We start from the raw sequence: 144,179 nt of genomic DNA on the forward strand, positions 1-144,179 counted from the left end.
CTTTAAATGCATTTTATCAAAAAAAACAAAACAAAAAAATAGGTTTAAAATCAAGGATGTAAGCTACCAACCCAAGAAGATGGGGAAAACAAATTTTAAACCTTAGAAAGTAGAAAAAAGAAAACACTAATATAAGAACAGAAATCAATGAAATATGAGTCATTTGAAGAATAAAGGAAGTTGACAAAGCAGCTAACAATTTGTTCTTTGAAATGACTGTCATAATTCATAAACGCTTGCAAGACTGAAATGAGATAATCATGCTTTATGGTGAAATACTGAATACTTCACCTTCATAAAATATTTGCTGTTTGGTTATTCTTTGCTGAGATTGTTGCAGTTGTGGAAGTATATTATTTTTTATATAATGAAAGGAAATATCCAGAAGAAAAAAAACACCTTGATGATATAGGAGAGAGCTAATTGGTGAAAGGTGTCCTTTCATAAGTGCATGGGTATGAGACCTAGTGCAAATGCAGAGGAGTTGGCTCTAATTTGGAGCTCAGACAGTTCCTTCACATTACCGTAAGAGGAGATTTATTTGGGCAAAGATGTATATGGATGGGCATAAGTTCTAGCGGGATTTTGTGGACCTACTTTCCTGTTTGCTTCTATTTTCTCACCATGTTTTTTTTTTTTTTTTAAAGATTTTATTTATTAGAGAGAGAGAGCACAGAGGGAGAAGGAGAAGCAGATCATGTTTTTTTTTATTAACATATAATGTATTATTTGTTTCAGGGGTACAGGTCTGTGATTCATCAGTCTTACACAATTCACAGCGCTCACCATAGCACATACCCTTCCCAATGTCCATCACCCAGCCATCCCATCCCTCCCACCCCCCTGCACTCCAGCAACCCTCAGTTTATTTCCTGAGATTAAGAGTCTCTTATGGTTTGTCTCCCTCTCTGGTTTCATCTTGTTTCATTTTTCCCTCCCTTCCCCAATGATCCTCTGTCTTGTTTCTCAAATTCCTCATATCAGTTTCTCACCATGTTTTGATGATTTTCTTTCTCTTCTTGGCTACCTGAAAAAAATCATTTCTTTAATCCTGAAACTTGGTAGCTTCATTAGGATGTATTTCATCACTGAGTTTTCTTTATCTGCAAAATCATTTTTGTCTTCATGTCAGAGAATTTTTCATGTAGTGTATCTTTGAGTACATCTCCTATTTCATTTTTTGGGTTCTTTCCTTCAGGGATACCTTTTATCTTTATGTTGAATTATCTTTCTCAGTTTTCCCTCTAATTTCATTTATCATTTTTTTTCATTTTCATCTGTACCTATTGTGGTTATCTTGGGCCTTGAAGCAATATGGGAACATTTTTGGCATAGCTTGGTACTCAGTCTCTGTTGTCCTGAGACTTCTTAAATGTCCTGTGCCAGTACTCAGGCCACATACTTCAGGATCCAGGGTGGTGTTGGGAGTGATTTTCATTCTCATGAGGATAATCCTTAACTTGTGAATTCTTTCCCTAATTCAGAGAGGGGCTCTGGAGTTCATGTCAGACACAGAGCCACCCACATTGGTTCCTTATAGAAAATGTCCTGTTTATCCCCAGCAGTGATTTAGCCAATAATCAGTAGACAAGAAAGGCCAGGATCCTACTCAGTTGCTTTTCTCAAAATTTGGAGAATCTCAGTGAGAATACTCAGACATTTTTTGGCTCAGTAGCATGGTTTCTTTGGGGTATAGCAGTGATTTATTGCTAATCAGTATTTCCTTGCTCTGTCTAGAATCATGTGTTTTTCTTAATTAGTCACCTTTACTCATTTGATTGCTATTAAAGTTTTAACTTTTTAAAAATTAGTTTTGTTCACCACATTTGGGAAGGGGAATTCTATATTGCAATTTCCATTCATTATTTTTAAAAACAGAACACAAAGATCAAACTTTAAAATAGAAAAGGGATTCCAAAAATAAAACTATGATTGCATCTTAAAATTGTTGCACTTGCTGGTCAGAGCTGTGGATAATTCAAAATGAAAAGAATATTGTGAACTTCATCACAGCAAATGCTTAGTTTGCATAATTACAGCCAAAGAAATTATTTTTCCTGAAGGTGTATTTACCCTCCCGTCTCAAAAATTCCCATGACTGTCTATCTGTTCCCTCTTTCTCCTCCACCTACATTATCAAGTGTATAGCCTGTGGTCCTCATAGGAAAGGTCATCATTATGGAAGGATATCAGAAATGTGTGCTGTAGGAGCTCCCTGGGTATAGAGTAAGTCAATATTTCAGACCAGAAAAATACAGGGCCTTCTTCTCCTCTTCTGCTTTTTCTTCTCCTCTTTTTCTTCCTTCTTTTCCTCTATTCTCCACCTTTTTCCCTTTTCCTCCTTCATTTTCCTCCTTTCCCCATCCCCCTTCTCCTTTTCTGCTCTTCCTCCTCTTCATTCTTCTCCCCCACAAAGATCATTTCCTCACCATAAAAGATTGACAGCATTCTCAAACTCTATGTCTGTCTGGGTTTTCATATGGCAACTTCATAAAGCAGTGCCTGCAGGTTTCATTGATTAAAGATCAAGAAAGGACCATTCTGGAAAGTATCAATTCTATTATTTTGTTAGCTTGATTCTTTTTTTAAAAATCAGAAATAATTTGAATGGTGGGAATAATGCCAAGAAGGTTTGGCATAAAGAAAAAAAAGTAGTTCTTACAAAACAGAGTAAACAACAATTTAAATTTTAACGTATTCTTATAATCCTATTTTCCTTTCTCCTTGACCAAAAATGAAATTATGTAGTGTTGACATTAAAAGTAAAACAGCTAGTTATTTTATCAGCAAAATGGGTTGATTTGGGAATAGCAGAGGAATTACAATTCAGGGCAAGCAAGCTATAGTAAAAGCCATAGGCAAGTCTGGGGAACAAAGGAGAGGATCCTCTTTTATAGAGTAAAGAAGGGAAGTTGGGAGGGGCTATTATAAACAAATAGTCCATTAGAGTAAACTGGGGGTTCCAAGTCTAGTGGCTTTTCATTGGCTGAACTGTTGCTGGGCAAGGAGAAAAATCTTCCTTCCTTCTGTTGGGCTAGTAAAGTAGGCTTCTTCCAGTTGAGAATGCAACCTATGTCCCTTCCTGTTGGATCTGCAAAAGGCTCCAAGGGGCCATAGGGTGTGAGACCTACCCCTTCTGGCCTCCTGACTCCATTTTAAATGAGGTTTCCTTTATTCAGTTTCACAAATTAATATTCACCTGCTGATCTTGAGCAAAAGATATATAATTCATTATTTCAAACAATTCCACTTTTTCCTGGGAGACAAACATAGTGTATGTTTACTAGTGAGGTACACAGCAAATAGTCTGGGCTCTCCGGACAATGTAGATCTACCCAGAGCAGAGTTCCCAAGACAGGCTCTGTGGACTTTTAATGGGCATATCATGGAAAGACAATTCTGGGTTGAAATAAGCTGCTTAAAGTTAAACAATCTCAAAAATTTTGTTTTAACAGCAAGACATTTTATAGTCTTTAATATATAAATTCCGAGAGACATATTTCCCGCTTTATTTTATCATGGTCAAGTCCCATATTGTTTTGCTATAGGGAGTTTTGTTTATGATGTACTTGTTTTGTATTACCTCATAAGGCACTTGTGTTCGAAAGGATGCAATTTGGGAAAATATAATCTAAGGACAAGAAGCAAAATTATAAATAAATTAGAAGTTTGTATTCTATACATTCATTTCCTTTTTCTGCTGTACCTTTGTGCACTCTTAATTATGCTTCCAGGAGTATTTTATTTGTTTTCTTATTTCTAATTATGGAATAAAAGTCTCTCTCTAGTAATGGATCTTAAAAGAAAGGGCAATTGAAGTAGAGTGTAGGGAAGCCCATGCCAGGACCACTAATATCCTGTGGGGAGGCCTGGAAAGAGTTCAGTCAGCTGGCTGAGTTAAGGCTACTTCTGCCAGCCAAAATTGTAGATGAGAAAAAAAAAAAAGAAAACCAACCATTTTCATTAACAATCTGATAATCATTTTCTGCTGCCTTGAGGTAAAGACCCTGCAAATTCCAAGCTAGTTTGAAAGACTCCGAACTAATCTCTCTTGTGCTCCCCAGACTGGTACCGCTGATGCCATGTGCACCCGGATGGGTCTGGCTTGCTACAGCACGTGCTGGTTTCCACCTGCCAGCCCTGAAGACTCTCCTGGTCCACTGGCTCTCTTAGCACCTCTGCTTGCCCTCACTGTGTCATTTGGGCACATCTCAGTTTTTCATGTCACAGGCAAGCATTAAGGAACTGGAGGACGGAATCAGGCTTGCCTAAATCACTATGTTCAGCTGCTGCTATTGCTTCAAATTATGTTAAATGAGTTCTCCTGCTTTCTGGGAAAGCACACCACTACCACTATCGTACCTATTTTAATGTTTTTAAAACCCCATACCAGTTAGCTTTTGCTAAAAATAAAGCTGCATAACAAATAACCAACAAGACTTAGAGACATACAGAGTTATACATTTATTGGTCACATGTTTGGAGTCAGCTCGGTACTTCTGATCTTGACTGGGTTCACTCACCTGTGTGGGGGTTAGCCGGGTGTTCACTTCTCTAAGCTGCTTTGACAGTTGCGAGACAACTCAGTGATGCTCTATGTGTTTCTCATCCTCCAGCAGACTGGCCTGGGCATATGCTCATGGTAGGGACAGAGGCACAAGGAAGCAAGCCAACACAGGAAGACTGCTTGAAGTTTAGGCTCACACTGCATTGCTGCACCTTCTGTTTCAATCTATTGGATAAAGCAAGTCGGTGGTTGAATTCAGAATCAAGTGGCAAGGCAGATCACCTTGTCTGCAGGGGTGGGCGCTGCAAAGTTACATGGCACAAAGGTATAGAGACAGGGAGAGAGGAAATAATGTAGTCAAATGATGCAATCTTTGAAGTCTTGGTACCAGACACATTTGGAGGTGAGCAAGGGCAAACCAGAGCCTTGATGTTTGACTTTCCCATTCTCCTTTCTCTGCCTCAGTTTTGTACCATTCACCAGTACCCTAAGGAGCCATCTCCCTGCCTTTCTTCTTATGATCTGGATAAGATCTCCCTTATACAATATTGTATAAGCAAGCCCATCAAACAAGCCTCTTTAGTTATGAAAGAGTGAAATAAAATAACTTAAGAAATCCTTTTCTTTTTTGACATCTGATTTGCATGACGAAATTATTGCTAGAGTGAGTGACAAATTCAGGTTTGAACCTCAAGGTTGACTATTGGGTTCTTTGCTTTAGACAGTATCCTTGCTCTTCTTCCCTTAAGAAATAAGCCTTGAGCTTAGCTTTGGAAATTTAAGGCTACCAATGAACATGATTTAATAGAGAAATAAAAATGCATCAGTTTAATGTTTACAAAATACACTCCCATTACATTTTATCTCTAACTTTAGTACCCAGATTTTACTTCAGGCAACAGATTTTATTGCTTGATTTCATAGTTTGTTCCGAGGACATTTATATTTTGATACAGGACCTAAGCTGTTTTACCTCTTTGGGTTTCCATTTCCTTATCTATAAAAATAAATTTAACAGAATTGAAATATATAAGCTTGGGAAAATTTTTTAAGTTTTCTAGGTTTTAGTTTCCTCATCTGTTCAATAAAGTCTATTGGGAATCCCTTGCAACCCAATAATCCTGGTTATTCTTAAAATTCCAACACCTTCAAGACCTAAATTCAGGACTCCAATTGTAATAGCAGAATAATTTCAATATTGTGCAAATGGGAAAGGAGACATTTGAGATGCAGGGGAGCAAAATTTGTCACCCCAAAATGTGTCTCTTTGACATGTGGATTTTAGGCTGATTATTTTTAAGGAACAGAAGGCTCAGGAGGAAACTTTGGCCTTCCCCTTAATTGCCTAAAACAATGTAGCTAGAGGACCTGCTCTGAGAGGGGAGCTACCACCATAGATAACTATGGTATAATATGAGCTAGGGGTTGTAGACAGGGAGAAACTTAGCAAAATGTGTATGTTAAAATTCCTCCCTATGTTACACTGTTTCTGCATAGCCCAGCAAGCATTTGTTTATCAAACATTTACTCTTTTTCATCTTCTGTGAATTGTCTTTTCTCCCTTTGAAGTCCCAGACCCCTAACCTGTTCTCCTTAGCTCTGGATGGCATATACGCCTCAGTTGCCTGACTGCCTGTGGGCCTCATATATTTATGGAGCCCCTGTACATTTGTGATTAAATTTGATTTTCTCCTCTTGATCTGTCTCACGTCAATTTAATTCTTAGACCATCCAAAAGAATCTTGAAGGTAATAGGAAAAATTTTCCTCCCCAACAGAGACAAAGAACACATTTCAAATCAGAGAATGGAACCATAATACAACTTCTAAGGCCAGTTCTGCTAGAGATTGGAACACTGCCCGTATAAAAACAAAAGATTCTAGAGAATGCTGACTTTCTAAGGAAGCAAGTCAGGAATACCTAACTTACTTGCACCTAAAGCAGCTAAATGACTAAAAGAAAATCGAGCATTCATTTAAGTAGAGGGGAAGGTCAACCGAGGGCATATAAAATAGCAATAGTGGCAGCAAATACAAAGTTTATTCATCACTAATTGCTATAACTTATTATACTTCAGTGTTTCAGATACTATACTTTCATTTCTCTACTAATCTTCACAAATACTCTGGCAAGATAAGCCTTATCCTGGTTTTCAAAAGTATGAATACAAATGACCTATGCAAGAGCACACACATATTGGGGGGCATGCTGTCTGGAGGTTTTGTGCATGATTCAGGCTTTTGCACAGGCCCAGCACAGCAATAATTATCACAAAACAATATTCATGTACCTTTCTAGTTTACAATGCATTTTTATATTTTCCACTCTTTTTCATTAAAAAAATAACAATTGCCTTTTAAATTAATGCCATATCCTGGTGACTATTGGGTAGTGATTAACAATTTGAAAGATGCTAAACAAAAGGGAAGCTTATATCTTCTGTTCTCGAGGAAATGTGGGAAGGAAAGAGATATAGGGGTAAAGGAGGAAAACTCACTTTCTTCTCCCATTTCTCCTATCAAACCTAGGGGTTGAGAGAGAGAGAGACTAGTTTTGGAAATAACCAGCAAAGTAAAGGAGCTCCTTGAGTTTCTGCTATGCCTCTTATTAGTAGTCTGGACGGGGGTGACTTGGAGGTGTGCCTGCACATAAATTCAGGGCATCCTAATTGAAATAGCTGCAGCAGTGCACATAGGTAGAGCGAGGCTTCCAGGTTGGCTGCTCCTTGACTTCCATGTATGATGTATTGAAGACTGTAGAAGGACCATGTGGAGAGACTGATAGGTATCTCATGAGGTTGGCTGACAAATTAGCCAGAAATACTCACTATAGTAATGAGACAAAAGGCCTTGAACCTAGGACAAAGCAGATAACACTTAACCAGGGACAAATAGAATTAAAAAAAACAGACCTCAGTGGGTTAAGGCACAGTGAGAGCTGAGTAGATCCCAGCCAGAAAGTGACAAATGGTCAGTTCCTAAGGCGAGGTGCCAGAGTCACAAATTTTGACATAGGGGATGAGCAAAGAATCTAGTGATCAGGTAGAGAAAGGGCATTGCTGAGGAATCCCAAAAAGACCAAGGGTAATATAAGGAAGGATATTGCACCTAGATATAAGCTAGTGCCTATACCCATTCACCTGCTGGTCGACCCACAAGGGCACAGTCAACTCCCAGAGACAATCATAGGGCAGGGGTTGGCATGACAAAACTGAGTAATATCTCAAGACTATTAAGTGTTCGCACTGGGGAAAATTTATGAGATGACACTACATTTTGTAACTGCACCCCTACTCTAACTCCTCCACTCAGTTTCATGGGTCTTATAAAAACAACAGACTAATATGAAGAAAAAGAAACTCCATTTCCTCCTCACATCTGAGAACAGTGTGACAGAATTCCCAATCATACCTTATGTCACTGTGATATTGTTTTCATTGTTACATAGGCTCATTGCTAAGTAAAATAATTCTTAAGATAATTTCCTATACCAATGTCAGATATTTTTAGTATAACGTTATAAAAGTCATTAAACCTTTCAAATAAGGCATATTGTGTGTTCTTCAAAGCTAGCTAATCAAGGAATCCTGGTGCTGACAAGTAGGAGTCACAACAAGGTGTTTCTCTTGTCAATGTATATTGAGTATAGTATTTTATCATTAACCTGTAATGATAATAATAATGGATAAAATTTTGGAAAATAGAGACCATGCCCCAAATATGAAGTTAAATGCTGCATTAGGACAATTTGTAGATAATTCTAGTAAAGTGTTCACTTCTACAAATCATACCAACAAAAGTATATTTTCTCCACATTAACTTGGCTTTTTATGTGTAACTATCATATAAATGTTTCTTTAGGGGAAAAATACAAACTATTCTTTTTTTAATGGATATGTTTTTGTATCTCACAAATATTAATTTCTTTAAATGAAGACTTTGAGAATGCATTTGCTGTAACACCTTGTTTTTTTAAAGAATTATAGCCACCAGTTTAAAGTAGATATCTATTTCAAATAATAATACCTTCATCTTAATGAAAAACACCTCTGAATATCTGGTCAAGTATAACCATAAACATAATAATATAAACTTTTCTTATCTAATGGTCTTTTTGGAAATAAGACACAACGTATTTGAAATAAACAGATTTTGGGGGCGCTTGGGTGGCTCAGTCATTAAGCGTCTGCCTTCGGCTCAGGTCATGATCCCAGGGTCCTGGGATCGAGTCCCACATCGGGCTCCCTGCTCGGCGGGAAGCCTGCTTCTCCCTCTCCCACTCCCCCTGCTTGTGTTCCCCCTCTCGCTGTGTCTCTCTCTGTCAAATAAATAAATAAAATCTTTAAAAAAAAAGAAATAAACAGATTTTGGAGGGAAGCTTTTAGAAATGATTAAGTATCGTAGTAAAGTTTTTATTGTACTCTTTTTACTAGAAAATTTTTATTCAGGTTTAATAGTTATTTTAATTTCACTAAGCTTACTTGTGTTGTTAATGAAGAGCAACAAAAATAAGAGAGAAAAGGCACAATTTGAAAACATATCACTTATAGGAATTTCAGCAAAGTAAAAATGAGTGAAAAATACCTATGCTAGTTTTCAGAATTTGGAGGCAACACTGAGATGCCAGCTCACCACCAAGAACATGAAATGATAGAGATAAGATTCTTCCTTGATAATTCAACTGCAGGATAAACTCAAAGATCTTGACATTATCTAAAAGCACAGAACTCTCAAGATATGTTCCCTGATAGGATGTATAAACTCCTTAAAGAGGTGCCTGCAGCTGTTAAGGCCTAGGGATGGAGGCTGGAAGCACAGCATTTTTAGTGCCCACAGAAGCACTGACTATCTAGAGAGAGAGAAGACTTAGTTAACAAGCTTTAAGTTACCCGGTCCTATTGTTAAGTCAGTCCCAGGCATTTGATTTGTAAACTAATCCTCTGTGTTGATTCTGTGCACACAAAACAACCTTCTGATTCATGTGTCTATATGCATGTATTCATGTATCCAGAACCGCATTTTAGGTTTACCTATTGAGAAAGAATGCACTGGTCTTATAAGTACAGTTGCTTCAGATGTTGGCAAATGAAGAACAGAAAAGTATATTCTTATTTCACTAATAAATATGGTTTGAAAGCTCCCAAATAAAATGTTAGCTTATTAATTCCAACCATATATTTTTAAAAATCAGGATAAAGTACAATTACTTTCAAGGCATAATAAGTTGCCCAAAGCTTACTAGTTTAAGAAGACAACCATTTTTGTTTGCTCCGGACTGCAGGGTCAGGAATTTGGGGAAGACCGAGGGGAGCAGTTCTCTTTTCAGTTATAGATAGATGTTGGTTGGTCTTCTACTTTGCCTCATAGTTAAAGGCTGTGAACCTCAGCTTGGCCAAGTGTTAAGAAGGACTGGGGGAACTTAAAGTGGCTTTTTCTGGTCTAACCACATCTTTAAAGACTCTGTCTTACTTGGGACTCGAAAATCCCATTTACCAGTGAAAGCTGAGAAATGACTTTATTGTTCTAGCTGCTGTCTGTCTTTTCTCCAGAAACAGGTTGGGACCCACAGAGCAGCACAATCTACAATTTAACCTGATTAGAAAATTTTACACTTCTTGTTTATTTTTACCACTTACACCAACTATATGCCAAACACTGTGTTATAATCTTAGCTATGAAGATGAATAAAATATTATTTCTGCCCTAGAGGAGTTCCTAGCCTCAGGGAAGAGACAGGTATGTAAAGCACTAACCACGATTTTACATAACTAGCCCTATAATAATGGTATAAGCAAAGCACTAAGAGAACACAGAGAAGGCTCAATTGAAAGTATTCAGGAAGTAGCTGTGCTTTAGGCAGGAGGATTATACTCCTGCTAAAAAAGGACTGGCAAAAAAGGTAACATAATTTGAGAAAGTATTGTGCTATATTGTAACCATGGGACAAAACCCATCAATATCCTTTATATTAAAGGAAAATAGTTTCTTGAATTCAAAATGTTTGACATGGTGTCACGTAAGGAAAATAAACCAATTTTTAGTCTTTTTTGTCTCTTGTTTGCTACCTTTTTTGGTAATTTTTTTTTAATTAAAAGATTGCCTTCTAAAATTCCATTTTAGTTAGTTATTTAGTTAAAGATACATGCAGTTTTATCTTTGAAAATTAAATGTTTCTCAGGGTGCCTGGGGGTGGCTCAGTTGGTTAAGTGTCTGCCTTTGGCTCAGCTCATGATCCCGGGATCCTGGGATCAGTGGAGCCGGGAGCCCTAAAGGGCCTCCTGCTCAGTGGGGAGCCTGTTTCTCCTTCTCCCTCTGCCCCTTCCCCTGCTTGTGGTTTCTCTCTCTCTCTCTCATAAATAAATCAAATCTTTATCAAAAAAGAAAATTGAATGTTTCTCTTTTTTAAAGTTTAAAATTCTCTTTGACCATTATTACCTACTATTTGTGAGACACTGATGAAATACTGTGGGACATATCAAGATGAAAAAAAAAGCATGAGTTTCTGGCCTTTTGAGGCTTACATGCTAGTAGGAGAGCCTGTGGCACAAAAATAATATAATATCAGGTAAAAGAGAATGAATGCCATCACAACATTATGGAAATTGAGGTTGAATTTGGTTGCTGCCTGTAATCTCAACGACATCATGTAACGTTAGGTTTAGGCTTTTAGTATTTTTACAACTTCCCTGTTAGAATTGAATCTAGCGCTGGCAGTGACTACAGATGAAGGCATTCAGTGTCCGAGAAGTTTAACGAGCTGTCCACGGTCACGTGGTTAAGCCGCAAGATCCTGACACAAGGTTTCAGTGTGTACTTTCTAAATCAGGACTGCAAATTCACCACCTGTTGCTAAATTTGGCTCACAACCATGTCTTAATGTTATTATTTTTAGCTAATTCAGTATTTTAAAATAATTTCTTTGACTTCTGGCAGTGCATACTTTATTGCGTTGATATATATATGAGTATACATATATAGGAGGATCTGACCACCTTCACAACTGTGGGCCTCCGGGGGCATCTGAGTCTGAAACTGCTTCTAAATCTCTGCTCTACAGTATATGCCATATACCACCTGGAATGCAGGACGTGTGGTTCCCAGAACCTGGGGCCCACACCTGTTCCACTTACGTTCTGGGTCTTTGAATTTACAGCTCCCACTTCCTGGGACAAACATTACCATCCTTTCTCTTTTTTGAACCGCGTATTATTTATATCAAGACTCCGCTAAGGAGCTACCTCCCTTGGAAGTTGAGCCAGCCTGGTTTTGCCTTATCTCCTATTTGTAAGCACTGCATCCTGAATTTATCTCTAAGAAACACTTTAACTCCATATTGTAATCATCCATTTACTTCCAGATGAATTGAGGGCAAGTATTACCCATTCATCTTGGAATCTCTAGTGCTGTGTGATATCTCTGGCTCATAGAAAAAATTCAATAAATGTTTATTGACAAAATGTTATTTTGTTAAATGGTGTGGAGAAGGCAAAAATGACATGGGAGTTCCATATTTATTTATATATTTCTATAAAAGTACTCTAGCATAAGCACATTCTTGCGATTTGTGATTTAATATTATACACCTTTTTGTCTTTAATTATATTTTTAAATATTCCAGGGAAAAATAATTATAAATCTTAAGTTATATAAATAGTTAATTGTCAATATGATATTGAAAAGGACTAAACAAAGACATTTACCGCCTATTTTTTTTTTTTTTTTTTGAAAGCATGGCTTAATAAAATAATCTTTGTCATGTTTTTTTTTTTTTACTTTCTGGGCCACTTGCAGTTGGGAAATAATGTACCTTTTATCACAAAAGCCACTCAATAATGGGTAATGGTCACGATATTCAATGGATTTGCCACACTTGCCACCACCTCTAGATATCTAGTATTTTCTGAGTGTTGAAATTGCTCCTCAGAAATAGACTCAAAAAGATTTCTGACTCTATGTCTGTCATCTCCTCCTTCTGAAGAAACCTTAGTTGGTAGCTTGGTCACCAAATACAGCTGTCCCCAGAAAGAGATAGTGGTATATATCCATGAAGAAAGACTTACAGAAGAATGTTTATTGTAGCTTTAGTCCTAACAGCACACATTTGGAAACAAACAAAATATCCAACAAGAGGTGAATGGATAAACAAACTCTTGTATTTCATACAATGGAATACTACTTAGCAAAATAAAGGAATGAATTACTGATAGGCAAATTCACAAAAACATGTAGGGAAATCTATGACACATGCTGACTGAAGTAAGGCAGACATGAAAGCGCACATGCTGTATGCCTCCACTTAGATGAAATTCTAGAATTCGCATAACTAATTTGTGGTTATAGAAATGAGAACAGTGCTTGTTACTGGGTGGCGGAGAATGACTGCAATAGTAACAGAAGGAAATTTCTTAGATGAGGAAGAATGTAGATTATACATCTGCATTTTTAAAACTGATCAAACTGTACATGCGAGGTCTTTGTACCTCACTTGTGGGTAAATTATACTGTAAGAAATAATAAAAAAATTCTAGATGAATAAAAATGTGATGTAAAATTTCCAAACCAAAGAAACCTAATTCAAGCCAGCAATATAATGAAAAGGAACAAGTAAAGAAGAAAACAAGAATAAATGTAAGTGGAAAACAAACTAAATAGGTCACAGAGATGAAAAATACAGCATAGGGAATATAGTCAGTAATTTTATAATAACATTGTATAGTGACAGAAGGTGACTACACTTACTGTGGCCAGTATTGGGTAATGCATAGAACTTGAATGATTATGTGTACACCTGAAACTAATATAACATTGTATGTCAACTATACTTCAATATTTTTTAATATTTTTAGGATTTTTTTCAAAACTGAAAGAGAACAAAATAGATGGTCAGCTAGTCAAAATATATAAATAACCACAACTAATTCATTTCAAAAGACAGAAGTTTGCAGATTAAGCTATATAAAATAAATTTTAAAAGCAAATGTTAAAATTCTAGTCACTTAGTGCTTTGAAAGAGGCACCCATAAAGCAATATGAAGCCAAAAGCTTTAAGGCTAAAGGACCAAAAATAATATAACAAGCAAAAAACTAACTAAAAGAAATACTTTACGGTACTATCAGAAAACATATATTCCCAGTCAGACAAAAGAAATTCAATGTGACAGGTTTATATACTGTTATAAGGTACAATCTACCAACATGTAATATCTTATGAATCTTTTATGCACCTGACACAATAACTTTAAAGTAAAGGAAAAGCTGTTAGAAATTTAAGAAGTACCTGACAAAAGTACCTGACCCAATCATAGTTGGGTCATTTAACATAGTTCTCTCGAAAACTGGTAGATAATAGAGACACAATGTATATGCATAACGGGGCTAGGTCTGTTAAAAATATCAGACATTATACCTAAAAACATTTTCTTATGTTGAATAGTCACACATTTGATCATGTAATAGGCCAAAAATGAAATTGCAAACTTTTCCTCAAGACAGTTGGTAGGGAAAGTAGCATTCTGCTACAACTTTGCTGATAATACAAATGGTTATAACCACTTTGTAAGGTAATTTGGTCATATCTATCAAGATTTTATTTTTATTTATTTATTTATTTTTAAAGACTTTATTTGAGAGAGAGAGAGAGAGTGCAAGCAGGGGGAGAGGCAGAGGGAGAGGGAGAAGCAGGCTCTCTGCTGAGCAGGGAACCTGATGTGGGGCTCAATCCCAGGACCCTGAGATTGTGACCCGAGCCGAAGGCAGACGCTTAACCGACAGAGCCACCCAGGTCCCCCTCTATCAAGATTTTAAATGCACACGTATTTTGTCCCAAAGGACTTTGCCTCTAGGAATATATATGACAAAATTACTCAATATGTGCACAAGTATATATAAATAAGAATGTTTATAAGGCACTATGATAATAACAAAAAACAGCAAACAATCTAATAAAATCACAATCAGGAGATTGGCTAAATTATGGCAAACCCATACTGTGGAAAAGTATGAATTCATGAAAAACATGTACATGTATATATTTTTCTCTATATATCTTTATATATATAAATTTGCCTATACATATAAATTTATATGTAATTGTGTGAGGTGATAGATGTTAACTAAATTTATTTTGGTAATCATTTCACAATATATACCTATATCAAATGATTGTGTTGTGCATCTTAAACTAATTTAATGTTATAGGTAAATTATCTCTCAATAAAAATAAGGAAAATGAATAAATAATATATATATATGCATTAGATTTATACATAAATCTAATGCTTCAAAACTTATGAATGAGAGGAAATAAGCAAGAAACAGCAGAATTATATAAATATGAAATAATGAAATAATTGAAATAATGAAATATTTGAAATAATGAAATAATGAAAAGGTGCACCACACAATGTAGGTAAATTTGAGTTCTGAAGAAGAAAATGGAATTTGGATGGTAGAGGATGAAGAAGTATACTAGATGGGACTTGTGCATTTTATTCTGTATTCATCTATAGTTTGAGTATTTTTATAGCCATTCATTTATTAAATATTTAACAAAATATAATTCTAACTTAATCCACAAATTACCAGTCATCTAATTTTTAAAGACATCCATCTCAACCCATGAGTTAATAAAGTAAAATAAGATTTTAGTTTTTATTTTATGTAAAATGTATATTTTTTAAAAGGATAAGTTTGAATTTGATTATCATGTGTGCCATAATAAAAAGTTTGTGGCACACATTACGCTGGTTTAATATAATGCTTGTCCAGTGTGGACTCAAGAAAAATTTGTTAAATGAACAATAAGCCCTTAGTAATTAGAGATTACATGGACAACAATGATAACAACAACAAATATACTGTAACTGACTCACTTACAAAAGGAAATCCACAATATTTTTATACATATGTACTTCCCATCTCCATGACTCCTCCAAAGCTTGTTTGTGTATGGGCTTTGGAATCAGATAAGAGATCACAACAAACAGATTTTTCTCAATGTGAAGAGAATAGTAAAATGTTCTAGTGTTGAGTTGAGCAAATACGGACAGGGAATATTTAAGAATCCATAAAGTCTTTGATACGTGCTGTGCTTCATAATTTAAAAAAATCATGATTTGGAGGTATTATAATCAGTACATCATTTTTTATTTTTTAGTTCACTTCTGTCTTTGTTATAGAACTATCTCCTCTGTAAGTCTTTGAATCTGTTCAGAAACTATCTAATGCATCGTATGGAATATTGGACTAGATCAGAGGTTCCCAACTTTTTTCCATTCATGGTGTTGTTAGTATCTCAGTAATTTTTCCATGACACCTTAGACTGAAAGAAGTATCTTATAGTTCCTTTGTAAGGAAGTTGTTCGGTCCAAAAAATTTAATAAATATTTATATCCTCAAAACTCAGAATCCATTTGAAAAAATAATAAATAAATTAGGAGAGTGAGACTAAAAAAATCAAGATTTATGAACCAGCTTAAATAAATCTTAATCATTTTTCTGAGTACATTCTATCTTGTTTAAGAGCGTACCAACTTTTAAAAAAATAAGTATGCATTAATTTCTACTTATTTTATAAGAGTATAACCTAAAAACTAAATTCACTCTGTTTTTCAGATTGTCCAGAGACTTAAAAGATGGCAGTCTTAGGAAATTATTAACAACGTTGGTAACGTATGTAGTAAGATTAATTACGTGATTTATACCTAATTTTTACTTAATAAAAATTTATATTTAATCCAGCATCCTATTCCTCAGTATAAAAGGTAAAAGATAGAATGTCCTGAATCTTTTTTTTTCCCCCCATTTAAGCTTATTGCAAGTTTCTGAAGCTTTTCACTCTGTGCCTTCAAACAAATGTTTCCCCATGTGAGCAAAACAGATCTTGAAACTATGGCATTTTTCATTTCCCTTCTGAAAGCAGAGCAGAACTCAGGGAGGGAGGGAGGGAGGAAGAGAGGCAGAGAGAGAGAGTGAGAAGGAATCAATGGACGCCAGGCTGACAGATACACAGTAAAGAGTAAAGGAGAAAACTTGTTATACTGGTTTCTCTCATTCTTATCAATTTGCAGATTAGTTGTGATAGTTGTGCTCTGGTTGAAGAGTTGATTTAATTAATAACTTAAAAATAATCCTGAGTCAAATCGTAATTACTAGATAAGCTTCAGATCTGCCGGCAGGAGCGGTCACATCATACTTGAGTACCGTTGCGGCCGGGAGAACTGAGTTGACCCCAGGCTTCAAGCACATGATATTTATTGAGCAGTATTGTTCCTATAAACTCTGACTTCATGGGACAGTAAAGGTAACAACAAAGTGCTGGGACAGGTCCAGTGACCAGCGCAGTCGCAAGGCTAAGCAATAGCGCTCCTGCTGATCTGGTGAGGCAGACGTTGTAGGATTGCAGTGCGTGATCACCGCAATACAGCAGGCAAAAGACACGGTAGGACTGAGTGAAACGAATCTGCACACTTAAGCACAGGGAACTGGAAAACAATAGTAATGAACCAGAATAAAATAACACTAGTGGCATGAAATCATCGGCATGAGATCCAAGGAAAAGAAAACTGCCTACTCACCTAAAGGAAGAACAACAATAGCGCAAGAAGAATCTAAGAACCTCTCCAAAATCTTGAAGAATTTATCTACATGTTTTCTGTGCATTTGTCTCTATCTCTGCTCTCTCGATGATACTCTACAGGGAGATTTTTCCTCCCTATCTTCCCACCTCTATGGCGGGACAACACAGAAGCAAAAATAATGACCCAGGGGAACCATTGGCACAGAAAGATACCCTTGCAGAAGAGTTTTCTTCTTGCTTGTGGAAACTAAACATGATTGGGGCTGGGGGAAGGAGAAGGTGGACAGAACTGAAAGGAAGGACCTGACCCAGAGGTAAGGGGTAGATGAGTTGGTGCCATCAGATAGAGACTCAGCATTGAGCAGTCCATCTGTGTAGACGTTCCCTGTCATCCATTGTCTGTGTCCAGCTCCCTTTGCAACAATCCCAGACTTCTGTACTCCCATCTGATGTAGAAGTACCATAGGTAGGGATGAAGCCATGAAAGGAAAACTCTACTCCTAACCAAGGTGGAACTAAACAGAACCAGCTGGGCATTTCTCTTTGAGCCTGACTAATTGTGAACACACTGCCAATGTTAAAATATTCACGTGAGGTCATTGTTTTCAAGCAACATTACAAGTTCCCAGAAATTCTGAAAAATTCTGGGAAGACGTAAAAAAAAAAACAACTTTTCAAATGATGAATAAGATTTTTAAAAGTAGCAATCACATAAATAAATGGGATCTAAAGAAATGGATGAAAATTCTCTGAACCAGGAATGAAGCAAGAGCACAAGTCTAGGAGGAACTGAAAGTTGGAGCTGCCCACTGACCCAGGGAAATACGATCTCTGGTAGCTTAGAGCTTTGGTGTTAGTGACTGTGCTTAGGAGAGGGGCAAGACAAAGATTAGGACCAGTGTATAGTGAGCAATTAGATTGGAGAGTCTTGTGTAAAGTCCAGACTTATAAACAACCTAAACCAGGGAAGTGATGAAATAGGAGATTCTCTGACTAGGATTGGCTTTGGGTAAAGGGAGAAGAAGCAATAGTTTTCCAAAATATTTTTTGTCCATAGGCCTGCTCCTTAATGAGCTTTGAATTTGAATTCACATTATTTTCAATTAAAGAATTTTGGTGTAAAAAAAGCTCTGGGCCTGTAGCTTTCTGGGACAGAGAGAAAGTAGGCAAATTCTTTCTTGCTGAATACATCCCTGCATCGAGCCTCAACAAAGCCCTACAGAATTTTAACAAACATATGCTCATAATCAACGATCATAAAATGCATAAATAAAACAAGGAATTGTGAGTGAGAGACAACAGGACTAACATGGAACAAATATTGGAATTATTAGAGATAAAATGTACAAGTGTAACTAATAAATTTATGTGAACAAAATGTAGAATAAAAAACACGAGTAAGGATCACACATCTATCAAAGACGAGCAGGCATAGTTGGTAAAAGGCAAAATTAAACTTTTAGAAATGAAAAATGTAGTCAGTGAAATTAAAGCTAAGTTTGCAAAATAACTGCTTAAAAGAGAACTAACAAGCCAGAAGATATAAACTAACAAATCATACAATTGGTGCTCACAGAGACAAACTGATGCAAAGGTATAAAAGAGAGGTTGAGGAACATAGGAGCTAGAATGAGCTAGTCCAACACATACCTAATCAAAGTTCCGGGGAAAAAATAATAGACTGAAGGGGCAACAGTTAAATTGACAATGGCTGAGATTTTCACAAGAGCCAGCGAGCTCATTCTGAGGAATACCAACAAATCCCAAATAAGGTAAACTATTGTATGTAGGTATGAAATTAGAAAAACTGCAGAGAACCAAATAAAATAGCAAGTGTTAGAAAAAGCAGAGAGAAAAGATGGATTATGAGCAAAGGAATGGCAACTGGACTAACATTTCACTTCTCAACAACCTCGTAACAGAAGCCAGAAGGCACTAGAATAACATCTTCAATATGTTGCAAGTTTCTTTCAACCTAGAATCATGCCTGGCAAAGACATCTTTCAGAGAAAACCAATTTTAAGAAGTTTTCATGTAATAAGTAATCTACCACAACAGATTCTCCCTGAAGGAATGTCTGGGGGATACACTTTAGCAAGAAGGAAAAAGATGCTAGAAGGAAGATCTGAGATGTATTTTAAAAAAAGGGAGGGCAGAAAGACATATAATGGGAGAGGGTTTATAGGAAGCTTCAATAGTCTGGGTAATGTTCTATTTCATTGTATGTGTGTTTTCAATTCAAATAGGAGGTAGGGTGGGGGTGGAGAGAGAGAAAGAAGGAGGGAGGGAGGGAGAGAAAGGGAGAGAGAGAGAGGAGAGAAGGGTTTCCCAGGCCAGAGCTATATTTGATCACAATCATACCATCAGAAAGAAACAAAGTATGAATCAGGGAAGGTTGCTGGGTGATGGGAACAGAGAGGAAGAGATTTGGTGCCCATTTATACACCTTCCAGGAGAAAAGAGTGTTTTGATAAAATAGCAGTTATTTGATTGGCCTATTGAGAATCTGGACACATGATGTTATATAATCCTAATATTATTAAACATCCAAATCATATAACAGAAGGCTGGACCATATTAAATTTGTTGAACTTAATATGGTGAGACCACCTGACAACCAAACAGCTGGCCTCTGTTGGTGACAGCCCCCCTTCAACTTGTTCACACTAATGAAAACTTTATCATGTAAATTATCTTAAATTAATTCTCACAACACTTAAAAACTGTGGTATGCTTGTCATCATTTTATAAATGTGGAAACTGCAGATAAAAATGGACCTGTCCAGGAGCACACATAAATGCATGGTGAGTCTAGTATTTGAACCCAGGTCTCTCTTCCTCCCCACCATCACCCCCACCCCCACCCTTATCTCTCTCCAAAGCCCCATGTTCCCAGTGTGCCAGGCCCTTATCTCTAACCCTAAAACTAGCACCACAAGATAGGGATTATTATTATTTTTTTAAAAGATTTTATTTATTTGACAGAGAGAGCAAGAGAGCACAAGCAGGGGGAGCGGCAGAGGGAGAGGGAGAAGCAGACTCCCCGCTGAGCTGGGAGCCCAGATGCAGGGCTCCATTCCAGGATCCTGGGATCATGACCTGAGCCAAAGGCAGAAGCTTAACCAACTGAGCCACCCAGGTGCCCCCAAGATAGGGATTATTACACAAACAAAATAAACACTCCGTGTTCTCTTCAGTCTGTCCCAGCTCTGAGACCTGTATTAATCTGATTTCTGGAAGGCCAACCATCGCCAAGCTGGTACCACCATGTCGAGGAGGAAACAGATACACACCTGACAGGGCTTGAGAACAAAACACATGCCCGTCCACAAACAAGTGTGTTCAAAGTTCAAGTACAGAGGAATTATGCTAAAGGAAGAGGAATGTGAATTGAATATGGAAAGTCTCCTTGAAGGAGAAACCTCTTGAGATGGCCTTTGAAAGAGGATTTGGCTTAAAGTGTCAAATACTAACCAGAAAAGGAGCCAGTGAGGTGTATTTGAAGTGACAGGAGTAAGGAGGCAGCAAAGTGATGTGTTTTTTAGGATAAATATAATTACACAAGATTATAAAGAGAGATGAAACTCAGTGGATCAGCTAATGAGAGGCTTTTTAAATAACGACCTAATGAGTTAGTATCTGATTTCATAGGCAATTACCTTAAGGTTCAACTGTGGTTGACATGCAGTATGGAAAGTTAGTGTTTGATCTTTTCTTTTCCTTTGCAGGTCAAAAGAGCACTCTATCCTCCATTTCCCTCTATGTTAATTCAAAAAGCTACCCAGTAAAGTCTATGTTTTACTGTTTACTTTGAAACTTTTTTGATGAAATGAATAAAGCACCCACATAGGCCCACATTAGATTGTTTCACAATTTTATATTTTTCAGGTTCCATCAAGCTGACATCACAAAACAATATCTTATCTCAGTGAGTCCACATCTTTGAGATAAGTTTGCATGACTAATGGTACTTGCTTAAATAGATCAGTCTTTGAAACTTTAATCCAAGAATTCCTTTTCTCTCTATTTTTGAGTGCATAAGAATTAACACACATCTAGCATGAAAATTCCCACTAAACAATTGCAGAAAAAAAAAGCTGGCCAATCAAAAATGATGTTGTAATTTTATCTCAAAGTAATTGCAATAGAAAATTCTAGCAAAGTTTTTTTGTATAGGGGTTTCTGCAATCCACTATTTGCAGTTAAGTTAATCTACAAAATCAACCACAAAACATTGCAAACTTCTTAATGGTAGCAATTATGTCATATATTTTCCCTTTGGAAAGGAGGGACTATATTCTCTACTCCTTCTACATAATCTGTGGCGTGTGGTAGATTCTGAATGCACAGTTAAAAAACAAACGCTAGTGAAGGGATGATTTGATAGCATTAGTTTTAGGTCTATTAGAGCCTATTTCAAATCCACAAATCTTAGATTTCCCAAACTAAGTTTAGTTATAAATGCAAACAAATGTAGATTTTAAAGGAAGGACGTGTATTTTTGGGGTGAGATAAGCAAATGCAGCAGCAAGGCTTCCAACACAATTTACATACCCAGAATTAGTTATTCATGTGTGGATGAAAGTAACTTCAAACACCACATACAACTACTTCCAACGCTTCTTCTGTTTTCACTATTTTGAACATAAAAGTTAACTTTGCAAACGTAAGATTTCCCCTTGCCTGATCTATAACCTCATTTCTTATTCATGTTTCAAGCAGAATATGCCAACTCTTCCCTTTAAAAGCCATTTTTCAGGAAAATGGGCATTCAGTGTTTGCATGAGTTTCTGACTTTATGTAATCTGTAGTAAATTTTGAAATGCTTTCTTGGAATAGAGCACATTTTCTGTGTGCTCTATTGGGTAAGAATCTAAATAGTTCCCATAGCACTCCTATCTAAAATTTGCTTTGCTGTTTCAGCTGTATGACCGTGCTTGCCTCTTTGGTTTATTTAATTAATGCAGTGTTTATTGACAATACTTTCTTACATTGGACAAATGCTGATTTTTGATGGGCCCTTATTCGGACTATTTTGGGATGTAATCATTATTGTCTCTTAATTTAAGATCTATAGCTGAGGAATTTTGTAATATTCTTGTCACTTCTTAAGGCATTTGTTCTGAGGCCTGCCATTACATTGGATATATCATTAGATGTGAATCACCTAGTTTCTCTATGCCCCAGTTTCTCTCAAAATAAAGTAGAAATATAGTGAGTTTCCTTTTAGGTTTTTGTAGGAGGACAGCCTCTTCCTAATGTTTTTTAGACTCCTTTAACCAGAGCAAGTGTGACCTAAGTTTAAATTTGAAATTCTCTAACCAAATTTTATATGAGGACTTCTGAATTTTAATAAAAAAAATACATCAAGTTGTAAATGACTATTAGTAGGTGAATAGTTAAGTTATACAGCTATTACAAAAATACTGTTTTTCAATAATGTTTATTGCCATAAGGAAATGTTTATAACTCCCAAACATTAAAAGCATCATACCAAAAGGTAACTGAATCGAACACGGAACATATTCTATAGAAAAAAATCATTATTTTACTGTTATGGCTCCTCTCCCTCAGTTAGCATTGATAGTGGAGTTTGTTCCAGAAGAAAGTAATGTGTCATCAATAGCACTTTGCTAGTGTGTTTTTTGGAATACAAATTCTGTAAAAGATTAATTGGTGTTCTACTTTAAAATGGTTCTTGGACCAGTAAATTGGAGAAATAAGTCAAATAATATTAAACAGGGCTTTTACTGCAGGATTCTCCAGAAATTTTAGTATGTTAGTAGTCATTTTGGACCTTAAAGAGAGAAAAATTTTACATTTTAATGAAATCTAATTATATGACTTTTTTTTCGTTCGTAGTTAGTACCTTTTGTGTTCTGTCCAGGAAATCTTTACCTATCTCAAGATTGCAAAGATTTTCTTCTATGCTTTCTTTTAGAAGGTTTATATTTTTAGCTTTTACATTTAGGTCTATGAACCATTTTCTGAATTTTTATGAATGATGTGAGTATGTGAATAATTTTTTTTCAACCCAGATGGAACCCTGAAAAACCCAGTTGTTCCTGTATCATTCGTTAGAAAGATTATTCTTTTTTTCTTTTTCACTTTGGCACAACTGTCAAATCCAAGTGACCATATATCTGGGACTTTTTTCTGAACTCTGTTCTGTTCCATTGATTTGTCTGTCAGTCTTTATGCCATTACCACATTGCTTTGGCCTTTATGGCTTTATAGTAAATCTTGATATCTGGTAGTATAGATACTCCAACATTGCTCTTTATTCAAGAGTATTTTGCCTCTTTTAGCCCCTCTGTATTTGCATATCAATTTTAGAATCAGCTACAACCAAGTTGTAAAAGAAAGCCTGCTGAGATTGCATTGAATCTGTAGATACATTTGGGAAAAACTGACATTTTAACATCAAATCCTCCGATTTTATGAGCATGGTATATTTCCAAACATTTAGATGAAGGGTTGATAAGTTTTTTCTGTAAAGGTCAAGGTAGTAAATATTTTAAGCTTTGCTAAATTTTTTGAGCTCTTTTGCAACCTCTCAGCTGCAAAAGTGGCCTTAGCCACATATAATCAAATGGGTGTAGCTATATTCTAAACAAAAACAGGCTGCAAGATGTAGGCCACAGTTTGCCAAACCATGATTTAGACCATCTTCAGTTTCTCTCAGCAGTATTTTGTAGTTTTCAGAGTACATGTTATTAAATACTTACGCCTAAATAATTTATGTTGGATACATTTGTAAATTATATTTAAAAACTTTAAATTTCCAATTACTCATTGCTCTATAGAAAACTATAATTTGTGTTTGTATATTTATCTTGTATCCTGTGACCTTCTAAATTCAAATATAGTTCTAGTAATATTTTTTAGGGGTTCCTCAGGACTCTATTGTCTGCAAATAACACTGTTTATCTATTTTTTTCCTAATATTTGTGATTTTTTTTTTCTTATTTTATCATACTGCTTAGGATCTCCAGGACTGATTGAATAGAGGAGGCGTATTTGCTTGTAGCTGAGTTTAGGAGTAAAGCATTCATCTTTCATTGTAAAATAAGATATTTCATTGTAGCTTTTTTCAGGTTCAAGAAGTTTCCTTCTATTTCTAGTTTGCTGGGAGGTTTTCTTACAGCTAAGTGTTGAATTTTGATAAATGCTTTTTTCCCTCTTTATTCAACTAATATGGAGAATTATATTGATTGGCTTTCAAAGATATTTCTGTGTAGATTTCATGTAATATCTTTGTTTTTGACAGGATAACTTTGGCTTCACAAGATAAGTTGAGAAGTGTGTCTTTCTCTTGTATTTCTTAAAGAGTTAGTGTAAGATTGGCATTATTTTTTCTTGGTTTTTTATTAGAATTTGCCAGTGAAGCCATTTGGGCCTGGAGTCTTCTTTGTGGGAAGAATTTTAATTATGAATTAAATTTCTGTAATAGATATAATTTAAACATTTTATTTTATTTTATTGTATATCAGTCTTTGTAACTTGTGGCTTTTAAGGAATTTGCCTCTTTCTTTTAAGTTGTTAAATTTATTGCCATAAATTGTTTTTAATATTCTTTATTTTTCTCTTATTTCTGTAGTATACATAGTGATATCTCCTCTTTCAATGTTGATATTGGTATCTTGTATTTTCCCTCTTTTTTCTTGATCAGTTTAGGTTCAGATTTGCCAATTTCACTGATCTTTTCATTGTAGTTGTTTCCATCGATTTTCTTTTCCATTTCATCTCTTATCTTTATTGTTTCCTTCTTTCCCTTAACTTTGTATTTTTGTCTTTTTTTCTAGTTTCTTAAGGTGGAAGCTTGTTCTGTTGATTTTACCTTTTTTTCTTGCAATATAAGTATTGATAATTATAAATTTTTATCTAAGAACTATGTTAGTTCTTAGATAGTTAATTCCTCAAAGTTTGGTATATTTTGTTTTCATTATCATTCAGTTCAAAGAATCTTACAATATCCTCTGTGATTTCTTCTTTAATCCATGGTTTATTTAGAAGCTTGCTGTTTAATTTGGTAAATTGTCAAAACCCACTCTGGGAAACTGGTAAACAGTACTCTTTTTACATCTAAGACATATACACTTGGAATATAAAGCATGGGTAGAAGATAGCTTCAGAAGTGGGTCATATATACATATACAATCTCATATTGTATATTTCCATAAATAGATACATAAAATACACTTATATTATAAATCAAAGTAAGATAATTAATGTGTTTTTGAACTAGATTTTGATTGATAAGGTCAACCTTAAAAGATTTTTCAGAAAAGTATTGTTAGTACTGATAAGGAAAAATCTGTGTCCTAAGATGGCCGACAGAGCCAGCAAGAGAGTCCCAGTCCTTGCTCCAGGGCTCTTCCGGGTTCTTCTTCCTGGTCTGCTTCCTGGAGGCACCAGTCCGGGTTCTTCTCCCTGCCCCGTTTCGCACACGCGCCAAAAGTGCCAAGTATGCGGAAGTAGAAGTGTATAAATTGCCCACTTTGTTTGTGCTCAGGGCTCAGACCTTTGGAGACCACTCTCCTCTGAGCCTGCAGGTGTTAAATAAACCTCCTATCCTCCAAGATCTCCGGCTGCCACTTGGTTCTTCCATCGGGCGATCCAGTCCAGGTTCCATAACATTTGGTTCCCTGACCCGGAAACCCAACTGCGCTGGCCCATTGTTGCCACTGGTTTGGGGGCAATGGCAGGGCGGTGATGGAACAAGGGATCCTAAGAGAGAAGGAGCACCCTGCCTAATTTTCGGCAGTCTCCGCCCCTATTGCCTCGGCCCTGCCCCGCTCCGCTGTTCCCGCTGGACTTGATGAGACTTGGCAGGTGAGGACCTGGTCCCGACCTCGGATTCTGGTAAGGCCTGGGGCCCCAGGACCCAGAAAGGCCCACCCCCATTGGGGTGAAAGGGGAGCCTGATCACCTCCCAGAGACCTCTTAGAGGTTTCACAGGTAGAGATTCCCAGGGAGGGAATGTAATAACTTCTGGAGTGTGAATGTGTGAGTGAATGTGCAGTCAACCTGGCTTGCTCAAGCGGACTGATTCTGTGACTCCACAGGAGGGCACCCTTAAGGTCCCCAGAAGCCTATGGAGTCTGAGTGGGCCTGTCTGCGATTCCGTGGTGAATGGCATACAATAGTTTCTGACTGTAAGTCACAGCGTTGAGACCACTACAGCTAAGCCTCACCTAAGCTCCTTCGAGACATGGCCAGATGGGCATCTGATTGGTCTCCTCACCTCAGGACGCACCCCCTTTGTCTCTGTGCCACTGCACACGGGGACATCACCATGGGGTCAGGGCAGAGTAAACCTACGGTTCTAGAGACCATGATCAAAAATTTCAAGAAGGTGTTTTCAGGAGACTATGGAGTCAGGATGAACCCCGGCAAGTTGAGAACCCTATGTGAATTGGAATGGCTCACCTTTGATGTCGGGTGGCCTTCAGAAGGAACATTGGATGTCCCAATGATTCATCGAGTATGGCGAGTAGAAACAGGAGAACCAGGACACCCTGACCGGTTTCCGTACATTGACTGCTGGCTAGGAATTGCTCAGACCCTTTCTCCCTGGGTGCGATTCACTTGCAATAGGCAGGGACAGGCTAGGGTCTTAATCGCCTCATCCAAGCAACCTAAAGAAAATCGGCAAAAATCCCAGTCTCCACAAATCCTAGCCGGAGATCCTGAGGACAAACTGATCCTGCCCCCACCATACATACCCCAAGACCGCCTACACCTGGCCCTTCAGCTCCAGACACTCAGCCACCATTGGTTTCACTGGTGCCCCCAGGCCCAGAGGATCCACCGGCGCCCCTAGGCGCAAAAGATCCACTTTCTCCAGGACAGCAGTCAGGCTGCACCCCAGGCCGGGTGCAAGGGCCCTCCAAATGCTGGTACAAGAGACGCAGGAACCTGAGAGGTGCGATGAAGACAGGACGGTCCAACCTGGCTGTTCCATGATGTATTATCAGCCCTTCTCCACCACCAACCTCCTCAACTGGAAACATAACACCCCATCCTACTCTGAGAAACCACAGGCTATGGTAGGACCTCATAGAATCCCTCTTCCAGACTCATTGGCCAACCTGGGAAGACTGCCAACAGTTACTCCACACCCTGTTTAACACAGAGGAAAGGAGGAGAATAATGAAAGGTGCACGGCAGTACCTGGAAGAGCACGCACCAGTGGGAGTCATCAACCCTGCTGCCTGGGCTAATAAAGCTGCACCCGAAGAGCGCCCAGCATGGGACTTCGCCATAACTGAGGGACAGGCCCACATCCACCGGTACCAGTAGGCCCTCCTCTGGAGAATCCGGGCAGGAGCTAAAAAAACCCATGAACATGACTAAGGTATCCTCGGTCACTCAACAACCAGGGGAGTCCCCTGGGGACTACTATGAAAGACTATGTGAAGCCTACAGGATATACACTTCATTTGACCCTGAGGCACAGGAAAGCCAACAGATGGTAAACACCTCCTTTGTGGCTCAGGCTGCCACCTCCTTTGTGGCTCAGGCTGCCATCAGAAAAAAACTTCAGAAACTAGAGGGTTTTGCCGGGATGAACATCACCCAACTAATAGAGATTGCCAGTAAGGTCTACATGAACAAGGAAGTCACAGCTGAATGGGAAGCCAACAAAAAGATGAAAAAGAAAGTCAGCCTCCTTGCCACCTCCCTGAAGGAAAAAGACAACACAAAGACGGGGAGACCCCAACCACCGAAAGGGGGGAAGCCCAGAACCCCTTTGGCAAGGGATCAACGTGCCTACTATAAAGAGAAAGGGCATTGGAAAAACGAATGTCCCAACCGGGGAAAGGCTCAAAAGCCCAGCCGCTACAAGGAAGAACCCTGAGAGGAGGACCTCATCGGCCTTGCGGGAGTGGACTCAGACTGAGGGGGACCAGGCTCTTTCCTCTTTGGCCCCCATGAGCCCACGGTCAAAAGGAAGGTGGGGGGCCAGCCGGTGACTTTTATGGTTGATACTGGGGCCGAGCACTCTATTGTCACCTCCCCAGTTGGAAACTTTCAGCAAAAAGACTGTGACCATCCTTGGGGCCACCGGGACATGGGCAATAAAACAGCCCTTTTGCCAAGCTCGCCAGTGTGAACTCGGGGGCCACAAGGTCCGACACGAATTCCTTTATCTGCCTGATTGCCTCATCCCTCCCTTGGGCCGAGACATACTCTCCAAGCTTAGGGCTCAGATAACCTTTGAGCCCACTGGACACACTAGCCTCCGAGGCCCAACCGAGCAGCCTGCCAGAGTTCAGACTCACCTTCCTTCAGTATGGGCTGAAAACAACCCACCCGGACTAGCCCAAAATCAGGCCTCTATCATTTTTGAACTGATCCCAGGAGCCCAACCTCAGAGGCAAAGACAATACCCCCTTCCACAAGAAGCTAAGATCGGCATCCAAGAACATCTGACCAAACTCAAAGAAGGGGGTATTCTAGTCGAGTGCCAGTCAACCTGGAATACCCCACTCCTGCCAGTCAAGAAGCCAGGAGGGGGATACTGACCAGTTCAAGACCTGGGGGCCATCAACAAGGTAACCACCTTTCTGCATCCAGTGGTTCCGAATCCATACACCCTCCTCAGCCAAATCCCATGGTTGGCCAGATGGTTCACTTGCCTAGATTTGAAGGATGCCTTCTGCCTCTGCTTAGCTCCCCAGAGCCAGCCACTATTTGCCTTTGAATGGTCTGAACCTGATACAGGGCTCCAGATGCAACTGATTTGGACACGCCTCCCACAGGGGTATAAACACTCACCAACCCTCTTTGGGGAAGTGCTGGCCACCGACCTCCCCAGCTTCCCAAGAGAGGCCGCACGATGCACCCTCCTCCAGTATGTGGATGACCTCCTCCTCGCCAGTGACGCACAAGAAGACTGCACAAAAAGCACCAATGCCCTCCTACAGCTCCTGTCAGACTCGGGATACCGAGCCTCATGGAAGAAGGCACAAATCTGCCAACAACAGGTCTGATACCTTGGTTTCCTCCTCACCCAAGGGAAAAGAGAACTAGGGCTGGAGAGGAAAAGGGTCATCATCTCCCTGCCATAGCCCCAGACAAAAAGGGGCCTACGAGAATTCCTGGGGGCTGCAGGATTCTGCCGCATCTGGATCCCTGGGTTCTCGGCAATAACAAGACCCCTTTATGATGTCTTAGGGGGACCAGATGGAGAACCCCCTGCCTGGACTGAGGAAGCAGAAGCCGCTTTCACAGAGATAAAGACCGCCCTGGGGTGGGCTCCAGCCATGGGCCTACCAGATGTAGAAAAACCCTTCAATCTCTTTATTCATGAAAAGGAAAAAATAGCGCTCGGGATACTCACCCAGACTGTTGGACCCTGGCAATGGCCAGTTGCTTACCTGTCAAAGAAGCTGCACCCCATGGCCACGGGATGGCCACCGTGCCTCAGGGCGCTGGCAGCCACAGTCCTACTCATCAAGGAGGCGGACAAACTTACCCTGGGGCAATAACTTAATGTCAAGGTCCCTCATGCAGTTGTGTCCCTCAGGAACGCACAGGGACACCGCTTCCTTTCCAACTCTCAGCTAGCACAATACCAAGGGCTCCTCTGCAAAAACCCACGGGTCACCCTTGAAACAGTAAGGACATTAAATCCAACAACTTTTCTCCCCACGGAAGACAGGGAACCAGACCATGACTGCTCCGAGGTGACTGATGAACTCTACGTGAGCCGTCCAGATCTGCGGGATCAAGCCATAAAGAATCCAGAGCTCATGCTGTTCAGCGACGGCAGCAGTTACCTACAGGAGGGTGCCCAGAAGGTGGGTTATGCAGTAACCACAACCACTGAAGTCCTAGAAGCTAAGGCATTACCAGCTGGATGGTCAGCTCAACGGGCTGAATTATATGCCTTAGTCTGAGCCCTCACCCTCGGTGAAGGCAAGCGAGTCAACATCTATACTGACTCTCGGTATGCCTTTGCTACTGTACATATACATGGAGCCATCTACAAGGAAAGGGGCCTCCTAACCGCAGCAGGAAAAGCTATTAAGAACAAAGAGGAGATACTGAGACTCCTCGAAGCTGTCTGGCTTCCAGAGGAAGTAGCAGTCCTGCACCGTAAGGGACAGCAGAAAGGAGACGACCCCACAGCGCAGGGAAATCGTCTGGCAGATGAGGCAGCCAAGACCACAGCCAGTGAGGACATGGACAGAGCCGCTTCCCTCACCATGGCCCTAACACCCCCGGAAGAAGTCCCTCCACCCAGTTACACTAAAAAGGAAAAGGAATGGGCCATGGCTGAGGGAGCCACCCTGACTGAAAAGGGATGGTGGATGATGCCAGATGGGTGCATCTTTGTTCCAACAGCAACTGGAGGGCATCTAGTCAAGGAATACCACCAACTCACTCATCTGGGGAAAACTGCATTAGAGGCCCTTCTCAAGAAGCACTACTACATCAGTCAGCTGCCAGCACTGTGCCGAGCAACGAGTGAACGGTGCATAACATATGCTAAAAATAATGCTCGGTCTGCACCATGGCCCCCGCCAGGTGTCCAGAGGATAGGAGCAACCCCCTTCGAGGATCTAGAGGTAGACTTCATAGATGTGCAGCCAAGCAGGGGGTTCAGATATCGTCTAGTAATAGTATGCACATACTCTGGGTGGGTTGAAGCCTTCCCAACCAGGACGGAGCAAAGCCGGGAAGTAGCTAAAGTCCTCTTGTGGGAGATTGTGCCCCGGTTCAGCCTGCCATTAACAATCCATAGTGACAATGGACCTGCATTTGTGGCAGACATTGTACAGGTCTTGACCAAATCTCTCAACATCACCTGGAGACTCCACACTGCTTACCAGCCCCAAAGGTCAGGGAAAGTAGAGCGAATGAATTTCACCCTTAAGGGAACCTTAGCAAAGTTTTGTCCAGAGACTAACCTCCCATGGCCGGATCTGCTACCCCTAGCTCTTCTGCGTGCTCGCTGCACCCGAGACATTAGGTTTCTCCCCATTCGAATTAATATATGGACGGCCTCCCCCATGCCTGGGGAACCTTCCAGGAAACTTGCATCAGGTTGGAGATAAAGGAGCAGCTTCAGGCCCTGGGGGCCACCCTAAATAAATTACAAAAGTACACCATTGAGAGGGCCCCAATCTCCTTAGGGTCTCAGGTACACTCCTTCCAGACAGGGGACTCAATTTGGGTCAAAGATTGGAAGAAAGACCCCCTCAAACTGCAGTGGACAGGGCCCCACACTGTTGTTCTAACCGCCCCTACTGCCCTCAAGGTCTCAAGTGTCACCCCATGGGTCCACCACTCCAGAGCGAAGAAAGCTCATCATTCGGATGAGGAGCCGTGCCAGTGGAGAGTCCAGCCAGACTTCACGAACCCACTCTGGCTTCACCTTCGACGAGACCCCACCTACTGATGGACACCTGTTCACCATGGTCCCTGGCTCTCATCGTGGTGTGATTTCCCTCATCTTGGGAGTCGGACTCTACACTGTTGCACCTCCTGACTGGACTTTCCCCCAGAGGCTTACTATTGTCATTGCTTATTGGGTGTCCCTAGGGTGTATTACTGCACTTACTTGTCCACAGGTTTTGTCTGCTGATGGGTTAGCCATGATGGCTCCCTCTACCTAAGGTCATAGATCCCACTTTTATTGGCCCTCTGCTGTCTACTCCGAGTGCATTTCACCATGGTTTTCTTGGCCCCAGTCAGTCCCAGTCTTCTGCTACCTGGTGTGCTGTTCCTCCTCACTGCCTCTAGCTTGTTCGGCAAGGCAAGGGGGGCAAACTCTTGTATCACTGTTACTGGCAAATGGACTTTCCAGCTTATCCCCCTCAATCCCACACCAGTGCCCCCACTGACTTCTTCCACCTGGGATGGGCACACACCAAAGGTTAACCTCCATTTTGATGGATGCCAGCTTCTTGATACCTCCTGGGAACCTCACAGATGGTGTTCCTACCATGGCCCTCATTCAGGTTACCGGCTGGTAGATATCTACATCTGTGGGGGCCCTACGCCTCAACAGCCAAACACCTGCCCTTAGTTCTGCTTGCAAGCCTGGGGATGTGAGTCATGGGTGGCGACTTGACTGGGAATTGAACGATGGTCCACCAGGTGGCGCCTCAAACAGCACAGTGACATCCGGATTTCCTTGTCACAGAATGCCACCCCATCTTCTTGCCCTAACAATCACTGTATACTGATCACCCTCTCAGTCTTAGAACCCAATGCCACATCATGGGCTACAGGAATCATTCTCCTGTTGGGCCAGTATCACCCTATGGGGACTGACTTCATGACCAAATTTATGATTAAGTCCAAGCCTTACAGTCAACCCCTAGAGTCAGACAGAAAATAACTTGCCCTGGCGCATCCCTGGGTCCCCCATCCACACACAGCAAGCATCTATAGCACAACTGTTAGGTATGATTAATGCCTCCCACCAAGCGCTTAACCACTCAAATCCACCCCTAGAGTCTGACTGCTGGATCTGTATGGAGCCCAGTCCCGTCCAATACCTAGGTGTCATCCTCAACCAGTCCACCATGTCACCTCCCACCTCGGCACCGGGGACCTCAGATTATCCCTTTCTGGCTCCAGTACCACTGTATGGCAATTCTTCCTCACCCATCATGGGCCACAGTTGGGTCTGTGTGCCTAACAACACTTTTCTAGCTTGTGATCAAGGTGTAAACATCTGCATCACCCCGTGCGTTCAATCATGCATGCTTGTCAGTCTTCAGTCCTCCCTGGGAGCAATGCCCCACTCATACGGAGACCTCCTAGCCGCCCTCAATGCTCCCCCGCGGCCATCCCTCTCATCATGAGCCTGCTGGCCGCATCAGGTGTTGCCCTCCACGCCACTGGCGTCGGGATGTTTCAGGTTCAGTACCAGGGGTTAACTCAACAACTCACGGTGGATTTTTCCACCCTCACTCAGTCGGCCCTGGCCCTGAAGCACCAACTCGATTCACTGGCCTCAGTGGTCCTCCAAAACAGGCGCGGGCTCGACTTGCTCACAGCCGCGCAAGGGGGCCTCTGCCTCTTCTTACAGGAGGAATGTTGTTTCTATGCTAACGAGTTGGGAGTGGTCCAAGAAACTCTGACCCAATTACAGGAACGAGTACATCGCCAGTGGGAAACACTCCAGCAGACAACTTGGTGGGATACCCTCTCACAATGGTTCACCCCCCTTGTCAGCCCCCTCCTATTGCTTCTCCTCATAGTGGCATTTGGTCCTTGTATTCTTAATGCCCTTACTAGGTTTATCACTACTCCAATTGCTAAAATCAGACTCCATTACTCCTTACTCACTATCGCTCCTTAGAAGATGAAGATGATGCCCTCTAAACTAGGTGATTAAAGGGGCATCAAAGGGGGGAATGATAAGGAAAATCTGTGTCCTAAGATGGCCGACCGAGCCAGCGAGAGAGTCCAGTTCTTGCCCCGGGGCTCTTCCGGGTTCTTCTCCCTGCTCTGCTTCTCGCACGCACCAATCTGGGTCCTTCTCCCTGCCCCGCTTCGCGCATGCGCCAAAAGTGCCAAGTATGCAGAAGTAGAAGTGTATAAATTGCCCCCTTTGTTTGTGCTCAGGGCTCAGACCTTTGGAGATCACTCTCCTCTGAGCCTGCCAGTGTTAAATAAACCTCCTATCCTCCAAGATCTCCAGGTGCCACTTGGTTCTTCTGTCGAGCAATCCAGTCCAGGTTCCATAACAGTACCTTAAATCATCTCTTGGTTCTGTTTAAACTTTCTCCCCTCTACTAGGTACCAAAACACTAAGACTGTTATATATCCCAAAGGAACATAGCAGATTTGGCTTCATTCCATGGAGTTACTGAGATCCAAAATAGAATGGTGTAAGTGTGCAGGATATAGCTTCAGAATCAGCCGTGATCCCATATGTCTATAGGGCCTTTGGTTAAGGACATCAATGCCCGATGCAGGACAAATATTTTTAAACGTGATAATAGCCTCCAGGCATACCAATCTCAAATAAATAAACATATTATCACAAAGAATTACTAAAATATGTATTATTAAAGAATATGTGATTCTTCTATACAAGACAAGAGAACAATGAGATGGATAAAGCTCCTAAGAAATGTTAAACATAGTAAGTAGGCTAGCAGCTTTCGAGAAATGGGCAAAAATCATAGGATGTGTGTTAAACATAGACAATACATAAGTAGCTTGTGAGGCATAGGCAAATTTATAAGATGTGTTAAATATAAATGGTAAGTTAGTAACCTGAAAGACATGTTAAAAATGAATGGTACAGGGGCGCCTGGGTGGCTCAGTCAGTTGAGCATCTGCCTTTGGCTCAGGTCATGATCCCAGGGTCCTGGGATGGAGCCCCACATCGGGTTCCCTGCTTAGCGGGGAATCTGCTTCTCCAACCCCTTCTCCCTCTGCCCTCCCTCCTGCTCGTGCTGTCTCTCTCTCTCTCTCTTTCTCTCTCAAATAAATAAATAAATAAAATCTTTTTAAAAAATGGATAATGAAATACATGCAAGAACAAACAAGAATACTACTTAGAGATAGAAAGGATAGAAAGTCATAGTTACGATTATGACTTTCTCAGCAGACATTTTTATGCACCATCTTTAAATTGGCCATTATTGGTGATATCCAGTATAGTCTCATTCCAGCCTCACATGTTCTGTGTCCAAAAAATGTAGGAGCTCATTGGAAATACACAGCTTCACTCCTATGTCTCTCTAATAGGGCAAGCGTGTGTTTTGGCCCTAGGTAACTTTCATCTTTGTACCCCATCCTTATTCACACCTCAACTTTGGTCTTCATCACTATGCCATCATCAGATAAGGATGATGTGGCAGAGAGAGAAAAAGAGACAGAGACAGAGAGAGAAGTTATATGAACATTGCATAACCCAGGATTTGGGGCTTGGGGTCTTCCACCCATGTACTCTTCCCTAAGTGTGTTTAACCTGGTGTCTGGTCTCTTCTTTTGCTTCTCATTGTGAGTTTTAGATTGATTTAATAAATCATGTTGTTTATCTTAATTTGGGCTGTAAGCATTTTCATTTTGGTTCTTCCAGGGTGGTAGCTGGAGGCCAGCATTTCATCACGGTCATTTCCCATACAACAATACCTATAATAACAAAACTAATGGTATTTTAACAGATGATTATGAGCCTTCTATTGGCATAGTTGATATTTGTCAGAGTGTTTCTGAAAATTGATTTTGATAAGTGTTTTGAAGACAGTTTAGTTTAAAAACTCAATGAAAAGTGATTGTAGTATTAGATATCCATATAGACCACAGAATTAAGTTACGTAAATTATCAAATTATTTCATGATACTTGCAAAGAACTATTATGTACATTTATACACATATACATATATAATATGAATGTATATGTGTATTTGTATATATGTTTATATGTGCATACATACCCACATATCTACATGTAGATCTGTAAGTTCTCAGATTTTGATTCTAGCAAGAATTTAAAACCGTGAAAAGACAGGTGAAATTATTTCTCACCAAAATAAATTCAACAAACTTTTGTTCAGGACCTGTTTGCCAGCCGCAGAATCAAAATCAAAATCAAAATCGATGTCATTCAACTTTTTTTTTTTTTGTCAGATATGTCAATATGCATCTACCTTTGCTATTAACTTTAGTTCACACCTTTTTGTTAAGGTGGTTACATGTTGTAAAAAATGCATAAATTTAAGTTATAGAGCTAATTGAAGAAAATATGTATTTTCCATATGTATTTTCCCCCTATCCGTGAGGAAAAGTGAAATCCCTTTTTACAGTTAATCATTGAAATAAATGCCATCACAAGTCATATTGTGTACATTTATGATACACTTTCACTATAAATCTAAGTAAGATAAGTAAAGTTTTTTGCTCTAGATTTTGATTAGCAAGTTCAGCCTTAAAAGATCATTCGGTACAGTGTCAGCATATGAAATGATCTCTTGGTTCTACTTAAACCCCTCCCCCCAATTGCTATCTATCCAAACGTTAAAGATTCTGTATACACTTAAGTACATTAAGAATTCAGTATGTTACAGTTTAACATTATAACATTATAACAACAGTTTATAATTCCCCTGCAGCTTGAAAGTAGGTGTCTTTCTCCTCCTTTGCCATGGGTACATCTGACTCAAACACAATCCGTGTCTCTGATAGGAACCAGCTGCTAGCTCCGCGGTGTCCAATCTGCAGCGGAGCTCCGCCAGCCTTTGGCCAGTCACTTTATTCAAATACCGATTTGTAGTGGGGCTGTAACACCCATAGTGGTTTCATTACAGAAATACAATGAAATCAGGAAGCAGAAATTCATGGAACTGATGAGTTTCCTTCCTAGTGGTGGCTAAAATTACTCTAGAGCAAACAAAATTGGACTGGGAGACACTGCCTGGAAGTCAATGCCTTCTTTCCTCAGGAATCCTTTGTTTTACAAGCAGCAGAGGGTAGTTGTCAATTCAGAGGGGGCAGCGGGTCGGGGTGTATACTTAAGCCAGGCCACCAAAGTTCAAATCCTTGCTGGGCTAGTCAGTTGTGTGGGACCTTAGGCAAGCCGTGTAATTTCTCTGGGCTTTGGTTTCTCCATCTGTAAAATGGGGATAGTTCATATCTCATAACATTGCTAAGTATTGCTAAAACAAAAAACAAAACACAAAAAAACACCAAACAAAAAAACCAAACAACCCCCAAAAAACAAAAACCAGAGTTGGGGGGGCAACCTTGAGCTAAAGCTGCATTTCAGGCATGTTTTAATCAAAATGGAAACTTGAGGGGTCTTGGGCCAGGTTTTTTAAAGACCAGAAAGTCAACCTAGTTCTTGGCCCATGGTTTGTTCTTAGGATCATAAATAAGGTCACAGTCACGGACTTTGAACACTAAATCAGATGAGCTAATTTTAACTTCTTCCACGTCATCTCAAAAACTATTAGGAAACATTTATTAGTAATTTCTTTTAAAGACAACTGCCCAATAGGCAACCATTGTCTTTGGAATGAAAAATTAGATATTAAAAATTTATTGAACTATGATTTTATTATTAATTCTGTAAATTCAAAGGATGGTTATTATAATCCCTCCTGTGAGGTTTAGTTAATTTTTACATCTCTCTACATTATAATTTTATGAGGTATCTTACAGTGGTTTCAAATTATTTCATCAATCTTTGTTTTTAATTTATACAGTGGAATTTACTTGTTCATTGGTGTGAGTAATTTTCAGTATCTTGCCAAACGCTCTGTGGCAACTGAAAATACAAGTTGCTTATATGAGACTCTTCTGTTTGAGTGCAGTGCAACAAAAACAAATTATGCTGAAAACCCAACATCATTGAATTGTAGGCACTTATGTAACTAATTTAAAAATACTTTTATTTTCTGTAATTAAGAAGACAAATTTGACCTACATTTTTGGGGGGCAAATAATAGGGCAAAGCATATCTTATGGCTAGAATAATTTTCAGTTTCACTGTATTATTACTTATGTTTTTTTTATCTCCCCAACTTGACCAAATGCTTTATATCCCATTCAGCCCATCTTGTTGCAGAACTCACATATATTAGAAGCTTGATCAATATTTATAGACCAATTTTATTATTCTTATGTGTTCAGATTGTAGTTTAAAACTCAGGTTTATGAAGAAAAGTCCCATCAGTTTCCCAGAGTGTTGTGAAAATCTCTCCAGGAACTCATGGTGATCCCATGTTCAAAGTGCACTGTCAGACATTGATGCTGCTCAGCCCCTGGGGGCAGCTGGAACCCATAGGCTAAGAGTGAAGAGCAGCTTTCTCTAGTGCCCCTGGGCAGCCCAAGCACAGCAGGGTTTGAGAGGTGATGATGTGTCCTCTGGCAACAATGATATCAGGCTCTGCTGGTTGATGCTAGGTGTAGCCAATAAGGTGTCTTACTGTCTGGACATCTATGTCGGCTACCGGCTGCACAGCACACAGCATCCGTAAGGGTGCTGAAGGAGGTATGGGAGGAGTTCACTTTGCAGGAGTCCAAGAAGCTCTACCATAGTCCAGGTTGATAAGACACAGATCCCCTTCTCCATTCCTAATCTGTATATTCATGTGTACACATACTGTCCTCCTATTGTGGCTACTATCTTTGCAACAATCCAATCCAGCTGCAGACCTGCAGTGAATGCCCATTCTGCAAATCAGAGCTTCAGCATATTGCTATGAAAAAGTCTGATTAGATTTGAGATCATTGGCATTATTACAAGAAAATTCAACATTACATTGTCTTGGACAGAAAAAAATGTTTAATTTCTTTAAATATAATTTCCAACCATGGTAAATTTTTGAATTGTTGTAAAAATGGTTTTTACATTTTTATATATCACCTTTTTTTGTTGAAAGTGACTATCTAGAGATCAACTTTTTCATAAAAATATGAAATTATTTTACGTGGAATTTTATGCATATTTAATATTTAAATCACTTCTAATATTTTTCTATTTTTTTAACACATAGGTAATTGTAAAGAAAAGGCAGTTAAATGTTTACTAAACTCCAGGGAGCCATATCATTTTTTCTGTGACATAACTGGAAAATTTGGGGAAGCACCTTCCATTAGGGATTTTCGGTGATTCATAGGTGTTCAAGTTTCCTCAAAGTGTTTTCAAAACTGGGCAAGGACTTTTCTGCTGACTCTGTGTGGCATAAGGATCACTCAGCTTCAAAGAACTTACTCCCTTCTTTCAACTGTAAAATACTCTAATACCATTTCACACGGTCCTATTTAATGGGGCCATGTGCAGTGTTTACACTCGAGTATGCACTAGACTGGAAAAGTGATCCACAGGCAGGCTCATTTCTGCCGGTTCACCCTTCGTGTTAACTGCCTTGGACAAAGTAATCATCCAGCTGTCTTATTCCGTCTTCTGCAGTAAGACCTCACCTGAGCCTTCCTTCTTCCAACCTGCGCTGCGGGCTGAGGGGTTGGTCTGGAGTAGCCGCCCAGCCCAGCCCGATCCTACTACACACTTTTCCCTTGCCTCTGGGCCACTTGCAAGCGCAACCACGCGCCCAGGTCTCCAGGCTTTTCCCGGGAGGCCTCCCGCCCTCAGCCAGGCTGGGTGGGTGCTGGGGGTGGTCTCGCAGACTTCTCGCGCTTTCCCTGCAGGTGCCCGGGAAGGTACAGGCACAGGCCAAAGCCGCCGTGCGGGGTTTCTGCGAGGCGGGGCCGGCGCTCCCTGACCTCCTCCTCCCTCCAGGTTCTGCGCCCCCGGACTTGGCAGTGGCAGAAACCTGCCGAGAGTCCCAGCCCAGGGGGCGGGGAACTTGGACACCTGGGGCAATCGTTCAGGGTCTGCTGCCACCTTCCCCTCCCCCAGCCTCCGCTGGGGATGTTTATCTTGCCCTGTGCTCCTTGCTCTTTTCTCTTTCACTTTTCTTTTCGCTGGGGGTTGGGACTCCCTGGGTTCAGGGCGCCCATGGGGAACCCCGGCTGACTCGCTCGTTGCAGTCGAAGCCCATCGCCAGGGAAGGGAGCCGGGTGGCCGCGCCCGTCCGGCTGCGCCGCTTGCCGCCCCCAGCCCTGCAGCCCGGACTCGATGGAGGTAGAGTTCTGCTACTTCGCTCTGGGAGGGGAGGTGGTGGTGGTTGAAAAGGCGATGGAATTTTCCCCGAAAGCCTACGCCTCGGGCCTCTCCCAGCTCCGGGCGGACCCACCCGTTTCCCGCCACCAGCTGCGGGTCGCGCCGCCCCGCCCTGCCCTCTCACGGGGAACACTTGACCGCGACTTCAGTTTTCGGTTGCACTACGCACAGAGGTTTTTCCCCTGCTGACCCTTTATTCCTTCCGTGCCCTCTGCTCGCCATCCTCCACTTTCAGAGGTGCGCAGCTTGCTCGTCCGCTTGCGGGTCCCGCGCCGCTCCTCCGTGCGCTCGCGGTCTTTCGGTATTGCAGGCAGCGGAGTGGCGGGAGGCAGCGCCCGGCGCCGGGCTCTCCCCTCCGCTGACTCTGCAGCTGACCCGCGGAGAGCGAGGGACGTGCGTCTGGCTGCCCCCGCCAAGCTGCCGGTTTCGGAGAAGACGCCGTCTGGCAGCACGGAGCGCTGAGTTCTGTACCTAACCGAGCTCAGAGAGTTCAAGAAAGGTACCGCAGCTCCCCGCTTCTTCCCTGCCGCCTCCCAAACTCCCTGTCGGTGGGCGCAAAGGTGTGTAGGGCCCTGCGCGTCTGTCGCTACCTTTGTTTGCAAAATCGAGTTACCCTCCTCTTCTTGGATAAGGACCCTTGTCCTCCTAGGGAGAGGAACTTGCAGAAATGGTTACTGCTGGGCAATCAGGCCTGGGTCTATATTCTCACTTCCAACCCTGGACAAGCCACTCATCTCTTAGAAAAGCAGTCTTAGTAACTTGGAAGAGATGCAGGAGACTTTAATTGCAATAAAACCCTTATCCAAGGTGGATTTAAATGAAAATCTGGTTGATTTTTTCCAACTGAGATTGCATTTTGCGAACGGATACGATTCATTTTAATTTATGTAATGCCGTGCATTTAAGATTTTGATAACTTCAACGTAGATAAAGCAAGGTTATTCTTAAACGATGCGTATTAACAGATTCTTAAACAGGGTGAGTCAGAAGTTTCAAAACTGGAAGTAAAGTGGTTGTCGTTAGCTGTTTTCCATTATGTTTTTTAAAGCTACTTTCTAATGTTATGACACGGGTGATGACTTGTAACTGATAGGCATCCTCATCTTCTCAGTGTGCCTAATGAGGTTTTACTGACTTGACTGAATGAACAGATTAGATCTGGATGGTTGTGGCATCCTGCAGTGGGATGGCTGTGAGGGGGACTGTTCTACTGAAAGCAGCAAGGTGATATATGGATTCAATTTTTAAACTCCTGTTGTTTTATTGAAAAGCAGTGTGGTGGGCAAGGTAGACAGAGGAAGGTGGTACAAAGGAAAGAACATAAAGAGATATAAAGGAAGGGACTGAAAAAAAAAAAGCAACAGGCTTCTTAGATTTAAAGTGACGAAGAATTTAAAATTTTATGTAATCAAGTTAAGAAGTCTCAGAAAGTTCTAAAGGTTTGTTATGATTGTGTTTTAAGGTCACATTCTTCCATCTCTCCCTGTGTTTTCTCCTCTCAAAGTTTTAGTCATACTCAGAATGGCTGCAGTATCATCTGCTCTGTGACAGAGTGACACAGAGGAGATAGGTTGGTCACTGGTCCTGAAGCTCTAGTAAGCAGTGTTCCCATACTTTGTTTTTTTAACTTATTATTAATCTATTAATGTATATATTATTTTTTATTAAGTAAGCTCTACACCCAATGTGGGGCTCGAAGTCACTTCCCGGAGATCAAGAGTCACATGCTCTACTGACCGAACCAGCCAGGCGCCCCTTCCCATACTTTGGATTCACTATTCTCCGACAGTCTGGAGTAGGAACTCCAGAACCTGGTTTGAAGTTGTAGTCCTGAAATTTGGAATTTTCCTGCAGATTTTGGTGGGCTTAAAGAAAATGATTTGATGCTTTTTGTTTTCACCCATGAGATTCAGTTATAAATGTCAGCAGCTCTATTGCAAGACATACTAGTTGTTAATGAAATACATGTTTATCAACTTCTATGAAGGAGGGAGAAAATCAGTGGTTTAAAGTTTATTGAAACAGAGTTTGATAATTAGAGGATTTTAAACCCCAGGAGGTTCTCCATTTCAGGTTTGCTGGCTCTGAGTAGATTTCAGGAAGGCTATGATTGAAGCCCTGAAATGTTATGGATAAGTGGATTTTTCTTAGGAAAATGTCCACAACTCTAATTAGGTTTTTAAGTGGGTCTTGAACCACAAATAGTTTTAAAAACATCTTAAAACTTAGAAAACTGTCCTTTTCTTCATTTATCTCTTAGAGTTTACTGTTAAGTTTGCTCATTAGGTAGCTATTCTTTTGAAGTTTAGTTAATGATAATACAGAGAGTTCTGTCTTTCTGCCAGCAACTTGAATTATGGGAAATAATATGAATTATAGCTGATAATTGTTGAGTTCTTATTATGTACTGGACGTTGTTCCAAGTATGTATTTTTAAAAATCATCATAATAAAGTTATGTGGTGGTAGGGACTATATTATACTGCTGAGAAAATTGAAGCATAGGGTAATAAATAACTTTCCCAAAGTTACAGAGCTAGTTAAGTGGTAGAACTGAGGATTTGAACCCGGACAGATTTAAGATCACGGGTATTTAGGAAGAATGATATTTCCATATAAGTATTTCCCACAATTTGGCGGTGACAACTAACCACGACTTCATTTTGATGGACGCAGTGTTATAATGATAGAATGTTGGTTTTCAAGTAACACTGCTTATATAGTACTTGCATGATTGACATCAATCATTAATTATATATTTAAAGATTAGCTTTATGATCAACTAGTATTCACATGAGTGTCCATATGTGTTTGGTTCCTTGGAGAAACTTCTTTCATGGTTCCTGAATGAAAACATTAATTTGCATCAGTTTTTGCTGATAGGGCTTGGCATAGGTACATGTGGATTGATCTGTATGCTGAATTTATCCATCTCCCTGTCCATTCATCCATCCAAGTGGAAAGCTGGGGTTCATGGAGAGATCAGAACAGAAGCCTTTCCCATTATATCACAACCGAGGTGGTGTAGTCAACTATTTGAGAAGCTTTTTCAGAGGCTTTATGGTATGAAGGTTGGCAAGAGGCCAGCTGCTTTCCTTAGTTCAGTATTAGCTCTTTGGTTTACTTACACAGTGATTGCAGATTACTACATGAGGCTATTGAGATTGAATAATGCTTAAGTGCTTGCTGCTATCCTATTTGAATGGATTGAGTGTAAAAATTCCATAGGGAAGTTGGAAGAACCTTTGTGGTTTTAGCTAGTCCTGCAGTATATTCACTACTAGCTATTTAATGGTGAATTTTACTAATCATTATTATTATTATTTTTTAAAGATTTTATTTATTTTTCAACAGAGAGAGAGAGACAGCGAGAGAGGGAACACAAGCAGGGGGAGTGGGAGAGGGAGAAGCAGGCTTCCCGCTGAGCTGGAAGCCCGATGTGGGGCTCGATCCCTGGATCCTGGGATCATGACCCGAGCAGAAGGCAGACGCTTAACAAACTGAGCCACCCAGGCGCCCTTTACTAATTATTATTAATTATATATTTATTATTTTGCTTTACCTTTTTTTTTTTCTTCAAGTTCCTCACTACTGGAATCGGATGTAGGAAATAAGAAGCTCTTTGGTCTCATTTCAATTCAGCAGTGTTATTCGTAGTCGTTTTATATCTGGAGGCAGGGTATACATATACATATATTTTTCAGTGTTTTATCCCACTGTGACTCTAGTAGTGTCTTGTGGGTCATTTTCGAAAGGACCAAAATATACATATGTACATATATGCATATGCATATATGTATGGGTGTGTGTGTACAAAATGTATATTTTGTATATAGACCATATAAAAATGGATAAAAAAAGTCTGAATGTGTATTCGCTCATCATTTTCTAGTAATACATAGTTGCTTCTTCTCCTGATGCTAAGGTTTCTCCAAGTGCTAACAGACTGCAGAGGGGATCAGGAGAGTGACAGAAAGTATTTTGTTAAATAAAGGAATTGAAACTGAAAATGATCCTACAAGAAGAAAATATGATGGTTGTAAGGTTGGTGGGGGCGGGGGGAGCTCTACTTATCACAGTGGCACAGGAAAGAAGCCCTGTGATACATTCAATAATCCCTTGTATCATTTCATTCTCACTGGGCATTTTGCTTATATGCCTTCTAATAGAAATTCAAGAAATGAAATACCCCTTGGGCACTGTTAGCTCTGACCTCTAAAATATTCAATTATTCTTTAATTGAACATTTTATAGTTAGAAAGTTTACAATATGTTTTTCCAACTTCCGTGTTCTTCTTACTCTTCTGCAACAAAAAGTATATACATTTAAATTTAATTTTTAAAATAATTCTGTTAAAATTATCCTTTATGTTATTTTAAATATTAGTACACAGGTAACCAAAGTAATTCATTAACTTTTGATAAGTAATTATGAGGCATAAAACTAAACTATACTGGAAATGTGTATCATACATGTAGGTATGGGTAGTGTTGATATCAATGCTTTCCTGAAAGAAGTTTCTCTAATATCAGTTTTTCAAATTGCCCCTTTATTTGGCACCCTGGGGAGGCAAGACATATGGTGAGATTCTGAATGGGAGAGAGATGTGCCTTCCTTTGGTAAAATGGGTGAAGGGTAATTATGAAAGGGGAAGTGGGAAAAGAGAACTTGCCAGAAACTGCTTGCTGTTGGCACATTTCAGGCATATCACTTATAAAAAAGGGTTCCTATGGAAATAGTGGATCCGGAAATTGGTTCCTTTAGAACTCTCTATATCCATACAGCCCTTGGAAAGCTGTGGGGTTCCCCAGGGGTGCCTGTTTTTTACTTTGAAGATCTCTGATCTGGTTCAGCCTGTTGCCCGCCCTCCTAAGGTTGGTTTGTAGATTGCCAGGGCTCATTTTGCTTAAAACAGAGACTGTGTGTGTGTGTGTGTGTGTGTGTGTGTGTGTGTGTGTGTGTGTAGGGGAGGGAGGGGTAAAGAACTGGCAGCTGCAGAGGCTTCCCACTGAGAGCGGGGGTTGGGGGGGGAATAGCTTCCAGCCAGGCTTGGGGGATTGGATAGCCTTCCCAGCCTGGGCTCCTCTTCCATGCTAGTTCCAGTCACACTTCTCTGTGCTCTAGACACACTTGCTATTCCTGCTCACTCCTCGTCATCCTTCCTGCGCCCTGCTGAAAGCATCCGACCTCCATAACTGTTGCCGCCCCTTTATACTGCCCAGGTGGAATTATTTTTTCCCTTGTATGAAGAATTTCTTTGTTGCTGTGATAACTTTTGTCTCTGTAAGTTCATCTTGTTATGTGTGTCTCTACAGTCACATTTTGAATAAAGTATTGACAGTGTGAGCCCAGCCCAGGGTTGGTCACATGGTTGATTTGTATTGACTTCAATGAGAGTCAGGACATTCAGCAGTTTGACAACTAAGCAGAGGAGTGTAAAACAGGTAGAAAACAACAGAGCAAAAACAATGATGGACTATTATAAAAACAGTATTTGGGGGAAATCAGTCTGGGGTAGGATTTATTGAAGAAAAAACAAATTGGAGATAAGGAACCCAGCCAGAAATCCATTGCAGTCCTTCAGCCGTGCAGTCTCATTCCTGTTATCTGCTCAAGGACAGAGCCTTTAGTAATTCATTCTTTCTATCATCAATTTTTGTCTCTCTGTAATGGGTCTTTCCCATCACTATAATTTCTCCCATAAACAACAACAAAAACAACAAACAGCTGTCTTTGGCCTCATGTTTCTCTCCAGCCACCACCTGGTTTTTCGGTCCCCATTTTCAATTCTACTTTCTGTCTCCAATTTCTCTCTTCTCACTGTCTCTTGAACCAGGCAGGCTGTCATCCCCACTACTCCACTAAAACTGTCCTTGTCAGAGGTACTAAGCCCCGCCATGTTGGATTCCGCGGTTAGGGCTTGATTCTCTTCTGGTGCACTCTTTCAGCAGAGTTTTTTTCAGAGTTTTTCATTTGGCTTCCAGGCAGTCCCCCCTCTCCTGCTTGTCCTTCTGCCATACCATCACCTATTTCAGTCTCTTGCTGGTTGCGTTTCCCTAACCTCTAAACAGAGGAGTCAGCGGGCTCAGTCTCTAGGTCCTTTGTCTGTGTAACTCACTCCCTTGGTGATCTCATCCAGCCTCGTAGTTGTTAATGCCTTCCTAGAGTGGTGATTTCTATATCCGGTCATGACCTCCCCCTGAACTCCAGACTCGTATACACAACAGTCTAGTTAGTATTCCTGAGGAGGTGTCTAGGACTCACTGGATTCCTGGCTTAACCCCCAAACTGCTTCTTCCACTGTCTCCCTCCTCTTACTTGGTGGCAGTTCCATTCTTTGAGTTGCATAGATAATCACTTAGTTCATCTCAGAGGTGTCCTTACTTCTCTTTTTTTCACCCCCCACATTTTAATCTGCCACCAGGTCGTTTAGCTGTCCCTTCAGCGTATATCCCACATCTGACTTCTCACCTGCTTCACTGCTGCCACCTGTATCCAAGCTACTCTTGTCATGCCTCAAGGTATCACTGCAAGATTGGTCTCCCTGCTGCTATACTTGCCCCTCCCCCCCAGTCTGTTCTCAGTGGGACACAGCAGCCAGAAAGCTTCTGTTTATTTGCCCTGCCTGCATTAAACAAACAAACAAACCCACAAAACAAACAAGCAAACCCTCAAAACAAACAAACAAACTCCCAGAAACCGCTGGCTTAACAAATAGTAATTTGTTACTTGTCATGATTCCGCAGTCTGGGCTACATTCAGCTCCTTAGCTCTTACTAGGCCCCAGGGGAGGAAACATTCCGGAAGGTTTCTTCATTCCTACGTGTGGCACCTCATCTGGGCTGGCTGGAAAGTTAAAGCCCCCTCCTTTGAGTCTTTCTTTCTTTTCCATAAGAACTAGCTCTTGTCAGCAGCTGAGTAAGCCACTTCCTGCTCTGAGTTTGGGATCTAGGGACCTTTTGTGTCCTTCCTTTTGTTTACCTGGTGGTGAGTTTTTTGTGGGTTTTTTTTTTTTTTTAAGTACAATTTCTTTTAAATCTTGAAGGCTTCCTATAAATTTTATTGAGGTTCACTCCCTTAGAGAAGGACGTACCCATTAGACTCTCATGACACACCCCTCTTTACTTTGGCTGCAAGTCAGAATGCTGTAGGAGAAACCCTTTCAGAATGCTGTAGGAGAAACCCTTAAGGTTTTTCGAAGCATTTTTGTCCTGCTGACTGGGTCTATGAGGCACTACCTTCATCTAAGGTCTTGATGAGGCATCTTCCAGCCACGCACTTGATTTGATCTTTAACCTGAGAGCACATTGTGCTAATAGACCTTGGATTTGAATTTTGTCCTAGGACTGCTTCTTTCTTTAAGAATCTTCTGCTGTCTGGAGAGGCAAGAATGACAAAAAGTTTTCTTTTCTAAGCTGGCAAATCCTGGGTTGAACAATTTTCTCTAAATCCCACTTGAACACTTTAGTTCATCTTTGTCTTCCTGTAATCAATCTTGGGCAGCTAAATGGAGCCAGTTATCATGCTCAGAAATCTTCTTAGTCAGGTCCACAAGTACATTAGATATATTTTCTTTCTTCTGTATTATTGCAGTGTTGCCAGGCATTTGGCCACAGTGTAATGTGTTGCCCTCTCTCCAGCCACCAGTAAGAGGTTCATCATTGCCTTTCTAACTTTGACTAGAAAGAGTAGCTTTGCTGCATTTCAGGTGTCTACCCACCACCTGATCTCATTAACAGTTTTAGTATCAGTTTTTAATTGCTATGTGATAAACTCCTCCAAAACTTCATGGTGTGAAACAAGAACCATTTTATTTGTTCAAGGTTTGGAGGTTAGAAATTTGGACAGGACACGGTGGTAATGACTTGTCTCCATTCCACAGTGTCTGTGGTCTCAGCTGACTCCAGTGTCCAAGAACTGTCTGAGATGGCTCAAGACGTTGGGTCAGGCTGTTGGTGGGTTCTTTCATTCTATTACACTTGGCCTTTCCAAATGGCTAGATTGGGCTTTCTCATAACCTGATGGTCTCAGGGTTGTCAGACTTCTTAAATAGTATCCAGCTTCCATAAAAGAGGAAGTGGGAGCTGCAAATCCTTTTAAGGCCTGGGTATAGAATTCCCAGACTTTACATTTGTTTCATTCTGTTGGGAATAGCAAGTTAGAAGGCCATCCCAGATTCAGTGGGAGAGGACATAGACTCTACCCCTCGCTAGGTAGCTTGTCATGCTTGTTCAACGAGGGATGGTGCCGATGATGGCAGCCATCTTTGGAGATGATCAGCCACACATTGTGATCCTGTTAAAACATTAATTAGGTCATGCTCCTCCTCCATTCAAAACCCTCCTTAGCCTTTTCACCTCACTTCTGTAAAAGCCAAATTCCATTGCAAAGGTCAGTAAGGCCCTAAGTGATTTTTATCTCTGTTATCTTACCTACTATTCTTCCACTATTTCAGTCACACTGACAACCTTTCTCCTCATCACACATACTGCTCTGTTCTTATCGAAGTGTCTTGAACTTGCTGTTCCCCTACTTAGACTGCTCTTCTCTCAGATATAGCCTATTCCCTTACCTCATTGGCTTGGTTCAGTATCCCATTTGTGGTGAGGTTTTCCCTAACTCATGTACTTCCTGTTGCACTCCCATCAGCACTGTGTTTAAACTCTCCTCCATACACCTATAACTATCTGACATACTACTAGGTTTATAACTACTAGGTTTATAATACTTTCCAAAACTCTTAGGGTCAGATATGTTTGGAGTTCAGATTTTTTCAGTTTTTGGAAAGGTAACAGTTACTGACTGAATTATGTGTCCCTTCCTACCCTACCCTGAAACCCCCATGCAAGAGAGGCTTACTCTTTTAGAAACTTTCAAATATGCAATACAGTATTAACTATAGTCACCATGCTGTACATTACATTCCCATGGCTTATTTATTTTATAACTAGAAGTTTGTACCTTTCAACTCCTTTTACCCATTTCACCCATTCCTCAACCCCCTGCCTCTGGCAACCACCCATCTATTTTCTGTATCTATGAGTTCATTTTTATTTATTTATTTTTTTAATATACCAGTCTTTAAAGAGTCACTTCCTCTGTGAAGTTCTCCAGGCAAAGCCCCAACTTTACCTCCTCTCAAGCCCCCTAGAAATATTGACTACATTTCTCCTTTGTTTTTGTCCCCTCCTGATGGGTACCTCTCTAATAGTATCGGCAGTATTTTATTATATTGACTTGTTTTCAGATTGATTTTCCTCTTGAGTGAATGATGAAAGTGGTACCAAGAATGACAAGAATTGTGATGATGGAGTTGGAAGGGCTGGAGTTTGGGAAACGCAGCATCCTTGTGTGCCTAGCACCTTGCCTGGCACATAATCGATCTTTAATAATGTTATTTTTGCTGTCCATATCTATCACATATTGCTGAGGGGCCAAGTGATAAAAGGTTTTGAGAAAAGGAGTTTGACTAGATTTGACCGGAAATAAATCATCAATGATCAGATAGCTGTTGGAAAACCAATACCAGCATATTGTCAGGGTCAGGAAGGGAAATAGAATTTCCTGAGGATCTAATTTGGGCCAGACTACTGATAGAATCCTTACATTCATTTTTAGGATGATGCATATGAGCTTTTTTAGATCAGCATGAGCCTATTAGAACTAAAAAAAAGAGGGAGGTGCTGTTTAATATTTTGTGCCAGTTTTTATTGAGGGGATCATTTTATAAATTGCAAAGTAAATCCTTCAGTAAATGAAAGGAAATAGAAACAAGACACACCCTATTCTTTAAAATTTTTTAATAGAAATTTTTTCATTTTCTTAATTCTATTTGCCAATTATTTTGAAAAAAAATATTTCAAAATACAAAAAAGATGAAAAAAATTTTGTAAAAATAGTAGTACTATTAATATTTAATTTATTTAGTGCTCCTTCTCCTGAGAATCCAAGGAAACAAATACATAGACATAACAACTTTATTATGTCACTTTAAAATTTGCAGTAATCCCAGATGTCAGATTTTTAAGAATCTGTATTTTATATCATTAGACTTTACCCCTGGACTCTTCTCATTGTTTTGTGAAGGACTTCTAAAACTTCAGACCTGTGGTTTTATGATGGCTGATTTAGATTTGATATTGAGGTATCTCTCTTCTAAACCTTGACCTTTCTTAATTCAAGACACATTACTTTTAGCCTCTGCAGTTTATAAAGTATTGGCTCCCAGGCTATGGTTTTGAATCAAGTAGGCTTACAACGGACCAGAAACCTTCCTAAAAATAGCAAATATTTATTGAGCACTTTTTCAGTGCATGGCTCTTTGCCAAGTGCTCTTACGGATAAAAAACTGAACCAAACATAATTCCTTTCAGCAACTCATTATCTACTGGAGCAGTTAATATTGGTATCCGAAGAGCTGAGTCATCCAGTATACTTATACTGAACAGCTGTCCATTCTCTAAACATGCTGTGCTTTCTGTCATTGCAAAGCATGTGGACATGCGCGTCCCTCCTCGGGAATGCTTTATTGCATCCAGTATTTTTTCCTATACCCTTTCTTCTGACTCACGCACCTGGTCCAGAGGTTTCAGTTTCATATTGTTTCTCGGGCAGATTTTCCTAAACTTCCAAGATTGGATTAGGTATGCCTTGTTCTTTTTTTTTTTTTAATTCAGTTAATTGACAGATAGTGTATTGTTAGTTTCAGAGGTAGAGTTCAGTGATTCATCAGTTGCATTATTAATACACAGTGCTCATTACATCATGTGCCCTCCCGTATCCCTTGTTCTTAACTTTATTTAGTAAATATTTCAATAGTTAGCATTTATTGTTGGCCACGTGCCAAGCATTTCAACTTGTGGAATCCTTGTAAACTCCTTGAGGTGCTTTTCTCACTGCTTTTCAGGTGACTCAGAAGCACCAAGGGTCCAAGCACACCTTGTGCCCAGGGTCCACAGCTAAGTCTCTCTCCAAAGCCTGTATGCTTCACCTAGCATGTGCTATTTCATTGGAAAAACTAAGAAGAGGCATAAAGATTAAAAGGGAGGCGGTAGAATTATCATTATTTATAAGTAAAAGCCATGAAAATTAACAAGCTATGAAAACTAATAAGCAAGTTCAGCAAGACAGCTAGACAGAGTAACAAAAACTCAGTAGCAGTTTTTAACACTAAATGAAATATCAGCTAACATAACAATAAAACGCAGGGCACAACCGCCCCCACCAGGAAGACATTTATCATAATCAAATGGGATTTACTTGAGGATTGTATGGATAGTCCAATATTAGAAAATCTATCAATATAATGCTAATGGATGAATGTAGGAGAAGTTATTATCAGCATTTGGATAAGAGCTTCATGAGATTAAATGGGATCTTCCAAATGCGTGAATGAATGAATGATATCTGGTAAATAATCTCTAGTGAATGTCATTCTTTAATAATTTTATTTATTTATTCGATAGAGAGAACTCGAGTGAGAGAGTGAGAGAGTGAGAGAGAGCCCGAGCAGGGGAGAGGGGCAGAGGGAGAAGCAGACTTCCCGCTGGGCAGGGAGCCCAATTGGGGCTGGATCCCAGGACCCTGGGATCATGACCTGAGCTGAAGGCAGATGCTTAACTGACTGAGCCACCCAGCCGCCCCTAGTAAATGTCATTCTTAATAAAGAAATTTAAAAAGCACTTCCTTCAGTTTTGGAGAATGATGAGGATGTCAGTATCCACACAACTATTTAACAGAGTACTGAAAACAAAGATAATAGCCACTCATTTTTCCTGAGTACTTACTATGTGACAAGCAGTATTCTAAGTGCTTCGTAAGTTTTGCTTATTTAAACGACCAGAAATGTTAAATTCTTTACTTATCTTTGCTTCCGATATCTTTTTGCTTTCTCCAAAAATTACTTCAAACGGGCCATAAAGGGTGAATTTTTCTGACGTCTTGTGTACCTGTGAATATATTAATTTTGCCTTCACATGTAAATAATGATTTACCCAGATATTTAATTCTAGGTACAAAGTTATCTTTTCTTCAACATTGTGGGGACTCTGCTCCATTATCTTGCATCTGTTGTTCAAGAAGTGTGACATCATTCTGACCTTTGTTTGCTTTCACTCTAATAAATATGGTTGAAGTTTCTCTTTGGCTTGAATTCTTTTTAACATTCCAATATAATTAATATACAGGGTTATGAGGTTCAGGTGTACAATACAGTGATTCAACAGTTCTATACAGTACTCAGTGCTCATCATGATAAGTGTACACTTAATCCCCTTCTCCTATTTCACCCATCTGTTTATTCTCTATAGTTAAGAGTCTGTTTTTTTTTGTTTCTCTTCTTTCTTTGTTCATTTTTTTTGTTTCTTAAATTCCATGTGTGCGTGAGATCATATGGTATTTGTCTTTCTCCGACTGACATATTTCACTTAGCATCATACTCTCTAGCTCCCTCCATGTTGTTGCAAATGGCAAGATTTCATTCATTTTTATGGCTGAGTGACATTCCATTGTATACATGTATATCTCTATATATCTATTTATATATCTATCACATCTTCTTTATCTAATCATCTATCAATGGCCACTGGGTTGCTTCCATAATTTGGCTATTGTAAATAATGTTGCAGTAAACATTAAGGGTGCATCTATCTTTTCAAATTAGTATTTTCATATTGGAATTACTGGATCCTATGGTAATTCTAGCTTTAATTTTTTGAAGAACCTCCATAGTGTTTTCCACAGTGGCTGCACCTGTTTACATTCCCACCAGCAGTGCAAGAGGGTTCCTTTTTCTCCACATCCTTGCTGACACTTGTTGTTTCTTGTGTTTTTGATTTTAGCCATTTGGGCAGGTGTGAGGTGATAACTCACTGTGATTTTGATTTGCATTTCCCTGATGATCAGTGACGTTGAGTGTCTGTTCATGTGTCTGTTGGCCACTTGTATGTCTTCTTTGGAGGGCTTGAATCTTTTCGGATGCCACTAAAATATGCCTGGCTGTGAGTGGGATGTGTTTTCAATTTATTTTCTTTGCTACTCTTATCTTCTTTATTTTGAGGTCTTATGTTTAGAATTTTGGGAAAATCTTGGTTATTATCTTTTCATTTATTACCTTATTTTTTTTCAGACTGCAAGTAGACAGAGTTGCAATTCCTACTCTCATCTTCCATCTACACTTCCTTTATTTTTCCCCATCTAATGGTTAGTTCCTAATGCCTTGCAGGATACTGCGTGATCTAACAGTCTGGCTCATTCTGCCACTCTCCAGCAGTATTCATTCTGACATTCAGCCTATCTGCTTAAATCTTTACTTTTATCACTTGTGGGTTTGTTTGTTTGTTTGTTTGTAATATTTACTATACCCAGTTATTTCTTCATATTTTTTGTTCCTGATTCAGATTTCCAAAATCCTTCTTATGTTCTACCAAGTATTTTTTAGTTTTTTAAATTCTTGTTTTATCTGTTCCATTTGGCTTTTCCCATCTGGCCTACATTTTTTTTTTTTTTTTCAGTTTTGTCTCTCTCTTATAGAGACCCTACTATATATTCTTCCCTATAAACTTCTCTTTCTTAAGTTGAGGTCATCATTGGCTAGCATTATTGGCCAAGAGACAAAACCCTTGACTCTAGCTTATGTCCTCCAACTGTGTCGGTGTGGGGTCCCCTTCAGGTTGAAGAGCCTATACTGTTGAACATGACTCCCCCACAAGTCTAATACCTTGTTCAAGGATCTTTCCCAGTCCCTTGTTCTAGGTGCCCCTTCTGTCTTGCACCAGTGATGAGAAGAACAATTAGTTGGGTCCAGGGTATGGGCTTATGCAATCATGTTGCCGATTTTCCAGGTTCTGAATGCCCCGCAATCCAGGCCCAATCAGAAAGTGCCAGTCAAGGTTAACACCTGCAATAAAACAAGCATCTCCTAACCGTACTTTTCAGGGACAATATGGGAGGAAACAAGGTACAGCAACTAGAACCTTCTTCCTCTTCTCATCCTCTACTTCTGGCCCTAGGCTGTCCAACTCTGGTCTGCTGAAATGAGATACAATTTCCTCCTCTCTCCCAAGGGAGTTTTTACAGTATTGGCATTAGCTCGTGAGCATGGGTTGACATTCCACGAACCATCTTATTTCTCTGGAACCTACAGGGCAGATTTCCAAAGAAAAAGCTAGTTGTTCTTACCGGTTCTTCATTTAATTTGGAACTGCCTGGGATTAATTATTTTCCCTTCTCCCAAATGATTCATCCAAGAAACAGTACATATGTAAATATATGATGATATTTACCATTATTATCGTCAAGCCACATTGGACAAAGATCTCGAAGATCCCAGTGTAAAAGCAAGAGGGTGATGGCTTAGCCACAGGGTAAAGGAGATTATGAAATTTCTATCTTCCCCATCCCCCAAGGTAGAGAGGTGTCAGTTGGGCTACAGTGGGTTAGGATGACACAGAATTGTTATGGGTGGCCTGTTTACTTTAGTCGTTCTGACCCAGAAAGTAGCTATTTGGAAACAAGTAGAGTAAATGGCATAATCACAGCATTTTGCTGATGGTGCCAGTGCTGGGACAGGATAGTTAGATCTAAGGTTTGAAATTAAAACAATTCAAATTCCACTAACACTGCCCTTTAGTTATGATCAGTACATATCAGATTGTAAGCCCCAAGCATTTTATAACTCTTGATTTTTGGGATAAGTAGACCTGTTTTGAAATTGAAACGAATATGGAGAGGGGACCCAGGGTATAGCACATGCCTTATGCTTCCTGTTGACTGAATGAACTACTGGTTAAGACTTAAACCAAGAATCCAGGACGACACTTGGTAAACCCCAGTTTTACCTCTTTGTGTAAAACTGGACAATGTATTTAGTTTCTCTGCACTTTTTTTCTCTTCTGGAAAATTAAGATGATTAAAGCCGAGGAATTCCCTCAGGTGTCAAATCTGACGGCACTGATGATTAATATAATGTGGATGGATTTGACTATATGCTGATAAGCTACCTGTGACCTTAATAGTTGTACGTAAACACTGGGAAGGACTTTGGACATCTTCCAGTCTAGTTTCTTTATTTTAAAGATAAAGAAACTGAGGTTAAGAGACACAAAGTACCTTGCTAAGGTCACATAGCTTTCTAAAGACAAACAGGATCAGGGTTGGGTTCTCTAGGCTTTCAGTCGATTCTGTGCTTTTGGTAAGATTAGGGAGGCTCCCAGATTTTATCAAGGAGCCGTCAGTCTCAGTGTTGCGTAAACCATAGTTTTCGAAATTGCAACGTTTTAGTGATGAATAGTTTGTAAAGACATCTGCGTGGCGTCTGGTAAAAGAAAAGATAGTGAACAACATTGCTATTGTTTACACAAGTCCAAAGAGAGAAATTCTCTTTGTCCCAGCAAATGGTAGTGACACATTTCATGGTGGTTGCCTAGAGGGCTGTGTTCTGTTACTGAATGGAGATTCTTTTTTTTTTTTTTTTAAGATTTTATTTATTTATTTTGACAGAGAGACAGAGAGAGGGAACACAAGCAGGGGGAGTGGGAGAGGGAGAAGCAGGCTTCCCGCTGTGCAGGGAGCCCGATGCGGGACTCGATCCCAGGACACTGGGATCATGACCTGAGCCGAAGGCAGACGCTTAACGACTGAGCCACCCAGATTATTTTCTATGCTGTTTTCTATCCCGGATGATATATTCTACAAGACCTTTCAGTTTCATTTGCTCCCATTCCGTGTTTGTCACAAATCTTCTCATTAGTAATTTGGTCATTTAAGTTAATAGGACAGCCTCTGTTATGTAGGGATGGTTTTGGCGTAAAAAGCTGCCACTTTATCTCTCCATCAGCCCCTCTGAGGGGGTGGGGGGACCTTCAAAAGAAATGTGACATTTTAGGCTACAAAAATACGGCCATTTGGAGGCATTCTGCCAAATTCACCCAACAGAAAGGGTCAGAATTTTAAACGCTGTTAACAAATATGTAATCCCGGGCGCCTGGGTGGCTCAGTTGGTTAAGCGACTGCCTTCGGCTCAGGTCATGATCCTGGAGTCCTGGGATCAAGTGCCGCATCGGGCTCCCTGCTCAGCAGGGAGTCTGCTTCTCTCTCTGACCCTCCTCCTTCTCATGCTCTCTGTCTCTCATTCTCTCTCTCACAAATAAATAAATAAAATCTTTAAAAAAAAAAAAAACCAAATATGTAATCCCATAGAAGGAATGGGGCACACTACGTGTTCGGTGAGGTCTATATTACCATTTTTCTTTGCACACAAGCTGAGGAGCATGGAAGAATTGATAAAAAGCAGAGAAAAATGAAAAGCAAAGGTTAGAAAGAATAAAGGAATGACAATATATTCATAGCGGTAGTTTTGGTAGCTACTATTTAAATAAGAATATCTAGTGAGACAGGGGAAAGAGGAGATAAAGAACGAAAACATCTGATGCAATGTCCTAATCTGGGGGCAGGCATTCTGTTAGCTGTGTCCCAGGAAATTGCACACAGCCCTGGTGGAGAGAAAAGAGCCAGCAGTGCTGTCAAAGATAGAGAAGGTCTGCATCCAGTCCGGGGAAAAAAGGCCGACAGCCACATGGACCACCCTAGAACTCAAGAGTCCAAGCACTCTGCCGATTGCAAGTAAATTTTATGAATAGAGACAGTCTGCCTCTTGGCAGGTCTTTTTTTTTCTCCAAAGATTTTATTTATTTATTTTAGAGAGAGAGAGAGTGAACAAGAAAGAGCATAATTAGAGTAAAGGGCTGAGGGAGAAGCAGACTCCCCACTGAGCAGGGCACCCGATGAGGGACTCGATCCCAGGACCCTGGGATCATGACCTGAGAGACGCTTAACTGACTGAGCCACCCAGGCGCCCAGCCTCTTCCCAGTTTTATAAGCACGACTGCTTTGCTATGGAGAGTTGAGCAGTTTAGGTTACTCGTCAAGAAGGAGCCCAGCAAGTAATGCTTTAGAAACAAGACCTTTGGGACTACTACAGCAAATTTGTGGCCACTGTGTTGATTCAGAGATCCGGTGCTCAGAATAAATCACTTGATGCATCTCATAACAAGCTGGGTATTTGGAATGGGAAATACCAAAGGCCTAATCAGCCAGAAAAAATAAAACATGAGAGGAACGACAGCCAACTCTGGCAGGACTGTCTGGGGACAGGGCGCTGAGAGATTGTGGCCGAAAGTGCATCTGTATTTAATATGAAAGATCTACTTTGCCTTAGACTTCTTTACTTAATTGTAAGTGATACTTCTGAGGATTGTGGTAATCTTACCTCTCTGCTTCTGTGAGGGATTGGTGAGAAGCCATAGAAATGTTAGAATCCAGTTATTTGCCAGCAGGAGATGTGCTATATAATTAAACTGTCGTTTTCCCTGATAGCTTTTTATCAGCAGGTAATAAGAAGTGTGCGTCATTCTAAATTGTCATACAGCCTTTCATGCTACAGCAGATAAAGTATGTCTTCTGCGGCAACACAGAGCAAGCACGTGGTGCCAGCATGTGGCCGTTACAAATCACACCATACACTTTAATAGTTAAACAATTATCTATAGAGGCCGTACTGGAAAATTGGTTAGTAATAATTGGCTGATTTTTATGACGAGGAATAATTTTTATATAGGTCTTTTTATATAAGTACCGAGGAATTCAAAAGAAGAACATTCATTTAAAACACACACGTGAGCACTTTTTTGGGGGTTTTTTGGCTCACTTATCTTTAACTGCAAATGTTTGAAGGGTCAGAAAGTCACTGAAATAGCTTCCCATATATATTTTTTGAGTTTAAAGTTATATATATTTAATATTGCTATTATATTATGTGAAGATATACCACACAGTAGCACTAAAGAGGCCAAAACTGGCTGCTAGTAGATTCAGGTTTGTCTGGTTTTCTGTTGTTGGAAGCCACAAATTAGCAAGGGAATGGCTTGGCCTCTGGGCTAAAAGGAAACTATTTCTTGATTTTTGAAGGGCTGGCTAAAGCTATGAGTCTTCTCTTTTTCCTTTCCCTTGCTATTGTTCCTTGGCCGTTCTTCTCCACTTCTGTCTCTCCTCTCATCATGATTTATGTTCTTTGAAATTTAATTCACATTTACCAGCTATAAAAACCTCACCTTGACTGACCCAGCTGCCTCTCCCTTTCAGTTTTGCTGGTACTAGACTTTGCTCTCTACATGGCGGAGTATGACAGATGCCTTCTTTGTGAGAATTTTAAAATCATATCCAACTAGACCATTGCAGTCCAAAGTATGAAAATGTTTGTTTCCAGGATTTGACCCAATAAAGAGCTCGCACCAGAATGCAAATTCACCACACCACTAGCACACATCTTTAGTTTGCCCAACATTTTTCTTTTTTTTCACAAAGTCTTTTCTGAAGAAGGAATTCTTGTAAGCTTTATTCACTGTAGACTGGTACTTTAATAACACTGAACTAGATGGTAAGGATGTTAATGGCCACTTTTTCTGAGGGACTTATGGGAGCGGGGGGAACAGCCGGATTGTGAGCGGTTCGTGGTGAGGTGTCACAATCACGGTGGTGATAATCACAGAGAGGTAACATCTTCGAGCGCTCACTGTGTGTCTGGGCCTGTTCTGTGTGGTTTTCATGAATGAACTCACTTGACTCTTACAATGACCCGGGGAGGGGAGGCACTATCATTTCCCCCATTATACAGATGAAGAAACTGAGGCCCAAGGAGATTGATGAATCTCCTCTAAACCCTATTGTTAGTAAGTGGCTAAGTTGGGCTTCAATCCAGATAGGAGCGAAACCAAAGCCTCTGCTATACCGGCATCAGTGCTGTCCAAAAGGAGTTTCTGCGGTGGTGGGAATGTTCTCCATCTGCTGTGTCCAGTAAAGTCACCACAGACCACTTGTGGCTTTTGAGCCCTCGAAACATGGCTAGCTCAACTGAGAAAATGAATTTTTAATTTAATTTAATTTTAATTAATTTACATTTATATTTAAATAGCCACATACGGCTAGTGGCTACTGTATTGGACAGCATAGCTCCAGATGCTTTTTAGATGACTATAGGCTAATAACAGAAAAACCAAACCAAGAAAATACACGAAAGAATGTGCTATTCTTCCTCCATTTCTAGAGTTTCCCTGGATCCTACATTAAAAATTTTTTTTTGTTTATTATAAAAAAAGAAAGAAAGGAAAAAAGGGCTACTTTAAATCTGTTGCTATATGGAAGCAATAGGATTCAATTAAAAAGCACATTATTAACTGCCTCCTCTGGTTCAGGCATTCTGCTAGGCTTTGAGCATTACAAATAAATGAATAGGAAGACATAGTGCCTGTCTTCAAAGAGCTCATAATCTAAGGAACTAAGAAAAATGTTACACATTTTTTTTTTTCCCAGGGTCTCTTCATATATAATTAGACAAAGTATTTAAGTATCTGCTATTTAATACTTTGTGGTGTTTTGCTTTTAATTTTTAATATTTTAATTTTTTTTCAAAAGGTAATCTATTCCCATGGTTTAAAATTCAGAGGGGACCAAGTTGCTTTTAATTCCCTTTTATGGAAACAACCGCTGCTATCATTTCCTAGTTCATACCTTTATAAATATTTTGTGCATGCCCAAGGAAACATAAACATATGTTCAATCCTTTTTTTAAAAAACAAGTATGCACTATTGAGTAACCTTGCTTCTTGCACTTAAAAGTATGTATCTGGGATACTTTTTCATACTGGTACTTAAAGACCGTCTCATTTTTTTCCTATGGATGCATAATATTCCATCCTATGGCTATATCATAATTTGTTTAAGCAGTCCTCTGTGGAGATTTAAGTTATTTCCAATCTTTTGCTATTACAGGACATATAGACATGAATAACATTAGCAATTATAGTCTAATGTGAGCTAGAGTGAATTGCATTCATGTTTCCCAGAGCATATTGCACAAACAGTCTCAGAAGGTGTTCAATATAAAAAGAGGGTTCTCTGGCTAAATAACTTTCTGTAACTTCTGGGTATTTATTGGGGATTCATAGTGCACCTTGTTAAATTAAAAGAGATCCTGCAACAGTCTACGTCAGTGTAGGCCAAGTGTTTCCCAATGTTCGATTTTCTCAAGTACTGGAATAGACTGTTTTTGTAGGTTGAGTTCCCTGGGAAGCAGACTGTGATCTAGAAATGCACATGCAGGAGGTGTACTGGGGCATGTTCTCCGGGAGGACACCTGATGGAAGTAAGCCATGACAGGAGTAAGGTAGGCAGAGGAAGTAGGTGAAGAGGGATGCGGTTGGCAACAGAGGCCTTGGCCCATGAGTCCCATGGATAGTGAGTGCTCTGCAGCCCAGATGGAGCTTCAGGAATGTTCCAACTGCAGCGAAAGAGGCCAGGCCCCCACAGGGAGGTGTGATCTTGTGCTAGGCAGCTCCCTTCCACTGAGGGCGTTTCTGGGGAGAGACTCCGCTCTGAGCTGTCAGCTGGGGTCATGAGAGCCTCCGTGTTCACTAAAACTCTGAGTAGCACCTTCACATCTTAATGGGAATACGTATCAATTCCTTCATAGCCTTGCTGTTTAGAGCAAGTCACTTGATTTTTTCATGACCCAATTTCTTTATGATTTATGGATGCCCAGCTGGAAGTTCTTGGGAGTATCTAACATTCTTTGTTTCTAATTCCATTTAAATATGTACTAATTAAACTCTAAGGGATGAGATAAGTTTTCCCAAACATGTATTCAGCCACATAGGGGCCAATGACCTGGCTAGGTCAGCCTTAATCTGCAGGAATTACTGCTGTGCATTCATGGAGAAGGCACATTGTAACAGCGTTTTTAAGAGGATGTCACTTAACCTGACAGATTCTTGGGGCAAAATGGCAGGAAAGCTGAGTTAGAGTTTCTTTTGTTTAAGTATTTTTGTTGCCTCTTCTTAGGTGTTTCCTGAAAGAGCTAGCCTGCAATCTCCCTAGGCTAGGAAACATTAGCCCACGTTGCTAATAGGTGAAGGATTAGACTGTCCTGAGTCCAACCAGCTTTAAACCACAATCTTAGGTGCTCTTATTCATCCTCCCTTTTGAAGCTCAGGGTAAACAGAGGAAGCCAACAAGCCATAGCCTTTTCTCAAGGGCATTCTATTTGAAAATCGGATGTGAGTGCCCATCCTGTGCCTTTTAGTGTGTCTGCTAATTTCATTCTCATGCCTCATGCAGAATTCGTCAGTTGTCCGGGCTGTCAAGGAAGCTTGTTTCCTGATCCGAGAGGGAGAAGGATCCAAGGAATGGGCCTGTCTTAGGTGTGCCTGATAGAGTTGATGGAGCTTCATAGACAGGATGGAAAAATATCCAAGAAAAATCTCGAAGAAGTTCTTAGGAAATGATGGAGGAGACCAGTGAAGTGGGAAGTAAAACCAGGATTAAGGGGTTGGCTGTTACATAAATATGATGCACAGGTGGAGACAAAAAAGAAAAAACATGCTAAGATTGATGGCTGTGTCCAAGACCAACTTTGAAATTGAACATTTTTCTCAAAAACCTTAATCTTTTCCGTCAACACAAAGCTTAGTAAGAATTCTTGATATTCTTAATATTGTATAATAGTAATGCCTCAAGTGAGAGGTTATTTAAAAGGGGGATTTGAAAGGGAATAAACTAGAAAAGATATTGTCAGAGGATGGGAGAAAATGATGAAAATAGGAATTTGCCTTAAATCGATCCAAAACAAATTTATCTTTTCTGACCAGTCATTGACTCTTTCCTTTTCCTCCATAATAGATGGTATATAAGATTCTTTGTGCTAACTCTGAAATGTTTCTGGAACCACTCCCCTCATAATCCATTTGCAGTGATTCATCTGCAAAGTGTCAGGCCCTATAGCATGCTGGTTACTTCCAATGATGTAACTGTGGAGTCCATTTAAGACCCCAGTCTCATCTTCATGTGTTCCTCCAGTTCAAGTTAGACCTGCGGGACTAGAAGGGGGAAGAGGGTGTGGTTCACGTTTTCATGCCTACTAGCCTCCTTCTGGTTTTCCCTGATGGAAGTGGAGACCGGGAGGGGACATAGGGCAAAAGGGCCAGATTAGCTTCTGATTGGAGGTCATTCTCTGTTGGTTGTTGCTTCTCTTCCTGGCTAATAGTAACTCACCATTGATACCTTCTGTGGAGGAGGGTTCCAAAGTTGGGCATTTCTGTGGGACATGTGTGAGTTCTTCCTCACATGTAGAGTGGTCTCTGTACTGGCCCTCTGTGTGTGATTAGTCTTAACCTCTTCCTACCCTCTCAGCTCCCTCCATTAGTGGGATAGCCCACCAGGTCTGATTATCCGAGTCCCCTTGCAAAGACGCGAGCTTTGATCCGTAGCTTTGCTGCATCAAACACTGGAAATAAAATCTGATGCTTTTCTGCATTATTTTTTTTTCCCCTTTGGTAAGGTAGGTTTAACAGCAAATCAGCAATCTCTTGAGCTGATATGATGTCTACCCAGGAGATGAGATGCCAGTCTGTATTGCTCAGCTCAGGCTCCCATAACAAAATATCATACCTGGGCTTCTGGAGGCTGGGAAGTCCAAGATCAAGGTGGCAGCTATTCCCTTCTCTGGTGAGGACTATTTCTGGCTTGCAGATGGCTGTCTTCTTGCTGTGTCCTAACATGGTGTGGCGGGGTGGAGGGGATAAAGTCTCTGGTGTCTCTTCTTACAGGGACACTAATCCCATCATGAGGGCCCCACCCTTATGACCTCATTCAACCCTAATCACATCTCTAAAGCCTCATCTCCAAACACCATCACAATGGGGTTAGGGCTGCAACATAAGAATTTTGGAAGAAGCAATTCAGTCTATAGCACAGTCTCTTTTATGTATAGTCCCATAGCATTTCTCATCATGCTCTTGGCTGGTGATTCTAACCATTGCCTTTCTCTTCCTTCCTGGTATTTTAGTCTTCTGTATATGGACTTGGGAAGGGTGCTTGGGGTGAAGTTGGTGGTTTGGTGGGAGTAAAAGTAGTAAGGGCTTGCCTACCTCTAAGTTAGCTCTGGAGCAGGTGTCTGGACCTAGCTGTAAAACTCTCTTTAGAATGTGGGGTAACTTAATGCTTCTTTTTTTTTTTTTTAAGATTATTTATTTACTTGACAGAGACACAGTGAGAGAGGGAACACAAGCAGGGGGAGTGGGAGAGGGAGAAGCAGGCTTCCCGCCGAGCAGGGAGCCCGATGCGGGGCTCAATCCCAGGACCTCGGGATCATGACCCGAGCCCAAGGCAGACGCTTAACGACTGAGCCACCCAGGCGCCCTCTTAACGCTTCTTCATCCCCAACATGGAGCTCTATTCACCAGTTCCAGGGCGAGAGTAAAGCCACATTCAAAATCCTCTTAAAATATCATTCCTCACCCACCTTCTTGAATTCTGAGCTCTGTGGGCAGCATTCATTTTGCTAGAGTAACACTACTCATTCTTAAAGGCCAGCTCAAATGTCACCTTCTCACTGAAATCGTTCCTAATCCCTCATCTTCCTCATCTCTTCAGAATTAATTGCCTCACACTATGTTTTAACATGGGCCTTTTCTTATTTTTCTATTCAAATACGAAGTGCATTAGTTAGTTGTTTGCATTCCACTACCCCCCCCCCCCCGTTGGCATGTTTCTTAAGGATCAAAACCAGTTACTAGGTTCTTATATACAATAAGTTTTGAATAAATGTTTTAAATAATTCAGGAAGATTCCAGCATATAGGCATATATATTGAATGGCTAAGAGAGCACAAGCAGGAGGAATTGCAGAGGGAGAGGGAGAAGCAGACTTGCTGAGCAAGGAGCCCCTACGCGGGGTTGGATCCCAGGACCCTGGGATTGTGACCTGAGCCGAAGGCAGATGCTTAACCGACTGAGCCACCCAGGTGCCCCAAAACTTTTATTAAATCAGTAAGAGTCAGAGATAAGATTATATAGATAATTTTGTTATCATTATTAACATAAATATCCTGTATATCATGGGCCGTACTGAATTTTGGTTAAAATGTTTCTTATTTTATAAAATAGGAATTATACTGCTTAACTTTTAAAAAGGGCATAAGTTTGACTACCTTTTTTTAAAATAGGAAATACCCGACTTTAGGGTTTTCTAATGGTGTAATCTGTTGGCGTATTCAAACCCCTTCAAAATTACATATCCCGTGAAATTATGATGTTATAATGTTGTGTTTTACTGTTAAGTGTCTGAGTGGAGACTTTGCTACTCCACTCTTAGAATAGATATTTGTAGCTTATTTTTAGCATCTTCCTTGGAGTTGGTCAGTAACTTGGTATCAAGTCCACAAATAGATTTGATGACATTACATTTGCTTTGTGCTGTTTTTGGGGAAATGAAAAACATTTTACTAGAGAATTGCATGAAACATTATAGTTTATTTTAAAAGGTGTATGATTATTTGTCTTCCAAAATGAAGTAGCTATAGTCAATATGGATATGAATTAAATTTTGGGGAAGTCTGAAGATTTTAGGAAAGATTAATCCAAAAAAATTCCCATGGACTTCTGAAGCTTTCTCCATATGAGTCTCCCTGTCTTTTCTAGCATGATCAGGCATGGAGATAATCATAAATCTAAAGAAGGGAGTATTATTCAGTACATAATTGTAAATCTTTTAATTCCTACCTTTGACTCCTACAGAATGCATTCCTATATACTGCCATCTGGCTTCTTTAAAGCAATATCCCGTCAGGTGCCAGGCTGGTATTATCACAGAAAGCAAAGAAGTCAATGTGAGCACATAGCCAGCCCACAGGAGGTCGTAGAAGTAAGTTTTTAAGAATTATATCAGGTAGTAAAGACTCTTTCATGTAATAATGTAATTAATAATAAGGAAGATGTGGAAAACCAGTTGAAATTTTATACATACATAAACACACTCAAAATTTTAAACATGAATATCTTGGTTATGAAAGAAAATGCTATTTGTCATAAAATGTTTAAGGCATTTTCTGAGGACAGAGAACACTGTACATAACAGAAGTAGGCAATTTTTTTTTTCTGAGAAGAGCCAGAGGTAAGTATTTTAGCCTTTATGAGCCAAATGATCTACCGAAACTACTCCACTCTGCCTTTATTCCTGCCATAGATGTGGATAAGATGGGACTCTGTCCCAATTAAGACTTTATTTACGAAACAGGTGGTGGGTGAGGTTTGGCCTGTGGGTCATGGTTTGCCTACCCTCTGCATATAAGATGAAGAAATTCTGTATCTCACTTTCTCCTATATTATTAGGTTAATTTTAAAAGAACTAAGATGCTTAAAACCAAACAATATATGTAATCCAACCATCCATTTTCTGAATGATTTCACCAGTGTAAGGAAATTAGAGAATAATGTAGATCATATTTTTTGAATGACTCATTGAAATTTTTGAAAAATATTGAGAACAATGTGAAATCAAGTTTAGGCTCAAGAATGAAACAAAATAAAGTCACAGAAATGGAAATTCAAAGAACTGACTTCTTTTTGATAAAGTGAAAACACACATTTTGTTTTTACTTTCAGTTATAATTTACATTTGTCCCTTCAGAAAAAAAATTCCATAGCATGTGTATAGATCAGGATAAACAAAGGAGTAAGTAAAGGTGTTTATGAAAATTGAAACAATAAGAATCCTCGGAGGAAAAAGTAATTCATCTCTTGTGCAGTCATTTCTGGCATCAGAAAATAATAAAGGAAATATAAATTGAAAGAAAAAGTATGAAGAGCATGCTTCATATGCTTCCTTGAAACTGCTCTGTTTCATAGAATTTTTATTAAGAATTCCCCAAACTCAAGAAACAACTTACTGACAGTCTTAGGGGTTGCTACCACTGAGAGCTCAGAGAAGAAGCAGGAGGGCATTTTGGATATTGAGGGATAGAACTTGTGACATTCTTAAAATAGCAACGTAGCTCTGAATTGTCTTGTCACTACGAGAGATTTATGAAAATGAATAAACACATTATTTTTTTTTTTAAAAAACTGTCATGATCAACTCGGGATAAGAAATAGGGGAATTTTCTTTAAATGAAATCATACTTGCAATATGCAAAAAAATTAAACAGGAACCTCCCCTCAGTTGTTTTGAGATCATAAGCAAAATGTCATGTGCTTTCTGTGTTTCAAATTCTCCTTGCTTCCTAGATTTTTAGTTATTGCTTCCTTTGGGGTACTTCAAAACAGAGGCATTTTGATGTGGTCATTTTGTGCAGGCCTGTGATAGTTGTTCTTGTGTGATGTGAGGAAGGATTGAGAAGGATATTGGCTAGGTAGGATTAAAGATACATTTCTTACAATTTGCATAGTCAAAGCAAACCATCTAATTGTAAGATGCTTCTTAATGAGCACCGGGGTTACTGTAACAGGGATCCAGAAAGCTGCTATTTCTATAGGATGTTCCTTTGAAGGTAGCTTTTATTTTGGGGACTCTGTTGGGAAGCATACTAGACTCTGTGCTCAAGAAATTTTGGCTGCGCTGACATTTGTGCTAACTGAATATCACTTGTAGTATTTATCATTATCTTTGTTTTCTTTTTTAGATTCTGAGAATAAATGCATTTAGAAAGCTGAATTTGGGTATAGACTAAGTTGTAGAGGATCTCACTCAAAGCCTTCTCCTCTTTTTATTTTGGCCAGGACTGCAACCTACAGGCGTGGGTGGCCTTGAGTCACCATCTTTAACTCAATTTATATCAAGTTTTTAATTTTTTTCCTTGCTATTTTTCTGATTATCAAAGTAATATGTGTTTATCGTAGTAAGAGTGAAACTATAGGAAACTGTAAAGTGGGGGAAATATCAGATCCAGCAATGCAATTACTAAGAGACAACTCGTTGCATCGTTATTTTTTCTACATAGTGGATATAAAAAAAGTTTGAACATTTGCCTTGTAGTTTTGTTTTCTTAACAGCAGATGGTGACATTTCCCTGTGACATTACGTCAGTAAAGCAAATATTATTTTTAATGTGAGTATAATACTCTGATTTAAAATGTATCACAATCCATTATGATTGTATAAATTTGTGGTTATTAAAAATAATACTTATGTGAATGTATCTTTGAATAAATCTCCGTCCAGTTTTCTGACAATTTTGTTAAGGAAAATTTCCTAGGAGGAGAATTAAGATGTCTGACATTTTAAATATTTTAACGGTGCTCAATACATATTCCAGAAAATATGTATAAATTTATACCTTCGGCACCCTTCTGTGAGCCTTGGTGACACCGCATCCTCACTAGTGCTGAACTCCGAGGGACTACACATGGGCTCCTTGCCTGGGCTCTCCTCCTGACATGGAGATGGGAATGAATGAACAGGCTCTGTGGCTCATCCTTGACCAGGATGACGGAGGAGTTAGTAACACATTCTTGACCTTTTCTCTGCCTGAGAGTGACCACTTATGGGGCAGTTTGTGTGCTGTGTGCCCTTAGAAATGGCCAGCCCCACGGTACCCCCTTCTATGGGCTTTCTCCCCTTCTCCTGCTTCTTGCCCATTTTCACTTCCTCTTGCTTGCCTGGAATCGCACTCCTTAATGGAGTATTTCCTCTGTGTCTAATGATGATGTCATATCTTAAATTGTTTGATTTCCTTTGGGATTTCTCCTCTGACTCATTTGTTATTCAAAAACATATTGCTTGATTTTCAAGCAATTACGAATTCCCTAGTTATCTTTCTTGTTATTGATTTCGCAGCCAGAATTCTGTCAGAGAATAAGCATTGAATAGTTTCAGTCCTTTTAATTTTGTAACGACTTGCTTAATGACCCAACATATGGTCACCTTTGGCAGATGTTCCGATAGAACTTGAAAAAAGTGTGAATTTTGCCGTTGTTGGTACAATGCAGCATCCAAGTTAGGTAGATCAAGTGTGTTATTTTTTTTTTTTTCAGACCTACTCTCTCCTTCCTGAATTTATATTTTATTGTTACTCTATGAGCTTATGAGAGGGATATTTTTAAATCATCCACAATAATGGTGAATTTGCTTATTTTTCTTGTAGTTCTACTCATTTTCTTTATAAAATTTAAAGCTATGGTTTTAGAAGGTTATCTTTTGGATTGTGCTATCCCCTGGTGAATGGACCTTTTCATGGATATGAAGTGCTCTCCTGTCTTTCTAATACAGTTATCTGGCTTACTGTCTGCTTTTTCCAACATTATATAGTCACCCCAGATTATTTCCTTTAATGTTTGCATAATTTATAGCTTCCCTTCCATTTACTTTCAGCCTGTCTTTGCCCGTATGTTACAGTTGTGTCTCTTGTAAACAACATGTAGCTGTGTTTTACATTTTTGTTTTTAATTCCACCCGACAATCTCAGTCTGTTTTCATTTAATTTAATTACTGATATAGTTGTGCTTATATCTACCATCCAACTATGGTTTTCTATATGACCCATCTCTTTATGTAGCTTTTTCTTCCTTTCTTGCTTTTGTGTGCGTTAATCAACTTTTTATTATCCCCTTTTCCTCTACTAATTTGTTAATTCATATTATTTTACTCTTATGTGTTACCTTAAATATTACAACATGCATCTTTTTAAAGTTGATACTCTGGATATTAGTTGTTATATAGATATTATGATATTCATCATTTGTATATTATATTCTATCTGGTGATTTTTTTAAGAAGAGATGGTTTCAGTGTGATTTAACCCCTTTCAGAGTAATATAAACTTTAAATTATTTTCATGAGGTCATAATATCATTGACCACCTAAGCTTGGTCAAAATTTCACAAGAAGAAAACTATCCATGATTTCATTTATGAATATCAATGCAAAACTCTTCAGAAAATTATCAGGAGAAAGAATCCAGCAACTCGTTCAAGGAGTAATATATCATGATGAAGTAGAGTTCATTCCAGGAATGAAAAATTATGAACTCCATTAAAAAGAATTCATCATATTAATTGATCTAAGGGAAAAATTATATGTTAATCTCTATAGATGTCGAGTGTTCATTTGACAAAATTCAACAGCCATTCTGGATTTTTTTTTTTTTAAGACACAACTCAATAAAGTGAGAGTTAAGCATTTTGTAACCATAACAAACTATTTATGCATTCACACGTACATACACACACCAACTCAGCCCAAAGACGGTATAATAATTAATGGCAAAATGCTAGAGGCACTTCTGTTATTTCTGCCAAAAGACAAAAAAGATAAGGGTGCACAGCTCTCACACTCACTAGTGACGCTTTACCAGAGTTGTTAGTCAACAAAACCAGAGAAGAGAAACTGTTATTGTAGATGACTTAATACTTAGAAAACCCAAAAGAATGTAACTGAAAAGATTTCTAACTATGATTCAATTCTAACGTCTAAAAGAGAGAGAGGGAAAAAAAGACAAATCTGACTCATTAAATCCTTTGGTTTGGCAACAAAACAAAAAAGCAGCTACTCTGGAGAAATTCTAAAGAAGAATGATAAACTGGGAAAAAGTATTTACCTCTGAAATCACCAAGAGTTTTCTTTTCTTTTCTTTTCTTTTTTCTTTTCTTTTCTTTTCTTTTCAGATTTTATTTGTTTATTTGAAAGAGAGAGACAGAGCACAAACAGAGGGAATCACAGAGGGAGAAGCAGACTCCCTGCTGAGCTGGGAGCCAGACATGGGGGTTTGATCCCAAGACCCCGAGATCATGACCTGAGCCGAAGGCAGACTATTAACCATCTGAGCCACCCAGGCGCCACACCAAGAGTTTTCTAATATATTTTAGAAATCGTGGGGTTGGGGAAAAGTAAAAAGCAGTAGAACAATGGTCAAAGATTATGAATAGGTAGTTTGCGTAACAAAAAATGCGAACAGTCTTTTCATTCATAAAAATTCAACCTCATGCAAAATGCTAGTCGTTTTTAAAATTTTATTTATGGAATGTGGGAATGTAAGTATATATTCTCAATTTGCTTGCATTTCATCAGAAAACTGTCAAGGATTCACAGGAGCTAATAAAAATGGTTATTTAAATAAAGAGAAGAGGGTGGAGGGAATACAGGGTGGACAGGGAAAAGAATCAGGGTGTGATTTCTAAATGAATACCTTTTCATATTGTTTTGTTTCTCAACCATGTGAATATATTACCTTTACAGAAAAAATACAATAAAATATAATTTTTTGCAAATTTGTTAAGTGAGAAATTTTATCTCATTTTATCTTGCATTCTTGATTACTGTAGACACTGAATTCCTTAAAGTGTTCATTTGTTGTCTGTATTTTCACTCTTCATACTTATCTGTTTGAGTTTCTCATATTTAGAGATGTTTTTTCTTACCAAATTTTATAACCTTTTAATATATAAGGAACATTTAAAATTTTTAGTTCCACATTTTTAGTCTGTTTATCCTATTATTTTATTCATTATACATTAAATCTATCAATCTTATTTTGTTGAATTTTTTTAAAATTGCCTTAAGCCTATCCAGAAATCGGATGCTTACTTACATACTTTTTTCTAGATGTCTTTTTTTAAAAGCTGGAATTTGTCATATGAAGTGAGAGGAGAATATAATTTTTCTCAACAGCTAACCAATAGCTTCACAGAATCTTTGTTAAATAGTAACCATTCTCTTACCTGCTGCTTCAAGATTCTTTCATAGAAAAAAAAAAAAGATTCTTTCATAGAGACATCTATCAATACGTCAGTCACTTATTTTCATTTCGTGGTAAATTTTGACATCTACTAAGACTGGTTTTGTTTTTTTAAATTACCTTTCTATTTCAAAATTATTTTCACCAGTGGACTTTTTCACATGAACTTAAAAATCATAGTGTCAATTTCACTTCCTGATACTTCCAATTTCATTTTTTATGAAGTAATTTGGAAAAAAAATTATACCTCTGTAATATACAGTGTTACCATTCAGGGATAAAATATGCTTCTCAAATCATTTTATTGTCCTTTTTGCTTTTCAATCTAGTGTTACTGATTTTTTATATCGTTCTAGTATATTCCTTATCATATTCATTCCTAAGTATTGTATAATTTTGTCAGTAATGTGAATTAGATAATTTCCTCTACATATTGCTAAGATACAGAATGATGAACATGAAAATAAGTGGTTATTTAATTTTTATTTTTCATTTATTTTGTTACAAACTATCTCATAGAACTTGCTATTTTAGTTCATATGATGTCTCAGGTAATTTGCTTAACTTTGTTAGTTAAATAATTGTAAAATCAAAAAAATAATTGTAGAATCTACAAGTAATGGTTTTATGTTTTTGAATAGTTATAATTGTATATTTTTACGCCTTGTTTTTATTAATCAGAAATTCCAGGGGCGCCTGAGTGGCTCAGTTGGTTAAGCGTCTGCCTTCAGCTTAGGTCATGATCCTAGTGTCCTGGGATCGCGTTCTGCAACTGGCTCCTTGTTCAGCAAAAAGTCTGCTTCTCCCTCTCCCTCTGTACTTTCTCTCCCTCTCTTGCTCTCTCTCAGGTAACTAAATAAAATCTTAAAAAAAAAAAAAAGGAAGAAATTCCAGGAATTTCTTCCAGATGCCAAAGAACAGCCACCAGAGTATCCATTCTTATTCTTGAATACAATGGGGATACTTAGAGTGATTTGCTAGTAGGTTTGAAGTTGGAATTAGTTTAAGGAAGATTTGATTGTATTAAGAAATTATTATTCTATTCCTATTATTAAGAATTTATTATTATTTTTTTTTAAATGTGTAGTGAATTTTGCCAAAGGTATTTTTATGTCAAGCCTGGTGCAGTGTTGAAGAGATTGGACTGACTGCAGTTTGAAGCCCGGCTCTACCACTTAGCAGCATTGCATCACAACCACGGCTAGCTGCTTACGCTCTGCTCTCAGTTTCATCATTTATAAAGTGCAGATAGCAATCATACCTACCTCATAGGCATTCTATAAATGGCACATGAACTGAAGCCTGTAATGTGTTTCGCATTGCCCTTGGAATATAGTTGGCACTCAGTAAGCGATGACTGTCATTGCCATCTGTTGAGATGATGGTATGATCTTTCTATGGGATAACTTAAGATGAAAGAATTCGGGCAAAGCGAGTCTGACTGGAATCTTAGATTGCATGGCCCATCTTAGTAAGAGCACACATCTGTCCACCCTGTGTTTGAGCATCTGTGGTTTAATTCTTATCCTTTTTTTCCACTCTCAGTATGCTCTCACCTTAAAAAAAAAAATGTGTCCTTGCTTTGTCCAGTCAGCAGTATTAAGAAACAAGTTTGTCTTCTACTTTTCAGGGCTCTGTTTATTCAGTTATCAGGAGGAAGGGTAGAGTTGAATCAAATACTAATTTTTCAAACATTTTTTTCTTCTTCTAGTTCTCTTATAGTGGGTGATATTGGGAAAGGTCTTTATTTTTGTCTTGGTATTGTATGCACATAATATTTAGGAAGTTGTCAAAGCACCCTGAGGGTTAACCATGTATACATATATACCGAGGGTTAGTCATGTATGTACGTAAGCATGAACCTCACTTCCATCATCTACTTAAATAAGCTTACTTAATTCTCTTATCTAAATTTTAATTTTCTGATGCAATAGGTTATTTAGATATTCTATGGAAAAAGCTAATCTGAGGTTAACATTTCTTTATGGGACATTAGGCTTTGTCTACCTCACTGTTACCAGTAAAGCTCACTTTACAGAAATGGATTTGTGCATTTAAAAAGTATACATGATGTATGATTATCTTTTCTCAATATGTATTTTACAATTGTGGTTAAACCACTTTAATTTTATTAATATTCATTAAATGATTGATTCTGTGATAGAGATAATATTTAGTGCCACATATGCTGGAAGGTATATGCATATCCTTGCTGAGAGAGATTTTCTTTAAAATGGAATTCCTTTGGAAAGATGCTGCAGATCCTCTGAGCCTCAGTCTACCCTCCTGGGCCATGCTTTTAAGCCATCTCTGTTCCACTGGGGTCAGCTTCCTTTATGCCACCTCCCCACTGCCTTTTCCGTGCACACTGCTGGCTCTTTCTCAGTCATCTTCTATGTTCTCTTGTGGGTTTAGGCAGAAATTTCTGACTTCCTTCCAGAGAGGAGGCTTTGTTGTGTTCTCAGTCTTTTTCTCTGCCTAGCTAATCCTCACCTTTGTTTTTCTATCACATTTCACTGCCTCTAGAATGGGGTTACCCATCACATTGGTATCCATTAGGAATTTCAAAGCAGAGAGGCAGGACCAAACCTTCCCCCAAGTGTACTCTCCACTCACTTTCCCAAAGATATCAACCCCTGGAGGGAGAATTCACTGCACAGATGTCTTATTCTACCTGTTTCTCTTAGCCTTCTTACCCTCCTCACTGAAACATCTACTTGCATTACATCTTTCTGATCCCAAGGGTAACCTGTTGTCTAGTGTTTATACATAGATCGTATTTTTACTCTCTACTGTGGAAGAAGCTCTGTCTAGACCAACTTACATTTTCAAGGTAGGAGCCTCTGGAAAGCTATGTGGTAGGGATCTTCCAAACAGGAGTAAACACTGGTTTAATTGAGAAGAGCGTAGTATGGTGGCAAAAACATGGATGCAAGCCAGGCTGCCTAATACCTGCTGCCACGTATTAGCTTTGTAACTTTGGGCAAATTATATAATTTCTCCGTTCCTCAGATTTCTCATCTTTACAATGATGATAATAGCATTACCTTCCTTATAAAGTTGCCATAATAAAAAAGTTAATTAAAAATATATGCATAGCTTGGAACAGTAACTGATAAGTAGTACTTGATTATTTGTTAGCAATTATTCTTTTAATATTATTAATCATAGTAAAAAATTATCCTTCTTTTAGATATTTGAAGGCATGGAACATAAGTAGAATGTGGTAAAGTGATTGACCTAACTGGAGGGAAATAAGAAACTTGCTATTGTCAACTAAATGGAAAATTTGGAAATGCACGTGCCTGAGTAAGTAGGACTTTGAAAGTGTCATAGTATGTATGTATGTATGTATGTATTTATTTACTGAAAGTGCCATAGTATTTAGACATACAATAGTAAGCAGTAGGAAGACTTGATAAAATTTGGGTGACAGTAATGTTGTTGTTATAAATGAACCCATACAGAATACAAAGAGTAGAATCAAAGAGTGAGAGAAAGATTGTAGTTAAGACAATTAAGCCTTAAGGACACACAAGCTCAGATTAAGTTGTTGGAAATAGCAGCAGGGATCCAGGAGGACATAGAGATGTGGCTGACTGGGGTCACAGAGGGGCTCTGGCCAGTGTTGAATAGGAGAGAAATGGAGAGTAGTCAGGAGAGGGTATAGTCTAGGGAGAATTTTTTTTGAGGGGGAGGGGGAATGTGTGTTGGGAAGTATTCCTTTCTCTGCTGTAGTCTATAAGAGTTTTTGTAGGCCTGGACAAGAAAATTTTAATTTTCGGTTAAGTTTGAGATAGCAATAGGCTATTCAGGTAGAAACATCCATTGGTCAGGAATTGACAAATATTTTGTGTTAAGGGCAAGAAGGTAAATATTTTAGTCTTTGTGCGCTAAAGATGGAATCAGTTACAGAATCTTCTTTTTAAATGTCTTAAACTCTTCTCTTAATTTTTTGAAAAGGTAAAAATGTAGAACAAAAACAAGCTGCAACCTGATTTGCCCCCCTAAAGACATAGTTTGCCAACCCCTGCTGTAATTTATTGCAAAAGAACAGAACCTTGGCAGAGTTGTTGGAGTTAGAGATTTCGATTTCGATTTCTTCATCTTCAGCATCTATATAATTTGAGAAATCATTAGTGAGCATGGATACATGTATTACAGTATTCTAACTAAAATTGAATAGTGTTGTGAACATAAAATTACATAAATATTTAAAATAAAAGAATTTTTACCTAGAAATAGATTTTATAAAATTATGTTTGTCTTCTTGTAAGTCCTGTAAAGTTACTTTGTAAGAACTTCTCTTTCAACTAGATACCAAAGTAAGTTCAGCAAAATTAATATAGATATGTTTTTAAAATTCTGATGAGAACTTACATAACCATTTCAGAGAATTCATGATTTCATAGTTCCATGGAAATTAACGCAAAATTATGTTTGACTTGCTGGGTGTCACAGAGACGAAAAGTGATACCTTTGGTCTATGATGCTCTCATCATGGTAAGTGATGGAATGAAACAGGACATAAGAACTGTAGCCAACTGCTCCTGGCTTTAAGACATTGAGATTATTTATGTTTTAACTGTGGGGTTGGAGGGAGTTGTATTCTTTTAAAACTGACCAAAGTAAATGCGTATAGAAAGAATTTAATAAAACAATTTGAGTTCTTTAATTCTATCCAAATTAACCAGAATCAATGGCACAATTTAAAGAAGCCTCTTAAGTTAGCCAAAATTAATGAGTCCATTTATTCCCTCGATTCAAGTAGATTACTACAGAGTGAGTACATTTTCCTGACTTTTATTGATTGTAAATTTAGCCAAGGCATTTTGCATTTTACAACAGATTTCTAAAGAGATTCAATCTTTTCCTATTAAAACCTAGAAATTATTTTGTTTTATTTAAGGTGATGCTTTATTTCAGATAAACTTTTGAAATCCACAAAGAATATTAAAATGCAGAGTTGAGATTAGAGAGAGTAGTTTTAGATAAACTTAATATTACATTCAGTTTCAATTTCTCAATTTTAAGAGAAACATTGAGAAATAGAATTTGACTTAGGAGAGGACAACCAAGAATATAAAATATCTAGGTACTAATTCAAGTGAAAAAATAGCCAACAACGATCATGGAAAAGTAAGACCTTGGAGGGGCTGGGTGTGGGGGTGGGCTACATGTATATCATTTTTCTTAAATATTTAAAATAGCAGAGGAGGCATCAATTGATTCATTCATCCATTCATCCCATCTATCTATCCATGCATTCATCCATCCGACGTTTGAAAAATACCCTTCTTTATTTTGGTCACCATGCATGTGCTTGAGATACAAAGATGGATTAGATAAGCCCTACCTGAAGAAAGTCACAGACTAATGGGGAGACTCAGTTTTGTGGACACACTTACTAACTGGGTAAACTAATCAGCCTTTGTTTCCTCCTCTTTAAATCTGGATAGTAAGAATAACTAGCTCATAGGTTATGTTAGGAAAAAAGGAGTTTGTGAAAAGTACTTCAGAGTGCTATGGAAGGTTAGATGATTTCATGTTAGAGTCTGAGGGATATATTGACAAGGAATTACGAACTCCTATTTTCTAAATCTTGTGATTGAAAAATTTATATATAGTGACCCAGTTATCTGTTGCTATATGACAAAACATCCAAACTTAGTGCCTTAAAGCCACCACACTTTATTATTTCTCATGATTCTGTCTGTCGGCTGGTCAACTTTTCTGCTGGTCTTGTCTGGTCTTATCCAAGGTCTCCTCACTCACATGTCTGGGAACTTGGGACTGGCTCTGCTCTGAGTTTTTCTCTCCACGTAGTTTCTTCATTAGAGGTTTCCCTGGATTTTCTTTCATGGCAGCGGAAGCATTCCAAGATGGAGAAAACACAGTGGCAAGGCCTCCTAGAACCTAGCCTTGGAGATTGCTCATTGTTTCTGTCACATCCTCTCGGTCATAGCAAGTTCTAGGGACACGGCCAGTCCAGATTAGTGGGAGGAGAAATAGACTCCACCTCTCGATGGGAGGAGTGGTAAAGTCACATTGTATAAGGGCCCAGGGATGACAAGGATTGTTGTGGCCATCTTCATAACAGGGTGGGTTTTCATTTCACATCTGATAAAATGTAACTATTTTTCTATATACAAGGGCTAACAGTTGTATATTTTTTTCTGTACTTCAGTAATCATTACTAGCACATAATAATATGAGGTAAGATATGGTTTAAGTTCTGTACAGCTCATTGTAATTTTTATAATTAAAGAAAAATTGTAGCTACTTCTAACGAATGTGTTGAATGAAGGATCTGTTTGTATCTCTGAGGAAATCTACTAGTTTGAGAGTTTTAAAGTCTTGTTAGTCGATCATTATACTATCTAGAGTGGTTTAGCAATAGGAAGTAAATTCTTAATAGCTGTCACTTTTATTCCTTGATGACAAAAATGTAAATATATTTTAATTCAGTTTTTTTTTTTTCTCTCTCTCTCAGGGTATAACCAAGGCTTAAAGAGCATAGAATAGGGATGGGGAGTGATTTTAGTTTTGTGTTTGTTGTTTTAATCTAGTAGTTTCAATGTCATTTCAATTGGTTAGAGTTTCCTTACTTTTTAAGTGACTTCACAGCAAAGTATTTTGTTGCATATATCTTTGTTGTTTTATAGTCTCAGTGACTTTGTAATTTATATACTACAGTATCTTGTGGGTATGTATGACAAAACGGAAACACAAACTTGCCCATTTTACTAAAAACAAGGGTTTTCAAACATTTGGGAGTAGCAAGAATTTTCCGTTGAAAAATATTCACAGGATCTAGATTGAACAGTAGATTTCATACATAAGAGCAAACTTCATACATAAAATCAGGGAGGGCTCCTAACCACTTCTAGTTTGGCAATGCCCAATTTAAAAACACACAAAAACAGTAATAACAAAGTAAAAGTATTCCAGTTTATAGACAAGTATATATGTTGAGTATAGCCTTAGTTTTAGGGAATGTCTTCATTTTCTTGAAAACACAACTCAGTTTCTTATCTTCTAGCTTTTAAATATGTGGCCCCCTCCACTTGGAACTCTCCCATCCTCTTTTCACTTAAGGACTGTCTGCTTGCCCTGGAGGTCCCAGCTTCCATGTTACTTCCTTCAGAAAGTTTTTTTCAGGCTAGACACCTCTCTTGAGTGTTTTCATAGTGTCGTCCTTTAGTAATTCCCACTATTATGTAATAGCTGTGGGTTTGTCTTCCTCACTGGACAGTGAGCTCAACAAGGACAGGTATGACATTGACCTGGATCACCGCCATATCTTCACTTCATAGCCAGCACTTAGAGCATTGCAGTGGGCGATTGATATTTGTTGAATGGATTAATTTGGGGTAGACTGATAAAATTTCCTTCTTTACGTATTTTTCATCCAATTACAAATACATTCAGCCCAACTATTCACATTCACATGGTCTCTCGTTAAAGGGTAGCTTTATGCGAACCAGGATATGATTTTCTTTGATTGACTTTGTATTTTTTGGCAATTCCCTTAGCACATTGCTCTGGGAATTATGGTCACCCAAATCAAATACCTCAACCTCGCCTTACCTCCTCACCATATTTCCTGTGTTGATGATCTTTCTTTGCTTCCAGCAGCTTTCTACAGCTTCCTTGCACTCTTTGGATGGATAATAACCTCCTGGTACCACTGTCCTCAGAGCTCCCCACTATTAGATGGCGGTGCTTTGAACACATCTGCCTCTTATGACACATAAGAGGTAATGTGTTTATTTCTTCTCACAATGTGTTTCCACTCACATTCTGTAATTTGCTGCCTTTCCCTAACTTTTGTCCATTTGCCTAACATACAAAACATCCTGTCATCCTGAAAATAGCCTCATGAATTCACTCTCTTTTCAATTTTATTATGTGGTTTATCTCTCTCAGAACAAACACTCTGGTTTCTTACTCCATTCCAAATATTCCAGCATAATTAACTATCTGTCCTTCTCTCTCAACACACATTTGCACTTCGGTAACTGCACATTATTTGGAGTAGTTCAACAAGTCAGCAAATTGAACATTAACGAAGCACTTGATCTTTCTGTTTGGGTGCCAAAATTTAAAATGTTTCACTAAAGTTGATACTAGATTTGTGCAGGTTTCAGGTAATTCTTCAGGTGCTCTTTATTGTAGTAGAGAGCTACAACCTAGAGCTCTTGGGACCTTTGCTTACTGATTAGGATGCACATCCTTTTTGTTGTGGTTACTTTATGGTCGCTTGAAGTGTAGCAAGTATAGGATGCACATACAAATTAACAAGACTGCTTTTCACATGTGCTATGTAGAATCATTGGATTGTTTTATTGTGCTATCTCGTATAAAAGTTCATTTTAATTTCACAGACCTGTAAATCTGTTCAGTGTATAGGGGAACAAAGGCAGAAGTATTACCCAAACAAGTTTGCAGAGGATCTCAGAAAGGTTGACTTAGAAAATGTGTCAGAAGTCTCTGAAGTGTCATAAAATGAAGTATTTAAAGGTACAGTAATTGCGTCTTGAATTCTTACTGCATGTTAAATACTGTACCAGGCACATGATGTGTCTTCTCATTACAACCATTAATGATTTGTATTTTATGTTTTTCAGAAGCTCTGGAAGTTAAATAAATTTCCTTATATATTAGTTTTCTATGCTGTATAACAAATCTTTACGAACTTAGTGACTTAAAATTACACCCGTTAACTATATCACAGTTTTGGAGATCAGAAGTCAGACAGGCTCAATTGGGTATTCTACTCAGGGTCTCAAGGTAGAAATTAAGGTTTCTGCCAGGCTGGGCTATTATCTGGAGGCTCTGGAAAGAATCCATGCCAAGCTCATTCAGCTTGTTGGCAGAACTTAGTTCTTTGTGGTTGTAGGAGTGAGGTCCTTATTTTCTTGCTGGCTATCAGGAAGAGTCATGCACCACTCCCAGAGGCCACCAGGATTGCTTCTTACAATGGCTCCCTCAAAGGCATGTGTAGTCCTTCTTATGATCGGAGCCTCCCTGGCTTCCGCTTCTGCCACCACACAGAAAAAAATTCTCTGCTTTTAAAGCCTCGTGTGATTAGATTAGCCACCTCCTCCCCACCCCCTTCAATAATTTCTCTATTAAGGTCAGCTGTGCCTATATAACATAACACAGCCCCAGGGGCGATCCTTCATCATATGCACATTTGGGGTGGGATTTTGGGGGTGGGATGGGGTGTATAATTCTGCTTGCCACGTCCTATTACTCAAAACAGTAATTGACAGATCTAGAGGTCAAGCCGGGGTTTTGGTTGAATGATAGACCTTTGTCCCCGTATCACATTGATCAGAGGGTTGGATGTTATCCGTGGGCATTATGGAGTCCACTTACTGCTATACAGTCAGACTGTGTTGGTGCCACATGGTGCTATCAAAGGTACCAGCTCACGGCGTTCCCACACAAGCTTTCCATGCACATGGGTTCCGTAAAATAGGAGATCCAGATGGTCAAGAATCACGGACATTAGGTTTTGTTATGCTGTCCATATTTCTGTGATTTGCATTAATGTTGGTTGAGTCTGCCCTGTTTGATTTCAAGCTTTGGTTTCTCCTTTGTACCCTGTCTCCCCCCTGCTTATCTTTTTTTTTTTTTTTAATATTTTATTTTTATATTTGACAGAGAGAGACATAGTGAGAGAGGGAATGCAAGCAGGGGGAGTGGGAGAGGGAGAAGCAGGCTGCCCACCAAGCAGGGAGCCCGATGCGGGGCTCTATCCCAGGACCCAGGGATTACGACCTGAGCCGAAGGCAGATGCTTAACGACTGAGCCACCCAGGCGCCCCCCCCCCCCCCCCGCTTATCTTATAAACACACTTTAAAGAGTTGGTTAACCAAGAGTCATGCTCATTTCCATTTCTTCTGGAAGTTTGAGTGCAATCATAGTTTTTCTTTTTATTTATATGCTTTTAAGAAGCAATTGAGTTGAGTGACTATAATTCCTATAGCAGTGTGCTAAAGATCGCTGCAAACTGCCGAAGACATAAAGTCAATTAAGAAAAATCCCATTCTCAAATAAAGCTACCATTGACTGGAGACCACATGGATTTTTATGAAGCAGAATATTTGAAGTGGTGTACACTACGAAAAAGGAAAACAGATTAAGTTTTCCTTTTAAATAACATAAACAATTTTAAATAACATAAACAATTATATGGCATATATTTCTTAGGCTGTTGAGGACAACTTTTTATCAGAGAATCATTGATTTCTTTATTGGCAGCTTTGAAGCTTCTTTTTTTCCCCCTCATTAAGACGATAATAGGCATCTGCTTTTTTCCCCATGATTTAACCAGGTCAAACAGCCTCTTAGACTATAACCTGCTCAATTGTATTGGGAACAGTGTAGTTTGTGTGTGAAACAAAGTCCAGTCCTGGTTTTTCTCAATAACTACATAATTTGGGATAAGTCACTAGACATCTCTGAACTTTATAGTCCCCAGCTATTAAATAAGCAGTTTTCTAAGTTTCTATTATTTTATGACGTATTTTGGTCAGTTTCTGAGTTGCTGGAGTTTTTTTTGTGTTTGTTTGTTTGACTGCTTAGAAATTTGTTTGCTGGATCTCATAAAGACACATGAAAAAATTTTATAGTTGAACCTGTGTGAATATTATAGTAAAATTCATTGGAATGAGTATGGAGCTTGTCATACTTAAGTTATAGGATTTGTTTTCTTTCTTCACACAAGAAAACTTTCTTGGGGTCCAACTTTTATGCACACTTTGCTCTTCTCAAATAAGTGTTCCATTTTTTTCTTGTTTCTCTTTATTTTACCAGAAATATCTTTTACTTGGCATGCTATTGGTCACAAAATATGCATGATTGTTCTTTAATGAGAAATTCCTGTTTCTGCTCTCAAGGATAAAGTACTGAATATTAAAACACAGACATCATTAATGGCAGACGATGGCCAGAGTTGTTATGTGTTGTCTTAGCAAAGTTGATTTTGCCTTTCTTTGTGAAGTATGTGGTATGAAGCTCTGGTATTGCCATTCTTATGGGTTCTCCACCAAGTTGATGGCCCAGTTGTGACAAGTCAAAGCATCCAGCTGATGTTTTAAAGTGTTAAAGAAAATTAAATGAACAGTTAAATTAGAAATGGGGTCTGAGCTATATAACTTCTCTCCCTGGAGGGGAGGATATTATGGGCAACATGCACATAGGGAATGATTTTTCTGGTAATAAAGTTTGGAAAATGGCAACCAAAACAGAACAAAATGATTCATGCTGTCATTCAGTGTGTAGAGAACAAAAAGAGTTTTCACTGTGTAAGAACCTACACTACTATATGTTTGCAGTGATGCCTTAGTGTAAGGGAAAACAGCTGTTTGTCTGTTTTTCTTTTGGTTTTATTTTCTTTTTACACTGCCATTCCATCAATACGTGGCTTCATAAAACTGTAGGATTCTGATAGGAAAACTACCGAGTCCATGTGCTTTGGAAGCCAATGTGTTGATTTTCTAGCTGGATAGCAATATTTTATTATAGCTGGAGGGAGAGTGTGACTCTGAGTGTTCAAGGCAGGAAGCCTAATGCCACCAATACCATGTCCAGAAGTGAGCTACCTCCTGTGTTTTATGTGCTTCGTTCCACTGAATAAATATTGTATTACTGTTTTTATTTTTTTGTTGTTCTTTGAATATCAGAGACTTGTCAGTTGGTTCTCTTTCTGTCGAACACTTGATGGAAAGTTTTGTTGTAAAGCTTCCTTTATGGAGATGGCTTTATGTCTTGGCTATAAAGGAAAGTCTTATAAAATGTGATCGGAAATTATCTTTATAAGTTGCTGCCCTGTGTGCCATTAAAAACTCAGAACCTGAGTGTTAGTTTTAACTCAGAGCTGTGTTTGCCCAGTGTATTTGGACGTATCCTTCATATGACCACTTTCTTCCATACAGAACTCCTCTCCCACCAGCCTTCCTTCAGGGGCTCCATAGTCTTGTTGGACCCATCCATGCTGTACATTAGACCCAAGCTTTCTGGGTGTCTTCCTTGGATATTTACACTGTCAAAGACCAAATATCATTTATGTTCAGTAATTCACCTCTTTTGTTACCCTAGGCATAGCTCCCAAGAACTGCCTCAAACCAGGGAATCCTCAGTGAGTATTAATTGAACATTTTGGGGAGATTTCTTAACTGAAATGAGCGTCCTTTAATGAAAATTCTTCTATATTAAACTTTTTCTCCACTTACATTTTGTGGCCATGTCACCCTGTCTTTGTATTCTTATGGGCTGACATCTATGATATTCAGCTCAGCCAGTACACACCTAAGTTCTGCGACTTATTAGCGGTCCTGTGTTGCCTTCCTTAAGCAGAGCCTGAGAGACTGCCTGTTTGCCCTTCTTGTGTATTTTTCTTCTTTCCCCAAAACACCTTTTGATTTTTGCTCTGAACTCTTACATGAGATGCACCGTGAACGTGGTTTCTTTCCTTCTCTTTTTTTCGTGTGAGTTGGCATGTTTAATTAACCGAAGTTAAAAAGGAAGAGAAGACATTTTTTTATCAAAGGGAATAAAAGTCATACTAATCTTTTGCTTTTCCTGGAAGCAGGTTGCTCAGCAGCCAAAAGGAGTCTAAAGTATACAGATATTTCCTGACATTTTCCCTTAAAAATAAATAAATAAAAGGGTACATGGCAGGCCAGGCAGGTGGTTTCATTGTGCTTTAATGGCCCATGGTAGCCCAGATGTTGAAATGCCCTAAGTGGGAAAAGAATTTTCTGTCATCTTCTTTTCTGCTAATGGTGTTTATTTTATGTAAATATTCAGTTCTAGCATGATAATGGGTGCCCAAGGGAATCAAAGTGAAATAACAGGATTCTTAACATATTTCTCATTCCCATATAATTTATGTTTCAGATATTTCTACTGGAAAGTGAGAAAACATTTTTTTTTCCTAAGGCAATTACTCCACATGGCCTTTTTACCCTATTGTAGAGCCTTTTTTTTTTTCAGATAATAACCCACAGACTCTCTTTGGGTGCTCGAGTTAAGTCATTAATTGGCTTGATAAGGGGTTATTAGTACAGAAAGCCTATTATCTCCATTTGTTGTATGTAACTCCCAGACTTTAAGTGACCCATTTTGTTGTTCCTGAGGCCAAGACTCATTATTTTCTTTTGGCACCATACAGACTGTGGATTTCAGTTTAATTCACAGACTTAGAGCTCATGTCGAAGTAGTTTCTGCTGAGAAGTGCTTTTTCTAGACAATTGTTCAAAATTTTTCATGAAGAGTCAACATTAGATACAACATTTGAATGCATGTACTCTACTGTAGAGATTATTAATGCAAGACTTTGTTCTTTTAGTGTACCTTTCCTCCTTCAAAAATAGTTTTCTCTGAACTGTGGAGTTTTTTTCTGGGCGTTTGTTCAGAGTTAACAGCAAAGGCAAGTTTAACTATTAGCTTCCCGTATAAATTATTAATACATTAATATCCAGCTTTGTTCGCCCTCTCCTTAAATTAAGATCCATATTTGTTGAAAGAAAATATGAACACTAGGAAAACTTTACTTACTGGTGATTAACTCTGGATTTTCTTTACTGAGTCTAACCTTGGAAAATATTGATAATTGAATTCCACAAATAAAATTAATTTTATCAAGTTACAGACATTTCCCCCATAAATGTCTGTAACTGAACCAAACGAGAGTTCGTCCACTCAGTGCACAGCAAGCCAATAAAAACGGACACTGAGCTCTTGCAGTGAACAAAGATAGACTATTTTATTGGTATGGCACCATCCAGGAAAATGGGGTGCTAATGCTCAAAAATCCCAAATTCTCTGATGCCTTGTAAGTGAGGGTTTTTAAGGGCAAACTTTGGGGCAGGGGTCTCCTGAGAAGGTGGACACTGCTGATCGGAGGCCCTGAGGGTCATGTTAGCAGATGCTACTTACTAACTTCTGGTGCCGGCTCCATCTGGTCCTTTGGAGGTCTGTTTCATCTCAAGAGACTTGGAATCTGAAAAATATTTTTGTCTGTATGTGAGAGATTTCATTAGTGCTGATTAACTCCTTGTCCTATGGGTTACTTTGGATGATGAGTAAGTATTCCTATCCCTTGAGCCTACGCCTATGTGTTCCTTGGTTGGTCTGGCCATGCCTTGGGGGTTGATATGACCTCTAGTTGTTCATTCTTTCATCTGAACTGACAAGATGGCTGCCAGCTCCCTAGGTAGAGTCCTACAGGGGGGCTATACCCCAATCATACTGTGAGTGGATTTGTAGAGAGACTGAAAAATGACTAGCTTTAGTAGCCAGGTCAAAATACAGAAACAGTATGAACACTTGATGAAGCAAATTTAAAAAAAAAATACACTTAAGGAAGCAACAGTAACAAAGAGGACCACGGTCCAGAAGAGAGCTCCTATTAGGCATATGTGCTGAGGAGCTGGAAAATTTCATATAGGATATGAGCTAATTATGACCCAGCCTTGTACTTATCCAGCTAATAATTAACACATGGGCTCAGTATTAAATCAATTACAAACTCTCACTCTTGAAAAATCAAGTCTTTCCTTTCCTGTAAAAAGAATGACTGTTGATTACTAGGAATCACAAACTTACTTATTAAAGTAGAAGGACTATTTATCAGATTAGGGCAATAGTTTTTTTTTTTAATAGATGAATAACTGGTCTGAGTGTTTATACAAGCAGATGTTAAAAAATGATATGTGACTTTTTTCTCTTCAGTTTTGCATTGAATTAATAATTACTGTCAAGGACAACTGTTGGGTAACATCACTGTCTCAGAATCTAGAAAATCAAATCAGATTCCTCAGCTTCACTTTCTAGGTCACATGTAATCCTACTCCAGCCTGACTATTCAAATGTATTTTGATGGTGAAAAACTTTCCTCTACCTTTCAAGATTCTTGTGGCTGGTCTAAGAATTAAATTGACATGAGACAGATTAACAGGAGAAAATCAAATTGAACTATGTATGTAGGGGGCTCCATAAGAATATGAGGCCCACGGCAGTCAGGCAGCTGAGGCGTATATGCCATCCAGAGCTAAGGACAACAGATTAGGGGTCTGGGACTTCAAAGGGAGGGAAGACAGTTCACAGGAAGATGAAAAAGAGTAAATTTTTTTGGGGGGGGTAATTACTGAACAGGTAGGGAGTACCTTTTATTTATTTATTTATTTATTTATTTATTTATTTTCTTCAAATTTTTATTTAGATTCTAGTTAACATACAGTGTAATAATGGTTTCAGGAGTAGAATTTAGTGATTCATCACTTACATATAATACCCAGTGCTCAGTCATAACAAGTGCCCTTTCGGTAAACAAATATTGGCTGGGCCATGCAGAAGCACTGATTTTATTAAGTTCCTCCCTGTCTACCACCCCTAGTTCATATTATACTGTTGTTATCCATGCTGATATCTTCCTTTCCAGGGTAGGTACTCTTAATTCTTTTAGGCAGTTAGGAGTAAGGCCAGAGTTTTTCCCCGAACCTTCTGTTTCTTTTTTTTTTTTTCCCAAAGATTTTATTTATTTATTTGAGAGAGAGAATGAGATAGAGAGAGAGAGCATGAGAGGGGGGAGGGTCAGAGGGAGAAGCAGACTCCCTGCTGAGCAGGGAGCCCGACGTGGGACTCGATCCCGGGACTCCAGGATCATGACCTGAGCCGAAGGCAGTCACTTAACCAACTGAGCCACCCAGGCGCCCCCGAACCTTCTGTTTCTTAAAAATAATCAACTTAAAATAATCCAGTGCCAAAGAGACACATTTTGGGGTGACAAATTTTGCTTCCCTACAATTTCCTCTGACCCCCTTTAATACTTTATATTCAGTGGAAGCTCTTGGGTTTTCTCCTAATCAGATGGTATTACTTATGCTGGGTCTATCTTAGCTGGAATATCCTCCTTCCTATTCAAATTTTGTTCACTTTCTTTTTTAAGTTTGTATTTAAATTCCAATTAGTTAACATACAGTGTAATATTAGTTTCAGGTGTACAGTATAGTCATTCAACACTCCCATACAACACCCTGTGCTCATCACAACTTACTCTTCAATACCAACCGCAATGGCCACCCCATCCAAAAGCCTTCTCCACTAGCAGTAACATTTAGTCATTCCTTATTATTCATTTATTCATGTACTCACAATCACCTTACAGATATTTATTGAGTATTGTCTATGTTACAAGTGCTGTCCTGTCCTAAATGTGAATTTTTATTGCACATATAGTCCTATCCAAGTGGTTATGCTGAGTTTGTACTTGAATGTTTATTTTACCTCCACTGTAAAACTGAGCCCACAATGTTAATGATTGTGTCTTCTTTTTTTTTTTTAAGATTTTATTTTTTTATTTGAGAGAGTGAGAAAGAGATAGCATGAGCCGGGGGGGAGGGACAGAAGGAGAGGGAGAAGCAAATTTCCTACTGAGCAGGGAGCCTGACATGGGGCTCGATCCCAGGACCCTGAAATCATGATCTGAGCCGAAGGCAGCCACCTAACCGACTGAGCCATCCAGGCCCATGCGCCTCCCTCCCACCCCGTTTTTGTTTTGTTTTGTTTTGTTTTTAAGAGAAATCATGAAATAGTGTAAGACATGACCAGGCAGAGAGTGATGAGGCTGGTTCTGTGTCTTCAGTTGGCTGCAGCTTAGTTCTTGGATAACTCAAATCAGTAGACATTTACTAAACTTCTACCATATTTATTGCAATATTAAGCACTATAGGAGATACACAGATAAGTGTACTTTATGCATGTATTATGGGCATGTATAAGAAAAAAATCATTTCATGAAGCCAACAATCTAGAAGAAAGATCTTTAACCTGGGATCCTGAGACCTCTAGAGGACCGAATGTTTAATCTTAAGATGATTTTATTTAAATTTTTGGATATGTGCTTATGTGCATTTTTCTGAGGAAAGAGTCTATAGCTTTTAGATGTTAAAGGTGTCATTGATCATTAAAAAAAAGAGCTAAAAAGCTCATGACCTCACTCTATATAAAACAAGTACCCAATCAAAGAACAAGAGCCACCAAACAAAGCCTATGCGGAATTTATAAAAAGGTAAAATGGTCTGTGACTGTGGTCATTTAGGGAAAGGCGTCCTGAAAGAGATGACTCTTGAAACATATGCCACATATCCTTTTGGCCTCAGCTTCCTCATTACAAAAGAGGGTAGATTCTAGGATCTCTGTTATTCTTTCCAGATACGAAATTTTTTTCTCAATGTGATCACCAAATACCTATCAAAATGCCAGTCACTTCATAGGTACTCAGAAAACATCTGTTAATTAGTCTTGAAATGAAACTTTAAAAATGTGTTATCCCAAATATATCCACTATCTTGAGTTGAAATTTTAAAATATCGTAACATTAGCTCCCCAATGTTACATGAATAAAAGGAAGACTTAGCTTATGTTTATACACCATTGCTCACACTCTTTCACTTGGCAGATGAGAATGTTTAATTCATTATTTCTCCTTTATTTATTTGTGGCACTTCTTAATACCTTTGATTTTATTATGCTTTCTGTTGCAGCATTTTGGGTCTCCTTATTAGTCAACATGGTTTGTGGGGGATAGGAGCTTTATAATATCTGCCTGATGTTACCCAGCACCTAGCACATTCCCTTAATCAAAAAAGGGACTTAGTAAGTATTAAATGATACAATACTTAGTAAGTATTGAATGCATATCAAAGTGCATCAAAAGAATCTATAAATTGCTTATTTCAGTATAGCATAGAGTTGAAAGAACATGAGCTCAGGAGTGAGACACGTTCAAATCTTGACACTGTCTTGTCCTCCGTGAGTCACTTTTGGCAAGTTCCTTAAAGTCTTTGTCCTCAACTTTCTCATCTAATGAAAGCATCTACCTCATACATTTACTTGATTAAATCAATTGAGTGCTTGGAAGAAGTGTCTAGCACATCATAAATAAGAGCAAATCCAGGTTTGTAGGGCCTCAAGCATTTACAGGGTCCGGGCCCTCTTTAATAAAAAGAGTACTAAATTATGAACACAAAATTAGTCAACTAGCACATTTTGGGGTATTTATTTAGAGTGGGAAGAGCAATCACAAATTGCAAATACTAAAAGAACTGAAAAATACCACAAACGTCACAAAATGTTATCATTATCAGTAAAAAAACTTCCTAACTCACCTTTATATATTTTATTTCCTACAAATCTTTGTCTGTGTAGACTCAGATGTCCTCTTTTAGATGATGATGATGATTTTAAATATTTTTTATAGAGCAAATAGAGAGAAAATTTATTTTTTTTCTATAGCAAAGTGAGTTGGAATTTGTTTGTTATTATTGATGGTTTAGGAAGTATTCATTTACCTTGATAACACATTACTGGAAATACTGCATTTCTGATTACCCCACAGCTGCCTGCTCAGGCAGTCCTCCTTGTTTGGAGGGAAGCCTCGGAGAAGTCCAGCTTTGGGGTTTCACTTGACCTGATCTGGACAGGCCAGTGCCTCCACAGCTTGGCCAGGTCCTTACTGCTTCCTCTTGACTCCCTGTCCCTACCCTGTGGGCAGGTCTTGCTGTGAGAGATGCGGGGAGGGAATGTAAAGTGGCTGAGAACTTGGGACATGGTGGCCCTGATGCATTGCATTCACATCCTTAGAGTCACAGATGAGGTTCAGATTCCTCATGAGGTCTGCTGGGGTTAAATTGTCATTGGAGTCCAAATAGATCGAAGGAAGTGTTGGCAGCCTGCCTGCGGTTAGGACCTGTTTGCAAACCCAGTATGACCTCTAGAAGGTAGAAGGGACCAAAGGCTGGGGCCACCCGTTCTTGATGCCCCCGTCGACAGGGCTAGGACTGTTGCTTCCTCACCATTGGCGATGCAAGACCGAGGTGTTAGAACACCACTGATTTTATGGTAAATCTGCCTGTCCTTCTAAGTGCTCAGTAACTTAGCACTTAACCATTATTATTTTACTCTTTCATTCCCAAATAATTTTCAGTAAATCCCTAGGAATTTTGCAGTGAATGTCTTTTTCGATCTTACATTATTTCTTTAATTTTCAGAAATAATTCTCTTTCTCTATTTTATCCCATATAGGGTAGGATTTCAGATGACCTATACTTTTACTAAAAATAGGAGGTATGTTCTGTGCTCATCTCCATTTTCCTGACTTGAAATGGGTTGTGCCAGAGAAGATTTATGTTTAATACTTCATGATCATAGTAAGATCAAATGATACTGAGATAAAAATGCTGCACTTCCTTCATTCATACATGTCACTTGTAATGGATGCCATGCTGTGACCATATTCTTCTTAAGGGATGAGAGTTGGTTACCACAGCTGCCAGGAGTGCCGCTTGCTAGAGTCTCAGAGGACAGTCATCTCTGGGAGAAACTCTCCTTATCCAAGGTCACACCCACACTCCAGAGGCAGCCTGCGTCCCGTGTTTTGGGAGGAGGGGAGTGTTTTAAGGGCTTTTCCCAACTTGGTACAGCTCCCGAGAGCCATCCCAGCTTTCGAGCTCCTCAAAGCCGAGTTGGTGATGGCACAGTGGCCTTACTTCTCCCTCTGCCCAGTGAGCTTTCTTACCCCTCCCTCACAGATACTGACCCTAAAGACATTTCTCAGTATACCTCCTGCCCATAAATCTGTCAGTCTCCTTCCCAGAGAACCTGTGGTGAAACACCATCAATTTTTTAAGAAGCACAATCTTTTTAATAACAGCTTTTCCGAGGATGAGGATAGAGATCATTTATAAGACGTGAACCCTATTTCAGAAATGTTCACATTGAAAAAATGTGCTTCTTACATTCAAGGAGATGCGCCATCAGAGTCCCTGAGAGCGCTGTAATTGCTTGCTGCGTGACCACGTTAGCTGTGACCAGTAACCTGAAGCAATTAGAATCCTTTCACTGAAGCCATTATCTGAAGAAAGGTTAAAGATGGCTGTTCTCTCTTTTCTCACTGCAATTTTCTCTTTACATGCTCTCTGAGCTTGATCTCCTCTGAACTCATGGTTTAAGCCAATGCATTCTGTCTCTAGCCCTGCCATCTCTTAAGCTTTAATTTGCATATTCATCTGTCTGCCTGAACATTTTCTTTGGTATCCCAACCAGCCTTCCAAACTTAGCATTTGCAACACTGAGTGAATCATCTTCCCCTCCTACGAGCCCTGCCTGTGTCCAGTCTCAATTAGTGACCTAACGACCCTGACATCAAAGCATACAACCTGTTAGGCGTCCTAGACTCTTCCTCCTCCCTCACGCAGCATTCCCAGACTGCCAACAAGCCCTGCTGATTTTGCTAGGCAGTATTACTACAGATAACTATGATAATATTGTGGCTACTTTTCAATTCCTATTACTTCTTCCCCAGGTTAGTTCCTTATGTTGACGACTGTAATAATAATTTACCTATTTTCCTACCTTCAGTCTCGCTTCCTTCACATACACCCTCTGCACAGTGGTCAAGATGATCTATAGCCAGTGCAGATTTAATCATGCCGTGGCACTCATGAACACAGTGAACAGCACATTCTCCTGTCAGGCAGGGCTCCCCATGACTTAGCCCATTCATCCTTCACTCTACCACTACCACTCCCTTTCTCTAACTCGTGCTAGGAAAATTGCAGTGTTGGAGTTTCCCTGCATGCTTCCTATTGTTTCATGCCTCTCTGCCTTTGCCCACTATTTTCCCTCTGCCTGGAAAGTTCTTTTCTCCTTCCCTGGATTGGCTAATTTTATTCATCCTCTCAGGTAGTCTATTTTTGTCGTATCCTCGAGGATGTTTTCTCTCAACGTAAAAAGCTGGACCCCCAAACTGTCTTAGCATTTATAATATTATAATGAAAGTATGTGTGGGTTTCTATAATTTCCTGAAGAAACGGGGGCTATGGTTATTCCCCTTTGTAACCCTTAGTGCCTCGCACACAGGGGATACCTAGTAATGCTGTACAGAACTGAACAGTGAAGACCAAGAGGCCTCTGGTTCCCTTTGCCTTCACTGATTCATTGCTTATTTGGTATATTATCAGTATTCCCATAATTCTTTCTGGGACATCTGTGCTGAAATCCAGCTCTCCTCCACACATCTTAATAAAATTGAATATCTAATAATCATGAAACTTAATCTTTTCAAAATTGAGCTCCTGACTTTTTTTTCTCAGACCTGTTCCTTTCAGAGCCTACTTTGTTTTAAACAATGGCAACCCTGCTCTTCCCCTTTCAGGCCAGAGCCTTCAGAGTCATCCTTGACACTTCTCTTTCTTTCGTACCTAACATCAGTTCATCGGGATATACACCTCTCTCCATCGCTGTTACGAGTACCCTGGATTATTGTAGCAACCCCCCAGCTTGTCTCCCTGTGCCCACGCAGAGTCTTCCTCAATACTGCAGCCACTGCGTGGCTTTTGAAGTCTAAGACAATCCCATCTTCCCTGTGCTCAACATGCTTCAAACAAGTTTTCCAGTTAAACCCAAGTCCTTACCTGATGGCATACTTGCCCGCCACTGTCCCTTACTTAACCCCCCCGTCCCCTTACCTCCTGGACATCTGTCTGAATGAGCCTCCTTGCTCTTCTTGGCACACTTCTCCCACGGCGTCTTTATATTTCTTCCTCTTTTTTTTGGTCTTTGTGTTTCTTGTTGCCTCTGCCAGGAAAACTATTTCCTCAGATACTGTTTGCTGACTCAAGGTTTCTACTTTAAATATAATGTCACCGTTTTCGTGAGGTCTTTCTTGCCATCCTGTGTAAAATTTCACTTTCTCCACGGTAACTGAGGACACTGTCAGTGATACTTTAGAATTACTCATTTTCACCTTTTTATTTTTCAGTGCTGTGTCCTTAGAAGAAGAGTTACTGACACATAGTAGGGGCTTAGAAAATATTTGATAAATGTGTACGTGAATGAAGGAACCAAGACTAAACTCAGATGTGTTCCTTCTCAGCATGTGTGATGTTGGGCAAATTACTTAACTTCTGAGTTTTACTTTCTTTATTTGTAATTTGAGGCTGATAATAATGATGCCTGCCATATTTTCTCAAAGGTTCTTGAAGAGTTGTCAAGGTAATATTAATAGATGGTGTTATGAATCGTTCCCATCTCATGCAAGGTCTAAAGTGCTTCCCATGTAAAATTTCACTTAATCTTCACAATGATCATAGGAGGTATGTTCTGTGCTCATCTCCATTTTCCAGACTTAGAAAGAAAATGACTAAGGTATATATATATATATATATATATATATATATATATATATATGTCTTAAGATAGTGAGAGAGCAGGATTTGAACCCACATAGTTGTGACTGCATATCAGTGTTCACAAGAGATTGCCAGATAATTTTTCTTTTTTGGGATATCATTACACAGTATTGACATCAGATTTTGGTGCCCCAATTTTTTTAAATAACGTATAATTTTCATACTGACTTTCTCTTTTATACCAGCTTTATTTAAACGTACCATTTTACTGTGAGCAGATTTTAGAATTTTTCTCCTTTTATTATTTTAATTCAAAATTGTTAATATTGTAATTCAGTATGATTCACTTCATTAATCCAACATTATTGATTTGTAATCACGTAACATGGCCGATATGATTTCAGATTTTTATAATTTTTGAGACTTTATTTTAGGTTTGGCACATAGACATTTTAGATCTAGGTCAGAGACAACTTTTATGATTGTTCTATGTGCTGTTCTGTAGGGCAGAATGGTTTCATCCTATCTGTATCTATTCAATCTAATATACATATATACCACATAAAACATTATTCATTGTGTTTTTGAAATTTACCGTAGGCAGTGGTATGCTGGAGAGCTCTAACTGGCTTGTGGAAGCCTTGCAGGCATTTAGTGAGCCAGTCGTTAAACCATTGGTGGCTTGAAATGTGAAGCATATTCGTGATGATTAATTGCAAAAAATCAACATAAAAGTTTACTACAGAAAAAAAATGAAATATAACATTATAATTATAATTTCCAAACCAAAAAAAGGAAAATAAGGCAAAGAAAACTTGAGCAATCCAACAGAAGGCAGTGGAGCAGAAAAGGAAAAAATTCGGTAAAGGAGGCACAGTTAAAAATACAAAATAAAGTGGCATTAGTAAATCTCAACATACAAGCGAGTCCCTCCGCACATGCAAAGATGTGATAAAAACCCTATCTGCTTACTAAAAGAACAGACACTTAGATTGAGTTTAAAAAGGAGAAAGGCAGAAAGACAGACAAATTTTAGAATATGCCATTTATAACCAGTGTAACAAAAATAAAATGGTACAAAAAGTGTCAAAATGAAAGAACAGAAAATGATATGCTAAGCAAATATGAGTATAGTAATGATAATTCCAGGAAAATTATATTTCAAGGGACAAGTACTAAGCAATACAAAGGATAATGCTCATGGGTAAAAGTTACAGTCTACAGAAAGATAAAATAATCACAAAACTTCATGCACCTAACAATTTAGGTATAAATTGTATAAAGGAAAAACTAATAGAAAAACACAGTTAAAACACAGAAAAACACAAAGCTTTTAAAACATTTTTAAGAAATTTAAGTACAAAAATGAGTAAGGCTATAGTCCGTGGTAGGCAAGGAAGTTGGTTCTTAAAAAAAAAAAAAGCGGTGATGCGTAGCATTTGCCAATTTCGGTTGTGTAAATTCCCATGCTGTATACCTAAACTGAGTGTATTTTATTAAGGCTGAAATTATACCTCAATAAAGCTGATTTTTAAAGTGTGGAGAATGTCAGAGAGCAAGAAATTATTAGCAAGATGTAGAGATGGTCCATTGGAGGTTGTGTCTCAAGAAGTTATAATGGCATATTTTTTCCAGCAGTACTTTGTAGCTTGTAATTTGAACTTAGCAAAATCAAAGTAGCAGAAAGATGAAATGCGGAGGGAACTTAGGGTGCCAGTTAGGGTAGTTTTTATAGTGACTAACTGCTACACCTGCTGGATGGGGACGCAAGGGCAGCTAAGAGATTGATGGTTGCGAGAAGAGGAACAATGTAATTGCAAATAAATGAAAAACCAAATCCAACAAACATAGAATATGCGCTTATTATATTAAGCTAGTATGCTTTTATGTGTTGGAGGTACAGTAATGGACAAGACAAACAGCATTTCTAATCACAAGGATCTCACATTTTTGCAAAATGAATGAATGAAGCAGGTAAAAGACCTTGTACTTTAGAAGAACCGTGCCTTTATTTAAACCCAGATATAAATGTTACTTGTTTTATGCTTCATATTATTATATCCCACATCTTTTTCTATTATTTTGGACATTTTTATTTTCCCCAAATGCATTTTCACATTTTCACTATTATTTCACATTCTGTGGATCTTACACTTTCAAAAGTCTGGTATGAAAGAATATTTTTTGCCCTCTTTCTTAAATACTAATATCTTTCTAGGTTCAAATTCATTTTCCCTTAAACTTTGAAGATTAGTTCTGTTGTCTTCTAAGTACCACATGATCGGATTCATTCTGATTCTTGTTTTTAAGTAACTTGGTTGTACTTCATGAATACTATTAGCATGGTGTTCTTTATCCCGGAATTAGAGAATTTAGGTTAAAAAATATCACGTTTTCCATCAGTACTTTTTATGCCTCTTCAAAGTGAAAGCTGGTGTCTTTTTCCAACTCTATAGCATTGTTAAAAATCATTTTGTAATTATTTCCTCCTCTCCATTCTCTTTGCTCTTTCTGGAGTTCCATTTCAATCCTATGTTGGAATTTCTAGCACTGTCTCATAATTTCCAACTTTTTGTTCTTTTGTGCTCTGATTTGGGAGAATTTCTTCACCTTTCCCAAGTGTTCTGAATGCAGTCCTTTTGGAAACTGGGCTAGAGGAACAGATCTCGTTAACTATTCCTAGACACTAGGTTAAATATTAGAGTTGTGCTATTCTGGGCAAGCTGTCCATTGTACCTGCCCTAGAGAATTATACTAGCTAGCATTTTTCAAAAACACTTAGGCAACACATTTTTCAAGAACCTTTGCACCAAATGATTAAAAAAAGCACATGAACATATTGCTACATGGAACTATGATCAGAGTATATGTGTCCTCCAGCTACATGTATGCATCATTGTCTTTCTTAGATGATAAACTACCTGAAGTGTTTCTCTATTTATTTTTTATAATACCATCTATTTAATTAATGCTTTTTGAGCAGTCATCATAAGTATCCAAATTTTATTATTGCCTTGGTCTTTGGTAGTATAGACATTTTTAAAAAAGATTTATTTATTTGAGAGAGAGAGAGAGGACACACACTCACATGCACGCGAGTGGGGGAGAAACAGAGGGAGAGGGAGAGAGAGAATCTTAAGCAGGTTCCAGGCCTAGCATGGAGCCCGATGTGGGGCTTGATCTAATGACCCTGAGCCAAATCATGACCTGAGCCAAAATCCAGAGTTGGATGCTTAACCCACTGAGCCACCCAGGAACCCCGTTGGTAGCATAGACATTTAAATGGTTATGACTTGCTTTAGAAACATTTCAATATAATCAAGCAATTTGTCTTAACTATTCGCCAAAACTAAATACTGTTTTTATTTAAAAAATATATATATATATTAAAAATACATACTTTGTAAACCTTATGTGAAATAGTATTTTTAAAAGAAGAAACATCTTACTTAATCATTTATTTTTGTTGTTTTGATAAATTGGGAGATTTATAGGTCTTGTTAACAAGTTGTGTGGCCTTATGAAAGAATTGAATACCAACTTTAGATCTTATATGAATTAATTTTTAAAAGTCACAGTAGTACCCATGGTAACATAGTCCATATTGGGTTTTTTTTTTTTAGCTTTAATACTGAGCACAGATTGTGTTTAATGCAATTTTGTATTTGAAAATTTCATAATATTAGTGTCAATTGAAAACAGCTTAAAAGCGATTACTGAAAAAAATGCTGGTACCCTTAATAACAGGACAATTTGAGACATTTAAACTTATCACTTTCTCAACTCTTTTCCAGTTGGGACTGATTAAGAGATTCCCCCAGGAGTCAGAGGTCTGTGAACTATAGCCCGTGGGTCAAATTCACCGACTGTCTGCTCCGAATGCATTCATTCGTGCATTGTCTATGGCTGTTTCCCACTCTCATACGAGGGTTGAGTAGTTGTGACTGGGAACGCAAGACAGAGGCTGACAGTCTTACCCCCGGCCCTGTAGAGACTATGTTTGCAGTCCCTGCTTCGTACACCCACGACTCTTTTGTCCACTCGTACCCACCCCAGCTTTCACACTGTTAGCCGATGACACTCTTTCCTCTGAGGACACACTGCACTTGTTTGCATATGTCCTTGCTTGGGCTCTTTCCTCCACCGTGAATGTTGTCTCTCTCTCTTCCCTTACATCTAACATCTGTTTATGCTTTATGAGATGATTCCAGGAACACTTCCTCCATGAAGTTTTGTAATAAAAACAGAAAATTAGGTTTCCTGGATGTATCTCCAATATACTCCCTTACATAGACTCGAAAGTCCCTTGCCTGTCTCTTGCTTGTGCTTGTTGACATACACGACCCCGATTAAATACAGTTCTCCACCTATGCCGGGCCTGCCTCTTCCTCACAGTTTAATGCGGCTGGAGAAAACACACACGTGCCGACTAATCTTCCTTTCTGACCATTCACGACCACGGATTTGGGCATGGGTCCCATGCTGTACTTACATTTGTCGTTCTCCTACTTACCTCAATGGCTATTTCATACGTTTTCCTCTGTCCTCAACCCCTAATGCTCCCTCCCTGCCCTCACTCTCTGCCGATGACTTTTTGTCCTAATTCACTGAGAAAACCGAAGCAACAGTCGAGCACATACACCACGACAGCTCTCTACCACCCAGACATTGCACCTACCCTGACCCATAGCCTTCCTTCCATGACAATGGGTGACCCAGCCACCAGCCCACTTGTGCATGAAATCCCATTCTCCTCCTCACTTGCCTATTCAAGAACATCACTCTGGCAATGGTCCCTTCTCCTTCTAACATCCTCAAGGTTTCCCTCAGCATATAGACATGCTGTTATTTTCCCCCCACCTTCTACTACCTTTTACCACCCTTTTTCTCCCTTTTGGAGCAGTATTCTGCAAAATGTTGCCTGCACGAACATTTTATGAATCCTTTCCTCCCACTTTCTCCTCTACCCATTTCGGGCAGGCTTCTGTCTCCATCACTCCCTTGAAAATGCTCTTGTCAGAGTCCCCCAGGACCCCCATGTTGCTAAGCCCCCTTCAGGGCTCAATCTATGTCGTCTTTGACCTGTCAGCACCTTTGATGTGATCATCATTTATTTTCCTGGATATAATTTTCATTGATGTCTAGAACATCACACTCTCTTCATTTTTCCCCTTTTCTCTGGTCTTCCCTTTGAGTTTTTCTTTGCTGGTCCTTTTTTTGTCTCTCTGGCTAGTTAATATTGAAATGCCTTGGCTCAGGTTTGGTCCTTTTCTCTACCTTTTCCTTGGTGATCTCAACCAGTGTCATGAATCCAATGTGGATTTCAGGCTCAAAGCACTTTCCTGAACTCAAGATTCTTACGTCTGACTGCCTATTTGACATTTTCATGTAGATATGTACTTGATGTCCCAAACTCCACATGTCCAAAATAAAAACTCCTTATCTGCCCCCTCCCTTCAAAGTATCAACTCCACCCACAGCCTATCTCATTTCAGTTGGTGGCCGCTCCATTTCTCATGTGCTCAGGGCCAACGACTTGGGAGTATTTCTTTCTCAGATGCCCCACATCCGGTCTGTCAGGAAATCCTGTTGGTTCCGTCATAATGGTGTTTCCAGACTCCAACCACGTGTCCCAGTCTCCACTGCCAACCCCACGTGGCAGCCACCGCCATGGGTCACCTGCACCCCTGCTTCCAGCCTTGCCCTCCTGGCCCCGCCCTGCCCAGCCTGTCCTTAAAACAGGAGCCAAGACAGATTCTTAACAAGGTCCTTCAGATGGTATCAGCTGTCCACTGTGACAAAGTGCTGCAGTGATTTCAAGCTGTAGACGTGTGCAGTGACCGCAAGGGCCCAGTCTGACCCATGCCTCCCTGTGTACCTTCCTGCTCTCATTGCCGACTACTTTCTCTTGCTCGCTCCCTCGGCCTCTTTTCCGAACCTCACACTCATAGGCATGCTTGCTGCCTTGGTGCCTTTGCTCTAGCTCTTCCCTCTGCTTCAGATGCCTTTTACTCAGGTATCCTTGGGGCGCATTCCCTTGCTGCCTGTCCATCTTTGATCTGATTTTGTTCTCACTGAACTCGACCCTGACAACCTACTCCAAATCGCAGCCGCATCCTTCATGCCCTATTCTGTGTTTCCTTTTTCCTTACATCACTTATCTCTCCCTAATGAAACATATAATTAACTAGTTTACCTATATTATAAGTAGTCTGTCTTTCCCTCTAAAATCAAGGTGGTTTGTCCTCTGCATTCATTGATGTATCCCAAGGTCAGAGAGAAATACCTAGCACATAGTAAGTACTCAATAAATATTTGTTACATGAGTACAGGGCAACAATGCTGTCTTCCATTCTTTTTTTTTTTTTTTTGAAGATTTTTTTTTAAATTTGAGACAGAGAAAGAGAGCACAAGTGGGCGGGGGGGAACAGAGGGAGAGGGAAAAGCAGACTCCCCGCAGAGCAAGGAGCCTGATGCGGGACTCGATCCCAGTACCCTGGGATCATGACTTGAGCAGAAGGCAGACGCTTAACGACTGAGTCACCCAGGCACCCCACTGTCTTCCATTCTTTATAGTCACATGAACATGCGGCATTGGTCTTCCCTCATTTTTTGTTTTTTTGTGTGTGAACAGATGAATGTGTTTACCAAATTAACCGAGACTTAAAACCCTTCCTCTCTGCTAAACCTTTTAAAATTGACTTCAAATGTGTGACTGGGCGAGTAAATAATTAAGCAGAATAAAACAAGACAAAACAGCAGTGTGTTAGATTATATTTCCTCGCCGGGAAGGACTATAGTGTTGGTATGGAGTGCAAGATGTGTACAATTATTTTCACAAGTCACTCCAGAATTACAGCTCTGGGAGCTGCCCAGCTGTGTTGATTTGTCAGCTCTTCCCGATGTCTTACCCCGGGCCGGTGACATCCTGCTAGCGTAGAGGTGTTGCCATAAGGTCAACAACCATCCTGCGGTGACACCCAACCACAAGATCACAAAAAAAAAAAAAAAAAAAAATCCCTGCTTAAACTTTGTGAGCCACTTGAGCACAAGGCCGGGATTCAGTCCTTTTTTGATCCTGGGTCCGGGCCCCCACATGACTGAAGGACAAACCAAAGATGCTGACTGAGAGCACATTTCATGATCACACGCAATTAGTATGCCAGGATTAAACACTGTTTGCCTATTTGTATCTCTCTCTCTCTGTCAAATAAATAAATAAAATCTTAAAAAAAAATTTAACACTGTTTTCCTGGTTCTCCAAAAATATGATATAAAAGGAAGTGGGTAATTTATTTCATCCCTAGATTTGTCTTCTCAGAAAGTAATTAACCTGGTTTCAGCCACTTCCCTCTAACAGGTATTTTGTGAAAATCAAATGAGATAATGGATGTGAAAGAGCTTGAGTTCTGTTTCACACAAGGAATTTGAAAGACCTGTTTTTAAAGTGTCAGTAGAGCAGTGGATTTTTCTTATTCACACGGGGTGGGTCGGTTACTTCCTATAGGAAGGGGCTACTCATCTGTTTCTGGCTTCCCTCCTCCCTCTGCCCACCTTGGGTTGTGAGGTCAATTTTCATGGCCACACGTATGACATTTACCTGAAGCAAGTCACTTAACCTCTCAGAACCTCAATTTCTTCGCCATAAAATAAGAGTAATATCTTTCACAGGAAGAGATTGTCAGGATTGAATGAGATCATGTGTAGGAAATACTTTGGTAAACCTGAAAGCACCAGGTAAACAATACTTATCATAATGTTACCATCATTAATACTAATTAATTATAGTAATTGTTAACTTTGAGCCCTGGCTAAAGAGAAAAGAGTATTTTACCTTCTCAGGTTTCTTTGACCCGCACTGAGTTTTGACCCACACACGTGCACGTGCACCCCCACACATATATTTCTGGTAAAATTACTGGTCCACGGAACTAGCAAGTGGCAGGTTGAATGCTTCCAAAGCTGCTATAAAAACTGGATTCTTCACTGTTAACCCAGGAGACCGTATCAGTTCTTTTGTGGGTGGCAAAGCTGTAAAAGTTCCCTTTGCGGCCACACTGGCCTCCATGATCGTTATTTTGCTTGCAGCTTTGGAGGCGGGCTCCTGCTGCATTCCACCATGCTGGGCAGGAGCATTCAGGGTACAGGCTTAGTCTTCCTTGACGGGTGCCCACCAGGGGTGGTTGGGCAGGGCGGTGGACGTCCACTGCACCCCGGATGAGAATCGAACACCCTGCATATGTGGAGACTTGCTGTGAAATCCTCGCTGCTTACTCAGGTAGCTTCATAAGGGCCTTATTAACACCTCCAGCACCCTTGGTATTGCTCAGGCTCTGGTCAGTAAGTAATTTTATTTGAACAATGTGGAGTTTGGGATACAACTCAAAAGGATGTAGGGAATCTAAGAGGCTTTGAAGCCCTGAGATAATGTAGACAAAGAAGATGATTCTAAGATGAGAGCGATAAGGAGGGTTTGCTGTAATTAAAATCGTGCGTATGAGTCAGATTGTATGTAACAGGAGGATTCGATTTCATATGTTATTATTGAAAAAAAGGCATTCCTGTTGAATGTACTCTCATAGTATCTTCTTTAATGCTTAGATAAATGCTAGTTTTTTCTTTTAAAGATTTATATGTTGTATATCATAAAGCAATCATCTGGATAATGAAATAATTTAAATAATTGAATTTACAGAATTTAATTGCAGTGAATATTTATGTCAAGACCATAACAGATTTTGAGTTTTGTGGGGACGTCAGTAAATACATAACTATTTTAAAAAGGATGGCACAAATAACTTTACATTTTATGTATCTTGGTTTTAATTTTTGCTTTAATAAAATGGAGGTGAAATTGGGAGTGTGTGATCTTCACATTCTTCATTGCCTTGAATTAGAAAAAAATAGAATTTGTTACTTATGAAATTCTCAAATAATGTTTTAATTAACAGTGATTTATTTCAAAACACAGCTGTTCATGTCTGTAGAAGTAACCTTTTCTGTTGTAAATGAAATGAACAGTCAGTAGTTTATACGAAGCCAGGTATTTGGTTGCTTCTACTGTTTACCAACATAGAATTTTGGAATTTGCCAATTTGGGCTTAGTCATCAGACAGGCCTGGTCTCAAATCCTGGCTGTCTTGCACCTGCTGTGGGGCCTGGGCAGCTTACCCAAATGCTGCTAACCCTACCCCATAGGATTGCTGTGAGGATGTAATGTGATAGATATATTAAGTGACTAATAGAGAGCCCATGAAAAAGTAAGTGCTCCATGAATATTAATTTCCTCCCTTTCTTCTTGTCCACTTGTGTTTTTAATGGATCATTCCCTTACCCTGGATTGTATTGTAGGAAATATTCTGGATGGATGGCTGCTGGAAACCCATTGCCATAGCCAGCTCTTCTTCAGTACTTAAGGATTTACCCTGGCATTGAGTAATGAGAATTTCGGTAAGAAAAATTAGAGAAAGATAGTACATGGACTTTTCATAAAAGGTCACTTGAATCTCAGATACTTCATAGTAAGTTCTATGACTCTTCTCCAAAGACCTTGAGATGTCACAAATCTCTGGTCACATATGGATTATTCTTATTTTGAAAGTAAATAGAAACAGGTCTTTTAACTCTACTCACATCAGGTGCTCTTCATGTCATTGTAAATGTATTATTTCACTTACCTTATTTTGTTCTTTGAATTTTCATCTAATCAATGAATTGTCTAGTCTTTGATGACAATGTCTGGATATTATTCATCTCTTTAGTGTAGACTAAATGAAGCACAGATTCTTAGTGTTTAGGGTACTTTCTGAAACTGTAAAGGTTTTGACAGTGTGAGAGAGGCGGGCAAAAATATCAAAACTGAGAAATTCTAAGATAAGTATGTTCCTAAATCACCAAGAGAAATTATTATATATTGCTTGTTATGATGGCATAGAGTATCTTTAGTTGGGTCTATTTTTATCCATTCTTTTCCTCCAAAAGATACCAATATATAATTAATTTTCATTTGAAATTAATTCACGTGAAATTAATATATAACTAGTACACCTGTATTAGTAACTCATGTTATTAATCTGTGCTATATGAAATATGTTGAACTATTATTGTCAACCACACCCAAATAAAAAAATGAACATGCCATGGAGAATTAAGAGCAATCCAACAAATATATGCTGAACTATTCAAAAGGAGAAAAAAAAGATGAGAGGGAGGATAAAGATAATAGAAACAAAGTAAGTGATGATATTAGTATATATGTAAATTAGTAAATATGTGAACTTTCTTAAAATTATTGTCACTGAAATGCACCTGGAGAAATACATATTAAAGAATTTTGCTCATAGAAGACAGAGCTGGAGGTGTGGACAAAGCAAGAAGGATAAATTCTAGCTTCATTAATTCTAAAAAAGAGCATTAATTCTGAAATTGTGATAAACTTAACTTTTGGAATCTAAAAATATGATAAAATATTATTTTAAGTATCATTTTTTAACTAAAAAAAGTTTTAACCACTTTGCCTGTGATGATATTTTTTAGAAACCACATTTGAGAAGTACTTCCATCCAGTGCTACCTGTGTTTACTTTTGAACAGTCATTTTCTAACTGAGGCTGGCATTCATGTCTTCATTTTGGGGTAAGTTTATCTTTCAGCATAAATATCATCATGTTAATGGTCTTGATCATTGTTCTTCAGTATCTTTTCTTTTAAACTGCTTTATGTTCAGTTTGCTTAAATCCTTAGGAACTAAGTATTTGGGGTAAGATAGAGGGCAGATTACGGAGATTCCGAGGAGGTTTGGTAAACACCCAAATGAGCATTTCTACATTTGGGTATTATTCCAAATGAGTGTTATATCTTTCCAATAAATTAGACCTCTTGGTATTTAACTAAACTTGGAAGTCCATTCCTTATTAATAGCTTACATGATTTTCACAGCAGTAAAATACAGATATTTAGGGCTTGTCCACGTTACGTTTTTATCTGTCCCTGACACTGCCATCGCCCATCCTCTGAGCCCTACCCTACTTCAGTTTGAAATGTTTCTTTCTTTACTTAGGCCTTCCGTTTTCCCTCCTAATAGACATTCATATATTTCCATGCTTACTAACTTTTTTCTTCTCTCTTAGATGTAGCTAATTCACTGCACACAGTTGGCCCAAAGCACCCAGCCTGTAGTTACGTCATATGAGCCTCAGCTCAGTTTTCCTTACTAATGCCTTCATGGTGTGGGGAGCCAGAGATGTGTGCAGGTGCATCTTCCTCACAGGGAAGATTAGTGTTGGATCTCTTGCTTCCGTGCAATATCCATCAGGGAGCAACTATTTTTCCTCAAGCTTGAAGAACCATTCCACAGTCACTTGGTCAGTGTATGAGCCTTTTGTCCTGATGTTAAATTTCAGTTTTACCAAAATGAGTAAGTGTATGATCGTTCAGACTAGATTGGTCTCCAGTCTGTAATATTTCTGAAGAAAGCTACCGCAGGCCTAGTCACAGTGTGAGCAGTGTGCAAGGGGCCGTGTTTAATCTATGGTAAAGAATATGTACTATCAAAATCTGTACATGAAAACAATTAGTGCTTATTTTAAGAATTTTACCTATTTATTGGACTTAAAAGTCGGATGGAACCTCTACTTAAAGAAAACTCGGAATTCATTCAAAAACATTTACTGAGCACTACTACACATCTGGTGCTGTGTTTATTCCATTGTAATAAATTACACCAGGTTATTTATAAGTTGTCCTTCCAAATTAGGTTTTTCTCTAATCCCGGTAGGTCAGTCCTTAAGTTAACCTCAAGTGTCAAGGGGTTGTACTGTATGTTTGCTGTTTATATTCATCTGTTGAATGCACAAAGGCAAGGATAACACTTATCTTTTCACTGATCAAAATAAAAAAGATCTTGATTGCTCTTTTGCCTGTAATATTCATCAAGCCAGTATTATTATGCTCATTCAAAATGTTTTGCTCTTTGGTTTTGCTTTCAGCAGTATCAGTGCAGGTCTTCCTAAAACAGAGGCAACCTGGCAGTTTGTAATAAGTGATTTGGAAAAAATTGACAATATTATTCAAGTGAGTACTCATTTTTCTATAAACTATCTGGTATGATTGCTATGGAGTATGCCTCTCCCTATGTTCTGCTGTCAGTCTTAATGAAATCTCACTTGAAACAATATTTTTGTAGAAATTCATGAGCCTTAAATGAAATCTTTTACAATTTTCAGATCTTAATTATCTTTAAAACTCAATTTATAAGTGGCCTGGTATGAAGAGCTCTCTGTCACCACAGTCCAGAGACTCCCGTCTCCAGCAAAGAAACTGGGCAGCTTGGCCGCTCTTGTAGGGAGCATGGCCTGACCCAGGGAGGAGCTCTCTGTCCTGTGGCTAAGGAACCCCCTCCCTCACCTGGAGACACCAGCCGGCCTGGCAGAACCTGCAAGGGGAAAGAGAGCAGGAGCCCAGGGAATTGCCTTCCACCGCAGGGGGTGACACAGCAGGGACTGGTGGGAGTCCCAGGGGCGCCAGGTGAACCAAGCATTTCAAATTAGCACCACAAAGATTCTGAAAGCTACACTGTCATTAGAACTGCAGCTTACAAACAGACCTAAACCTAATTAAATAGGGTGGCTGCGTGCTGGTATAGAATATTTAAATGGAACCCGGGTCTCGTAACATAAAGCTAAAATACCAGAATACAGCTGAAACTCACTCATTATATCAAGAAGCAAGAACATCACAACTTGACTGAGAAACAACTCTGAAATAGACTTTGAAACAGAGATGGATTGGATGTTGGAATTATTTGACAAGGATTTTAAAGCAGCCATCATACAAATGTGCCAACAAGCAATTACAGATGCCCTTGAAACACCTGGATAAAACAAAGTCTCAGCAAAGAAATACAATACGTAAAAGGAACCAAGTGGAAATGACAGAACTGAAAAATACAATAACTGAAATACAAAGCAAACTGGAGAGATTCACAAACAGAATGAATATGACAGAGGAAAGACAGTGAACTTGAAGATAGAATAATAGAAAACACACTGAAAAAAAAAAGCCTCAGGGATCTTTGGTATAATAAAAGATCCAGCATTCTTTTTTTTTTTATTTTTTAAAAATTTATTAGAGAGAGAGAGGGAGGGCGAGTGGTGGGAGGAGCAGAAGTAGAGGGACAAGTAGACTCTGTGTTGAGACTGGAGCCCGTTGCGGGGCTTGATCTCATGACCTTGAGATCATGACCTGAGCTGAAATCAAGAGTCTGACATTTGACTGACTGAGCCACCCAGGCACCCAAGATCCAGCATTCTTAGCATTAGCATCCCAGAAGGAGAGAGGAAAGAGAATACAAGTAAAAGACAGAGATTGGCCAAATTGATAACAAAACACAAACCAGTATTTTGCTGTCTACAAGGAATTCACCTCAAACATAATGATATAAGTAGGTTGAAATTGAAAAGAGAAAAGAATATACCATATTGTAATGGGTTGTTGAATGGTGCCCCCCCGCCAAAAAAAATTCATGTCTACTCAGAACCTCCAAATGTGACCTTCTTTGGAAATAGGGTCTTTGCAAATACAATTAGTTAAGGTGAGGTCCTACTGGGGTGGGTTGGACCCTAACTCCACGACTAGCTGTGCTTCTAAGAAGAGGACAGACCACAGAGAGAGTGACAGGGAAGAAGGCCATGTGAAATTGGAGGCAGCTACAAGGCAAAGGAAACTAAAATAATGCAACTAGAAGCCACAGAAGACCCAGGATTGCCCGAGTCACTAGAGACTTGGGAGAGGTAAAGAAGGATTGTCTTAGAGCCCTCAGAGGGATCATGGCCCTACTGACATCTTGATTTTGGACCTCTAGGTTCCAGAGTTGTAAGAGAATAAGTTGTTGTTGTTTTAAGCCCTCATTTCGATATTTTGTTACTGTAGCTCTAGGAAGCTGATACACATACAGACAATAATTTCAAAAATCAGAAGTAGCTCTCTTAGTATCAGATAAAGTAGACTTTACAACAAGTAAAATTACTAGAATGAAGAGATCCATTACAAAATGGTGAGAGATTAATCCACCAGGAAAACGTGATCTTAAATGTGTACACGCCAAACAGCAGAGCCTCAAAATACAAGATGCAAAAACTAATCAAACTGAAGGGAGAAAGAGGCAAATTCACAATTATAGTTGAGGACTTCACCACCTCCTAAGGAACAAACTGAATGACAAGAGAGAAAACCAGAAAGGATATAGAAGAACTGGACAACACAGTCAGCCAACAATATCTAATTTATATAGATGAAACATTTCACTCACCGACAAGGAATTAATATTTTTTTCAGGCACCATTCACCAAGACTAACCATATCATGGGCCATAAAACAAACTTTAACAAATTTATCAGAATTGAAATCATGCAGAGTGTGTTCTTTGAGCACAGTGGAATCATGTAGAAGTCAATTATATAAATACAGCAGGAAAATCTCCAAACACTTGGAAACTAAATAGTATACTTCTAAATTTTCCGTGGGTCAAAGGTTAAATCTCAAAGGATGTAAAAAAGTACATAGACCTGACTGAAAATGAAAGTACAACACATCAACATCTGTGGGATTCAGGCAAAGCATTACTGAGAGGGAGATTTATAAAACTAAGTGATTATATTAGGAAAGAGGAAAGATCTCAGATCAACAATCTAAGTTCCCACCTCAAAAAACTGGAAAGAGAAGAGCAAAATAAACCTAACACAAGCAGAAGGAAGGAGAAAGTAAAGATAAGAGCAGAAATTAATGAAATTGAAATCAGAAAAATAATAGAGAAACTTAATGAAACCTAACACTCATTATTTGGGGGAAAAATCAATAAAATTGATAAACCTCCAGAAAAACTGATAAAGATTAAGAAAGAGATGACATAAACCATTAATATCAGAGCTGAAATGAGAGACTATCGCTACAGAATCTGCAGACATTAAAAGGATAATAAAGAAAAACTGTAAACAACTTTATTCTCTAAATTTGACAACTTGGAGGAAGTGGACCAATTTCTCAAAAGCCACAAACTACCAAAATGTGACAAAGATGAAATAAACAATCCCAAACTACTATAACCATTAAAGACACTGAATTCACCATAAATAATCTCCCCAAAAAGAATCCCCAGGCCCACCTGGTTTCATTGGCGCCATCTACCAAACACTTAAAGAAAAATTAACACTGATTTTACAATCTCTTCCAAAAATAGAAGAAGGAAAACTTTCTAACTCACTTAGGCAAGTATTACCCTGATGCTAAAACCAGGCAAAGATGATACCAAAAGAGAAAGCAACAGATACCTCTAATAAACTTAGATGCAGAAATTCTCAGTAAAATATTAGCAAATAAAATGCACCAATGTATTAAAAGAATTATATATCATGACCAATGGGATTTATTCCAGGTATGCAAGACCTGCTTACTATTGGGAAATCGGTCTCTGTAACCCACCTTATTAACAGGCTGAAGCAGATTATCATGTGACCGGATCAGTTGATGGAGAAACAGCATTTTAAGAATATACCTATTCCTAGTAAAGTTTCTCCACAAACAAGGAAAGAGAGGTAACTTTCTCAACTTGATACAGAGCATGTACAAAAAACGTAGAGCTAACCTCATACTTAGTGAGGAAAGACTGAATGTTTTTCCCCTAAGATTAGAAACAAGACAAATATGTCATCTCTCACCACTCTTATTCAACACAGTATTGGAATTTTAGCTAAATTGGCAAGGCAAGAAAAAGAATAAAAGTATGCAGATTAGAAAGGAAGAAATTATGAATCACTGCAAGTCTTTTTCTGGGAGAAAGTGCCAATAAATGGCTGTACATTATTTAGAGAATGCAAATTAAAACCACAATGACATCACCATGCACTTATAAGAATATTTAAATTAAAAAATAGTAATAATGCTGAATGCTGGCAAGGATGCAGAGAAACTGGATCACACATATTTTTGATGAGAATATAAGATTTTACAGCTACTCTAAAATAGTTTGGCTGTTTTTTATAAAATAAAACATGCATTTGCCATATGATCCAACAGTTGCACTCCTGAACATTTATATCAGAGAAATGAAAACTCATGTCCATACAAAAACAGGCACATGAATGTTCATAGACCTTTATTTGCAATAGCTAAGAACTGAAAACAACCCAAATTCCCTTCAGTGGATGAATAAACTGTGGTACATTATATCATGGAACAATACTGAGCAAATATAAAGAAAGAATTACTGATAACTCACAACAGGTTGGATGGACCTCCAGAGTATTCTTATGTTGGGTGAAAAAAAAACCAGTCTGAATAGGCTAACTGTGGTACATCCACACAATAGAATATTATTCAGCAATAAAAAGAAATGGAGCTTCTAGACATGAAAAGACATGGAGAAACCTTAAAAGCATATCCACTAAGTGAAAGAAGCCAATCTAAAAAGGCTACGTACTGTGGTACCAACTACATGACATTCTGGAAAAGTTGAAACTATGGAGACAGCAAAAACATCAGTGGGAAATTTCCAGGGGTCAGGGGAAAGGGAGAGCTGAATAGATGGAGCACAGGTAGTCTTTATGGTAAAGAAACTATTTTGTATGATACTAAAATGGTGGGTACATGTCATTATATATTTGTTAAAACTCAGAATGTACAACACCAAGACTGAATCCCAATGCAATCTATGGACTTTGTTACAAATATATCAATACTGACTCATCAATTGTAATAGATGTACCAGGCTAATGCAAGATAATAATAATAGGAGAAACTGGGGTGGGGCGGGGAGGGGATATATGGGAACTTTCTGTACTTTCTGCTCATGTTCTATAAACATACAACTGCTCAAAAAATAGTGTATTCAGAAGGCCAATCTCAAACAATTATATACTATATAAGTCCACTTGTATAACATTCTTGAAATGATACAGGAATGGAGAGGAGAGAAGTGGTTGCCAGGGATTAGAAAGGTGGGGGGTGAAATGTGTGTTAAGAAAGGTGCTTTGGGCTATAAAATAGTAGGAGGAGGATTTTAATGATGTAACTATGTAACTGTGGAGGTGGTTACATGAATTTACACATCTGGTAAAATTGAGTAGAACTGCACACATCCATTAGTGCACATCGAACTGGTGAAATCTGAACAAGGTGAGTGGATTGTATCAATGTCAGTTTCCTGGTTGTCATATTGTACTGTGGTTATGCACGATATTACCGCTGGGGGAATGGCCAAGGGGGCACAGGATCTCTATTTGTTCTTACAATTGCGTATGAATCTGAAATTATCTCAAAATAAAAAAATTTAAAAAGCTTAATTTAATGTTTTCAGTAGGTTGTTCTCACTATATCTAAAGGAGGGCATAGTTTTTCATATTATCTAATTTTGTTTCCTTTCAGTCTATACATATTGATACCACTTTATATACTGAAAGTGATGCTCATGTGAGTATAGTTTATTTTTTTGAAAATTGCTATATTTTCCAGTTTCAAAAGTTGAAGAAGTATATCTTCATAAATTTACTTGAAGGATGTGTAGTTTTTAAATCTAACTTTCCGTGTGTTCTGACAACATATGATCAATGAATTTTGTAGGTAACTGTTGAGGTTGTGGGACTTGGGGGCAGAGAACTACAAAGATGCTATTTTCATAACAGTACCAAATCAAAATCTGAAACAGCCTTTTCCATCAATGTCAAACAAAATATATTATATATTTTGTGATGCAATTAGATCATGATGCAATTAAATGCAAAAATCAGGTTAACTGATTCAATTTAAAACTATCCACCATATCTGTTGTTTCCAGTGCTGTAGTGTATTACCACCCTTAATCAAATTTTCTACAAATCGCTTAAATGCATTCATGTTCTACATTTTGCACGAATCTCTACAGTTGTCAGAAGAGGATTCTGTCTGGTTACCCTCTATGTGAGAAAAGAAATAAACAGAACTCATAAAACTTATCAGAATTCAAAAATGATCTTGAACTTGTCTCATTAATACCCTGACATTGCCGAAGGTGTGTAGGATTTTAGCCATGTTGCTGGTCCTTCTCTCTGGATTGGCTACTAAAAACCAAGAAACAAATCCCTGACTTCTTCACCTTGTGGAAAACAAACTCTATGTTGTGTGCATGGAGAACTGTGAGTCCGCTCTCAGTTAGGACCTCTCTGAAATAGAAGATTTTGCTCCTATGAAGACTTTCTTAGCTTTGGGAGGAAGCCTTCACCATGAACTAGAAAAAAAACCAGATGTTCATCAACCACTTGGCTAGTGCTGCTACACGCAGAAATTGTCTGCCTCTTCGGCTTCAGCATGCCTTCCATTTTTCCAAAGTAGAGAGCAGTCAATTAACCCCCAAAACTCAGCATCCTGAGATTGCTTTTTTTTTTTTTTTTTTTTTTTGCAAGAAGATAACCTTGTAACTCACAGGTTACAGAAAGAAGCTGAGGTTGAAATTTAGATTTAAACTCTGGTTCAGCCCCTACCTAGCTGTGTTACCTTACAAGTCACTAAGCATGTCTGACCCTGTTTTACTTATTTATTATTTTCTCTATCTATCTATCTATCTATCTATCTATCTATCTATCTATCTATCTATCATCTATCTATCTATGTGGGGACAGTATTTACCCTTCAATCCTGAGCAGCTGCTGTGGGACATGGGCATATTGCCAGTGCCAGACACATGGGTGGGTTCCTTCCTTCCTTCGTCCACTCAGTAAGCATTTGTGGAGTGCCGGCTGGGTCTCAGGCACTGTGCAAGGCAATGAGAACAGAAAGTCAAACAAGTCGTGGTCAAACCTCCAGATATTCATCAATGCTTCTTTTAAGTTTAGGCTTTTGTTCAATGAATCGTTGTGGGAAACGTACTTCTATGGCATCTGAAAGATCCCCTTCTGGTTTGGCCAGCCCGTGAGTGGGCAATACTCCTACATTGATTTTTCTTTTTTTTTTTTTTTTTTTAAGATTTTATTGAATTATTTGACAGAGAGAGACACAGCGAGAGAGGGAACACAAGCAGGGGGAGTGGGAGAGGGAGAAGCACGCTTCCCGCTGAGCAGGGAGCCTGACGCGGGGCTCGATCCCAGGACCCTGGGATCATGACCTGAGCCGAAGGCAGACGCTTAACGACCGAGCCACCCAGGCGCCCCGATTTTTCTAATACATTTCTTGGAATCACTTCTGCCTCTGGAACTTTGGAACTTGCAGAAATAGCACGATCAGCAGCTATCACTGTTTAAAATGTTAACAACACAATCTGATTCTAAAAATTCTTTCAGTGCACACTATCCATACTAATGTTTTGAGAGAGTCTCAGGCTGGTATTAGCACCCTTTTACAAAGAGGAAATGTTCTCAGTGAGAAAAAGTGGCCTATTATTTCCATGTTTTCTAGATTTATGTTCGCTCTTCTGTATAATATTACCATCCTCTTAGATTGTTTTGTTGTCAGTTTGTTTGGGTTTGATTTCAAAGCCAAAAAAGAAAGAAAAAAAAAAGCTGTCTCCTATGTAAAACTTCTTGGGGGTATTGTGTTTCTTTATAAAATATTTGGATTGACTTTTTAAAAAATCATAATTACATCTATGTAAACATGCATAATGGAAAGGTCATTTTTTTTTTTTTCAAAATGATTCTCTGTAACTCTTATTTTTAGCCCAGTTGCAAAGTAACAGCGATGAAGTGCTTTCTCCTGGAGTTACGTGTTATTTTGCTTGAGTCCAAACATCATCTCCTTAATGAAACAGTAGAGAACCTTATCATCCTAGCAAATGATGGTTTATCTTCTAATGCGGTGAGTTTTCCAATAGTCAGACGGAGCTTTGTCTGATGCTCTCGGCTTGGGTGGGAGAAGGCATTAGCTGGATATAAGGAACAAGCAGCTCTCCGGAGAGGGAGTTCATGTCTGCGGAGTGGCCGCACCACTAGGGTGCGCACAATCCTAAACTGGTTTATCAATTTATTCATTCAACAAACATGCCCTGCATGACGCCAGGCCGTGCACTTTGGTGCGAGAGTGATAGTGGTGAACCAGGGAGGTCATTGCCCTCAAGGTGTTCATCCCCAGGTGCAGTGCAGAGCCATGAATCTAATGACATACTTAAGTGTTTAGCGTCAGGAATAGCAATTCGCATTTATTCGGTTATTACTCTATGCCAGACAACACCGTTCTTCAGCGGTGATGTGGCAATTCCTTGCGTCCTCACAATAAATCTGTGAGATAGTTATCATGTGTCTGTTTTAAGGCTGAAGAAATTGGAGCACTAAGGGCTTGAAATCACTTCCTCCAATTTGCACAGCTGGTAAAATGGGGAGCCAGGATTCATACCTAAGCAGTTTCACTTCAGAGGATGTCTTCTTCTTATCCCCTGGCAGGACAAATGCCTCAAAAAGTTAATAATAAACATATTAATAATTCAAGTAGAATTTGGGCCACGCCGGGCACCACGAGCCATATGGTTGCGGGGGGAGCACATGCGAGGAGCGCCCACAGCGGGCGTGGGGATGAGCTGCTCAGAGGCCCTCAAGTAAAAAGCGTGATAGCTTTCCCAGCACAACACCAGAGGCTAAAGTAGAGTGGAGAGAAAGAAGTTTTATGAACAAAGAAGGCATAAGAATAATTCATTAATTTAACAAACACTTTGTGAACCTTGTTGTAGGCCCTCGGGATAACAGACGTGAAAAAATACACTTGGTCTCTGTTCTTAAGGGACTTAAATAAACCATAAAATAAAGCATAAATAAAGCAATCAGAAGGAAATGAATAATAATAACTCAGTTATTTATTAATTCCAGTGGCCTAAAAGAAGGTAGGTAAGAGGGCTAGGATTCCACTTTAGACATTTACCTACTAAGCTGACATTTGGCCAGGACAAGAGGGAATGAGCCTTGTCTCCGGGGAAGGATGTTGAGGCAGAGGCGACCGAAAGTGCGGAGCCCCTGAGCTAGGATGGCTGGACGCCGTGGACTTGCCCAAAAAATGCCAGGTTGCTTTAGGTCTTTGCTGAAATGTCACCTTCTCAGTGATGGCAGCTCTTCACATTGCAATCCCTTCCCACGCCCTGTCCTCTTGTCTGCATGCCCCACTAGCTGATGTTTTCCTGAATGGCTTTTGTCTGCTTTTCCCTCCTCAAATGCCAGTTTCAAAGAGGCAGTTATTTTTGTGTTTGTGTGTGTGTGTGTGTGTGTGTTTTCTTCAGTGCTGTATCCCAACTCCCCAAACATTGCCTGGCATATTCTAGACAATGTATTTATGAAATGAACATACTGATGTTTAAAATACTCTTGTGATATGTTATTTCTATGTTATTGGTAGAAAGGCTGAGCCAGGCAACAGATAACTCCTAACAACATCCCTGGTGAACTCTTTTTTTTTTTAAATTTTTTATTGTTATGTTAATCACCATACATTACATCATTAGTTTTTGATGTAGTGTTCCATGATTCATTGTTTGTGCATAACACCCAGTGCTCCATTCAATATGTGCCCTCTTTAATACCCATCACCAGGCTAACCCATCCTCCCACCCCCCTCCCCTCTAGAACCTTCAGTTTGTTTTTCAGAGTCCGTCGTCTCTCATGGTTCGTCTCCCCCTCTGATTTCCCCCCCTTCATTCTTCCCCTCCTGCTATCTTCTTCTTTTTTTTTTTTTCTTAACATATATTGCATTATTTGTTTCAGAGGTACAGATCTGTGATTCAACAGTCTTGCACAATTCACAGCACTCACCATAGCACATACCCTCCCCAATGTCTATCATCCAGCCACCCCATCCCTCCCACCCCACCCCCCACTCCAGCAACCCTCAGTTTGTTTCCTGAGATTAAGAATTCCTCATATCAGTGAGGTCATATGATACATGTCTTTCTCTGATTGACTTATTTCGCTCAGCATAACACCCTCCAGTTCCATCCATGTCGTTGCAAATGGTAAGATCTCATTCCTTTTGATGGCTGCATAATATTCCATTGTATATATATACCACATCTTTCCTGGTGAACTCTTGATGCCCATGGTCACAGTCACCGTGACTGTGATGTGGTGGGTTCAGCACATCTAATGGAAGGAGCGGGCAGGCTGCACAGTCAGAGAATTTCATTGATTATGTCAACCGAGATGCATCATGTAACATCTCTGCCTTGCTGGTTGCCATGATTATTTTCAAGGAGGACAGTTCTATATGGAATATGACAGTGCCTGGCATAGAGGATGTGCTTGATAAATGTTGGTGAATCTGAATTTCAAATGCTTAATGGATGTAAAATCTAATTTTGATTTTTGCTGGTATGGCTTTCATGGTTCAGATGATCTCTTAAATAGTTTATTGGTGATGACTACATTTGGAAGATTCTAGTTATCCATGAAATGGTGTTTGAATTACAACTTGTGGTCTTCACCTAAATAGTTCAATTCAACCGGTAACGACTAGGTGACTCCCGTGTGCTAGGCCCTGTGCTAAATGCTAGGGAAACAAAAATGTGTGGCTTTGCGCTCTTAGAAAAGCCTAGAGAATAATAGCATAAAAAGTGTGAAACTCTCTAATATCAATATAATATATGATGTGATAGGACGGAGGTCTGAGAATGTGGAGATGGAACATTTAGAGGAACTCCTCGGTTCAGGAATGCCTTCTGGTGGGGATAGCACCTGAGCGATCTTAACCTGAGTAGTGGTAGCTACAATGGCAATGAGGAACCTGCAGAGAGAAAAGTCAACACGGGAGGGTAGCTAATAGCATGATGTGTGCATGGGGGTAAAGGCATGAGCTCAGTGTACTTAGGCTATGTCCTTTGAGGTGGTGGGGACAGGTGAAAGAAACAGGTGAGGATCACTTCAAGGCCCCTGTGTGCCATGCAGGGAGGCATGGACTTGATGCTAGGGTAGACGACCAGAAGGGTAAATGACCACTCAAGGGCGGTAAGCAGGAAGTCCATGTCTGATAGACATGGCTTATTTTTCCAGTGTCTTTAACCTATTATAGGAAAAATAAGCCTAAATCGAATCTCCCAGTTCTCTTTTCCAGTGGTTCTTCCTACTATGATATTAATTTGCCAAAGTTTTCATGTCTTAAGACCTCACCGTATGGTTCAAATGATGTGATATTCCCAGGAAAGAGATACAGCAGACTTTCAATCTAATCCTTTCTTTTTATTTGGCAGAATGTAACTGAAACGGGATGCAAAGAATGTGAGGAACTGGAGGAGAAAAATATTAAAGAATTTTTTCGGAGTTTTGTACATATTGTACAAATGTTCATCAACTCTTCTTGATTGTAATTGATCCTCTTCAGCATTTCTGCTATTAACAAACATCTTCCCATGGCTTAAAGGCAATGAAACTCTCTGCAGTTCACATGGGCTGCCCAAACCAATTTTTCTAACAAGAGGATGATCCGGAATTTTGGATCGGATGAACTCTTGGAAATGAAGGCAGAAAATGGCATTGAGTAACATGGTGTCTATGAACTGTCCTCATAGTTATTTTGTTCACTTATTCTTAATTTATTATTGAAGTTGTACATATTTGTAGCATAATATATTGAATAAAATTGTGTACCTACTTTATCCTTTGAAATTGCACTGATACTTACCCCTTTAAGGAAATAGGGGACATTCCTTCAAGGGCAGGAGTCAAATTACACAGCTGGCGGGGCTGAGTACCACTGGGCAGGTCAACTGTGTGCTCCAGCCAGTCAGGAACTGCTAACCACCAGCCTTCACTCACTTCTCCAGTGGGTGTCCCACAAGGAGGAAGAACTGACTCCCAATGAGAAAGGAGAAATAGGTGTGAAATGGGTGCTTTACTCTGTAGCATAGTTATTGATATCAAAAGCATCTGTTATCAAAGACAGTGCATGAACCTGGCATGTACTGCGCATCAGTGAATCTTAGGTGGGAGTGACAATAATAAACCTTCACCGGTAGGTAGAATCGTGTATGGAGGACTCGTGGTTGTAATGATGTTAATATTTCCATGCTTTCCCGAGTGCAGGTGTTCCCATTTTTTTTTGCTACTTTTGTATAATAAAAAAAACTGCTGATTTGTTAGCGCCAACATTATCTGATAAAAAATAATTGTTTATATATTTTTGCACTATACTGTCTGAAATTTCCAAGCTCTTTTTTAATAAAAGTCTGACTAAGGTGAAATATTTTTGTCTCCTCACGACTTCTTTCACCCAACTCACTTCTGGCATTCTTCACTCGAGGGGCTACAGGGTAGGAGTTGATGTCCTGCGAATTCGATTTCACTCCATTTCACAATACGAACCAGTTCTCTATCGAAACATTCTTTTATCCCCCAGTACCCAGTCCACGCTCATGTGTCTCATTGCTCTAGTCAATGTATGCTTAAACATTTCTTTCGAGATAGTTTTGGAGAAATCTGTATCCTGTTTGACTTCCGAAGAGTCATGTGTCGGCTATCAGTTTGTTCCCTGATATCAGTCCAGACAAATAGTGTTTGACAGCCACACTTTAAAGTTTAAGGATTGAAATTGTGGCAAGGTGTTTTGTTTGCTCATTTGTTTTAATTTCATCGAAATGGATTTTTAAAAATCTACTTTTCATTTTCTCCCCCCTAGCTTTTCTATGGATGGAGATTAGGAAAAACACACCATTTTTAACTGAAGTTGCCAATCCAATCCTTAGACAAAAGTTAGCCTCCTTCCAGTGTTTGTTGGGATGGGAGAGGGAAATCATAATGGCAGTCACATCACCAATAATCTTTTATGGTGACCAATGACCCATTCCGGCTATATAAGCACACAGTGGGTTTAAAGTTTGGCATTTTCCAGTGCTCAAAATGGGGATTTCTTCCACATTAGTTACTTAGTATGGGTCTTCAGTTAATCGTAAGGAACTCAAGGCATAGAGGTACAGCTCTCAAAACATTCTTAGCTAACTTAAGAAAAGAACTAATTATGTAAAACAACCTAAGTTTTATTGTTCAGGCCTGAATTCTTTTTTTTTTAAGATTTATTTTTTTATTTTTTTATTTGACAGAGAAAGATACAGTGAGAGCAGGAGCACAAGCAGGGGGAGTGGGAGAGGGAGAAGCAGGCTCCCCGCCGAGCAGGGAGCCCGATGCGGGGCTCGATCCCAGGACCCTGGGATCATGACCTGAGCTGAGGGCAGATGCTTAAGGACTGAGCCACCCAGGCACCCCCAGGCCTGAATTCTTAACAAGATCAGTTTTTCATTTGTGTTTCAAAGCTTTTCCTTCTCGAACTGTCCTCCTTAGTTAGCCAGCCCGATGTTATTTGTGTAGATTAGAATACGTTGTTTTTATCTCACCTATTGCCCTAAATGCTGGAAGCATTTGCCTTATGTTGCATATAATAAAGAAAGCACAAATCCATAGACTTAGAAGCTCAAATAGTAAAGGCAAGCCTGATAAAAATTAGGTTTACAGTCTGGAGTCATTTTGATGGATTATATTCTTACTCTTTAAAATTTCAAATGAAGGGGCGCCTGGGTGGCTCAGTTGGTTAAGTGACTGCCTTCGGCTCAGGTCAAGATCCTGGAGTCCCTGGATCGAGTCCCGCATCGGGGTCCCTGCTAGGCAGGGAGTCTGCTTCTCCCTCTGACCCTAACCCCCCTCATGTGCTCTCTCTCATTCTCTCTCTCACAAATAAATAAATAAAATCTTTTAAAAAAAATAAAAAAATAAAATTTCAAATGAAGAAAAAGATATATGAGAGAATATCATTTCTACACTCTCCCTGGCAATAAGCAAAAAAAGGGTTAGGAGGCAGAGGACATGGAAATACAAACTGAACCAATACATAATTTGTGAGCCCAGAGATTATTAAAACCCAATCACAAGCCTAGTTTTACATACTCTCATTTTTTACCTTAGAACAGAGAATTGATGGAATTCTTTTCTTTTGCTGCTATTACTCCTGTTGTAAGAGGGGCTTATTATGTGTTTCTCTATGTGTTACTCTTTCTGTCCATCAAATTTAAAGGCTCATAAAGTCAAACCAACATACATAACATGAAAACCAAGCATGTGATCGATCCCTTCCCCCCCACCCAGAAATACTAGAGAAAGCATTTTTGTTCCTTCATCTGTGTTATCTCAGGCTTAGTGTAAGTTCTCTGCATTCATATGTGAGTCACAGTTAACATATGCATGTCATGTATAAATATTTTGCCCAGAGGAAATCCCATTTCCATAGAGATTTAGTTCAATGCTTCTGAATGTGTCTGATGATTGAATTTTATTTTCACTAAGGAATTTATTATGCAAGGCAAACTTTAGCTTCATTGAAAAGTCCCCTAATTGTATAATCTATCTGATGCAACAGAGAAGAAAAATTAATGAATCGTTAATAAAGAGTCATGATTTTGTCCTTGGTAAAAAACAAACGGAGACCAGCCTTGAAAATTCCCTGAGCAGACAAAATCAGTTTAGTCATACAAACAAACACTAATTTAGCTTATTTTGCAAGACTAACCTGACTGGGTCATTTCTTGCTTATGCATCTGAAAACCATAAGCAAAACCTAAACTGTTTCCCAAGATGGATATGAGGTAACCATTGACCAATTCCTTTTCATTTAAGAAAATTCTAATGTAACCAATCACTGTGAAGAATAAATCGTCACTGCTCTCTCACCTTTAAAGCTGCTACTCCGTAACAATATACCCCTGAGCTGCCTTCCATCTTTTGATTTGGATGCTTCTGGTTTGCAGACTGCCTTTTTGGTGTGTGCACAATAAACTTTCACTAATTACTACTTCAGTGATTGACTGGTTTTATTTTTCTGTATTTCTAAATTTCTGACAGTCTTATATTTTACCTCTTTACTTTTTTTAAAAGATTTTATTTATTTGACAGAGAGAGACACAGCGAGAGAGGGAACACAAGCAGGGGGAGTGGGAGAGGGAGAAGCAGATTCCCCACTGAGCAAGGAGCCCGATGCGGGGCTCGATCCCAGGACCCCGGGATCATGACCTGAGCCGAAGGCAGACGCTTAACGACGGAGCCACCCAGGCGCCCCTATTTTACCTCTTTAATCCTGGATTTCAAAATCAGTTAACCACTAGAGGAACTGAAGTGGAAATTGTTACACAGATGTCAAATTGAAAATTGTACATTGAGTTTTTACGAGCTGTGTCAACACTTTCGGAATATTATCAGAAGATGCAGTGTCACCCTAAAAGTGATTTGTCTTCATCATCCTCACTCGCGTTAAGGAAGTCACTCCTTCAGCCATATCGTAACCTGGTTTATTGAAAGCCAACTGTGTGCGAACATGATGGCGGCTACTGCAGTTACAAGTGTGAGGAAGGCATCCATAGGTTCGGCCCTCATGGGGTTGACATTCCAGGAGGAGAATCCTGTTATCCCATTAACCACTCGTGTGCTTATTTGGTTACCAGTTCTATGAAGGGCACCAGGTGAGCATATGAAGGAAGCAGCCGATCCTTCCAAGCTGTCAGAGCTTCTTTCAAACAGTGGTGTCTGAGCTCTGCTATAAATTATAAAGACTGATTGCAGGGGGCGGGGGGATCCATCTGAGAAACATCCTGCCAAAATCTTCAGTAAGGAAGGATTAGAGCATGTTCAAAGAGAGGAAGGAAGGCCAGAGTGGCTAGGGTCAGAAAAAGCAATGGAAGAAGCTGGTAAGATAAATATCAGCTGGTCTTATAGGCCAGGTAAGGATATTAGTGATAAAGATTTTGCTTTATATTCCAAAAGAAAGAGGCTCTTACTCTGACGTGTGAAAAATACAGCAGGCTTTGTTTCTGCTGTTGAGAAAAGAGTCAAAGTCAAAATCCCCTTGCCTCTAAATCCCGGGATAATAAAAGTATTTCTAATAACAGCATCTTATATGGACCTCATTATTGGAGTCATTTTAATGAACTCCTTGCAACACTTAATGGAGACTAACTTTGGCAAGTAATTATTCATTCACTGTCAAATGCAACAAACCTGTTTGCAGTATATATGACTTGACGTCAGGATTAACATGTAAATCCAGTTTTGGGTTCTGAGGCCTGCCAGAATTGATCCGTGGTCCAAATCTTTACACCAGGAAGTCTTTTTGAAAAAAGGATTTTTCAATCACTTCTTAATGAGAACTAGTTAATGTAAGGGAGACCAGTCATCTTCATCAAGAAAACTGGGGCAGAGAAAGGCCCCAGGATATAATGATGGTACTCTGCTGTCTGGTGGCAAGGCGTGGTTAAAACAGGGAATGGAAAGGTGCAAGATGGGTGCGGCTTGGTGGGTGAGTGGGTGGGTGGTGGGCAGGGAGGAAGTTTTGAAAGCACAAACACATATATATATCAGGGACTCACGGGGTTCAGCTGCACAATGGTCAAGAAAAGACAGATCTGAGATGTTTATGGAGAGGATAAGAAAAAAGAAACATTTCTGAATAAGCAGCTAAGAGCCTACAGGTGAGACTTTAGAATGTCAGGCCAGTGATGGCTCCCCATGACAAGTACCATCTTTTCAAGGCTTTTAAAGATCATGGGTCGTCAATGAAGTTCACTTTCCTGAGTTATTTAATAAAATCAAAGCCCCCAGTGTGTCTATGAGTTCTGCTCTCTAAGGACACACCAGGCTGATGGAAATAATATTAATTCTCCTACACTTTTATGGTTCTTTAAAGTTCACAATGCACTTTTATCTATATGATTTTATTTGATAAGAGCTTCTGTCCCTCGTGGGTATGGACAAGAAGAAATGCAGACCTATGAAACATTTTGCTTATGTTGCTGATGTGTAAAAAACAAAGAAAGAAGTCACCTGAAATATCTGTCCATGTTCAGCTATGTATTTTTAAATGCCCTATTGCCTTTTATATTTCTTTTCAAATAAGCATGAGCACAATACTTGGGGTGAAAAATTATTTGTTGTTAAAGAAATCAAAACAGAGCTTAAGCATGTATTTTTATTCCGTATTTTGATTATTTTTTCTTCACACAATTCTATTCTGGTGTTTTGTTTGCTTTGCCCAGATGGCAAATGCACCATTAAGTTTATTCAGCCTGAATTAATTATCTTTTTATAGTAAAAGAAAATCCTCTCCTTGTGACAAGTAAGATGTTGGTGCTGTATTTATGAATAAATAAAGGCAGCTGTTATACACAGCATTATTAATAGCATCACTTTAAACATCTCATGTGACAAGAAATCCACTCTCTTCAATATAACAAAAGCTCTTGGTGTCCCAGAGTTTATGAAAACCATAGACCTGTTATCCACATCGCAGCGTCAGAAAAACATCACACTTTCTGTAGCAGAAGGATTTAATGCAAATTGCAGACATAAGACAGTACTCCTGTGAATGGTTATTGTCTTTGCTGGTCATTTGGCTCTGTCTTGAGTGCTTCACAGGTGAAGCATCTGGAGAGCAGCAAAGCACCTCTCCTCCCAAACAGAAAGTTAACAGGCAACCACAGAGTTTGTCTAAATGGCCACAATGATGCTATTCCCTGCTTTTCAGTTGAATGTCTTTTTGATGACTGATATGGCCAATGCAGAAGGGATTATTTTTTTCCTTTGGTAAGATAGGGTAGGTGTGCAAAGCAGAGAAACCTTTTCCCCTTACAGAGAGCTCTTCTGAACTCTGAGCCAGAAAAGATAAGAAGTATAACCCCTTGTCAACATGATGAGATCCTAACCCTTCAAGGCATCGGACTGGGCTTAGACTTCCCCTGTTTGAAGGAACTTGGTTTCCCATGAGGCCATGCTATTTCTCAGCCAAGCTGACTTGTCCCTAAAGATTTATTTTATTCTTAGTCATCTTTATCTTATTTCAAACACCAAATGTAAAATGCGCTCAGAGGAATAAATATTTGCAAGCACTGGCATACCTAGGGCTGACCCCACTAGGTGTGGGCTTCAAGTGGGTGCATGTCTGCGGATAATTGTCTGCAGAGAATAATAAAACTGACTGAAAGTCTGTCTGCTTTTATGATCACTATGTGTCAGTGATTCTAAATGGTGCCAGTGGAAAAATATTTTTGGAAGTCCGAGTTTTAAACATTGCTCAGGTTATATTGTTTGTAATAATATACATGTGATCTGCAAGTTGGCACCTATTTATTACTTATGTTTAATAAACATTATATTCTTTTTCTTAAGATTTTATTTATTTGTCAGAGAGAGAGAGAGTGCACACGCACAAGCTGGAGGGCAGAGGCAGAGGGAGAGGCAGACTCCCCACTGAGCAGGGAGCCCAATGCGGGACTCGATCCCAGGACCCTGGAATCATGACCTGAGCCGAAGGCAGGCGCTTAACCAACTGAGCCACCCAGGTGCCCAATAAACATTATATTCTACGTGGAAGTTCACTTGGAGACCTCGGTTACATGGCTGGCCATCAACTCTAGTGGATTCAGTTGACAGTCCCTTCTAAAGTGTTCAGCCTTGTTCACACTGGCTTCAAGGACCGTTGGTATTTTCACTGCTCTGGTCTTGCACATTCTTTAAGCAGATTGAAATTAAACAAGGATAACACAGTGAAGAGTAAGAAACTGAACATTACTTCAATTTTGATTTGTGTTTAGCATTTAAAACTGAGAAGGAGGGGCGCCTGGGTGGCCTAGTTCGTTAAGCATCTGCCTTTGGCTCAGGTCATGATCCCAGGGTCCTGGGATTGAGCCCCACATCGGGCTCCCTGCTCAGCGGGGAGCCTGCTTCTCCCTCTCCCTCTGCCGCTCCTCTTGCTTGTTCCCTCTCTCTCTCTGTCAAATAAACAAATAAATAAAATCTTTATAAAAAAAGAAATAGTTTCCCGAATGTGACTAATTACCTTTAACTTTGAAATTTGATCTTTTTAAAGTGTTGTTTGATTTAAAACTAAAATAAAAATGAAGAAAATGAAATGTTTCAGTGGCAGTATGATTTAGTAGTTGTCTAAATTGTGTCTTTTGTAGATGTCTCAGTTTCATTAAAATATACTTGTTTGTTACTGGTCAGTTATACAAAATGTTACTTTATCAGACTATCACTGCAGAATCAAAGTCTGAGCTGTTATGTAGATTTAAATCAATTAAATAGTTGTGGGTTTTTTTCTTCAGAAACTTAAAGGAACTTATAATTATTTGTAGTATTTTTGTGAAAGGAACAACCAATTCATAATTATTCTGAATTTTGTAAAGAAATGTATGTGAGGGAATTATACCAACATGAGATTATATTGACAGTGAATTCTCTTCTAGAAGCACTGACAGTGAGGAAGAGAGAAGAAATGTTAGCAAAATTCAAAACCAAGAGGTTTTGGCTTTGTTTTTTGTTTTTAAATGGAGACGAGAGAGACGCTAGTAAAAGGCCAAGTAGGACTAGACCAAGACACTAGTAAAGACTTGGACAAGACCAAGTTTTCATTAAAGAAGAAAGGGTGGATTATAATCTGTTTTTATATCACTATGTGTCCAGAACAAGTTCCAGAGGACGTGAAAGTTAATCTGACGAGGAGGGAACTGGACCCTTCAGGATAAAAATAAGCATTCTCTAAGGTCCAAGGAAAGGGAGAAAAGGATGAAGGACACAGGCAACACTTGATGACTTTATGGCTTTAGGAATATTTTCAAAATGGTGAAAAAGAGTTGAGAACCTGGAGAGTCTAATCAGTATAAAAAATATATATTTGTTTTTGTCTTTTTTTTTTTTTTTTTTTTGCTGCAGACTTGCATTTAATAATACAAAGGCTGGAATACCCAGCTTTTTAACTAACTTCAGTTATAAAATTATTGAAACTAAGTCTTTTTTTTTTTTTTAAGATTTTATTTATTTGAGAGAGAGAATGAGAAAGAGAGAGCACGAGAGGGGGGAGGGTCAGAGGGAGAAGCAGACTCCCCGCTGAGCAGGGAGCCTGATGCGGGACTTGATCCTGGGACTCCAGGATCATGACCTGAGCTGAAGGCAGTCGCTTAACCAACTGAGCCACCCAGGTGCCCGAAACTAGGCCTTAAAATCATGGCTGAAACTATATCCCGAAGTCCCCAAGAATGATGTAACACCCAAACATCATCTTTGAAAAACACTTTTTATCAATTGTGAAAGATCTTTGCATTGGGAGAGAAACTCCAAATAACTACTGATCAAGTCCACTGAGAAGAAATGAATAAATAAAGAAATGGAGACCAAATTTCTAGGAAAATCTCTTGTGTCCATGTTCAGCCAATTTCTGGGAATATGTATGTGGTTCAACTTATATAATCATACTGCTGATGATTGAAAGAGAGGACATTGGGGTGCCTGGGTGGCTCAGCCAGTTGAGTGTCTGACTCTTGATTTCAGCTCAGGTCACAATCTCAGGGTTGTGAGATTGAGTCTCGCATTGGGCTCTGCCTTGAGCACGTGGAGTCTGCTTAAGATTTTCTTTCTTCTTTTTCCTCTGCCCCTCCCCACTCATGCTCTCTCTCTCTCTCAAAAAGGAAGAAGAAAGAAAGAAAGAAAGAAAGAAAGAAAGAAAGAAAGAAAGAAGAAAGAAAGGAAGGAAGGAAGGAAGGAAGGAAGGAAGGAAGGAAGGAAGGAAGGAAAGAAAGAAGGAAGGAAGGAAGAAAAGAAAGAAAGAAAGAAGAAAGAAAGAAAGAAAGGAAGGAAGGAAGGAAAGAAGGAAGGAAGGAAGGAAGAAAAGAAAGAAAGAAAGAAGAAAGAAAGGAAGGAAGGAAGGAAGGAAGGAAGGAAAGAAGGAAGGAAGGAAAGAAGGAAGGAAGAAAAGAATTAAGAAAGAAAGAAAGAAAGAGAGAAAGAAAGAAAGAAAGAAAGAAAGAAAGAAAGAAAGAAAGAAAGAAAGAAAGAAAGAAAGAAAAGACTAAACCTTTTTTTTTTGGCTATGGTTTTTCACTTTCCAAACTCTTTATACTGCATTGATTTCCCTGTTACCTTAATCACCTACGCATTTTTAACCTAGAGTCTACAGACATCTAGATTGTACATGCATGGATTTCAGGGAGTCCCTAACCCTCAGGAAGTAAGTATAAGTGTATTTCTCAGTGTGGATATATTGTTTTTCCAGAGAAGTCCCGTAGTTTTCATCAGGTTCTTAGAGTGTTCCGTGAATCAAAAGGAATCCCTTTTCCCCCCAGTTAAGTCAAAGGGTCAAGCAGTGCCATGTCTTGTAAAGTTTGCAGTGTACTTTAATGCTACCTCAGGCTCTTGTTAAAATGCAGGTTATGATTTATTAGCTCCAAGCAAGTGCCATGTTGGTGTCCAAGGACTGCACTTTGGATAACAGAGGTACAGTACTCATAAAGTTTGATGTAGGAGAGCTTTGCCTCCGAGCTCTTCGAGAGGCCACCGTTCCAGGAGCCGTTCCAAGTGGACACCACCCAGAGAGCCACGACCGAGATGTTGTCTCCGTCACCTGATGCTGGGCAAGTCGCCTAACCCCTTTGAGCCTGTCTTCTTGTCTCCAAAAAGGCACTAATAATAGTATCTGCCAGGATCGTTGTGAATTACGTTAGATGCTGACTACAGGTCTTGGTATGGAGTAAATACTAGATAACTTTGTTCCCTATCTCCTCGCCTGAGCACCTCATGGTTCCTGTTACTCTAGTGAGGCGATTACTCAGGAGTTATAATCAGCAAAACTGAGGGTAGCCTCTGGATAAGAAAAGTACAGTATTGCATATGTCCAGAATTTCCTTGAAAGAGTTCTATTTTAGTATCTCCTGGACTCGAGCAGAATTAGAGTTCCAGTCTTTTCCACCTTGCAAAGTTTATCAGTAAAGTGTCAAAAACTGGTTGCCCTAGGGAATGCTGCCTTTAAGCTAATTTGACCAATGTCCTCTCTCACTTGTATTTCAACTTCAACACTTATTTGAGCAAATTGTATCAGTTAATTGTCCCCTACTACAGTGAATACTGTGATATTCCAAAATTCTTATCCTCTCTCCCAACTCATTTTCAAGCTATTCTACCTGCTAGTTCTCACCTCTCTCTCTACCATAAAACCTGCAGTGTTGACCCTATTACTGCTGCTGAATGTAATTGCTTACATTATTTATATTAATTTTTGATCTGATGTATTACCTTGGTCACTCATCTCATTTTTTTGTCCTCAGATTGTCAAGAGGCAAATATTTCTAGGTTGCATTGCATCAAAACCCCCAAGTCTCAGGTGAAGCTGGGGGCTTAAATGCTTTTGAATAGGTCATGGTTACTCTTTCTTGGAGTTTAGTTCACTGCTCTTGCTAATGAATGATTTCATGCTCTCATTAAGCTACAAAGGCAGGACAGTTTGGCCAGTACTTTTTTATTATTATTATTACCAAAATATCAAGGTCATGATTAACATGGAACTTATACTAATTTGACCTACTATCAAATTCTTATTATTAATGAAGTCTCTGAGCAGATGGTAGTAAACAAATGTGATAGAAAACAGAGGTCCTAATCTATAAATTTTCAATTCTTGAAGTTGCCACTTGTAAAGAGAGATCACAGTATAAAAAATGGAGAGAAAGAAAGACTTCTGTGTTATTCTTGAAGACCATTAGTCTCAAGGTTACCAGCCAAGCATAATTCTTGTTTAATTCTCCCATTACCACCTAATCCTGTTTATGTCAGGAACACCTTTAATAGAATGTCACTTCAAATCACTGAAATCCAAAGACAGGCACTGTAATTTACATTAGCTACAAAATGAGCATCCTTTCCATGGGGACCCCTAAGCTAGCAAGTACATCAGTGACAATGCATGCTGCCTCTGAGATCTTTCTGGAAGCTGTAGCCATTAACTTGATTGATACCATCCAAAAAAAAAGGGGGGGGGGAATAAAGGTAAATTTCCTTTTTTCTAGAACATAGATCTGAGTGTTCTCCTCCTTTTTTCTGAAGGAGGTTCTGGGTGCTTATCCAGAAGGGAAGAAAAAGATTTGTTGTTTCTAGTACTATTGTTTGATTTTAACAATTCTGTTTAAAAAGAGAGGATTTGACTTATCTATCCAATTTCTGGGTGTTAGTTCTGCTGTTCAGGGTGTTCTGATGTTCCCAGGTGACTCTGGCTATCTTCACTGAGTAGTGTGACCCCATGAGAGGAACTCCCCAAATGACAGAGTACTCAGATATATTGAAGAGATCTGCACCAGCATCTTTAACTCTGCTTTGGTCCTGATAAATATATGGAGGCCATGTATGTGGCTAACCATTGGTAGCTAGAGACAAGAAAATACAACAGAGTAGAATTCCATTGATAGAACCTCAAAAAGACAATTTTAAGAACAAATCTCTAGGAATAAAACCCCTTCTAGAAATACCATATAATTTTTCAGTAACTCAATTTTCACATTGTTAAGGCAAGGATATAAATTGTTGACTATGTCAATTGATGACAAGAACAAACTTGGTGATTGCTCTTAGCCATGAATTGGGCAAGTGGAATATTTTTTGATTCTAGAAGTAATTAAAATTTATGGACACCATTGTTAAGATGACTAATAGAATTTGTTGCATGGCCAACAATTGGGTAACTTACAACTGCACACACTTTGCAAGTGCAAAACCTCACAGCATTGTTTTCTACCTTTCCCAGCTAAGTTGCCCAGACCTCAAGGAGGATGAGGTGGGGACGAAAGGAGGCTGAGTAACACTTCTGTCTATTGCTACCTCAACAGAGTACTAAATGGAAGCAAGCACACTGTTAGATATATTCTTAGGAGTGTTACAGGAACTCAAGAGTCCTGAAAGGAGCCTGGCAGGGGTTAAAGTGTGTCTCTTGAAGGAGGTAAATAAAACATTTAAAAGATGAGTAGAAGCTGACCAAAAAAGATGTGTGGAGAAGGGCATCCCAGTACTGGGACCCTGATCTCAGGATTATTGCTCTTGTCACTGGGCCCTCATCCTTTTCACCTCCTGGATGCTCTCTCTCTGCCCCTGTGACCATCTCAATCTTTCTCCCTCTTCCAGAAAAGTGAAAGAAACAAAGGCCTTGTTCAGTACATACATCTCTCACTCCAGGTTCATATTAAAGTTTTTTGTGATTTCTTTTTCCTTAAGTGCTGCACAGATTGTTCTCTGTTAGATCAAAGACAGAATTATTTTTCATTTTCTCCTCACATCGTTTCTCCTAAAGACTAATAATTTAACCTTTTCTGGACAGCTGTTTCCCCAAATAACTTAAGAACAAAATTGTTACTCTGGATGAGCTTGCTTTAATGTCCTAGCAATCACCTACAGGAAAATTAATCAAACTGAAATGATGATTGGTATTTGAAAAAGAAGGCAGGGTCTCCAGAAAGACTGGTCCTAAACAGTTGCCAGGGAATTCTGGTGGCTCACCCAACACAGGGGTTGTAATATTTTGCAAAGAATTATCAAGAATGCATGACCCTTGGCTTTTCTGGTCATCTCCAAGATTGGCTTAGGTTCTTTTGTATCCTTGACATTTAGACATTTCTGAGAGATTTTGGTGACTATTTGAAGTCACTTTATAGTTTTACAAAATACTCAGCTCAGTCTAATGTTTCTTACGTCAGTGGGATAGGTTCTCTCTAGTCACAGGCCCCACATGACTGCCTGGTTTTTACATCTGTGTAACTCCCTGGTGTCTGCAGCCATTTAATGATACATACATACAACCACTGGAAAATCCTGGCATTTATATTTTATATTGCGGGGTCATCTTAGAAACCATGGTGTCGGAACACAAATCCTGGCTGCTAGAGCCACCTTTTCCTGAGAGATTTCTGAGACAGACGTATGTGCTGAAGAAGAAGGCAGATACAATTGTATTCGTGACTATCACTAGCTTGGGTTCTGGCAACTCCAAGTCCCGGTAGGGAATCTTTTTGAGCTGTGCTACATGATGGCAGTGGTGGTGCCCGTCGCCTTTGACACTGTAAACCCATCCCCTGAATCTCAAAGCTCAGCACCGAGGCCAAGAGAGTAAAAATAAACTCTCAGGAAAAACAAAGAATAGAACATTTCCTTAATCCTTAAATAGAGGAGAGTCAGTCTGGGCACTCTTGGCATAGAATTCTTGCTAACATTACCAGTTCCATGAGGAGAAGAGAGCCCCTAGAGAAAAAAGAAAGCCAAAAAGACACCCCCCACCCCTGCCACCAACACATACGCTGACTCCGATCTTTAATCGCTCCCCCATAACTAGTCCTAGTCAGCACAGCCATCTAACGTAACATCTTTGAAGCTAAGTCTTCTATGTCTCGGGGTTTACAGGGTGTTTCTGTGTGGCTGGAGAAAGGTGCTTAGCATTCAGCTTGTGCAGTGATCCTGGACAGGCTCCTGTTGGTTGGGGAGGATATTGCCTGGAAGTGGCTCCATGGAAAAATTCCGAGAGAAATATAGTAACTTGAATTATGGAGATCAGGTTTTTTTTTAATTATGTTTCTTTTTTTAGGATTTTATTTATTTATTTGACACAGAGAGAGAGAGCATACAAGTAGGCAGAGCAGCAGGTAGAAAGAGATGCAGGCTCCCTGCTGAGCAGAGAGCCCTGGGATCATGACCTGAGCTGAAGGCATACGCTTAACCGACTGAGCCACCCAGGTGCCCCCTTTTTTGAAATTTCTTAATTTTTTAGAGCAAATAAAAAGTCCTCAATCTGGATTCTGAAACTTTCCATCAAATGGGCCCACTTTAGTTGTCCAACCCCATCTCTCTAGTTCCCTAAAACTTCCTCTTCCCCTAACCTCATCAGTTACGACATCCTAGAATAATGAAATCCTCCTTTCTGCAAATTCAAATCCCATGTACTCTGTAAGGTTCAAGCTAAGCTGATTCTTCCCCAAGAATCTTTTACCATGGCATCCTAGGACATCTGGATCTGTCCCACTCATCACAGTCCTCAGGAAAAATCTCCACATCGTGCCGCGTTACCATATCATCTTGTGAGTGTAATCAAGTTATTTCGAGCAGGTATGATTTGTTTCCCAGAAGAGGCATCAAGTTTGCAGCAAGTTTCTCTCAGGAGAAATTATGATCTTTTTTGCATCTCCAGAGCACTAGTAAATCATGCTTTCATTCCATTTGCAAATGTGTGCGACTAGACGAATAGATGAATGAAACTGCCGATCTCCAAATTAGTTCATCTGCAGGTGAGAGTGAATAATGTCGGGTCAAATAGGCAAGACAAAACCAGGTAACGTGTAAGAGACCCATAGCAATTTCCAATAGGCGGCCCAAAATGAGTTTTTTGAATCAATTCTTCAGTTGTTTGGGAAGTGGTTCCTGTATAAACCAGATATTGATATTCTCCCTGATTCCTGACACAACTGTATTTTTCATTGTCATTGACACAATCAACTCTTCATTTATTAATTTTTTGTCTTACATGTTTTTTATGGGAAGATCAGACAGACAATTTGGGTTTTAATAAAGAAAAGATTAAAATCACACATAATACTACCACTTAGAGATAACTATGAACAACTGCCATTCTTGTGTATGTACACCTCTTAAATATAAAAATAAAATTAGGGCGCCTGGGTGGCTCAGATGGTTAAGCGTCTGCCTTCGGCTCAGGTCATGATCCCAGAGTCCTGGGATCGAGTCCCACATCGGGCTCCCTGCTCGGAAGGGAGCCTGCTTCTCCCTCTGCCTCTGCGTCTGTCTCTCTCTCTCTGACTCTCATGAATAAATAAATAAAACATTAAAAAAAATAAAATAAAAAAAATAAAAATAAAATTATATTGTACATCATAGCCTATGAATTATTTTCACTTCATTTATTGTTAACCTGATTTAATGGCCATATGGCATTCTACTGTATTAATAGAATATATTTTCTTACTAAAAGCTTTTTTTTTCTATTTCTGGACATTGTTTACTTTATACTCTTCTATTGTTATAAACTATCTCTTCGATGAATATCTTTGAGACAAAACTTTTTGTATACTTTTAATCATTCTGTTAAGATATACACCTCTCTGTCCAAGGATCTGGATAAATTTAAGGACGTAATGCTATTGAATGGGACCCTTCTCCCCTCCTCACATTTTTGCTCCTGCCCATAAGAGAGACTGAACATGCCCCCAGCTTCTTCATTCAAGAAGTGTGAGAGAAGATACATCTGACCTTTCTGCATCCCATTCTCCACCCTCTCCCAGGAGGAAGGGTGGCTGATCTAATGGGCCAGAGGGCTCCTTCCACTAGCAGTTAAGATTTTTATTTTTTTTAAAAGATTTTATTAATTTATTTTAGAGAGAGAGAACACAAGTAGGGGGAGCGGCAGGCAGAGGGAGAAACAGGCTCCTCGCTGAGCAAGGAGCCCGATGTGGGACTCAATTGATCTCAGGACCCTGGGATCCTAACCTGGGCCAAAGGCAGATGCTTAATCAATTGAGCCACCCGGGCGTCCCAAGATTTTTAAATTAAGAGTCAGCTTTGTGTGCATTGTGTCTCCTGCCTTGTCTCATACTTCCAGCATCTTGTACTTCGGCCTGGGCCTGACCGTCCATCTAGCTCTCTCTGGCCCAGCCATACTCTCTTTGTTCTGTGACTGAGTGGTAGGTGAATTGAAACCACAATTCTCTCTCTTGATTTCAGGTTCTTGTGGTTGGGTGGATAAACAGAGTCAGGTTAAGAGGTTAGGGATTAAGAAATAAGAAGTCTTACTTAAGACTCCTGAGCTAAGCCATGTTTCGGGCTTGTTACAGTGTGTCAGTGTGTATGTGAAAGGGGTGGTATTAAGCACTGGCCAATATTAAATATACCAGCACCTTATTTCTCCATCATTTCTTTTGTGCATTCTCTCTCATCGGTAAAACCTAGACCAAAGAGTAGGTAAGTACTGAAATAAAAAAAATCTATGCCTATTTCCTTAAGAAAGCACTGTGGGCATGCGAAAGACTCAGAGCATATTATCAAGTACATTTGTCATGTTTTTGGCAGGAAGTTTTTAAGGCTCACGTACTCATGGTTAAATCGATTGAATACTTTCTTTATGGTTTCAGCCCTTGGTATCCGGGTTGGAAAGGCTTGCCTTAGTCCATGAATCTTTCCTCCAGGTAGGTTTTGGGTTTCATTTTTGTTTTGAAATAACTTGACCCTTTATTTTGGTTCAAGATATGAAGCCGGGGGGGTCTCAGTTCATTATGTCCCCCAAAGGTTAACCAATCACATTTTATTAAATGATTATTCTTCTACATATATATTTAGATCCCTTTCTAGACTCTCTATTCTTTTTTCTTCATCTGTTAGTCTTGTTATCTGAGCTGACCAGGAAACATTCTGCTGGTCTTGGTGATATTAGCAAGTAAACATGTGGAAAAATAATATTAAAGATTAGATTTGTAAGAAAATTTAAGGAAAAGTTTTACCCCGCACAGAATGGTGAATTCAGAGTTTTACAAAGTCTTATTTAAAAGAGGAAATGAGGGATGCCTGGGTGGCTCAGTCAGTCAAGCGTCTCCCTTCGGCTCAGGTCATGATCCCAGGGTCCTGGGATCCAGTCCCGCATTGGGCTCCTTGCTCAGCGGGGAGCCTGCTTCTCCCTCTGCCTGCCCCTCCCCCTGCTTGTGCTTGCTCTCTCTCACTCTCTCTCTCTGACAAATAAATAAAAAATCTTTTAAAAAATAAAAAAATAAAAGAGGAAGTGATTGGCATATAAATATATGGATAGAGCTAATATAACCGAAAAAGGAATGTGTCCATGATAAGGAGCTTTGGCCATAAATAGACTAAAGGAGGGGCGCCTGGGTGGCTCAGTCGTTAAGCATCTGCCTTCCGCTCAGGTCATGATCCCAGGGTCCTGGGATCGAGCCCCGCATGGGGCTCCCTGCTCGGCAGGAAGCCTGCTTCTCCCTCTCCCACTCTCCCTGCTTGTGTTCCCTCTCTCGCTGTCTCTCTCTCTGTCAAATAAATAAATAAAATAAAATCTTTAAAAAAAAAATAGACTAAAGGAGGACCACAAAGACAAGCAAATGCAGGGGAAGGTCATGTTTTTGCTCCCTGGAAAAAGGGTTCTGTAGCTCCAGACTTGACTTATCATTGCCAGAGATAACTATTCTCTCATAGTGACAAATGGACCAGCCTCAGGCCCGAAAGTCCGTCACTAAATATTTGAATTTTACTGTCTCCCCTGGCTCTGACTTGCTGTGGATGAGCAAATCTCTGAATAAAAGCTGGCTTCCTATTGGCTCGTCGCCAGAGAGAGGAGGTCCTGGCCTGGGGATGCCTTCCTCTGGTGCTTTGGCAATTATACCTCTCATTGTACATTTTTTAACTGCTGTCCTCTAGTGAGCTCATTTGTGTTGGTGTCATTGAGATTTGGGGCTTCACATATAAAAGCAACACAATGACTCAGGAGTTTTCTCTGAGCAGAGCTAATAGAATTCACGTAATAGTAATCAGATATGCAACCCCGGTCTTGACTGAACCAAACAATCTAGATTTCCAAAAATGCACTTTCTCTTTTTCCATCAATTAGTGTTCATTCCCCACCTTTTTGTGTTTAAATGGCAAGAGAACAGGATCACTGGGAGGCCCATTTAGTAATACCAAATGATTTTAGGACAGGTTTAAAATAAGAAAACACAGATATTAATTATTTACCCACAAGGAAGATTCTCAACTTAACAATGTGTTAACTCCTCTTAGGGGAAAAAAAAAAAAATCCCAAGAAAATCATACATGTTTGTAGCCATTTGCATTGCATCAGCTTCCAGAGGTCCTCAAGTTTAAGTAAAAATTGGTGAACGACTCAAAGAAAGAAAAGTTGGAGTCGCTATGTAAAAGAATCCTATTTAATTTGCTTTTCAAATCATGAAAAACAAGTGAATCTAATTGCTTAGCAGTTCCCCATCCATCAGGTAGGAAGAGATGAGGGGAAAAAAAGGAAATTACTTTGCAAATCTGTTTCTTTTCTTTCTGAGACAATCTCATTGGAGGTGATGGCTCAAAAAGTACTTGTTTTCTCTCAAATTCTTTTCTCTGTGATCCAATAAAAGTGGAAATTATTTTTAAAGATTTGGTATGAGGGTAAAGAAATATGGTGTATTTCTTGTGGTCTTAAATTTTGAGGAGGGTGGGGTGGTGCTTTATTACAAGTTAGCAACTCCAGAAGACACTAAAAAGTCTCTCACTAGATAATAAACTATCCCACCTTCTTCTTTCTTTTCTCATTCTCTCCATCCTGTTTAATTTCCTTCCTCACTAAGTCAGAAGTGATTGGACGACCCCCTCCTTCCCTGTATGCCTTTCCAACTAACATCATGACTTACTTTCCCCTCCAGTGTTGCCCTTAATATGTTTTTACCTTACAAAAATATTCAAAAGGGGATCATTTATTTGGAGTGATATGTTATTTGTGATTATCTAAACTTGGGAATTGGTATTACAAAATTAAGTAGATTTCAGCCTGCTCAGAAAATTGTTTTTCTGCAGGTAGTTTTTTTTTTTTTCCCTTACTTAAAAATAAAAGTACTAAAATCTCATTAATAGTCAAATTTGATAAATTGTGTTTTGGTACAAAATGTATCAGGGAGAAAAAGTAACTTCGTACCGATTTGTCTACAAGACCCGTGCCTGAAAGTTCTGCTTTATTGAATTTGGCTTTCTCTTTCTCTCTAATAAAAAGAATTTATGGACATATTTTTTCACAAGCCAGCAAAAGCCATCCCATGATCCATGCCTGAGGCCTGCTCATGTCACATCCACTGTCAACAATTGTAACCCTCCATGTTTCTTATCATATTTCTAAATGCTAAGTTTATTTCTTAATAGAACAGAATTTTTAACTCTAGATATTATCTCATGACTCTTTTCTTTGGCAGATGGAATTTTTCACGTTCATCTTCCCCTGTTCCCACCATATACTTCCCCTCATACCAATACAGCAATACCAAAATCTTTGCTTCAATTAATACTCAGGGTTTAACTATGATGAGTATGCAGATACTATTCACTGATGAGCCACTAGTGCAATTTACTTTGCTAAAGAGCATGTTTTGGTTCTTTGTTTTAAGGAGAATTCGCTCAAATAGCATTGGTAACAGAGGAATGATGTCAGTACAGCCCATAAGTCACACTGGTTCCTATGATATTTGTCACAGAATGTTAATATTTTGAGGCCGCTAGGGGGAAAAAGTGATCTCACAGTTAAAACAAAACCTCAGGGCGCCTGGGTGGCTCAGTTGGTTAAGCATCTGCCTTCGGATCAGGTCATGATCCGAGGGCCCTGGGATCGAGTCCCACATTGGGCTCCCCCTGCTCTGCGGGGAACCTGCTTCTCCCTCTCCCTCTGCCTGCCACTCCCCCTGCTTGTGCTCTCTCTCTCTCTCTCTGTCAAATAAATAAATAAATAAAAATCTATAATAAAACCTCAGTATTATACAAGTATTTTACAAAACTGCTGAAAATCCTTTAAATACCCTTTTTTTTGAGCAAGAAGTTGCTGGTTTAGTGGGTGCAAGAACTACTAAACTTTCAATAATTTTTAAACAGAATTATGTTAAGTATTTTGGGAAGCTAAGTGCAGAAGACATTCCCTCTGGTATTAAAAAATTATTGATGGAGAAGTCTATTCCTGTGTCAAATTTTTAATTTTGATGAAATTGATTACTCACAAAATGAGAATAAGCCAGATAATCTAAAAACAAACAAACAAACAACAACAACAAAAGAACTTTATTTTTTAAACCCATCAAAGACATAAGGTCTGAAGGTAACACAATCAATTAAAATATGAGACATGCCAAGTTCTCTTAGGGGTGTTGGAACCCATGGATATTTTCATTTTCAGCAGAATAGAAGAGAAAACTGCCATAAAAATGGTGGGAAGAAAACAGGTGAACTTATATGGATTTTTAAATGTTGCGTGTAGGTGGGTGTAAGAGTTTGGAGACCTCCAGGGTCCTATACATGGGTGACTCCAAACTACCCTCCTAACCCCTTTACACAGGCCTTCACTGGGCGCTCAGCAAGGCATTGGTGACAAGGCAGGAGAATGGAGAGACCCTTCTGTGGTACAAGTGCCCCAGCCTGCTGTCCTCTGAGGACAAAGCAAAAGAACTAAGAGAAACTCTCCCACACTCCAGGCCTTGTACTGAATATGAGATGGTAGCAGTCTATTTCGGTGGTGGAGCAGGGTAGCTGAAAAAGACCCTTCTGAGGCACACACACGGAGCCTTCCTAAGTATGATGGCAGGAGGAAGAAACTTCACAGGAGCTCCAAGCCTTCCACCAAGCGCTAAAGAATGGCAGTCAGCTACTGGAGGAAGACCAAGGGCTGAGGAAACCCCCCCACACTGTGCAGAGCCATGATGGTGTAGGAGGAAACTGAGGGGAAACCCAGCGTCCCAGGTCTGACACTGGAGATCGAGCAGTGGCTTCTACCACAGAAGAGGTTGGAAACAGACCTGCATATAGATCAAACGGTTTCAGACAAAGAGACCGAAGCAATTCAATGCAGAAATTGAAATTTTTCAGCATAGTGCTTGAGGAACTGGATATCCATGTAGAAAAAAAGAACATATCACATCATAAAGGAAAAATAACTTGTGATTGATTATACACTTAGACCTAAAGCTAGAACTATAAAATTTCTAGAAGATAACATGGGAGGACCTTCACTACTTTGATTTAAGCAAAGCTTTCTTAGAGCAGATTCACTAAGCATTAACCATAAAAGAAAAGTATCGATAAGCTTCATGTCATCAAAACTAAAACCTATGCTCATGAAAACTGACCGTTAAGAAAATAAAAAAGCAAGTCGCAGATTGGAGAAAGTATTCTTACCTGAGCTGAGATTAAGAGCCAGACACTTAGCCAACTGAGCCACGCAAGCACCCCTGGAGAAAGTATTCTTAATGCAAATATCTGACAAAGTATTTTTTTCCCAGAATATATAAAGAACTTTTACAACTTTATAATAAAAAGACAAAAAATCCAATGTGTAAAAGATTTGACAGATACTTCACCAGAGAAGATATATAAATGGCCAATAAGCACATGCAAAGGTACTCAATACCATTAGTCATCAGGAAAATGCAATTTAAAACCACAAAGAGAATCTACTACATACCATCTAGAATGGTTACACTGAAAAAGATTGATAACACCAAATGTTAGAAAGGATGGGGAGCAACTAGAACTCTTGTTTATTGCTCTGAGCGTGTTAAATAGTATAACAACTTTGGAAAATGGTTTGGCAATTTCTTATGAAGCCCAGAATATACTTATCAAACAACTCAGCAATTGTACTCTTAAGTACAATACTTTTTATAGCAGTTTTATTCATAATGGCCCCAAACTGGAAACAAGCCAGTTGTCTACCAATATGAGAATAGTTCAACAAGACTTGGTATAGGCATCCAATTAAATAGTACTCAGTAATAAAAAAGAACAAATTGCTGAAACATGCAACAATATCGGTAAATCTAGAGATTCATCATTATAAAATTTACCAAAACCATTATGCTAAAATGAAAGAAGAGAGACCCAACACAGTATTTATTACATGAATCTAGTTATATAAGCTTCTAGGACAGGCAAAATAAATCTAGGGTATTTGTTTCAGGTGGGGCTTTAACTGAGAAGGGGCATGTGGTGATAAAAATATTCTGTGCCTTGTTAGAGGTGTGGATTATACTAATTTATGCATTTGTCAAAATTTTTGATATGTACATTCAAGATTTCTATATTTCTCTGTACACAAATTATATTCAACAACAACAACAATTTTTTTTAAGTTTTCCAATCTTATATTTTGTCAAATAGACATGACCTGATACATTTTTCCCTCTATGGAGTTAACTTAATGTAGCCAGATTTGAGTTACCTTTTAAAGAACTTTAAAGAATGTCTTTTCTACCCCAAAGACTTTGGGGATTTAAATAATTCATGTTAACAGATATGAACCAACTTTAAATTGAACTAAGCCAACTTAGTGAGTGAAGTTCATTCATTAACAGATGTAAGGCAGCTGTCCAGTGGGGAAGAGTCTGAGCATGACAAGAAGCCTGGCTAATGCATTCATTATCTCATGAAGCATGATTTCACAGTGCTGCGAATGTGTTAAGCTTTTTAAGCCAGAGGACTTAATCCCTATTTTGTTGTGATGCCTTAAACAATGGAATATTCCAAAATATTTAGTCAACATATGTTTACTAAGAACTCACAGAAGACATAACCTTACCCAGGACTGCTTTGCAAACACCAATAGAGTGCTGAGACTAATTTGTTAACAAACATATCAATGTCATTTATCTAAGTCAGCGTTGTCCTTGTGAGTCCTTGGATCTAGGTTTGCATTTTAAATTGTATGTTTTTTGCGTAAAACTTTGAGTGCTAATTTAAAAAATCACACTAAAAAAAGAAAATCTGGTAAACACTGGTTTGCAATAAAAAAACAACACACACACACCTTGCAAAAACATGTGAAAAAATACTTACAGATTTTTAAAAACAGGCTTAACTATATTCTTTATCCAAATATAGTTCCAAATTATACTTGATTATTATTTTTAAAAATAATACCCTTTAAAGATGGTGATTTGCTACTATTGACAATATTTAAGAGCTCCATTTGTAGGTCCTGGTGTTATTTCTAAGAACTACATCTTTACTTTAGTTGAAAATATTAAATAAGTAGTTCCAAGGTAATTGGCACTGTGGTGGGAACTAGGGAAATAATATAAAAAATATACAACTTCTACCTACAACTGCTTCAACCCTCAAGAGACTCAGAAACACCCCATGATAATATAACTTCTTAAGTCCATGCTAGAATTATGTAGAAGTTGCTATGTGGTCGGTGAAGGAGTAAATAACTTCATCTGGATAGCTTCACAGAGGCAGTAACAAAGAAGGAATATGAGTTTGGTAGGCAAACAAGGCAGGGGAAGTTATCCCTAATAGAAAGAATAGCATATCTGAAAGCACAAAGGCAAAGAGCCAAGAAAGGTATGCTATATTTAGAGATTTGCAAAGACTCCAATGTCTGAAGCCTAGAGGTACAGAAAAGTAGCTGGAGAGTCAGATAATGAAAATGGTCTTATGAAACAAGTTAGGAGTTTTAGTTTTATTCTATATGAGAACAAGAAACAAAGATTCTTAAGCAGGGGGCTGCCATGTCCATATTTATATTTTAGAAACATCTCTCTACTGCCAGTGTCCAAGATGGACTTAAAGTTCCCTTCAGCTTGACTAGACTTTAGATGGATTTCTTTCTGTCTATAAGCCCCTGACCTCCCTTTTCGTAGAGCATTTACTTTAAAAAACTTGTAATTGCAATTTCTTTCTCTGTCCTCTTGAAATGTATGTAAATCTCCTTAAAAGCCTCTTGCCAGTTTTACAATCCAGAGAATGTCTTTCTCAAGGACCTGAGAGCTATCCTTTTGAGATGTAATCATCAAGGAAGACTGCTCCCTATCTCCCAGTCTCTGTGGGAGGTGGGAGCCTAACTTCCATGGGCTACTTGTTCCAACTTGAGTTGTAAAACCTCCTCTTATCATGAAGTTAAGGGAAAGTTTACTTTTTGGGGGGTGAGGCCAATTAGCAAACATGTGACAGGGTGACATATACTTCCTCTCATCCCAGTTCTTCAAACATCTCCAGCCTTTTGTTTTAGCAGAGTGGAGTTCAGTCTCTCCTCCTTCTGGAAATAGTCTTGAATACAAGTCTTCCTTTCCTGTTAACTTTGTCTAGCACAGTTTTTTACTTTGACACCAGCTTGGACAATGGTTTTATAAATAATGGATAAAGATGAGAGGGCACTTGGTGCAGGGGATTCATTATGAATCCATTAAGATAATCCAGGCACAGCCACTGAGACTCCATTAAGAAACTAGCAGAGGAAGAGACAGAAATAAGAAATATTTAGAGGGTAGAATCTATAGGACTTGGGGACGATGGATTTGTGAAGATGTGATTGGAGACTGATTCTCAGAAAAGGTGGAGTGGAGAATCAAACTTCTGACTGGGTGAATGGTCCTAAAACTCACTGATGGAGAGAATAAAAAACACTCGTGTGTGAAAATGGAGATGGGTAACTACGTTTTTCTCCTGACATTCTGGGCTGATATTTGGAGGCCTGCACAAGCTACACACCTCAAAGTTCCCCTTTCTTTCCCACAGAAGAAAGAACGTGGTCATAGGTAATGTGGGCCAACCTCATCTTGAGAAAAATGGAAGTTCTCTAATACAGTTGTTTCTTTCGGAGCTTCCCAGAAGTTCTTGTAAACATGTTGCTGGCTGCTGAGAAGTTATTAGGGGATAAGCACCTTGCATCTCATCCCTGCATTGATCAAGGCAGTCCCATCACTTCCATCATTTGATTAGATTTAATGCTGGAACCAAAAGTCCATCTGAGAGATACTGGCAAATAATAGCATTGAACAGATTCAGATTTCTGCATATTTCCAGCCAGAACATAAAACTCTGTCTCCAGGGCCATTCTTGACATTTCACCAGCAGACGGTGTCAGAGTTGATTGCTGCGCTCTTGTACCAGCATATAAAATCTAAAGCAGCTATCCAAGGGTGCATGAAATATAAAACGCCTGAGTCATTCTGTCTTACACGGAAACATATGGGAATCTTTGCTTCCTAATAAAGAAAACAATGGGGGTGGAAGCAGTCACCACGGGATTAATCTGAATCACAAAGCTTCCAGACTCAGCAAACAGCTTGAAATGTGCAACAGTTTTAGGCCTAGGCTGTTAACTTTCAAGTATAATGGAAATTTGGAGGGGCAGTATTTATTTTCCCCAAATTTCCAATCAACTCAATTCGTCTTTGGCCCAAGAAGCCCAGATGAGCTCCTCAGCTTAATATTAAGCTTCTTTAGACAATACCTTAGTAATCACTTCCGGCGCACGCTTTATTTCTCTGAATACCAATCCTTGCTTATGCCTACATGATAGCCATCCTCCCACCATGGAAAATCCAGAATGAATATGCTTGGTCCCATCTTCCCATTTGAAATTTTTGCATCAACTTGATGTGGTAAGGCCCTTGGGCTCAATCAACTGAACTAAACTGTACTTGGAATGGGGTCAGGAGTTCAAGAACAGAGAGCAAGTGCTTTGAAACTGGGGTGATTCTTAAATTCCAGAGGTTCTGTCTTTGTCTTAGAAACAGTTGAACTGGTGGCATTGTATTCACGGAATTGGATTGGAGCAGCTGCATGATGAGCTATGCTGCTCCCACGTGGGAAAGTGCAGAGAAGAGAAAGAGTGCTTTTGCCCTTCCAGATGTAAACTTATGGAAGCTTATCCTCTGTGAATGTATGCAAGTTCAATATTAATCCTATAGGTCAGAGAATGGAGCTGCTTTGTACATGTTGACCTTCTTTCCTTCCTTGCTTCCTTCCTTTTGTTTGCTCTTCCTTCTCCCCTCCCTCCCTCCTTCCCTCCCTCCCTCCCTTGTTCTCTTCCTCCCTCCCTGTTCTCTTCCTCCCTCACTTCCTTCCTTCCTTCCTCCCTCACTTCCTTCCTTCCTTCCTTCCTTCCTTCCTCCCTCCCTCCCTCCCTTTTGTCTGTCCTTCCTCCCAGAGTGGTGAGAGACCACCAACGTGTTCTACTACTGCTTGATACTGTTGGCAAATTACTGAGGCCTTGAAATACTTCCAACCTAATTGTCTAAAAAATTCATTTCTTACTAAAATCAAGATAAAACTTTAAGGCTTCTAGTAGAAATCTTCTACCTTTGAAGGACTAGACATAAATTGCATTGAGGTTATTATTTACTATGTTCTAAAGTATTGAAGAGTAGTTTATTTTCATGTCAGTAGTCATATAACCAGGGCCCTCTAGTGAAATAGAAAATTCTTATTCCTTTCTTTGCTGTTCAGTATCATAACTCAAAATAATAGAACTCCAAACAATTGAGTCTCAGGAACATAGTTACGTAGAAAACATTTGCAGTTCTAAGTTGGAGTATGGAAATGTTGGCTAAAGTTGAAATAGTCACAACATACCATTTAATTATCACTTAGGACCTGACTGACAGCAGACAGTTTTACTTTCCCCAAAGGCCTATCCCTCTCATTCTACACAGTCATCAACCACCTGCATTTCCCAGGTCATCCATGCCAGTCCTTGATGACAATCCCAACAGAGTTAGTTCCATTAATGGGAATTCAATGGATGGTAGCACCAGAGGTTCAAACTAAAAACAACGGAAGGAAAGAACAAAACTCTACAGATAATGGGCTTTTATGGCATGGGTCTGATGCATCTTGCTGACCTAAAAATAGTTTTTTTTTTTTTATGCATCTGAAGCTTACTATCCAGTCACCAAAAGTTTGTTTCTGTCTCCACTTCAGGTAGGCAAATGCCAAGGCACCTTCTTGAAGTAGGATATATAAACCGCCAGTCTCTTATGAATGACTTTAAGGGAGTGAAATAAGTATTTTACAGCCTTTTGGGGCCTGTTAACCATAAGGGGAGCGAATTAATTGAATACTTAGTGGACTTCAGCAAAATACCAATTCCATCTGCTTGATAGTCATACATGTCTGCTCTGGAGTGAAGAGTAAAATGACTTATACCTAAATTAATGTTCTGATAAGATGCTTTGATAGTTTACAGTATAAATTAACCACAAACCAATCTTTAATCATGACATGTGCATCTTTGTTAGTATCAGAAGCTTAAACATTGCCAAAACACATTCTTTCAGAGATTTTTGTTTTTTAAAGGTATAGAAAATTCCAATAAACTATAAATCCCAAAAAGAGAATTAATATTCATAATTATATGGTCCCATGTATGTAAGTCATACTTTTCTGGGAATGAGATTGAAATAAAGAAGGATAATATGCTAATCAGTATTTCTAAGACAGTAGATAGTACTTGTATTTGAACCCCTGCAAAGCAATGGAAGTTTTATTTGTATGAAAAATAAGCTATGTTAAAAATATATTTTTAACTTCCAAATGTAGATAGACCGATCATTGCTGAAAGTTTCAAAGGACCTTTATTTTTTTTTTACTTTTTTTAAAAGATTTTATTTCTTTATTTGACAGAGAAATAGAGAGAGAGCACAAGTAGGCAGAGAGGCAGGCAGAGGGAGAGGGAGAAGCAGGCTCTCCGCTGAGCAGGGAGCCCAACGCAGGGCTCGATCTCAGGACCCTGGGATCATGACCTGAGCTGAAGGCAGATGCTTAACTGACTGAGCCATCCAGGTGCCCCTCAAAGGACTTTTATGATACTCTAATACCATAAATGCAGATTTCACAATTACTACTCTGAATAGGGAAAGCAATATTTTCTGTTTAAAAGTATATCTTTTATTTAAGTGTATATTTTAAAGTCATGCTCTAATATTTCTGAGATTTTATAATTCCAAAGTCTTGAAAGTATTCCAGGGGTGCCTGGGTGGCTCAGTCGGTTAAGCATCTGCCTTTGGCTCAGGTCATGATTCTAGGGTCCTGGGATCGAGCCCCACGTCGGGCTCTCTGCTTAGGGGGGAGCCTGATTCTCCCTCTCCCTCTGCTGCTCCCCCTGCTTGTGCTCTCCCTCTCTCTCTGTCAAATAAATAAATAAAATATTTTTAAAAAAGAAAGTATTCTAGGTCAAAAAGGAGATTACAAATGTTTCAAGGTACAAGCCATGTTCTCAAGGTAAAAGCTGAATGTGTAAAGGTAAACAAGGTATACAAACTATTGCAATAACTTTAAGTACAAGATAGAAAAGAGGCTTTAGAAGCAAACAATATGGTGGCTAGTCTGTGGGAAGGATAAAATAGGAATTGTGCCAATCGCACCATAAAAGTAATCATGGTTTTTCATACTGTAGAAATGTAGACATATTACATGGTAAGGACTTTTTCTG

At 39.2% G+C, this 144,179-nt stretch overlaps 1 protein-coding gene across 2 annotated transcripts; it reads left to right on the top strand.

The window, feature by feature from the left end:
- Positions 1-39,512: 39,512 nt before the first annotated feature.
- Positions 39,513-116,583, top strand: IL15 (interleukin 15). Of its 2 annotated transcripts, XM_032412899.1 has the most exons (8): positions 39,513-39,651; positions 73,440-73,555; positions 101,806-101,904; positions 102,991-103,088; positions 104,441-104,525; positions 109,872-109,916; positions 112,134-112,271; positions 115,636-116,583. In XM_032412899.1, the coding sequence occupies exons 3-8, from the start codon at positions 101,893-101,895 to the stop codon at positions 115,744-115,746; spliced, it is 489 nt and encodes a 162-aa protein (XP_032268790.1). In that variant the 5' UTR covers positions 39,513-39,651; positions 73,440-73,555; positions 101,806-101,892; the 3' UTR covers positions 115,747-116,583. The 2 variants fall into 2 exon arrangements, with proteins under 2 accessions (XP_032268790.1, XP_032268792.1); XM_032412901.1 differs by lacking the exon at positions 73,440-73,555.
- Positions 116,584-144,179: the final 27,596 nt, after the last annotated feature.

Source organism: Phoca vitulina, unplaced genomic scaffold, assembly GCF_004348235.1.
Source record: "Phoca vitulina isolate PV1807 unplaced genomic scaffold, GSC_HSeal_1.0 scaffold14, whole genome shotgun sequence".
NCBI classification, from domain to species: Eukaryota; Metazoa; Chordata; class Mammalia; order Carnivora; family Phocidae; genus Phoca; species Phoca vitulina.

Bases quoted from the DNA above. Each gene is read 5' to 3' on its own strand.
- IL15 (XM_032412899.1), top strand. The intron at 109,917-112,133 runs GTGAGTATAGTT...TCTTATTTTTAG, and splicing joins ATACTGAAAGTGATGCTCAT to CCCAGTTGCAAAGTAACAGC. The intron at 112,272-115,635 runs GTGAGTTTTCCA...TTTATTTGGCAG, and splicing joins ATGGTTTATCTTCTAATGCG to AATGTAACTGAAACGGGATG.